We start from the raw sequence: 142401 nt of genomic DNA, 5'->3' as shown, positions 1-142401 counted from the left end.
AAGCATCAACAGACTTCAAAAAAACTGTTTTTCCCTTGGAGTATACCATGAAGTTTATGATAGACAATCTGGTCGGGCCAGTCCATCCGTCACACATGATTGTGCAACCATGAGTTTCCCACTTTGACCTCAACTTGTTAACATACTCGCCAATGTCGTTATACTCCCAATCCAAATATTTGTTTCTTATCTCATAGGGAGTGGGAGGTTGTACTCCAACACCGGCTTGTTGACATCCCACTACCATATTTTTGAAATGATGTGATGATGCCTTCGCAGGAGGGACATTTTCATAGATAAAGAACTTGCTAATTAGACGCCCCATTCCCTCCTTCACATTACCTCCCTTGAAATAACTCCAAACACTCTTTTGACGTGCGTTGGATGACTTATATAAACTTGGGGCTATTGGTGGTGTTGGTTGTGATTCTCTAAGACTGCCTCCCATCTCATTTGTGCACCACCACTTGTCCCGGAACCTTGTCCCCTATTAGGAATTTTATGAAGGTGTTCTCTTTCCCATGCTGACTGTTTGGAGGCACGTAATGCTTGTTTCAAACTGCGTCGTTCTTCAGGTCCCATGTCATCATCACATTCGTCCTCATCGTCATCATCATCACTGTCAACCGCTTGGCCAATGACTTCTCTTCGTAGCCCAGCTCGAATATTTTCCATTCCTTGTGTTATCTTTTCCTTATGCTGTTTTTTATTTTTTAATAATGTGCTGATGAATGTCTTCACTTCTGGGGAGACATTATCGCATCGTTGGACATTTTTTGCTGGATCTAATCCACTAAGATGGTACTTAAGTCGTGTCACTCCACCACTCTTCATTACCCGACCACAATATTTGCAAATTGTGCCATGTTGTTTCCGTCTATTGGGTCTCCATGTTCCCAAGCTGGATCACGTTTAGTAGCTCCACTAGACATCTTAAACGTACCTACATTTATTTTTCATGAAAATTAGACAAATATTTTTTGGCCAAAAAATATAGTAGTGATGACGATTATATAAGAGAACCTAAATAATAAAGTTATTGTACAGAAGAATTAAATAGTAAGTAAAGAAAATGATTGTAAAAATTTAAGTAATTAAAAAAATAATATGGATTAATAAAACCTAATATTAATGAATAATAATCCAATTTGATAAAAAAATAATCCTAATATAAAACATAGTGATGAATAATAATCCAATTTGATAATAATCCAATTTAATGAATAATCCAATTTGATAATAATCCAATTTAATGAATAATCCAATTTGATAATAATAAAAAACCTAATATTAATGAATAATAATCCAATTTGATAAAAAAATAATCCTAATATAAAACATAGTGATGAATAATAATCCAATTTAATGAATAATCCAATTTGATAATAATCCAATTTAATGAATAATCCAATTTGATAATAATAAAAAACCTAATATTAATGAATAATAATCCAATTTGATAAAAAAATAATCCTAATATAAAACATAGTGATGAATAATAATCCAATTTGATAATAATCCAATTTAATAATAATCCAATTTAATGAATAGTCCAATTTGATAATAAGCCAATTTAATGAATAATCCAATTTAATGAATAATAATTCAATTTAACAATAATCCAATTTAATGAATAGTCCAATTTGATAATAAGCCAATTTAATGAATAATCTAATTTAATGAATAATAATCGAATTTAACAATAATCCAATTTAATGAATAGTCCAATTTGATAATAAGCCAATTTAATGAATAATCCAATTTAATGAATAATAATCGAATTTAACAATAATCCAATTTAATGAATAGTCCAATTTGATAATAAGCCAATTTAATGAATAATCTAATTTAATGAATAATAATCGAATTTAACAATAATCCAATTTAATGAATAGTCCAATTTGATAATAAGCCAATTTAATGAATAATCCAATTTAATGAATAATAATCGAATTTAACAATAATCCAATTTAATGAATAGTCCAATTTGATAATAAGCCAATTTAATGAATAATCCAATTTAATTAATAATAATCCAATTTGATAATAATCTAATTTAATGAATAATAATCCAATTTGATAATAAAACCTAATATTAATAAAATAATAAATAACATTAAACATATTAAAATAATCCTAGGGAATAATTATACAACATTACTTAATTACTTAAAAAAATTAACATGTAATTGTTAACATTACTTAATTACTTACAAAAATTAACATGCAAGTATTAATTACTTAAAAAAATTAACATACGAGTCCATACAAATTTATTTGTTGTTGTATAAATTACAATAATATAAATATAAGTTTGTAAACTTACCTTAAATATGGAACCCTTTGTGTTCAAGCTTTGGAATAGATCTGGAATGGCTTTGAAAATGGTAAGGGAAATAAAATAATAAATAACATTAAACATATTAAAATAATCCTAGGGAATAATTATACTGTCACAGCCCGTCCCGGAATTTTAATTCCGAGGACATGAAAAGACGAAAATGCCCTTAAACGGGACTAAGGGGCGAAAATTTAACAATTTGGATTGAGTTGGACACGTGGGATCCCCACACCCCTTAATCCTCTCCTTATTTTCTGCATACTGTCTCTCTCTCTCCTCCCACACGAATCTCTCTCTCTCTGTCACTCTTCTTCTCCGTTCGAACAAACCAACCACAAAACAACCTTAAACTTCCACCAACGACGGAGTTAAGACCACCATCGAACTCCTGGAGACTCCACGATCACGTAGACACCAATTTCAGGTAAGTTTTACTTCGGAAAACCTAGATTCTAAACTCCCCGTGAAAGTGCACTGTTCATGATCTTCGAATTGACTTTGTTTTAGGACAATCCAAGCTCACAGTGAGCTTAGTGAGGTTCCAAGGAAGATCGGAGTGCTTCGTTGGAAGTTTTTGGACGTAAGAACACGGAGATCGATAAGTTCAAAGTTTGGCCGGAGCTTTCGAGGCATTTTCCGGCGAATCCCCGGCGAGTTAGGCGTCGAGGTAGGTATCAATCTCTTCGTCTCGTCAAGTACTACAACTTTCCTTTTTGTTTCACTCAATTTCGTTGAGTATTGAAGAAGTTATACTCATTTGAAAAATACCCAGTTTCCGGCGACCTCCGAGGCTTTCGAGGCAGTTTCCGGCCAAACTACGGCGAACTAGGTGTTGGGAAAGGTACCATTCTCTTTGTCTCTTCAAGGGCTACAACTTTCGTTTTTGAATCACTTGATTTCGTTGAGAAATGACAAAGTTATGGCAATTTGAAAAACTGCCCAGAAAACGGCCGCCGGAAAAACCAGTCCGGCGACCCAAGGAAGAAGAAGGTGCTACAGTAAAAATAAAAAATAAAAATAAAATTATTTTAAAAATATGTCGACGTCCGTGACGTCGAGTAGATCACCGTGGTATATTCATATACCCAAATTGAGCACCGTATGAGAAAGTTATTAAGGATTGTTGGTTAGGTGTTCAAATAACGTTTTATAGTTTTCACATTTAGGTGAAAATGTGAATTGATGATCCGACCGTTGGATGGTAATGAAATTTTAGGATGTTGTCCTAGAGGTATAATGTGGACCTCTGGAAGTTATGGATTTAAAATCTGAGGGGTGGATCTTCCGGATCAATCTACGTAGTGACGTATTTTATATAAGTTATATATTCTATCGATATGAATTCTGAGGTTGGAATTGATTATTGTTTTAGGCGCCGATCGTCATGACGCCTTGGCGTATTGTGCTAGGGAGTTGTAGGGCGAACTCCAGGTGAGTGGGCAGTTTTGTTTTCCGTATATATATATATACTTAACGTTTTCCCAGAAATTGAAAATGCATGAAATTATGTTTAAAATGAAATGCATATGAGTTATGTGGAAAAACGGGAAGTGAAATACCATGCATAGAATTGATATGAAAAGTATATAGAAATGTGAGTTGAAATGTCATGCATGAATTAATATATGATGCATATGTATGAATTGGTGCGGTGGACGCACAGGTAAGAATTGATTTATGATGCATATGTATGAAATGGTGCGGTGGACGCACAGATGAGTATTTAATTACTGTTATGATGATGATGATATATATTGAGCTCAAATCCTGCACCATGGTTTAGTGCTTATAGTATTCACCGCATCGCACGCTCGCCTTGGATCCAAGTAGATGCTAGTCGTACAGTCCACGCGGAGTGGGTACGACAGACCAGTCGCGAGAGTGTTAGTGAGATTCCGACTGGTGGGTGACCTTAGATTATGTGCACAGATGATTTATGAGAAGCACTAGAGCGTAACTTGTGTGCAGAAGGCCGGACGGGTCACAGAGGTGACTCCGGTAGAGTGATAATGATAGATTTTGAGCTCTAGGTTCAACCGTATAGGGCTATTAGAGGGCCTACGGTTGATTACTTTCTTGCACCTGATATGATTATGTTGATGCATTCATACCTTATTACTGTTGAGATGATGTGGCATGGCATAATTAATATGAGAAATGTTGAGATGACATGGCATGGCATGATTGATAAAGAGATAATGTTGAGATAGTAAAAATGAAGTTTTGAGAATATATATGTATATTTATATTTTACATTTCTGGGAAAGTATACAGGTTTTACGGAGAGGGGTTACAACGTTTTGAGAAATGTTTGGATTTGGAAAAGAATTGTTTTACTGACCCACTCAATTTTGGTTTTGCGCCCCTCCAGGTTCAGGAATCACAAAGGTGTGGTGACTACGAGGAATTCGACGGTGTTCTGACAGATTGGACAAAATTAGGACTCACCTTCGGGTGTATCAATTTAAATTGTATCTTAAAGCTTCCGTACTGTGCAAATGGTTACGTCACTCTCACGTGACGGCCAGCATGCCCTCCTTCGGGACGGGGTGTGTCAGTTGGTATCAGAGCATGGTTGCAATCTTGGACATTTTGAGAAGTTCTAGTGAATTCTGTCAGAACTACACCGCCTCGTAGCAAGCCACTTAGTTAGAGGAATTTAGTCTCCCTAATATAACGGTTTAGGGGAAACTATTATTATGGTGATTCAGTCTATTATAAAAAGGGACATTTTAAGATGGGTTATGAGTTGAATTTGAATCACTTAAGAGAAATGATGAACCTGAGGGAGCGAAGTAACGGTTTAACCATTTGGAAAAGATGTTTCGGATTATGCAAGTCAAAGGAATCTTCCTTCTGACAAGGGGTCGAGATGACTACCTGGTTTGAGTTATGAATTTGTATCCTGGTGGAAACAGGATTGTTAATTGTTGTCACCGGAGAAAACAGCTGATTGAGAATTATTTAAGGACTTGTTTAAGGAAAAGTTTATCCCTCCGGCATTTATCGATGGTAGTAAACAAGAGTTTACAAATATGAGACAAGGAAGGTGATGATCGAGGGATATTATAGAAAGTTTTCAGACTTGCCTTGTTCCATCCAGATATTGTTGTTATTGGTGGAGGTGTTATGTTGTTTTAAGCTGGGTGGCAAAAAGGGAAGTGGTATTTTGGGTGACCACTATCCATTATACTTCTTACCAGGAATATACGAGATGCTGTTGAGTCTTGAGGACTCTGAGAATATGATCAACGAGAATAAAGAAGAATAAGAAATGAATGGGAATTAAAAGAAGACGATAAAGTTAATGATTCGTCATATCAAGGAGATAGAAAGATTCAGAGCTTCGAAATAAGTGAAGCTAGAGTTAATTCTTCCAGCTGAGGTTTTAATGTCGCTGGTCAGAGTAAAAGTGATGGATATACTGGTAATCCCAGATATTTGAGACAAGGTGTCTCGAGTAAAGGAAATGTACTTTGTGCAGCAGGTACAAAATTAACACTTTGGGAAGTGTGAAATTAATGAATGTGTTTATGTGAACAGAGGGGACACAGAATTGTGAATCGTCCCTAGAATCAGTTGTACCCAACAGTTTTCTATGACATCATAGTGTTGATTCAGCAGAGTTATGGATTTAGTAGTTTGGTCGGATTGACCGTGAGTACAGAGAGATTTGATGAGTTATATGTTCAGCCGTACAGACCATGAGAAATTGGTGAGTTATAGGCTCGGCCGTACCGACCACGCGGAGTGGATCCGGCCGACGTATTATTGAGATAAGAGTTGAATCAGCCGTATTGGTCATTCTAGTTGACTTCGGCTGATATATTTCTTATTATGTATGTTATTACCTAGAGAGTAGTAAATAAATGTAGTTGAGACGAGTGTATGTATTTTGCATTGAGTAACAAAATAGTAATGTTATATTTTTGAGAGTGGTTGCCTACTTATCGAGACAACGATGATTTATCAGTATTGCGGGCTGCAGACCGTAATATTAATAACTCATTCGTGGATTCGTTAAGCAAGCAAACCGGTAGATTATTTTATGTTAGTATTGTACTTATTCAGAATGCTTAGTAGTAATAGAGTATGTATTGTGTCGGTTAAATTATTTCCATTAGATTGGTTGTTTATAGTTGTGACTAGATGGAATGTTACGGGAAACCAGTTACTTTCCATCGATCTGGATGACCAAAGATTACTTTTGTAAGTATGCAAAGTGGATTGAGTCAGGCCGTTATTTATACTGTAAGAGCAAAGAGATTGTTTTCGAAAGGCTGTCAAAAATACTTAGCTCATGTGGTGCTAAATAATGTTGTTTGGAGTAGTGTGAATAATGTCGAAAGGGTTAGACTTTTCTTGATGTCTTCCCTGAAAGTATACCTGGATTGTCTTCAGGCAGAGATATGAGGTTCACTATTGATTTGTTGCCAGGTATAAATTTATGTTAAAGATTGGTTCATGATGAGTTAAGGGAATTGGAAATTCAGTTGAAAGAATTGGTTGATAAAAGTTTTATTCAACCTAGTACAACGCTTTGGGGGAACCCCAGTTCGTTGGTGAGAAAGAAAATGGATTTTTAAGACTATCCCTTGATTATAGACAATGGAATCGGGTAACGATTGGGAACCGTTATCCATGGTGATGTACTGATGTTTATTTAACCAGCTCAGAAGTAATTGCGAAGATTCAAAGATTGAATTGAGATCTGGTTACTACCAATTGAATATTATAAGTGACGTTGATCATAAGATGGTTTTCTGGACTTGTTATGGTCCTTATGAAGTTTGGTGATGCTATGTGGATACTCATGCTGTTTTATGAGTTGATGGATGAAGTATTCCAATAATGCCTTGATAGATTGATATCATTTTTATTGAAGATATTCTGGCATATTCTGAGCCAGAGCAGAGCATGTAAACGTATTAAGTCGATGAACCAAAGATTGAGAGAACGTTGGTTGTATGCTAAGTAGCAAATGCTAAAGTTAGACGAATCAGGTGGCATTCTGAGATTTGTTATATATTCTTAAGGTATTCAAGTGAATCCTTAAAAGATAGCAGAAATTGAGAAATTGGAACAACCACGAGCTGTAATTGAGATTCAGAATTTCTTAGCTTACCAGGCTATCTTGGATGGTTGTGAAAGATTTTTCAGTCATTGCTTTGTCATTGACGAGACTGTTGAGAAAAGAGGTTATGTATGAGTGGGAAGGAAATTGTGAGCAAAGGATTCAACAACTGAAGTATTTCCTCACTCATGCACGTATTTTGGTATTCCCAGAGAATAGTGGTAATCATAAATTTTTAGTGATGTTTCTTGAATGGTATTGGATGCATGTTGATGCAAATGTTAGGGTGATTGCATACGTTTCACGATAAATGGAATCTCATAAGATGAATTACCCTACGGGTGACTTAGAAATCATGATTACCATTCTTGCTGTGAAGTTATGAAGGCATTATATTTGGTAAGAATGCAAGATTTTTACGAATCCAAAAAGTCTTCAATATCCATTACTTGGAAGGATTTTGATATGAGGCAGCGAAAGTGAATTGTATTGCTTAATGAACATGATTGTACGATCAGGGTGATCGTAAAGTTTGTTCTAACTGAAGCACTTGGTGAGAAGACTACAGTAAGATTAATGTCTGGCACGTTTGCCAAGAGTATCATCTTGTGGATTGAAAACCAACGGAAGAAAAATTAAGAATGGAAGATCGAGAAGAAGTTATACTTGTTAAATTTCAAGTTAGGCCTGTTTGGTAAGGTCGTACTTGAAACTTAAATGCTTGACGAAGAAATTTAAGAATTAACCAAGGTAGAGAAAGAAGGTAAGTTAAATCCTAAGTTAATCGGACTTAAGTGATTATCGAAAAGTTGGTGAAGTTGCTTACAAGCTTGTGATGCCCTCAGAATTGGTTAAGGTGCAAAACATATTTTATGATTCGATGCGTTGTCACTAGGTGGCAGATTCGTCACATGAGATTCTGGTGTAACTATTGAGAATTAAATTGGATTCGACTTGATAAGGAATCAAGGACGACTTTGGATTGGAAAAAGAAGGTCCTGAGAATTAAGAGAGAGTAAGTAGTAAAAGCTTTGTGAAGGAAATCATTCAGTAGAAAAGTATGTGGGAGAAAGAGAATCGGATGAGAAAGATTTACCCGAAGCTATTGTTGGAGTATGGTTGATTTAGTTGGTTGCTGGAATTTCGGGGACGAAATTCTATAAGGAGGGAAGATTGTCACAGCCCGTCCCGGAATTTTAATTCCGAGGACATGAAAAGACGAAAATGCCCTTAAACGGGACTAAGGGGCGAAAATTTAACAATTTGGATTGAGTTGGACACGTGGGATCCCCACACCCCTTAATCCTCTCCTTATTTTCTGCATACTGTCTCTCTCTCTCCTCCCACACGAATCTCTCTCTCTCTGTCACTCTTCTTCTCCGTTCGAACAAACCAACCACAAAACAACCTTAAACTTCCACCAACGACGGAGTTAAGACCACCATCGAACTCCTGGAGACTCCACGATCACGTAGACACCAATTTCAGGTAAGTTTTACTTCGGAAAACCTAGATTCTAAACTCCCCGTGAAAGTGCACTGTTCATGATCTTCGAATTGACTTTGTTTTAGGACAATCCAAGCTCACAGTGAGCTTAGTGAGGTTCCAAGGAAGATCGGAGTGCTTCGTTGGAAGTTTTTGGACGTAAGAACACGGAGATCGATAAGTTCAAAGTTTGGCCGGAGCTTTCGAGGCATTTTCCGGCGAATCCCCGGCGAGTTAGGCGTCGAGGTAGGTATCAATCTCTTCGTCTCGTCAAGTACTACAACTTTCCTTTTTGTTTCACTCAATTTCGTTGAGTATTGAAGAAGTTATACTCATTTGAAAAATACCCAGTTTCCGGCGACCTCCGAGGCTTTCGAGGCAGTTTCCGGCCAAACTACGGCGAACTAGGTGTTGGGAAAGGTACCATTCTCTTTGTCTCTTCAAGGGCTACAACTTTCGTTTTTGAATCACTTGATTTCGTTGAGAAATGACAAAGTTATGGCAATTTGAAAAACTGCCCAGAAAACGGCCGCCGGAAAAACCAGTCCGGCGACCCAAGGAAGAAGAAGGTGCTACAGTAAAAATAAAAAATAAAAATAAAATTATTTTAAAAATATGTCGACGTCCGTGACGTCGAGTAGATCACCGTGGTATATTCATATACCCAAATTGAGCACCGTATGAGAAAGTTATTAAGGATTGTTGGTTAGGTGTTCAAATAACGTTTTATAGTTTTCACATTTAGGTGAAAATGTGAATTGATGATCCGACCGTTGGATGGTAATGAAATTTTAGGATGTTGTCCTAGAGGTATAATGTGGACCTCTGGAAGTTATGGATTTAAAATCTGAGGGGTGGATCTTCCGGATCAATCTACGTAGTGACGTATTTTATATAAGTTATATATTCTATCGATATGAATTCTGAGGTTGGAATTGATTATTGTTTTAGGCGCCGATCGTCATGACGCCTTGGCGTATTGTGCTAGGGAGTTGTAGGGCGAACTCCAGGTGAGTGGGCAGTTTTGTTTTCCGTATATATATATATATATACTTAACGTTTTCCCAGAAATTGAAAATGCATGAAATTATGTTTAAAATGAAATGCATATGAGTTATGTGGAAAAACGGGAAGTGAAATACCATGCATAGAATTGATATGAAAAGTATATAGAAATGTGAGTTGAAATGTCATGCATGAATTAATATATGATGCATATGTATGAATTGGTGCGGTGGACGCACAGGTAAGAATTGATTTATGATGCATATGTATGAAATGGTGCGGTGGACGCACAGATGAGTATTTAATTACTGTTATGATGATGATGATATATATTGAGCTCAAATCCTGCACCATGGTTTAGTGCTTATAGTATTCACCGCATCGCACGCTCGCCTTGGATCCAAGTAGATGCTAGTCGTACAGTCCACGCGGAGTGGGTACGACAGACCAGTCGCGAGAGTGTTAGTGAGATTCCGACTGGTGGGTGACCTTAGATTATGTGCACAGATGATTTATGAGAAGCACTAGAGCGTAACTTGTGTGCAGAAGGCCGGACGGGTCACAGAGGTGACTCCGGTAGAGTGATAATGATAGATTTTGAGCTCTAGGTTCAACCGTATAGGGCTATTAGAGGGCCTACGGTTGATTACTTTCTTGCACCTGATATGATTATGTTGATGCATTCATACCTTATTACTGTTGAGATGATGTGGCATGGCATAATTAATATGAGAAATGTTGAGATGACATGGCATGGCATGATTGATAAAGAGATAATGTTGAGATAGTAAAAATGAAGTTTTGAGAATATATATGTATATTTATATTTTACATTTCTGGGAAAGTATACAGGTTTTACGGAGAGGGGTTACAACGTTTTGAGAAATGTTTGGATTTGGAAAAGAATTGTTTTACTGACCCACTCAATTTTGGTTTTGCGCCCCTCCAGGTTCAGGAATCACAAAGGTGTGGTGACTACGAGGAATTCGACGGTGTTCTGACAGATTGGACAAAATTAGGACTCACCTTCGGGTGTATCAATTTAAATTGTATCTTAAAGCTTCCGTACTGTGCAAATGGTTACGTCACTCTCACGTGACGGCCAGCATGCCCTCCTTCGGGACGGGGTGTGTCATATACAACATTACTTAATTACTTAAAAAAAATTAACATGTAATTGTTAACATTACTTAATTACTTACAAAAATTAACATGCAAGTATTAATTACTTAAAAAAATTAACATACAAGTCCATACAAATTTATTTGTTGTTGTATAAATTACAATAATATAAATATAAGTTTGTAAACTTACCTTAAATATAGAACCCTTTGTGTTCAAACTTTGGAATGGATCTGGAATGACTTTGAAAATGGTAAGGGAAGAAGAAGAAATGAAAATGCTCTGAGGGAATGCCTCTGATACTCCACCTCTGATAAGGTTTTGCACATGCTCTGAGGGAATATAAGTATATAACAGAGAGTGGAACATGGTTTTGCATGTGAAAGCATATCACAGACTCACAGTGACACACGGTTTCATTATTAAAGTTCTATTATTCGTTGTCCATTGTCTGCAATTGTAAAAAGTGATTGAAAAATTAGTGAGGTGAGTCAGATGGGGTCAATCAACCACAGAGGCACACACACAGACATGCTATTATTCGTTGTCCATTATCTGCAATTGTAAAAAGTGATTGAAAAATTCATGAGGTGAGTCAGATGGGGTCACTCAACCACAGAGGCACACACACACACAGACATGCCATCACACACGCACACAACACACGCACACATATCTCACACGCATACGGCTCTCTCTCTCTCTCTCTCTCTCTCTCTTTCATTCTCGATCCTTCTATCTTATTCTCTGAGTCTGAGGCGCCGGACCTCTCTTCTCCCCCTTCTCCATTCGACCCACACACACACAGATCTCCCCCTTCTCGATCCTTCTCTCTTCTTCTCTGAGGCCCTCGATCCTTCTCTCTTCTTCTCTGAGGCCTGACCTCTCTGCTCCCCCTTCTCCATTCGACCCACACACACACAGATCTCCCCCTTCTCCCACTCTCTCGATCCTTCGCCCACTCTCTTGATCCTTCGCTGCCGTTGATCGTGGCTCTGGCGAAGTCGGACTTGGCTCGGCTCAGTCGTCTCTGGTGGTGCGCTGCTGAGCAAGGAGTTGGCCCAGTCATCGATTTTTCAGGTGAGATTCCATTGAAACCCTAAGCCCTAAACCGACATCACATATGTTGAATCGTTGATGCATGCGTGAAATTTGAAGCTTATATGTGAAATTGAAGTTAAAAATCGTGTTTTTGCAAGGTTTTTGGGACGAAATCGGCTCGGGAATAGGCACACCATCTCCGGCGTTCTTCTCCGGCATTCGATATCGGAGTCCGATTGCACCGTTCAACAAAATATCTCGATATTTCCAAAATATCGCGATATTATCGATATTATCGATAATATCGCGATATTTTGACGAAAACCACACGGATACCTATTTAAATATCCATTCCCCGAAAAATCGATATTATCGGCGATATTTCGCCGATAATATCGATATTTAAATCCATGTACTTAAAAAATATATAATTATATTGTGATACATAAATTGCAATGTAAAATGACATACAAATTATAAAGTACTAGAATATATTGAAAACATAAGAATAAACATATAATAACTATTCATCCAAGTATTTAACAACCATCTTACAAGTATTGAAAAAACTAAATGCAAAATAAAAATTATCTATTTTTTTGTTCAAGTGAGAGTCACGATTTAAACCGGTGCTTAGGCGATTCTAAACTGGTCTAATTATACAGACTTAAACGGGGAACAAAATGCTCCTAATTACACATAAAAATCAACTCACTCCAACAATTCTTTCGCCAAACTATGCCTCTTCAACTTGGTCTTTGGAGGAACTTCCACTTCACTGGGTCCTGCTTCATTACTGTATTGTTCACGTGTTCGCTTAATCACGTCTCGTTGTACAGTTTTTGATTCCTCAAAATCACAATTGGTAATACCCTCACACAAAGAAATGCTTCTGTTGGAATATTTTTTCATCCTTCGGTTGAGCTCTTCTTCTCTATCTTGTTCATACAATGGACGGATTCCGCACTTCTTCACCTTCAAGCCTGTCTCGCTTCCGAAATGAATACGAATCTGATCCCAACATTTCTCCTCCCAACGATTGGTCACAGATTGCAAAAGGGCTTTCCTAGATAGAAATACCAACCAAAGGTGATCCGACGCTACCTCGTTAAGCTGAGTAGGTCCAAAGCCGCCAATGGATTGAAAGTTGTTGTTTGAACCTAAACTGTGATGACACATAATTGTATGCCCATCATGTCCTGGACATTGTAGTGCACGATTGGGAGCTGAAATATTTTGTGCAGCTACAAATAGAGCGCATGAAGCAAACCCCACCACCTTGCTATTGCATGAGTGCGAAGGTAGCTTCTCAATCACCGAATCCCCCATGCTTTGGTTATCGAACCACTCACTTCCAGGAATTACTATACTGAAACGTTTCACAAAATGAGGGAGCTCCTGCACAAAGTAACAACGCAAATAAATGTACACAACTAAGGAGACGAGGGAGTTACTATACCTGAATGAATCAGGAATTACTATACCTGAATGAATCTCTTTAGCATTGGATATATTATGGCATTGCAACCTTGATTTCCAGCCAAACTGAAGCAATTGACAGAACGCAAACAAAAATACCTTAATCTGCAAGCATGTGGTAAACATGGGAGCATTTTTAAGGAAGTACAATTCTCCGTGAATATACTTAAGACGCTGTTTAATGGAATGACTGGCAGTTGTTGAAGCCTTTTGCAATTATCCAATACAAAAGACCCCAGCTTAGAAAGCCCGCTGATGCTTGCAGGAAGGCTAACAAAATGGTTTCCGCTAAGATTTAGTGCTCGTAAAGAGGACAAGAAACCAATATCATCGGGAATTGCTCCTTCACAAAGATTGCAGTTCTTCAGATTTAATTCCTTCAGAAAGCATAAATCTTTCAACGAAGCTAAGACCACACTCGCAGGGTGAGAAATCTTTGCTGGAAATTCGCCAGAAGTGAAGAAGGAAGACCATGATCTAGCTGGTGGTGCATTACATCCAAGAAAATTTGATAGTACCAAATTTTTCACTGAAACCAGGGAGGATTCCGTCTCTCTCAAAGCAATTCCACTTAAATCAATCTCCTCCAAACTCCTACGTATAACTGAGGAAGGCATTTCCTGAACAACAGTTCGGCTTAAAGAAAGCCTCGAGAAAATTTTCATTTCTCCAACAAATTCTGGAATCTTTTTCAGTTTTGAGCAGCCAGAAATATCAAATACTTAAAGAGATTCCATTTCTACCTTGTTTGGGAGACTCTTAACACTTTTACAGTCTTTGAGATTTAGAAGTCTAAGCCTTTTGAGAAACGCAATGGATCTTAATTAAATTTGTACAACCTTCAAGAACCAGCTCCTCGAGATTTTGAATACCTGTGAAATCTGGGGTCCTTGTCAAGTTGTGGGAGTAACTAAGATCGATAGACTTCAACTTGCCCAAGCGCTGTACAAAATAGAAATGTTACAACAGTTCATGTTCAGAAACTACAATTATTGTAATTGACAGTGTAAAAATCAATTTTCCAATCATCTACCTTTATTCCATCCCAAAGGCGATCAATTTTGCTATGCTGCAGACTAAGTCTTGTAAGTTCATCCGGTTGAAAAATTGGTGGTAGACATTCGGAGGGATACCAGCTCCATTTGAGAACTCTTAATGCATTTGGAAGATACTTGGGGCCCTTAGAAAGGCTCACATTATGGATGTGGAGCAACCTCAGCTTACACATCTTAGTGAATGCTTCAGGATTCCAGTGTGCCTCTTCAAATTCACTCGAGCGTAAGACTATGCCTTCAATTGCCTCTGATCCCTGATAAATAAGATTAAAGGAATTGTTAATTTCGTAATCAAGTCTCTTATCATGTTAAATAATATTATAGTGTCCTATCCAAACTTTGGTATTTTCATTTTCACGCAACTTCTTACCGTATTCTCTACAAGCACATGCAAGATATCATTACGAAGCCACAACCGACTACGACCACCTGGCTCCTCATTCGACTCTTGTCGAACAATTTCCCATGCCATTTCTTGTATCAAATCATGCATAGAAACGTACTTGTTTGAAACACTTAAGAGAGATTTCTCAATAAGAACATCTACCATAATACGAGCACCGGCAAAGCCACAACTGTCTAGTACTTCAACTAGTTGCTTCTTTTTATACCAAGTGTAGAAACATGCATTGTCCTCATAATAATAAAACTTATGGAAACATGCAATGTCAAGGAAGATTCTCTTCTCAGACTCATCTAGTCCATCATAACTTATTTTCAATGTTTCATAAATTGTTCTATTAGGAGCTTGCTTCAGTTTATCTAGTGCACTCTTCCATTCATCTCGACCTCTTTTGTACAAAAAAGACCCTAACGTTTTAAGAGCTAATGGAAGACCACTTGCATAACTGATGAAACATTTAGACAGTTATAAAAAATCTTCTTCCAACTCATCATCTTTAAAGGCTTTCCGACTAAAGAGAAAAAGAGCTTCATCTTGGGTTAATGGCTTAACCTCATATACCATATCTATACCATATTCAACTAACAAACGTTCATCTCTAGTTGTAATGACGATTCTACTCCCGAAACCAAACCACTCTTTTTGTTTGACCAACTTTTCCAGTTGATCTGATTGATCCACATCGTCGAGTATGAGAAGAACCTTTTTATTACATAAACACCTACTTATCCTAGTGATTCCACTATAAGCATTCCAAATTTGTATGTTATTTTCCCCTAAGATTTCAGAAAGAAGCTGCTTTTGTAGATGAGCTATACCATCCTTAGAGCACACCTCTCTAACATTAGCAAGAAAGCTGCTACCTTCAAAATCATGAGAAATTCTCTCCTAAACTAATCTAGCTAGGGTTGTCTTACCCACTCCACCCATCCCCCGTATCCCTATAAAGCGAATATCATTTGCATCTGTATCTAAAAGCAAATCTATTTCCTCCAGTTTAGAATCGATTCCGACAAACCTCTCTGAGGAATCTAACATTGACAACGTAGGATGCACTTCCTCCCATAGTGTATTGACGATTCTTTGGATAAGCTCTGTATCATACCTACAAAAAGAACAAACAACGTAAATAAAAAATCATCACATCCTAAAATAAAGTGCTTGGTAACGTTGAAACTCAATAGAAAAAAATTGTTCTTCAGCTATAAACGTCAGTTGTTGCCTCATGCTTACCTACAATCCCTTGAATCCCACCCAGCGAGATCAGCCACCCTCTTTAACGACCTTCTCCACTCATTTACGTGTTCTCGATAATTTACTTCATGTTCCGCAAAGGCTTCGCCAAACCTCCCTCGTTGATGGCGTACATCAGAAGGATCCACGCCATAAAAAATGGGAAAAATTCTCTTTTTCTCTTTCATGCAACGAACAATATGAGTAAGTTCTCGCAAACACCAACTTGAAGAAGCAAAGTTTGTCGAAAGAACTATGATTGCAGACATTGATTGGTCAATTGCCCTCAGGAGCTTTGGATTGATATCTGTCCCTCTTTCAAATTCTGGTTCGTCCCTGAAAGTCTTGATTCCTCGCGCCTCCAACTGTTTGTATAAATGATCTGTAAAACCCCGGCGGGTGTCTTCACCTCTGAAACTCAGAAACACATCGTATTTCCATGGAAAAACTGTGGGAGCAGAAGCCCGGGCCATTTGGCTGCTCAACGCAGATTGGCGAGTTTTTCGCTCTGAGGCGCCCAATCGACGCCCAATCGAACTCTCTGAGGCGCACTTCGACAAAGATTGGCGAGTTTTTTGCTGACTCCCACAAAACAGAGGCGGCAAGCCACCCACCTAGCCTCTGAGGCCGCCTAGGTGTGCCTCGAGGTGAGTATTTTAAAACACAGTATATATATATACACACATACATACATATGGGTTCGGTTACAAAATTTTGTCAATTGAAAATGATACTTTTATGTTATTATTTACTTGGTACATGAATATGTTTTATTTTGAAAATGAAAGATAGACTATACTGGGAACAAAATTCTTGAGACTGTTTGGGTGTGCCTATGGATGCTAACTTGGTTCTTAGAGACTGTTTTGCATTGCTTCTTTCCTTACTACGTTATATGATATGGACATAATTTTTTTTTTTTAATCATTTTGAAGGTTTTATGGACCTTTGATTTTTTAACGTGCAAGTCATCAAGAGAAAATCAAGCATGTAAGCCATAATTACAGTAAAAAATATCCCGCCTTCTCTCTCCTCCCTTCCCTCTGCAGTTTTGATATGCTTATAACCGAGTAAAATTAGTCAAATTCACCCCTTCATTATTGTAGCTTTGAGTTGTTCTAGCGGTTGCTATTCCAGGAGACTTGCTACAAATCTTCCTATTTATGCGCTTGTTGGCACTACCGCCTTAGTATGTCTACTAACTTTCTATAGAATTTCTGGCCATTGAATAATCTATTTAGAACTAGAAAATAGAGCTATGATACGTTTATGTATACCACATGAAGGGCTGGTTTGGTATTGCTGTGTTTTGAAAAAAAAGCTGCTGTGAGAATAAGCGGTTGTGCTGTGAGAATAAGCGGCTGTGAAATAAATCAGTAGAGTGTTTGGTAAACTTTTTTGTAAAAGTTATTTTGGAAAAAAAAAAAAAAGGCAGTCTGATAGTGGGTCTTTTCATTAAAGGAGCATTGTAGCTCCGTGTGCTTTGAAAAAAATCCAGTTTTCCAAAGCTGCAAATAGTAGCTTCAGCTTTTTCCTTTGATTTCAGCTTATTCTCACAACTTCCAAAAGAAGCCATTTTTTTTCAGTTTACCAAACACCTAAAACCCTCAAAGCTTTTTTTCATGGATGCTTTTTTTTAAGCACGTCACTCCCAAACCACCCCGAAGTTGGAGTAGAATAAACTTCTTTTATCCTCCTGCATCTTGACACTCTTATTCTTTCTATGTTGAATCCTACAAGTAATTTGTAATTAGTTTACTATATATGGTATATGTAAGTCTGCACTTCCGATAAATTTTCTCGACATCAGTGTTTTAAGCTGAATGTTTTGTTAATGTAGACTGTTATAAATGTTTCCCATTCTTAATGTTGCACTAGGGGTGGGCACTGACCGGGCTTAATTTTGAAGGGACCGAACTGGATCGGAGTTCAAAGGAAACAAGCCGGGAATTACATTTTTAAAAATAAGAATCGAACCTTACCCAACCCGGTTGAAAAGGGTCGGTTCGAGTCGAGTCCTTGAGTCATTTTTTTTTGTTTGAATGAGAAAAAAAAATTAAAAAATTAAAAATTTGCACAAATTCACTACTAGTAGTAGGACAACGTCGTTGATGTCGTCTTCCTCAGCACAAAAGAAAATAAGTAGCACAGAGGCTGCACAATAAGCAACAAATCAAACCCATTTGATCATGCACACAGACAAAACCAACAAAACAATGATCAAAACATCAAAATTGAAAAGAAACAACGATCAACACATAAACAGCAACAAAAAAAAAAAAAAAAAAAAACGAACAGAACCCAGAACTCAAAAGCATGATATTGTCCTCGATGGTGGTGATGGGTGGTGGTCGCGACGGCGTTGATGGGTTTATGATAGTCTGGGAGTGGGTTCTTTGATGTTGTCAAAAACCACCGTTGATTCCTCATTCAAGTCGAGTCCACATTCCTCTTCAAGTCGGGTCCACGGGTCAAAAACCACAGATTCCTCTTTAAGTCGAGTCCACAGGTCCAAAAACCCACCTTCAACACTGAATTCTTTGAGACCGTCGCCAGAAAACTTGTCCCTCGTGCCATCTTCGTCAATCTGGAGCCCACCATCATCGACGAGCTCGCTATCGTCGTCATGCCATCATCGTTCATCTTCAATCTCTACTATCCCTCAGGTCTCTCAGAGCATCTCCAATCTGGAGCCTTATGTCATCGTTGACACCAATTTCGAGACCGGAGTCGGGAGAAGACATCGAGTTAGGCCATCTCTAACCGAGGGCTGGCCAGAGGGCTCATTTTAGCCCTCTGGCCCTCCAAGATTCTCCAAGATATTAATATTTTAATGAACAGTACAGGGCCATATTTGCCTCCATCTCCAACCGAGGGCCAGAGGGCCAGATGGCTCGTTTTAGCCCTATCACAAAAAACCGTCTCCAACCGAGGGCCAAAGGGCCATAGGGCCAAACATAATTTATTATTTAAAAACTACAACTAAAATGTTGTTTAAGTTTCATGTTGTATAATTTTTATGTTGGTTAATTTTATTTAATGTTGTTTCATATTGTTTAATGTTGTTTCATGTTACTTAATTTAATTTAATGTTGTATAATGGCTTAGGAAGTTATAGGAAAAAAATAGAATTTAAAAAAAATATGAAACAAATTTTGTGAAATAGAAGTTATAGGAAAAAAATGGAATTTAAAAAATAATATGAAGTAAATTTTGTGAAATAGAAGTTATAGGAAAAAAATGGAATTTAAAAAAAATATATGAAATAAATTTTGTGAAATAGAAGTTATAGGAAAAAAAAAAATATGAAACAAATTTTGTGAAATAGAAGTTATAGGAAAAAAATGGAATATAAAAAAAATATGAAACAAATTTTGTGAAATAGAAGTTATAGGAAAAAATAGAAGTTATATGAAAAATTTTGTAAATAAAAATAAATAATAATAATGTAAAAAAAATATTAAATCAAATGCAACGGCTAGTAGCCGTTTCATTTGAATTTTTTTTTAAAACAATCATGTCGGTTATAACCGACAGGAATACACCATTATTTAGTATATTAAATAATAGTATGTATTCCTGTCGATTATAACCGACAGGAATAACAAAACTATAAAAAAAAAAATAGCCAGCCCTCCAGCCCTCCAGCCTTCCAGCCCTCTCTGATCCCATGGGGCCCTCCCAGATTCCAAAGCCCTCTGGCCTAGCCCTCGGTTGGAGACGGTTTTAGGGCTATTTTCGGCCTTCTGGACCATTCGGTTAGAGATGGCCTTAGGATTCAGAGAGATGAGCGAGAGAGATAAGGACAAAGGAAATGCCAGATCTGAGATTGAGACTCAGTGAGAGAGTGTTGTGAATCTGTGATGGGGTTGGGAAATGGAACTCAATCTCAACGGTGTGATTTAAGTGGTATTAAATCAATGGTGGAAAACGGTCCGGGCCGGGGGTTCGTTTTCCCAAAATTTTGGATCTGCCCAACCCTGCTTATTTCATGGACCCGTCCCACTTCGTCCCGTTTTCTATTCATTGATGTAAATATTGTGCCTTATTTTGGGTATTACCGTATTAGGTGAAGATGAAGTCTATTTGGATAAGAGTAAATTCGTTGTGTTTTAAATTTTTTTTTAATTTAGATAATCATGTTCAATTTTTTGGTTTGATTTAAATGAATTTCTTAAAAAAAAAAGAGTTGGTTTTCTGGTTAGTTTTTTGGGTTGTACATCTGGGTATTTCATACACACAAAAGTTAGGCTTTTCTGGTTAATTTTTTGGGTTATATATCTGGGTGATTTTATTTTCTTCAAATTTGTGGCTTTTGTGATTTGAGATATGTACATAAGTTGAAATTTAGTTTTTCTGATTTCAGCTTTCATTCGAATCTTGACACTTCCTCATCATTAAAATCGTTTTTTTGTGTTGTTCTTTTCCAAGCTCGGTTGCAGATCCACAAAGGCATGAAGGTATGTCATTTCAGTATATATTGTACATGTGTGTACATGTGGGAGTGTGTATGTGTTTTTTTTTTTTGGGTTGATTTAGTTAATGAGGTTTGTTTTAATTTCAGATTATTTTGGTTCTGGTTAAACTAGTCGGACGTTAGAAGAGTGGATGGTGTATGAAAAGCTTTGGTTTATTAAATAGAATGTGATTTAATGCTTTGTAATCTTTATAAACATATTTATCTATACAATTTCTAATCCAGCTACAATGCGTGAGCATAATTTCTAGTTTTTTCTAAAGGGAACAAGCAAAGCAAAGCAGAACTCCTAGGATCTCTACTCTGATACCATGCTAATTTAGACTTATTTTGGGATTTTAATTGTCTAATATTATTCTTCTCATCAAGAAGGCAAATATATATATATATATATATATGTATATATGTATATATGTATATATATATATATATATATGTTACAGGCTTGATTTACAAGGTAAGAGTATGCAATAATATTTACCCTAATTATACAGACTTAAGGGGGAACAAGATCATCCTAATTACACATAAAATTCAACTCACTCCAACAATTCTTTCGCCAAACTATGCCTCTTCAACTTGGTCTTTGACTGTTTTGGAGGAACTTCCACTTTCACTGGGTCATACTTCAATACTGTATTGACTCTCTGCCTTTCCACCTCCGTCTTGCTCATAGTTGCCAGATTCGGTCATTTAGTGTCTGAACTCTGTATCGGTACGTTCGTACTGATACTTGGACGGTTTGGTTGTGAATTTGGTGTCTCTAATCAGATTAGACAACTTGAACAAAGAACTGAAAAAATGCACCTGGGTCACCGTAAAATTCGCCGATGTCGTCCTTGTAGTTGTCGGGGAGACTTTCTGAAGAACAGAGGTGATTTGCTTATCCCCCTCGAGAAGAGCATCACACTGCGCATGTTCCTATTCGTCCTTGTATTTGTCGGTGAAAGAGAAAAAGGAAAGGTCAGGGAAAGAGAAGAAATGAGAGAGGAGGAAAGGATAGAGAACTGGAATGCGACACTGAGAATTGAGAAGAAATAACAAAAGCGAAGGGAAAGGAAACGTCTACAAATACATTAATTATTTGTTTAATGAATATTTAATAAAAAAATATTAAAGAGATAAATGATGATTACGTGAAGAAATAACCAAGGGAAATGATAAGTCCTTGGTATCCGAGTCATTTTAATTTTAATTCCTATCTATTCATCTTCCAATGAAATGTTCACGTGAAGAAATAACAAGGAAAAGGAATGGTGCGGTAGTAAATTAATTATAAATGTATTATTATCAATATTTTTATATACAAACTAATTTACATTCTTTAACGAATTTAAAATGGATCGAACTAAAAACCGTATTGCTTACGTCTACTCTCCGACGAAGAATACATCATTTTCCTACCTGGCGAAGAATACATCATGTTACTACCCAATCTTGTACCTGGACCGAATCTGCTCATCAACTTGAATCCCGTATCTGAACCGAATGGCGATCTCGAAATGTACCCGTATTTGCTTTTCCACGTCAACTCGCACATGCACTTCTCTTCGAATATGCTTCCGTGTCTGTAAAGAAAGTGCAAAGTTATGCCACCGCAACCATAATTGAGGCATTTGACAAAAACCAATTTCATCGGAATTCCGCAATGATGTGGTAAACATGGGAGCACTTCTAAGGAAGTACAATTATACGTGAGTATTTGTAATTTGCCGTTTAATGGAACTCTTGGCAGTCGTTTAAGCCTTTTGCAATTTTCCAAATTAATACAGAGCAGCTCAGAAAGCCTGCTGATGCTTTCAGGAAGGCTAACAAATTGGTTGCCCCTAAGAATTAGAACTCGTAAAAAGGACAAGGAACCAATATCATCGGGAATTGCTCCTTCACAAAGATTGCAGTCCGTCAGATTTAATTCCTTCAGAAAACATAAATCTTTCAACGAAGCTAAGACCACACTCGCAGGGTGAGAAATCTTTGCTGGAAATTCGCCAAAAGTGAAGAAGGAACGCCATGATCTAGCTGGTGGTGCATTACATCCAAGAAAATTTGATAGTACCAAATTTTTCACTGAAACCAGGGAGGATTCCGTCTCTCTCAAAGCAATTCCACTTAAATCAATCCTCTCCAAACTCCAACGTATAACTGAGGAAGGTATTTCCTGAACACCAGTTTCGCTTAAAGAAAGCGTCGAGAAATTTTTCATTTCTCCAACAAATTCTGGAATCTTTTTCACTTTTGAGCAGCCAGAAATATGAAATACTTCAAGAGATTTCATTTCTACCTTGTTTGGGAGACTCTTAACACTTTTACAGTCTTTAAGATTTAGAAGTCTAAGCCTTTTGAGAACTGCAACAGATGAATGAATCTTAACTAAATTTGTACAACCTTGAAGAACCAGCTCCTCGAGATTTTGAATACCTGTGAAATCTGGGGTCCTTGTCAAGTTGTGGGAGTAACTAAGATCGATAGACTTCAACTTGCCCAAGCACTGTACAAAATAGAAATGTTACAACAGTTCATGTTCAGAAACTACAATTATTGTAATTGACAAAGTAAAAATCAATTGTCCAATCATCTACCTTGATTCCATCCCAAAGGTGATCGATTTTGCTATGCTGCAGACTAAGTATTGTAAGTTCATCCGGTTGAAAAATTGGTGGTAGACATTTGGAGGGATACCAGCTCCATTTGAGAACTCTTAAAGCATTCGGAAGATACTTGGGGCCCTTAGAAAGGCTCACATTATGAATGTCGAGCAACCTCAGCTTACACATCTTAGTGAATGCTTCAGGATTCCAGTGTGCCTCTACAAATTCACTCAAGCGTAAGACTATGCCTTCAATTGCCTCTGATCCCTGATAAATAAGATTAAAGGAATAGTTAATTTCGTAATCAAGTCTCTTGTCATGTTAAATAGTATTACAGTGTTCTATCCAAGCTTTGGTATTTTCATTTTCACGCAACTTCTTACCGTATTCTTTGTGAGCACGTGCAAGATATCATGAGGAAGCCACAACCGACTACGACCACCTGGCTCATCGTAAGACTCTTGTCGAACAATCGCCCATGCCATTTCTTGTATCAAATCATGCATAGACACATACTTGTATGATTTATACAAGAGAGATTTCTCAATAAGAACTTCGATCACAATGCGAGCGCCAACAAAGCCACAGTTTTCTAGTCTTTCAATTACTTGCTCCTTTTCACGAAAGTTATGGAAACATGCAATGTCAAGGAAGATTCTCTTATCAAACTCATCTAGTCCATCATAACTTATTTTCAATGTGTCAAAAATTTTCGTATTAGGAGCTTGCTTCAGTTTATCTAGTGCACTCTTCCATTCATCTCGACCTCTTTTGTACAAAAAAGACCCTAAAGTTTCAAGAGCTAATGGAAGACCACTTGCATAACTGATGAAACATTTGGACAGTTCTAAAAAATCTTCTTCCAACTCATCATCTTTAAAGGCATTCCGACAAAAGAGAAAAAGAGCTTCATCTTGGGTTAATGGCTTAACCTCATAGACCATCTCTATATCATGTTTAACTAACAAACGTTCATCTCTAGTTGTAATGACGATTCTACTCCCGGAACCAAACCACTCTTTTTGTTTGACCAACTTTTCCAGTTGGTCTGATTGATCCACATCGTCGAGTATGAGAAGAACCTTTTTATTACGTAAACACCTACTTATCCTAGTGATTCCACTATCAGCATTCCAAATTTGTATGTTATTTTCCCATAAGATTTCAGAAAGAAGCTGCTTTTGTAGATGAGCTATGCCATCCTTAGAGCACACCCCTCTAACATTAGCAAGAAAGCTGCTACCTTCAAAATCATGAGAAATTCTCTCGTAAACTAATCTAGCTAGGGTTGTCTTACCCACTCCACCCATCCCCCATATCCCTATAAAGCGAACATCGTTTGCATCTGTATCTAAAAGCAAATCTATTTCCTTCAATTTAGAATCGATTCCGACAAACCTCTCTGAGGAATCTAACATTGACAACGTAGGATGCACTTCCTTCCATAGTGTATCAACGATTCCTTGGATAAGCTCTGTATCATACCTACAAGAAGAACAAACAACGTAAATAAAAAATTATCATATCCTAAAATAAAGTGCATGGTAACGTTGAAACTCAGTAGTAAAAAATTGTTCTTCAGCTATAAACGTCAGTTGTTGCCTTATGCTTACCTACAATCCTTTGAATTCCACCCAGCGAGATTAGCCACCCTTTCTAACGACTTTCTCCACTCATTTACCTCCTCCATGTGTTCTCGATAATTTACTTCATGTTCCGCAAAGGCTTCGCCAAAACTCCCTCGTTGATGGCGTACATCAGAAGGTTCCACGCCATAAAAAATGGGAAAAATTCTCTTTTTCTCTTCCATGCAACGAACAATATGAGTAAGTTCTCGCAAACACCAACTTGAAGAAGCAAAGTTTGTCGAAAGAACTATGATTGCAGACCTTGATTGCTCAATTGCCTTCAGGAGCTCTGGATTGATATCTGTCCCTCGTTCAAGTTCTGGTTCGTCCCTGAAAGTCTTGATTCCTCGCGCCTCCAACTGTTTGTATAAATGATCTGTAAAACCCCGGCGGGTGTCTTCACCTCTGAAACTCAGAAACACATGGTATTTCCATGGAAAAACTGCAGGAGCAGAATCCCGGGCCATTTGGCTGCTCAACGCAAATCGGAAGTGTTCCAAGCAATCAGCTCTAAGCACATAAGTGACACTTCGACACGCCGACGATATGCCCCTGACACGGGTTGGACACGGTCAAGACACCGGTCAATGGGTTGGACACACCTCCGACACGGGTTGAATTATTTTGAGGCAGATTTTGATATCTTGAAATCTTTGGGGCAATTTGGAAATATAAAAACTGAAGCCTAAAACTTCAGTCTCTAATCTATTCTGCACCTCCCTCCTCTTCTCCCACACTTTCGAAGAGGTGGATGATCTCAAATGGTTGGCTGGCGGAGCGAGGAAGGAAAGGAAGAGAGGTCGAGGTGAGAGCAGCAGAGAGAGAAAGCAATGTGAAGGATAGAGAACAAAGAGGATCTGATGGAGACAAGGGGAAATGAGAGAGTGGTGACGGAGTTGGTGGGAAGGGTATCATATATAGTTAAAAAAAAAGTAGAAAAAGAAGACGCCGAAAGTAGTTGGAGCATCATCTTTGAAAGTGATGGAATTGGTGGGAAATGTATCATATATAGTATCCAAGAAGGATTTGAGGATGTTTCGTGCTGGCATTCTTTGCTTTGTGTAATTGAATGATTGATGACACGGTGAGTATGTTTAATTTTGTGTTAGTGTCCTTTACTATTCGACAACTTCTTTTTCGTTTTTCTTTAAACGAAGAAATATCAAACCAATCAAGGTAGAGTGAGGCTAGCCTTGTGTAAGAAGCGGCGAAATTTCAAATTGGTTTAAGGTGTGTTAGGTGAGAAACTAAAATAAGAGAGAAAGATGCTTTTGTTGACGTTTGATAGTCGATTGGGAAGATTTTTCAATGTGACCATCACACAAGGTGGTACTTCATATGTCTCTATATGAATGGTGGGATATGTGTGTTAAAAGATTAATAACTTCAAAATTAAAAAATTTCACCATTTACATAAAAACACGTAATTTACCATCCGTATTCCCGTAAAAACTAAAAATTTCTCGTCCGATTGGACTTGATTCAATGTATCAAAGCACATGCTACCAATTCTTTTTTCTTCTTTAATATATGGGCCCCACACCACTCTTTTTCTTTCTTTTCTGTCAAAGTCGTAGATCTCACTTTTTATCATCTTCGTCTAGCACACACCCATTCCTCCTTTGATCGTAGCTAAAATCTTTTCCAGCCTCTCTCTCCACCACAGATATCACACACCCCACCCACCAACATTTATTTATTATTTTAAATTATGTTTTGTTTTGTTTCAAAATTTTTGTAATTAGTTAAATAGGAGTTTAAAAATCTTCTTTTAAAAAGATAAATATATTATTAACATTTTTATTAAATGGTTGGTGGAGAAATAAGACACAATGAAAATATATTATTAGATCGAGGTATGCTGGCCGTCATGTGAGGGTGACGTAGCCATGTGCACAGTGTGAAAACAATATTAATATAAGAAATGCGAATAAATAAAACCAAACAAACTAGAGTAGTAGATAAGATAAGGTGCAAGTGCGATATTAAGTGTGATTGCACAACCAGAGCATAAGTAGCCTAAGTGCAGTCCAACAAGACGAATATTAATTATACAACACCCAAAGATGATCTTACATTGGTGATAATCTGTCAGAACCTTCGTCAAATCCTCGTAAGCCACCAACAAGCACTCATACCTAAAACCTAGAGGGGCGCAAAACAGAAAGTGTGAGTGGGCAAAAACAAAGCTTTTCAAAACCATTTCATTTATCAAAAGTTCTAACCTCTCGCTGTAAAACCTGTATAATTTCCCATAAAATAGCATATATTCATATCTATATCAAAACCATGCTTAGAATAGCGATAATCATAAGTATGCCATGCCAAATATCTCAAAATAACTGAATAAGTAACTTAGGTGAATTAACTCATGAGAAATAACATATTAGCTGGATCCACCTAAAGTGGCTTGTACGGCTGAATCTATAGCTCAATAAGTATGCCTGCACACAAGTCGGAACCACCTATAGTGGTCTGTATGACAGGACTGGGTGTAAATAAATACGCTCTAGTGCTACAATCACGTGAAGACTGTGCGAATAATCGTGGGTCACCTACGAGTCGGAACCACTTATAGTGGTCTGTACAACAGGACTGTGCACCTAACTTGGATCCAAGGTGAGCGTATGGTGCGGGAGGTGAACATCACATGAAGGACTGTGCCCTAACCACGGGCGGGAGCACTAACACCGGGGTGCAAGTTTATGAGCTCTCAACACATCTCATATAATCATCAATTCACAATAAAAATCTACAACTCACCTGGTATTTACCTGAGCATCCACCGCGTCAAATCACATATGTACATACCATACAAATTCATAGTCTAAGTATAAATCAATAGGCATGGCATTTTAAACATAATTTCATTTAAACACATTTTCTGGGAAAATACAAATTCATAGTCTAAGTATAAATCAATAGGCATGGCATTTTAAACATAATTTCATTTAAACACATTTTCTGGGAAAAATACCAAGTATATAAGTATATACTGAAAACCAAAAACCCACTCACTGATATGTGGAAGGGTCATAACCCTCGAGTCTCGCTTGACTGCGCTCTTCCTCTGGATAGGTCTCACCTATATGCGAAACAACTATATAAACGTTATTTTAAAGCACATAAACAAAACTAGGTAATAACTTCTCATACATTGCTCAATTGGAGTGTTTGAATATACCAACGTGATCTACTCAACCCCATGAACATCCCCATATTTTTAGAAAAATTTTCCGATTACCCACGTGTCGTCACGCGCCGGCCAAGGCACAACCACACGCGCGGCCACATGCAGGCACGTGCCTGGCACACCAAACGGAATAGTTAACGTTGTTAGGGAATATTCCGTTAAAATATAGAATATGCTGTTAAAGATACCTAACGCCGTTAGAATATTCTGTCAACTTTGACGGAATATTCGCCTTTTTCTTCGGCAAGTCACCAAATTCCGTCGCCATCGCCGGAAACTGGGAAAAAGTTCTAATCGTCATATCTTCTTTAATTCTTAACCAAAATTCACAAATTTTATACCAAAATGAAGCTTATGATAAGAGGAACAAAATCTTACCAGTTTTAGGTCCTAAAACTCACGGGATCTTGCCGAAAAAGTCACGATAATCCGGCCACCTCTGCAACTTGTCAAACCCGAGCTTCCAAACGTCCAAAATACTTCAAAATCCTTCCTTAAGCTTCGTCAACAAGTTCTAAGGCTCCCTAGGACCTTAAAAATCAATGAATTCTTTGTGATCATGACTGAGCTACTGTGCACCTTTTCGGGGGTTTCCTGGTTTCTCGGGTTTTTGAGGTTCTTCCTCCAAACAAATGGTATAGCTCTACTCCTGAGCTTGCAAGGAACTCAAAAATGATCTCCACGAACTTGATCTGTGAGAGATGGAGTTGGTTGGATGATGACCGTACGGGTTGTACGGAAAATGGAAGAAAATCTGAAAGAGGAGAGAGATAGTCAACGAGATTGGTATGGGTGTGTGTGTCAGGTCCAACTTGGGCTACCAACCAAAAACAAAGAAAAACTTAGTTCTAATTGGGTCCAAACAATTAGAACTTAACATATTTAGTCCACAACCAAAGTGCATGTCACACAACATCTAACGTCCAAGGGTAATAAAGTCATTTCACACCATCGATAAAATATTTCAGGACAAGGTGTCACAAAGAAAATGAGGTATAAATTAAAATAAAATTTGACATTGACAACCTCAGTTGACATTAATTTGTATATCCATTTATCTTAGATTTAGAAGTGGTACTTAAATTTTCACTCAAATTTAGATTAAGTCCCTAAACAAAAAGTTCATTAATTGAGGTCTTAGAATTTAGCAAATGTGCACTATTGGACTTTCCGTGAGATTTTCGTCAATTGTATGTAAAATAACATAGAATGCACAATTAGAATTAGTCCCTAAACTTTGACCCTAATTTAGATTTGGTCCTCAACAAACATTTAGAATTGATACGTGAGATCTACTTGTATGCCATATCATCAGCTTAACAAAAGAAATTTATAAAAATTATTGGCAGAAACCAATAGTGCACACTTTGTTAAATTTATTGAACTGACGACAGTTCCTCAAAGACCTCACAAACTAGAACCAAACCTTCTTTGTTATATTATGAATTTGCATTATTATTTTTTTATATATTTAATATTATTACATTTTAATTGCCATATCTTTTTTTTTTTAAGATTTGTTGTGTCGTTGTATTATCCGGTTGTGAAAATTCCGGAGATTCTCTAATCACATCCATTCATTATATATCGTGTGGTTAAAAATCATTATAATTTTTTTATTTAAAATTGAATATAAACAGTACTTAATAAAAAATGATCATACGATACACGATGAACGAATGTAATTGAAGGTTCTTCCTGAAATACTCACAAAGAGGATCCATCCTTTCTCGATATGTACATTGTGATTGGTTCATATAATACTGAGCTGGCAACAATTGAACAGTATGGTCGCTGTCAGTGGAGAGGTCACCTTTCGGTGGGATGCATTGAAAGATGCAGACCATATGAAGTGTTACAAAAGAAAAGCAAGAGTAGACTTGCTTTTTTGACTTTGGGAGCATTTGACTAGAGAAGCTAGTGGATGAAAGGTGATTGATGTCATTGGCGTTTTTTTTAAAGGAAAACTAATGAAAAGAGCTTGAAAACTTTGAGTTTTAACGATAAGGACAAAATAAAGGGTAAAGTGAATAGTACCAGGATTGACTTTTTAGTGTAAAAATGTGGTTTTTCGTTAAAGTAAACAGTACCGGGAGCTTCTCATTAAAGTTCTTTTTTTTTAATGCAAGGAAATGCTTGCATTGTGGTATGCTAGTCGAGGGAGAACGCAGGCATCAGGGAAGCACCCAAAAAGATGGCTAGAGCATTTGGCCTTTCCTGTGGGCACGGTTGGGAGAAATCAATAGTGAAAGGTCTCTGGTGAAATAACTTTTGGGATAGAGTAGGGTTCTTGGGAAACTTATCCAAGTGGATGTACAATATATTTGGAATTAGGTTATGTCGATTCAACTCATATGCAACTTGTGTTATTATTCTTATAATAAAGAACAATACTTGCTAAATGCTATTGCTGCTATTAATATTAAATTTTCCAGTTTCTACAACTCACTGTCGTTTACTAATATATTATGTTCAACATGTGGCAAAGAAAGTCTTCTTTTGAATCTATATTATATATGTTACATTATCCCATGCAAACTCACAAACACAAAATTGAACATTATTCTTTGCAACCAAACATCCTTTCAAAAGCCTCAGAAAAGCAAAACTAGACATTTCCCAGAATGACCAGAAAACTTGTCTAGGGATGATTTTGGGTTCCCCATGATCAAATAGCATTAGAAAAAACTCCAAGCCAATCAACATAAAAAGGGAGGTAGAGAGAGGCTAGCTTCGTGTGAGAGGAGGAAATTTCTAGTTGGTTTACGTGTATTAGGTGAAAGTGAAATGGGAGAGAAATAGGCTAATTTTTAACTTTTGTTAGTCTTGGACAAAGATTCTGTTGACTTTTGTATTTTAGGTAGGATCCCTAATTGATATGTAATCCCATGTAATCACTTGTAATTAGTTTTCTTTCCTTTTATGTTAGGGTTGTACACCTTTAAGTTCCTCTTACAGAGAAGAATATATCATCATTCAAAGCATTCTCTTCTTGGCATCAGAGCCAAGTTGAAAAAAAGAAAAAAAAAACCCTATAGTTGCGATAGCACTGTTGCCGCTCAGTCGTGTGTGGTGCGCCGACCTCGAACAGCGAGCGACGCCATCGTTGCTGACCCGAATTTATCGAATCGTTTCACTTTCTGATTTGATATGAAGTCGTGAAGGATTGCACAGATTGCAACCCAACGGACTTGTGTTGCTGCGCCGTACCCGACTCAAGGTCCGACTGACCCAGGATTGCATGCCCGCTGCTCATCACATTCTTGTTGCATTGCTGCACAGACTACCACCGCACAACCACTGTTTCTGACCCGCAAACCCGCTACACCATAAACCAGACCTCGATCGAACCCGCTTGCATCCACATCTGCACCCAGATTTGTAGCCGCTGTTGCCCTACGTTGCTGCAGTCTAACCCGTTTGCATCTGGACCTTGTTCTTGCACTCGCACAGTTGCACCTTGTTTCTGCACTCGTGTTTTGCAGGTTCTTTCTAGAGCAGACCACGTAGAAAGGAGGGAGAGAATAAAGGAAAAAAAAAAGAACAAATAGAAAAGGGAAGAAGGAAAAGGGGAATCAGAATTGGTAGTGTTGAAAAAAAAGAAAAATTGGGCTATTTGATTAAGGCCCACACGGCAAAGAAAAAATTGTGGTTTTTTTTTTAGATTATTATTATTTGTAATTGTTGTTGGGCTATCATTCTTGTTGAAAATTGGCACTTCTTGGGCTTGGTTTGCTTGGAAATTTGGGCTTTATCAATCATCGAGTGACGTATTGATTGAAGTTGCTTGGGAATGACAGTCTGGACTTGTGATTCTGCTAATACAGGTAACAATGGTAAAGTTTTAAAGGTTTCTACCTTTGTTATGAATAATACATGGATAATTGATTCTGGTGCTACTGAACATATGACTTGTGATTCTAGACAGGTAGAAACCCTAAAACCATCCACCAAAACTGTCGTCAGTGTCGCCAATGGTAATCCTGCCCCTGTTATCGGGGAAGGAACCGTCTCCCTTTCAGATACCCTTAGTCTTGATACCGTACTTGTTGTGCCTTCTCTCGACTATAATTTATTATCTGTTGCTCAAATAACTGTCGTTCTGCATTGTCTTGTGATTTTTTGGCCTTTTTTGTGTTTTTAAGGACATTCGGACTCGCAAGACGATTGGTTATGGTATTAGGAAAAGGAAGCTTTACTACTTGGAGCTGACATCAAACAGTTCTCGAATGTTGACTCAAGCTCTTGTAGTGGACGGAAATCCGGGGGATAGGAATAAAGCTTCGGAGGTTTGGTTGTGGCATCGTCGACTTGGACATGCTTCTTTCAGCTATCTACGGAGGTTGTTTCCTAGCCTATTTGTTAAGCATGATGTTTCTAGCTTTAATTGTGGTGTTTGTGATCTAGCTAAAAGTCATCGTGCTTCGTTTCCATCCAGTTTGAATAAAAGTTCTATTCCATTTATGATAATTCATTCTGATGTTTGGGGTCCATGTAAAACTATTACATTTGGTGGTGCTCATTGGTTCGTTACTTTTATTGATGACTGCACACGTATAACTTAGGTTTGTTTGATGAAATCCAAAGGTGAAGTTACTTCTTTGTTTCAACAGTTTTACAAAATGGTACAAGTACAATATAAGTCACAAATACAGGTTCTCAAGAGTGATAATGGTGGCGAATATGTTAACTCTGAACTTCGTGCCTTTCTTGATCATCATGGGATTGTTCATCAAACTACATGTCCATATACTCCACAATAAAATGGGGTTGCCGAACGCAAGAACCGTCAGCTTCTGGAGGTTGTTCGTGCCTCTTTACTCGAGGCTCGTCTCCCGTTATCCTATTGGGGAGAAACTCTCACCTCAGCTGCGTATCTCATTAATCGTGTTTCATCCCGATCGATTGATTTTCAAACACCCCTTCAGGCACTTTCTTCACATGTTGATGCTCCTGCAGTCCCTAATCTTCCACCTCATGTGTTTGGTTGTGTGGCCTTCGTTCATCTTCATAAACAACATCGAAGTAAGCTTGAACCTCGAGCCTTACGATGTGTGTTTGTGGGGTATGCATCCAGGCAGAAAGGATACCGTTGTTATCAACCACCGACGAATAAGTTGTTTGTCACTATGGATGTTGCGTTTCATGAGAATGATATGTACTTTGCCAATCCCGAGTCTTCACTTCAGGGGGAGAATCAGAAAGAAGTTCAAACTCTTGATTATACTATTCCAGATATAGATAGAGTGAATGATTTGGATTTAAGTGGTGATGTCTTGGAAATAAGTGGTGATCATTCACATGAAAATAATGATGTGAATGAATTGGAATTAAGTGGTAATGTCTTGGAGACAAGTGGTGATCATTCACATGGAAACAATGTTGAAAATCTTGAAAGGGACGAGTCAACATCGCCAGATAACTCACTGCCAGTTTCCTCACCACCGGACAGCTCCGTGTCGCCAGTTACCTCACAGTCGATCTTGAGTCCCAATAACCATAATCAATCATCTTCGATCCTGGATGCACCACCACCACGTCGTCTCCCTGATCATGTCAACCAAGGTATTCCTAAACTTACTTATGAAGCCGTCCTTAAATGTAAAACTAGGTATCCGGTGAGTAAGCCCAACCCTGAGTCTAATGTGTTATACCCGTTAAGTAATTATGTGGCTACCAGTCACCTGTCAGAATTAAATAAGTCATTTGTACATCAATTATCTACTGTATCTATTCCTAACAGTGTGCATGAGGCTTTAACTGATCCACGTTGGCAAGTAGCAATGAATGAAGAGTTGAAGTCTTTGAAGAAGAATGCTACCTGGGAGATCACAGATTTGCCAGCTGGCAAGAAACATGTGGGATGCAAATGGGTCTATGCTGTGAAATACAAAGCAGATGGGATGGTGGATCATTTCAAGGCAAGATTGGTAGCAAAAGGATACACTCAAAAATATGGAATCGATTACACAGATACATTTGCACTTGTAGCCAAGATAAACACAATTCATGTTTTGTTGTCCTTGGCTGCAAATCTTAATTGGCCCTTACAACAGTTTGATGTGAAGAACGCCTTTTTGCATGGAGACTTGACAGAAGAGATTTATATGGATCTTCCACCGGGATGTAATGCTCCAGATAAATACAAAAGCAAAGTGTGCAGGTTGAAGAAATCCTTGTATGACTTGAAGCAGTCCCCTCGAGCATGGTTCAGAAGATTCACAAAATCTATGAGAGCATTTGGTTACAGACAAAGTAACTCTGATCATACTTTGTTCCTGAAAAGACAGAATGGGAAGCTTACTGCACTTATTGTGTATGTAGACGATATGATGGTAACAGGTAATGATCCGGAAGAACGTGCGGGCTTGCAAAGATACCTGTCTACAGAATTTGAAATGAAGGACCTTGGATCCTTGAAATATTTTTTAGGGATCGAGGTGTCGAGAAGCAGTTCTGGAATTTTCTTGTCTCAGAGGAAGTATATTATTGATTTGTTGCACGAAACTGGCATGTCAGCTTGTCAGCCAGTAGCTACACCATTAAAAGAAGGATTGAAGCTTAGTGTTGATCCTAATCAAGTACCAATTGACAAAGGAAGATACCAAAGGTTAGTAGGTCGTTTGATGTATTTGGCACACACAAGACCAGACCTTGCTTATGCCTTGAGTGTAGTGAGTCAATACATGCATGATCTCTGATAACAACATATGAATGTCGTGACGAGAATACTGCGATATTTGAAGGGAAGTCCGGGCAAAGGAATTTTGTTTAAGAAGAATAATCACTTTAGTGTTGAAGGTTATACTGATGCAGACTTGGCAGGTTCCATTGATGATAGACGCTCAACATCAGGTTACTTTACGTTTGTTGGGGGTAACTTGGTTACATGGAGAAGTAAGAAACAGAATGTGGTTGCCCGTTCCAGTGCAGAAGCATAATACAGAGGTATGGCTTTGGGGATTTGTGAAATTTTGTGGCTTAAGCTTCTGTTAAGTGATTTGGGTATACAACATGATCAGTCCATGAAATTATTTTGTGATAATAAAGCTGCTCGTGACATTGCACGTAATCCGGTACAACATGATAGAACAAAGTATGTTGAAGTTGATCGGTTCTTCATCAAAGAAAAATTGGAAGGGAAAATAATTGAAGTACCGGCGATAAGAACAGAAGATCAGTTGGCAGATATCCTCACAAAAGCTGTTTCGAGTCACAAGTTTTCAAGTTTCTTACACAAGTTGGGCATGAGCGACATATATGCACCAATTTGAGGGGGAGTGTTGACTTTTGTATCTTAGGTAAGATCCCTAATTAATATGTAATCCCATGTAATCACTTGTAATTAGTTTTCTTTCCTTTTATGTTAGGGTTGTACACCTATAAGTTCCTCTTATAGAGAAGAATATATCATCATTCAAAGCATTCTCTACGTCAAAGCACAGCTGCCAATTATTTTTTTCTTCTTTAATTTATATGTGGTTTGGGCGGTTTAGGTGAAACAGAAAGGAATCGGATCCCCTCATGAGCATAAGGACTGAAGCTTGCTGAGCAGCTCATCTGGACTTTTAAAATTTGATCTAACGGTTGTAATTATTTTAACTTTTAGAAAAGCTTTCTATTTATAATTGTTGGATCAAATTTTAAGGGTCCAGATGGGCTGCTCAACTGGCTCTGGTCCCATGCTTAGGGTATCCGGTTCCAACAGAAAGAGGTGAGAAATAGGGATTTTTCAACTTTGTTAAGTCACTTTGGACAGATCAACGCATCAAAGCAAGCCAATTACTTTTTCTTCTTTAGCTTATGGGTATATTGTTTTACCCCTTAGTTTTGCTTGAAATTACAATCTCATACATCTTTTGAGACAGTGATAAAATTGTAGGAATGTGATATCAACTTTAGTCTAATTAGAGTAACGATTCATCAACTAAAAATTTATGATCATCGATCCCTTAACTCATCAAAACGTTAGTTATAATCTTTTTTATCAACTTCGTCAAAATCTCGTCAAGATGAGTCGTACTAGAAGACTATTGATATAATTGAGTAAAATTTGAGGGATTAACTTTACGGGTTTACGAATCCGAAAGATGTTTTTCTTAGAAATTACTATTTTAATTATTTTATATGATTTTATATTAGAGTAAACTGTCATTTAACCCCCTAAACTATCACGTGAGTTTCAATTTCCCCCCTGAACTATTTTTTCAGCCAATTGACCCCCTAAACTATGTTAAAGTGGCCAATTAACCCCCTACCGTTAAGTATCTTTAACTCCATCCAATTTTCTGTTAGAAAGTGTCATGTGATTGGCACATGACCACCTTTTTACATTTTATGTCTAAATCTTTACAAAGAAAACATATAAAACAAATATTAAAAAAAAAAAAACATACAAACCCTAAACTTAATCATTCAAAATAATAGAAAAGGTAAGGCTTTTTATATTAACACCCCATAAAATGTTGAATGCACCCCATATTAAAATTTAATATTAAATGACTTATTTACTCCACTATGCAATGACAATTTTGACCATATTAGGTTTTTAAAAAAAATTATAAATACACCCCAAATCACTTTTAGCGTATTCTTTATCTTCTCAACTATCAAAACCCTCTCATCCTCCATTGTTGAACAAAACTCTAATCAATGAAACTACAAACATGTTGATTGAGAAAAATTGTTTTTGACGAATGAAACACGAAATCGATGTTTTTGAAGCTTCACATAAGGTAAGACTTCACATTTTTCATTGTTGTAGTGATTTCGATGACATCGATAATTATTTAATCTTGCGTTTGCTGCATTATTTAAACTTATATATTCATATTCATCTTTTAGGGTTCATATTGAAAAATAATGCAGCAAACGCAAGATTAAATAATTATCGATGTATTCGAAATCACTTGTTTGTACCATACTTGACTAATCCCGAAACTACTGAGCACCAGTCAACGTTATACCGTCAAGGACCCAGAAGAGTTTCCCTTCAACCAGGAGGCCAATCACAATGCGACACGTGTCGACATCAGAAGCCAATCATAGCGCGACACGTGTCAACATCAGAGGCCAATCACAACACGACACGTGTCAATATTAGAACAAAACTAGAAACTCTCTTCTATAAATAGGGATCATTCTCCCACAATAATCTCTAATGTCATTTTGTACCAAACTATTCACTAGAACTCACAAAATGAGAGCTTGAACCTATGTATTTGTGTAAACCCTTCACAATTAATGAGAACTTCTCTACTCCGTGGACGTAGCCGATCTGGGTGAACCACGTACATCTTGTGTTTGCTTCCCTGTCCCTATTCATTTACGTACTTATCTTCACTAGTGATCGAAGCAACCAAGCGAAGGTCACAAACCTGACACTTTCTGTTGTACCAAAGTCCTCGCTGATTTTGTGCATCAACATTTGGCGCTGTCTGTGGGAATCGATACAAAAGTTGTGTCGGTTCTCTTTCATTTTTCACCACCACCGTGAATCTGCAAAAAAACCCAAGATCCAAAGCCAAACCCAGAACACACACACAGTCTCACGCCCGTAAAAAACCGCGTCCTCCTTTTATTCCATCAACTCTGAGTCCTACTCGGACACCTGTTTTTTGCTTTTGCTTTCAGTTTTCTTCCTTTTTCTGCAGTTTTTCTAATGTTCTTCAACTGGGTCACTATCATTTGAGTCATCAACCTTGACCCAGTATATGCAATAATGTTTCAGAGAATCAGAGTCAAAGAAAAAAATGGATGATAATTCATTTTTGGGTTTTTAGCTGGTGAGTATCAAAGAAAGCCATGAACCTTGCAATCACCGTCATAGCCCGCAAGCTCAAAAGGGTACCCAGATTTCACGCATGAAAGCGGGTTTCTCTCGGAGTTGTGGCCCGACCCAGTTGCTTTGAGCTTCGGATCTTTGCAGCAATGGTTGCAGAGTCTTAGATCTTGAAGATGGGTAGCGAGGTAAGCTTCAATCTCAAGCAAACTCTTATTCTTCATCCTTCGAAGAAATCATCAGTCCCCAAATCCCAACCCGCTGCCGCCAAAACTCAGAAACAAACCGTCAGCATTCTTTCCTTCGAGGTCGCCAATGTTATGTCTAAGACCGTTCACTTCCACAAGTCCTTCACCGACTATGAGATCTCGAAGCTAAAAAACGAGATCTTGAAGTCCGAGGGAGTGCTCAACCTGGTCTTTGCATGCGAGGCCTATCTTCTTGAGCTCGCCATGAAACCCAGAAAAAAAAAGTGCAATCAGGAGGCCTCAACGGCGGAGAAGGCGGCGGCAGCGTCCTTGATTTCTACACAAACGGACGATCCATCTCCATCTCTGCCGCCATGAAAGGTCACCGCATTCCAAATCGCTCGCCAAACACAGTTTCAACCACCGCAACCAGTCCCGGAACAATTTGAAGTTACTGACAACATTGAAAGCACTCCGGTCCGCTGTGGTTTTCAATCTCATACAGGAAACTTACATGCTGCTTCGTGGCCTCGGGATGGATGGGTGTTGCTACTGTGGCGAAAGATTTTCACCCAGACTCTCCCTCTCTGCTCACGCGGCATCTCTTCCACCATCCCAGCAGCTGCAGTCTTCAAACTCAATTTCACACCCCCATCCCGTAAAAACCCAAAAACTTGACTCACTGAGTCTCACTCCTTCCAAGGAGATAAGCAGCAGCCGCAGAAGCAGAAACTAGAGGGCTGCACCTGCAGGAATCGCACAACCAAGAGAGCGATTTGTGGCTTCCAGTTGAGCTGGACGACAACGAAGCGAGCGATTTGTGGCTTCCAGATCCATATCCATTCACCGACACACATGCAAAACGAAAAAAGATAGAGGAAAAGATGAGCTATGGCGTTTGGCGAAGGAGGCAGGTGTCCGTCGGATCAATTCTGATAGTCTGTGCGTTGTGTGCTGGAACGGGGCTGTTGATGCTCAACTTACGACAAGTCGATCCTCCGACGAGCCCCGATTTCTATATGCAGATTGGAAATTTGGATTCAAAGTCTGAAAACGGCGACGGATTTGAGCTGGAGACGGAGCCGCAGAGCAAGAGTAAGCGAAATTCGAGCTCGTGCGCGACGGTGGAGGAGATGGGAAAGAAGTTCGAAGGAGGAGGGTTTTGGGATGAGAGTCTCAGAGTCAGGAAGTTTATTCAGCATCACTTTGACTTGAATGGTGCTTCCAGGGTAAGAAATCTTCCACCGGAACAGTTTTGTCAGCACAGATTTGTAGGAAGGCAACTTCCTATTCCAATTTTTTCCTTCACCATCAGAGAAATTAAGCATCTTTGGAGACTTAATAAATGTGCAAACAAGAATGGAAGGCAACTGGTTATGAGAAGTGATGACTTTAAGAAGCCGGCACAGACCAATGTTCTTTGTAGCAACTGCATAGAATGGAAGCAACCCATTATATGGTTCCAAGGGACAAATGATGCTGTGGCAGCCTAGTTTTTCTTGAAGAACATCCACCTCTCTGCAACCCACACTTCATCTCCCTTTATCTGCTTATTCTCTTATTCTCCCCAAATCTTGCCTCCGTTAATCTCATGGCCCGTCTCCTCTGTTCGGCGCGGCCGAACGATGTCGTTTTTCTGTGAAGATCGACCCTGCCCTTCTACTTCGTCCAATCTAAGATTCCAGTGGTCTGCTGTGGTTGGAATTGAGATGGGGACAAGGTCCCAGCAGAAACCAGGCCGAAAGAGAAAGGTAGTGGCGGACAAAGCAAAAGGAAAAGAGAAAGAAAAGGGAAAGTAAAAGCAAAAGCGAGTGTGTCTGGCGGTGGAGAGATCAAAGAAAGGAACAGAAAAGGAAAAAGATCATGTCGTTGGGAGAATATTTCAGAAAACAGAAAAGAGGAAAGCAAAAGGAATGCATATGAGGACACTGCAAAAGTAAGGAATAAACACCCCAGATCACCCAAGTTCCTCGAGCGGCAAACAGTCATGCAGACGCTTTGGCTCGCCTCGCCTCGGCAGTGGAAGACAAGATTGGGAGAAAAATTCATGTCGAATTGTTGGCAGAACCAAGCACCATGGTCGCGGAGGTGTGCAATTTACAACAAGAAGATAGTTGGATCACCCCAATTTATAAATTCCTTGCTCATAGCACCCTCCCAATTGACAAAGTCCAAGCTAAGCAGATTCGATACAAGTCTGCCCGCTACCTGATCATTAATGACCAACTCTACAAGCGCGGTTTCACCCTGCCATACCTAAGATGCCTTACACCTGCGGAGGCAGAAATTGTCCTTCGGGAAATACATGAAGGAGTCTGCGGAGATCATGCTGGGTCTCGATCCCTAGCACACAAGACTTTTCGCCAAGGATACTATTGGCCAACACTCCACCAAGATGCCATCAGAATATCTCGCTCATGTGATAAGTGTCAACGCTACGCAACTATCCCTCACTCCCCTCCCGAGCTGCTCACTCCTATGATCAGCCCTTGGCCCTTCGCCCAATGGGGACTTGATTTGATCGGCCCAATGCCTGCAGGGAAAGGCAAGGTCCGCTATGCAATCGTTGCAGTTGACTACTTCACAAAGTGGGCTGAAGTAGAACCCTTGGCAACCATTACTGAGGGAAAAATAGAAGACTTCGTATGGAAGAACATCTTCTGCAGATTCGGCATTCCCAATGCGATAGGCACGGACAATGGGCGGCAGTTCGACAACAAGAAGTTGAAGATGTTCTGCTCTAAGTTCAACATCAACTTATGTTTTGCCTCTCCAGCCCATCCCCAGTCTAACAGACAAGTCGAGGCCGTTAACAAAATAATCAAGCGCACTCTGAAAACTAGCTTGGACAAAGCTAAAGGTTGTTGGCCAGAATTCGTACCCCAAGTTCTTTGGTCATACCGCACTTCATATCGGACTTCCACAGGAGAAACTCCATTCTCACTTGCTTTTGGTACAGAAGTAGTTGTTCTAGTTGAGCTTGAGCAAGCAACATACCGAATCCAGAACTACATACAGAGTGAGAACGACAAGCAACTCACCCTCAACCTGTATCTAGTCGAGGAACACAGAAATCAGGCTCACCTGAGGAATGTCGCCTACAAGCAGCGCATCTCCAACTACTACGACTCAAGGGTCAAACATCGCTCTTTCAAAGCGGGAGACTGGGTACTGAAGAAAAGATTACTCTGTGATAGAGTCCCGAGTGAAGGAACACTCAGTCCTAACTAGGACGGACCGTTCGAGGTCGTCGGCATCAGCCGCCCTGGCTCCTACAAGCTCAGAAGCTCTGACGGAAAAACCCTTGGCCATCCATGGAATGCTGACCACTTGAAGTACTATTACAAATAGACTCACATTGTACAAGTGTTAAGCTACAGTCGTTCGGCATCCTATGTAACAAAGACCATTTGGTATGAATTCAATAAAGAGGTGATTTAGCCAACTCGGCCCTAAACTCTTTTACATTCTGAGCAATGAAACACTCAAGTGTTGAAGCTTCAACGCACATGTTTCCAATACAAAATAAAATCTAAGTATATGTCAACAAGACTATATAAAGGATCTATGCAAACATAGCCAAACATTCATCAATGATAGGGCAAACACTTGAAACTTGATAATACAAACACTTGAAGCTTGATAATGCAAACACTCATAAACATACGAAACAAAAAACAAAAAACAAAAAAAAAAACCCTCAAGCTTATAACATGGCACATGCCATACAAACAACAAACTAGTGCAGGTAGAGTACATGCAGAAAGTGAAAGCACGTCTAGTCATACTCATCTGAGGTTGAACCCCTGATCATATCACTCTGAGTCCTACCGTCATTTTCTGCATCTCCAAACTCATCATCACCCTGATGACTCTGCTCATCAGCACTAGCCTCATCGCCAAACTCATCTGCACTGCTATAATAAACTGCAAGGTCGAAGGTTTCACCTTTTCGATGATGTTCATCTATTTCTTCACGGTATTTTCGAAAAACGTTTCCATCATCATAACGATCAAGGACAGCCATCCACTTTCTTTTTTCAAAATGAACTTCCCGGGTACAGCGAGGTCTAAGGACATGGAGAAAGGCCTGGGAACCCAAGAACTCCTTCACAGCAGCTTCCTTCTCAGTCGGGATCCTACTTTTCAGCTCAGAAACCTCAACCAAGGCACTATCCAACTCCCCTTTAACCTTGGAAACCTCGAGCATAGTTGTCTCCAACTGTTTCTTAGTCGCCTCCAACTGTACCTTGAGTCTCAAGTTCTCACCATTCCGCCTCTTCAAACTCTCAAAATGTTGATCCTTGACTTGGATGGCCTCAGCCAAAGCTTTACTCGTCTTCCTGGCATCATTCACGAGCTGTTTATTCTCTTTCAATTTCACCTTGCACCGTTCAGCCTCTCGCAGTTTGTCGTGATACTCAGCCATGACCTGCATGACAAGACGATCATCACTACTAAAATAATGCTAATAAAGAGAAGAAAACAAGGAAATGACAAAGTAACACTCACATATGAAGACAGCTTCAACATCCGGTCGCAATTCGATTCATCTTTAGCTAAGGGCTCTCCGAGCTCATCGAAAGTGAATCGACGCCCTGCTAGGCAATTGTTGATATACCCAAAGTCCTTTGGCCGCATGGCAACCTTCAAATCCTTCCAAGGGACACTGCCAACCTCTTCCTTATCTTTACCCTTGCTGCTAGAACTAGGATCACCTTCCTGCCCAATATGCTCCCTAACTGGAGGAAAGATGGGATTAATAGTAGGAAGAAGAGACAGCAATCGCCTATCTTCCCCGGCAACTATGGCAGCAGCACATCCAATGGCCTCAACTTCAGCTTTCTTCGAGGCAGAAACCTTGAGGACTTCTTCTCAAGACTTAGTTTTAATGATTGGTCTCAATCGATGCTTGCGAGCTTCCTTGTGAAACATGATGTCTTCTGAAGGAACTAACATGGGCACTCTCCTTTTCTTGGTGCTAGTCTCCACTTTCTTGCCCACCTTCTCCACTGAACAAGGAAAATCAAAGTAAGAAATACCACATTATATATCTATATAAAAAAAAAAAGGGAAGAACAAGGATCAAGTGAAGGATACAACTTACTCGCTCGTCTCTGGCACTCGGAAACTAAGGGCTGGAAACCGTACTTTCGAAACAAGGGTCGTAGCTTACCCAAGTGTCTATCTTCTTTGGGCACCCTCAACACTTTCTCTACATCAGCTAGCTCCTGTCCGGAGAGTTTGATGGTGCCTCGTGTCACTGCATGAAGAAAAATCTTAGAAGCAAGAGCAAATCACAACAATAGCAAATAATGAGAAAATGGATACATTATAACCTACAGTCTGGAAGTGAGTAGGAACACGTCGCTCAGGCGTGACACCCTTAGCATGCTCCCAATCATTATAAAGAAAGCACCAACGTTTCTTCCATGTGCAGTACGCCTTTCTCTTATTAAAGACAACACGCTCTCTCTCGCTCCGACATGCACATTTGGCGTAACCAGTACATGCTTTCACCGGGCGCATCTTATAACAGTAGCGCCACTGATGGAAGGAAGGCTCACCTAATCCACACTCCATCCAAATAATATAAAACCCGATCAAGGTATCCCATAAACCAGGGTTGAGTTGCCCAGATGCATAACCAATAAAAGACAGCATTCGTTGCAACCACGGATGCAAAGGTAAATTTACCCCCAAGGTCACTAATGTCTGGGTATAGAACATAACATGACCCTTGGGCGGCTCCGAAGGCAATTCTTCACAACGCACCAAACGTATTCCTACACTACGGGGGATACTACATGATTGCCTTAGGGCCTCAAGCTGCTTTTCGTTATCTAACAAGTTATTTTCTAAATGGTCCGCTGTGAACTCAGAGCGAAATATGGGTATGGCATCACAAACAACCCCCTCACCAACTCGTATGGAGGAAGAACCAATCTCGGCTAAGGTTTGACAATTGTGAGGATCAGAACGACATATGGGTATGGCGTCACAAACAACCCCCTCACCCACTAACATGGAGGAAGAACCAATATTGGCTAAGGTTTGACAATTGTGAGGATCATCTAACGTTTCTTTTGTACAAGACTCTAACAAAGGCTCAAACCTAAAGCCCGAGCTAGGGGAGCCCTCATCACTTAGACTTCCAGACTCCGACATCTACAACAAACAGAAACAAACTCTATCACTACATGAAGGATCAAAACGTAAGGAAGCTCACAGGGCATGAAGAACAGCTCAACCAGTTCATTATGTTCTTCACAAAATACATGAACATTCCAACAATTCAACAAAAAGGAAAACATCCAATGTAGTGGAGAAGACTACCAACCTGAAGATGGTGCAGCAAAGCAATGCTAGAATCCCTCTCAAGTAAAAAGCACTCTGTCTTCAAAAATCACTACAAGATGAGCAAATGAAGTTCTTGAGCAGATGAACAACTTTCACGAAGGAAATGTTTCCATTTGAGCGACGGAAGTTAGAGTGTTGAAGCTCCAACCATGACGGTCAGATTTCTGCAAGCTTCAACGCTGCTGCGGTGTTTCGAAGATCTGGAAATATCCAACCGTTAGTTTGTTCTGAATTTTTGATATGTTATGGAAGAGGTGATGCGGAACAACTTTGATGAAGAAAGTATGTTGATCTGAACAAGACAAAATGAAGTTTCGAAGCTTACAATAAGTCTGACGGGTTAACAGCAAAATGATGCACAGTTACTCATCATACCTGAATATCTGGAGTTGTACTACTCCGATGAATCTCAAATTTGGATATGTTGTTGTTCACAAGGTTAGGAACAACTTCAATGAAGAAAGTATGTTGATCTGAATAAGGGAAAATGAAGTTTCAAAGCTCACAATAAGTCTGACGGGTTAACAGAAAAATGATGAACAATTACTCACCATACCTGAATATCTGGAGTTGTACTACTCCGATGGCTCTCAAATTTGGATATGTTGTAGTTCACAAGCTAAGGAACAATTTTCATGAAGACAACCTTGCGATTTGAGCTACAGAGAATGGTGTTATCTTGCAGAGCTACCGCGCCCTCTACGTTAACTCCTTCCTTCACTTCCTTGGCTCCAACACCCACTTTCCTTCATCATGGCTTTGGAATAATTCAGATTTTTACGGGGACATGAAGACCTTTCCAGCAAAGAAAGGAAAAGGCAAAGCAAAAGAATAGCTAAAAGCCACAAAAAGTGACGGACAAAAGGAATAAATGCACAGTGCCATATTGAGCAAAGTCCAGGGAAATGGGGAAGAAGACACAGGCAAAGGGATGAGACTTTGAGTCTCATTGTTATTATTTCTCTACCTCCCAATATGAAGCAAGAAAGCATTGGGCTTCACAAAAAATAAATAAAGGGGAGTGGGCACAAACCTGTTCTCCTCTTTGGGCTTGCCACACAAATAAAAAATGAACAAAGGCACTGGATCCCTTCTTTTCGTGGGCTTGAAAACAAATGAGCAGTTTTGGGCTACACAAAAATTTTGGGCCCTCCCAAAGCTAAACCTAGCTTGAAATATTTTTGGATAAGGCATATATGAAGGTATGACATCAAAACAAGGCTTCGTTACTTTGACAAATTAGTAGCAAGCAAGACACCTCATTCGGCAACTCTCCTCGCCTGAAGACTTGGGGGACTCCCACCATATGCTACTGCACCTTGATACTCGGAAGTCTCACAACCACTCAGTGACTTGGATTTTTCAAGTCTCCAACCGAGAAGTTTTCCTCACTCAGGAAATTAAGGGAACACTACCTTAAACTACATGCTTCACTCACAAAACTTCAACAATACACAAGTTTCAACAAAAGAAAAAATTCAAAGAACTTTTTGAAGAAGGCTTTGGTGTATTTAACACAATACGTTGAAATCAAGCAAAGCTTATTTATTAATACTTCCGATAAGCTACAAATATGTACATGTACATGAGTCAAAATAAACAAACAAGAGGGAGCCTTCATAAAGATTGCTTAGGGGAAGTCTCAGCAGTCGGTAGAGCCCCAGAAAGAGAAAGCACCGGAGGGTGGTTATCCGGAGCCTCAGTACTTGACAAAACCCCAGAAGGAGGAGGCATTGGAGGTTCATCATTTGAAGCTTCATTACCAAGTACAGCCCCAGAAGACGAAGGCAATAAATGCCTTTGGAACAAACCCACAAACCGTCGATGATCAAGTAAAACCTTACCATCAGATTCCTTCATCTGGTCAAGCTTCCTCTTCATGTTTGTAGCATAGTCATGGGCGAGCCGGTGCAACTGTTTATTCTCATGCTTGAGCCCTCTAATCTCCTGTTTGAGACTCATCACTTCAGCAGCCAATGATTCAACTTGGCGGGTTCTAGCAAATAGGCGTTGGACCATATTAGACACAGAACCTGCATACTGAACACCAAGAGCCAGAAAGTCCTTAACAGCCAACTCATCAGATCGTTTGGAAAATAGTCTGTTATCTTTGGGAGTGAGAAGGTTCCTGGCCACCACCGCAGCGGTCATATCATTCTTCATCACAGAATCCCCAACAGTAAGAGGACCAGTAGGGGATATGAAAGATGGGCGCCATATGTTGTCTGGAGAAGGCGTGGCTGTCTCTTCTCCAAGGTTCAAGTCAAAACGACGGTCGGAGGGGCCAGACATTTTCAAGGGTGTTGAAGAAGGAAGATGTCAGACAAATCAAGATTTTAGAAGTGCAAGAAGGGAGCTTCTACTGGTGGAGATTCAAGTGTGCTGTGGAACTTAATGCCAGCCTCTATAAATATCTGCAATCGACGGAGCTTCAGAAATCGAAGAGGTGTTTGCTTTTTCAAAAGCTGGGCTGCTCAGAGGGCACGAGGGCCGATCTCAGAAATCGAAGAGGCGCTTGCTTTCTCAAAAGTTGGGCTGCTTAGAGACCACGAGGGCCGATATCAGAAATCGAAGAAGCACCTGCTTTTTCAGCCTCGTTAGCACCTGTCACATGCACACTCAGCTTTGCGGAAATTACGGGTAATCTGTCAAAGATTTCTGGTGAAGTAGAAAGCACGTGAATCTTACTGTTCAATCACCACTCTCCACACGCACCATCAACTCCTCGGGTACCATATATAACTTTGCCAAAGATCTCTGACAAAATTTAGGCACGAGAATTTCGAAGTTCCAGCTACCCTACTATTACCCACAAGGGTAAAGGAACAGCACCACTGCTTGACAACTGGAAAGTCCCTATGTGTGTCGACCTCCGTGTTCTGTGGCAAGACAGACTGGCAAGAACGTCCAACCTTTACTCACATTCGAGAAAAGACTCCCAACATAATTACTCTCTTAAAAGCCGAAGTGGCACCGCTTTCTGAATCTCGAGAGCCAGATCCCCGACGGGATTGCTTGTTCGAAAATCGAAGAGGCACAGCTCTCAGAACTTCGAGAGCCAGATTTCCTTAGATAAAGCTTGTCTGTAATCTTCACACGCAACATCAGCTTTCCAGATACCACGTACATCTTTTTCAAAATGCTCTGACAAAGTTAAAACACGTGAAGCTGACAGCTCCCACTACATTGCTGTGACCGAGAATGGTAAAGGAATAGCATTACCACTTGCTATTGAGAAATTCCTATATATGTCGACCTCCCTCCTCCACGGACAGACAGACCTGCAAAAATGCTCAACCATTTCTCGCATTCGAGAAGGCACCCTCAACATAACCTCTCGAAATACTCAGCTTTATTTCCCCCCGATAATACCTCAGCAAATAAGCCACACCAAGAACAAGAGTATCTCATATCATCAGGGTCGAAAGCAAGAGTATCTCATATCATGCTTTCTCCCTGTCTTTGTCTTTGTCATTGTCCACACCTGCAGGACAAGGAGAAAGAGAGCAGTCAGTCGGAACCTGAAATCAAACCTCAAATCTGGAACTGACTGCCTGGAACCTTTGTCTGGTTGCTTACTTAGCATTGCTCTCGAGTACTCATCCTCAACTGCTGTCAAGGTCACGAATTCCACCAGCAAATACCTCATGACAGTTGATCAGATATTGGCTCTTTACACTAAAGTTGCCAAGCGTGGATGAGTCACTATGAAGGAATGTTCTGAAGGACCATTTAAATGCAAAGGTTGCACACCACTTCTACCATGCAAAAGATTGAAGCAGAAGGGTCAATGATGAGCTGAAACAGATCACTACATCACGACACATTTCCATACCACATTCACTATTCCGTCAACAGCAAAAGTATCCCATATCATCAAGGTCGAACGTACTCTAGATTTGATGGACTTGTTTTGACCCTCAAATTCTTGAGTCGGCCTTATACTCTGGAGGGAACCAGAAAACCCTCCAGCACAGTTCAAGAATAAGCCTGTGGAAAGTTACTTCTTCAAAAGAAAAAGTATCTCATATCATCTCTTATCCATTTGCTTCTCCTTATCCTGGCAGTTGAATGAGAGATAAGGAGAAGGAGAACAATCAACCGGAAGCCGAAGTCAAACCTCTGATCCTGGGTTGCTTGCTTGGAAGTTTGACTGCTTACCTTGTCTGTCACCTCTTTCGGCAGATCTCCTAGCTCGGCGACTTGGGGGACTCCTACTATAGGGTTTGTATCGCACTTGACCAAGCCCGAAACTACAAGTAAGCTTCAAGTGAAATTGATACATTACCTTGTGCATCTTCATCGGTTAAAGATACCACCCCTGGATGGAGGAAGCGTACTTCCAGAGAAGATGCCACATCTACCTATGAGAAAGATAAGGCAAGTGAAGACGATACCACACCTCGGTACTTAGAAGTTTCGTGATTACTCAGCGGCTTGGATCTTGCAAGTCCCCAATCGAGGAGTTTCCCTCACTCGGGAACTTAGGGGAGCACTGTTTGTACCATACTTGACTAATCCCGAAACTACTGAGCACCAGTCAACGTTATACCGTCAAGGACCCAAAAGAGTTTCCCTTCAATCAGGAGGTCAATCACAATGCGACACGTGTCGACATCAGAAGCCAATCACAGCGCGACACGTGTCAACATCAGAGGCCAATCACAACACGACACGTGTCAATATTAGAACAAAACTAGAAACTCTCTTCTATAAATAGGGATCATTCTCCCACAATAATCTCTAATGTCATTTTGTACCAAACTATTCACTAGAACTCATAAAATGAGAGCTTGAACCTATGTATTTGTGTAAACCCTTCACAATTAATGAGAACTCCTCTACTCCGTAGACGTAGCCGATCTGGATGAACCACGTACATCTTGTGTTTGCTTCCCTGTCCCTATTCATTTACGTACTTATCTTCACTAGTGATCGAAGCAACCAAGCGAAGGTCACAAACCTGACACTTTCTGTTGTACCAAAGTCCTCGCTGATTTTGTGCATCAACATCACTAAAACAATGAAAAATGTGAAGTCTTACCTCATGTAAAGCTTCAGAAACATCGATTTCGTGTTTCATTCGTCAAAAACAATTTTTCTCAATCAACATGTTTGTAGTTTCATTGGTTAGGATTTTGTTCAACAATGGAGGATGAGAGGGTTTTGATAGTTGAGAAGATAAATAATACGCTAAAAGTGATTTGGGGTGTATTTATAAATTTTTTTTTTAAAAAACCTAATAAGGTCAAAATTGTCATTGCATAGTGGAGTACATAAGTCATTTAATATTAAATTTTAATATGGTGTACATTCAACATTTTGTGGGATGTTAATATAAAAAGCCTTACCTTTTCTATTATTTTGAATGATTAAGTTTAGGGTTTGGATGTTTTTTTAATATTGTTTTATATGTTTTCTTTGTAAAGATTTAGACATAAAATGTAAAAAGGTGGTCATGTGCCAAGCAAATGACACTTTCTAACAGAAAATTGGATGGAGTTAAAGATGCTTAACGGTAGGAGGTTAATTGGCCACTTTAACATAGTTTAGGGAGTCAATTGGCTGAAAAAATTGTTCAGGGGGGAAATTGAAATTCACATGATAGTTTAGGGGGTTAAATGACAGTTTACTCTTTATATTATTATTGTATATTATTTAAATGTTTTCTAATTAGATATTTTAAATATTTTATATTATTTTATTTTGTGGCCCGTGGGGACTTCCCTTCCTTCCCCGTGTCAATTATCTTCCTATTCTCTCGGGAACCCTCTGGAACACTCTCCCTCGTCTCTCTCCCTCATCCCCCTGCAACAACAACGACCCGAGGCACCACCTCGCCTCGCCCCTCCGGCGAGCTTCACCGCTACCAACAACCATAACTGTCTACCCTGCACCTCCCCGTTCCCCTCGTCCCGCTCTCTCTCTCTCCTCTGTGCTCGAGGCACAGCTGCAGCAATGGCAGCCACCATCGCCATACTTCCCGGTGAGATTTCATGGTGCTCCGACCTGGGTAAGCCTCGGGATGCTTAAGATTCTTTCATTTTCGTCATGGTGGTTTAATTATAACCTAGAGTTTGCGATTTAAACGTCGGATTTGCACAGGAACAGAGAAAGCAAGAAACTCAGTTTTCCGGCGAGGGCCCGACGGCTTTTGAGCCGTTTTCCGGCCACTTCAGGGCCAAATATTGGTATATTTATACTCCTCTCCTCCGTAGCTTCAATTTGGTATATAATATGTCTAGGTTTTGGGGTTGATCGGAGCTCGGGGAGCTCCGGTGTTCTTCGTGGAGTCCTTTTGACTAAATTTACAACGGACCCGTTGGTGATAGAAGGGTCACATTCACTTACCTTGCAATCCTTGACATCTACTTAACAATTTGAATGGCACACGCTCTACAAATAATAGAAAGCTTTCCAAATTGAAATTCAAGCCCCTTTCAATGAGTGCCTAGGAACTAATGGCATTGAACAAGACATGGAGATAAGCAAATTGAAATTCGAGCTGCTTCTTCAGTATCTGAATGTCAGTCTTCGCCTGTACAATCTGCCGGTTAATCTCCTCCCTCAGCTCATCGAAATTGTGCTTCTCCCGGAGATTTGCATCCACGACGGCTTTGCTCTTTAGGAGCGGAATCTCGAACGTGTTGAGCACCTGCAGGAAAGCCTTGGCGAGCCTGTCGCAGTCGGTGAAGTTGTCTTCGTTCTTGTCGAGCTCAACGAACAGGGAAGTGAATTTCTTCTGGAGCTTCTTCAACGGCGGTTCGCCTCTCGTGGTGGTGGTGGTCCGTGTGAGAAGTCTGTGTTTGATGATGACGTCATCTTCGAGCGGCCCGAACGCGTAGTTCGGCGCCACGGCCTCTCCTCGCCCTGAAGCTTTTCTTCCTTTCGCCAGCATCGAAACTGACCGTAGATTATGAGTCCGGCGGAAATTCGATTTCGAACTTGTCAAACTAAGCGCCTGCTTTGTATTTGAAAATTTTTAACATTTCACATTCTTGAAAACAATTTCTTTTAAGATTAAAAAACTTGATTGATTTGCGATTTAAAATTTTTAAATCTTATGACTTAAACTAGACAAACAGATATAAAAAGAGAGGGTCGGAGGAGAGAGGAGAGATGAGGAAAGAAAGTAAGAGATGATTGAAGGAAAGAGAAAGAAGAGAGAGGATCAGGTGAGATAGAGAGGAAGAAGAGTGAGAGAAAGAATCGAGACAATGAAAAGACCAGATTGTAGGAGAGACGAAAAACGTAAAAAAAAAAGAGGAGAGAAAAAAGAAAAGAGAGATTTGGAGTGAGAGGGGAGGAGGGAAAGAAAATAAAGGAGTGGGTTTAAGTTTAAAAATTCTAAAAACTCATTTTTTATATTTTTAAAGAATAGACTATATTTTTTAGTTAAACTTGAGTACAATTTTTTAAAATAGTCATACCAAACAAGTTTTTAAGCCTTAAAACTTGAAAATTATTTTTGAGTTTAAAAAGTTGAATTCAAGTAGAGTACCAAACGAACTCTAACTAATCTCTAGAAAGAAAAACCCCGTTCACGGCGGAGGATTCAACTTATGTTTGTGGAATCCAATGGCAAAGGAAGACGTTTGTTGTTTATACTCGATGTTAATTGGACGGTCGGATGGGCTTCATGGTTAAACACTGCTACACCGGATCCATAATGTTATTTGGTCAATAGGGCTTTTTATATATTGGGATAGAATCCACATTTATCACGAAAAAATAGGAGAAATTAGTGGTCTAACTAGCCTTTATGCATGCGCTCACGCGCGTATAGAATACATTTTTTTAATCATTGCATGTTACGCAAGATTTACACGTTATATGCGTAAATTGACAAAAGGAAAGTTAAATATTGGAAGTAAATGAATAATCTTAGATCATGCTAGAAGAAATCTCTCATAAATCAATTAAAACAGCTAAATCCACATAATGAAATTGGTCTCTATAGAATTTACATTAAGAATAGAGAAAATAATATTTAATAAACAACTGATTGAATCACATTATTGCTAACCCATTGTGAGGCTAAGCCCTCCCCCTCCCCTTTAGTGTAGGTAATCTTGTTTGTTAAAAAAAACAATCATTTGACAACTAATTCAATCACATTATTATTCGCGTGCGAAAGACCTTTTTTATAACCGGCTCTTAAAATGTTTTGAACGTGTTTAAAGATAGAGAAAATAATATTTAATGAATATCTTGAATCACATTATTGCTAGCCTATTGTGAGGTACTAATTAAAAAAATTGTACAAAAAAATTAATTATTAAAAAAACACTGTTAAAATGATGAAAATACTCATGTCTGTTGTGGTCTATTTTATCTGACAGAGGGACTAGGGCCGGCGGCAGAGGGAGAGAGGAGAGAGATGTGTGTTTGTAGAATTATAGGAGAATGTGTGTGTTGTTATCCCTCCTACATTGTGCCTTTATTTATAGTAGTAAAGGGAGAGAAGATATTTCTTCTCCTCCAAGTAATACAAGTTGTAATAGGAAAGGATAACTAGAATCAAATCTTATCTAGGATTTACACAATCATACTTAAACTAGGAATGTTTACAACACTCCCCCTTGAGTGGGTAAATACTCAAGGTAGATTCAGCATCATGCAGAAGTTGAGGAAGTCGACTCGTCGACATTGATTCCAAGGAACAACGCTTATTCTCAATAAGGTAGGAACTTGCATAAGTAGTAAGTTTCACTAAAAAACCCTAAGGCTATGGCAAAAACCCAAGTAGGGACAAAATCCATAGTCTAAGGAAAAATGCGTGAGAAATGCAAAGTCAAAAGAAACGTCTACAGGACGTCATCAGGGATATGACCAGCCCAAGGTGGGTGCCTCGTTAAAACCTAGTTAGGTAGCAAAAACCCAGTGGGAAAAATGCTCCTAATCGTAGGGAAAAAGAGTACATTAAGATCAAGCAAGTATCTAGAAGATACTCCCCCTGAGTTTGACATAATTCCACAGAGAAATAGCAAAGTTACAACTCAGAAAGTTTACGCATACCAATTCCATGAACAAGCTTCTGAAACGTCGCCTTCGGTAGTGATTTGGTGAAGAGGTCGGCCAGATTGTCTTGTGATCGGATTTGCGTGACTTCAATCTTCTGATGCTCTTGTTGTTGATGTGTAAAGAAGAACTTCGGCGCAATATGCTTGGTGTTGTCTCCTTTGATGTAACCCTTCTTGAGTTGTTCGATGCAAGCTGCGTTGTCTTCAAAAATCGTCGTCGGGGCATTAACGGCGGGATGAAGATCACAGGAGCTTCGAATATGGCCCACTACTGCTCTCAACCAAAAGCATTCCCGAGTTGCTTCATGTAAGGCGAGAATTTCAGCATGGTTAGACGAAGTGGCAACTAAGGTCTGTTTAGTTGACCTCCAAGATATTGCGGTGCCTCCAACGGTAAAGACATAACCCGTTTGAGAACGCGCCTTGTGCGGATCAGATAAGTATCCAGCGTCAGCATAACCAACAAGGCGAGAATTAACCCGATGAGCATAGGGTGCGGCATCACTCGAGGATTCGTAGGGATAGAATAAGCCCAAATCCGTAGTACCCTTAAGGTAACGGAAGATGTATTTCACGCCAGTCCAATGTCTGCGTGTTGGTGCATTGCTGTATCTTGCCAAAAGATTAACAGCGAAGGAGATGTCGGGTCTAGTGCATTGAGCTAAGTACAATAAAGCGCCTATCGCACTTAGATAAGGAACTTCAGGCTCCAAAATCTCTTCATCATCCTCCTTCGGACGGAAGGGATCTCGCTTTGCATCTAGCGTACGAACGACCATAGGAGTACTCGAAGACTTCGCTTTATCCTCATTAAAACGGCGCAACACCTTCTGGGTGTAGTTCGATTGATGTACTAGGATTCCATCCGAACAATGCTCTATCTCGAGACCGAGACAGTATCGAGTCTTACCTAGATCTTTCATCTTAAATTCCGACTTCAGGTGCGAAGCAGTTCTCGCGAGCTCTTCAGGAGTTCCGATGAGATTCATGTCATCGACATATACTGCAACAATCGCAAATCCGGAATGTGACTTCTTAATGAACACACAAGGGCATAGTTCATTATTCACATATCCCTGACTAGTCAAATACTCACTTAAACGGTTATACCACATTCTTCCGGATTGTTTCAAACCGTATAGTGAACGCCTCAGCCGAATTGAGAGCGTGTTCCGGGGTTTGGAAATATTTGAACCAGTCAATGTAAGTCATTCGGGAACTTTCATATAAATTTCCGTATCAAGATCCCCATAGAGATACGCGGTTACTACGTCCATCAGCTGCATATCCAGTTTTTCGGAAACTACCAAACTGATAAGGTATCGAAAAGTAATCACATCCATAACGGGTGAGTAAGTTTCGTCATAGTCAATCCCGGGGTGTTGTGAGAAACCTTGTGCTACAAGACGAGCTTTGTAACGCACAATTTCGTTCTTCTCATTACGCTTCCGAACGAAAACCCACTTGTAGCCAACGGGCTTCACATGTGGAGGAGTAGGAACTACAGGTCCAAACACCTTACGTTTCGCAAGTGAATCAAGTTCGACTTGGATTGCTTGTTTCCAGTTTGACCAATCAGCTCTACGTCGACATTCATCAACGGAACGCGGTTCAATGTCATCGCTCAACATGATCTCAGTAGCTACTGCAAATGCTAATGCATCGTCGACAATCATCTCATTTCTACGCCACACATCATCTAAGCTAGCATAATAGACCGAAATCTCACGATTCTCGGGAGGAGGATTCGTCTCTTCAAGGACGCTTCCATAATCTAGAATTTCCTCATGAGTTGGGTAAAATGAGTAAGCGATAGTCGGATTCACGGTAGGCTCTTCAGGACCTTGTGTCGTGGTTTTCCTCTTCCGGGGGTGTGAATCCTTTGAACCAAGGGGTCTGCCACGCTTTTGTGTAGGGGCAGATGATTGGCTAGCCGCTAATGTACGTGGATCACCAGAATTGGCATCCCGGGCTTCCAGGAGGGTAGTCCGTCGTACATTTGGTACATCCATCTTTGCAGGCGTATTCGCAGCTGGAATATGTGATCTTGTCACGCGCGCTAGATCGGTGAAAGCATCTGGCATGCTCTGAGCTATGCTCTGGAGATCTAATATGCGCTGCACTTCAGCTTCAGACTGAGCGGTGCGGGGATCTAAATGAGACAAAGTGGGAGTCGTCCACGATAATTCGCGTCGTTCATTAGGAACGTTGACGTTCTTATCTCCCCCTAACGACGGGAAGACTGTCTCATAGAAGTGACAATCCGCGAAACGAGCGGTAAACAGATCGCCTGTCAAAGGTTCTAAGTAACGAATAATCGAAGGAGAATCATATCCGACATAGATTCCCATCCTTCGCTGAGGCCCCATTTTTGTACGTAAGGGCGGCGAGATCGGCACATAGACCGCACAACCAAAAACGCGCAGATGCGATATGTCGGGTTCGCATCCGGTGACCAACTGAAGGGCACTAAATGGTTGTGTCGCAACAGGCCTCAGGCGGACCAACTTTGCTGCGTGCAATATTGCATGGCCCCAAGCAGCGATCGGGAGCTTGGTACGTATGACCAACGATCGAGCAATCATTTGTAAACGCTTAATGAAAGCCTCTACCAGGCCGTTCTGGGTGTGAACATGGGGTACAGGATGTTCAACTTCAACCCCAACCGACATGCAATAGTCATCAAAAGTTTTAGATGTGAATTCTCCAGCATTATCCAATCGAATAGATTTGATCGGATAATCAGGGTGGTGAGCCCTGAGCTTGATAACTTGAGCCAACAGTTTGGAGAATGCAGCGTTCCTTGTGGACAACAAGCACACGTGTGACCAACGTGTAGAAGCGTCAACCAAAACCATAAAATATCTAAATGGTTCGCATGGAGGTTGAATCGGTCCACAAATGTCCCCCTGAATCCGTTGTAGAAAAATGGGAGGATTCGAACGAATCTTGTCATAAGAAGGCTTAGTAATAAGCTTTCCCATAGAACATGTTTGACATGCAATTTCATGGATCGAACCTAAGCTTCGGGTTAGTGGATGCCCGTGTGAAGTTTTGAGGATACAGCGCATCGCTATTCGTCCAGGATGTCCCAAACGATCATGCCAAAGTGTAATTTCGTGCGCGGTCCCTGTGGTAGGGCCGGCCACATAGTGGCATTCTATGGGGCGTATGGTCGTAGTATACAGACCACTCGGGTTACGCTCCATCTTCTCTAGAATACGCTTCTGGCCATATTCGTAGGAAGTTACGCACAGAAATTCAACTCCGTTTTCTACGTGGGTTTCAGCGTGGTAATTGTTATCTCTAATGTCCTTGAAACTTAGTAACGTTCTTCCGGAACGTGGAGAATAGAGTGCCTCAGCAATGGTCAAGATTGTACCATTGGACAACATTATACATGCCTTATCGTATCCTTCGATCAGGTTGGATGGGCCTGAGAGGGTTGTCAGAGGTGCATTCTTAGGTACGAAGTTAGTGAAATAGATGCGTTCACGCAAAACAGTATGCGTGGTTGCACTATCTGCCAGACAACTAACTTTCCCACTAGTCATACCTAGAATGAAAAATTAATTTGAATCGGTCACATGCATAAAAGTTTATAAAAACAAGTATCAATTCAAAATAATTTCATTTATTCAAGGAAAAAACTTAATATCCAAAATAAATCGCCAACTAATAATCCAAAACATAAAGGAAAATTGTTCAAAATCAACCAAAAAACAAGGTGGGGTTCGGCCACAAGGTGGAATTCGGCCCCAATTGTCTTATTTTAACTGAAAAATAAGTCTATGTCTAAGATTCTAATCTTCCATAAGAGTAGTATCCTCCTGAAAATCAGAAACCTCCATCTTTGTAGTCTCCGGTTCGTCCACTTGCAGGAAGTTTGATTCAAACTTCGTACGACGAGAATGATATGCATCCACAACCTTCTTGGGAGCACGGCAAATACGGGACCAATGGTCATTGGAACCACAACGATAGCACATATCGTCATTCATTGTGGCAGGTGCTTTGCCCTTATTCTTGAAGTTCGGGGCCTTGGGAGCGAGGTTTGGGCGCTTCTGGGCTTTGTTTCCTCCCTTGGATGGGCCTTGGCTCTGTTGACCTTGGTGGGATGGCTTCTGGCCGCCCTTACCACGCCTCTTTTGGCGTTTTGGGTGCTGATTAGTGCTATAATGTGCTTCAGGCACAGCAGTAGCCCCAGTAGGTCGAGCTTGATGATTCTTCATCAACAGCTGGTTCTGCTTTTCAGCAAGAAGTAAAACAGAGATCAAATCCGAGAACTTAGTGAACTTCTGAGCTCTATATTATTGCTGCAGGACAATATTAGAAGCAGAGAAGGTCGAGTAGGTCTTCTCCAGGAGATCCTCTTCAGTCAAAGTTTCATTGCAAAACTTGAGAAGTGATCGGATTCGACAAACTTCAGAATTATATTCATTCACAGACTTAAAGTCTTGGAAGCGCAAGTGCTGCCAGTCGTGTCTTGCTTCAGGCAAGAATATGTCCTTTTGGTGATCGAAACGATAAGCCAAAGCGACCCATAATGCACGTGGATCCTCCTCAGCAAGGTACTCAGTTTGTAGAGCGTCATGGATATGTCTTCGGATGAAGATCATAGCAGTGGCTTTTTCAGCCTCTTCAACAGGTTTATCTGTTGCTTCTTCAATAGCAGGACGCAAGTTCTTTGCAGTGAGGTGGAGCTTCACATCTTGAACCCACTTGAGGTAGTTCCTTCCAGAAACCTCCAAAGCGGTGAAGTCGAGTTTGTTCAAGTTCGACATGTTCCTATCACAAAATAGATGGACAAGATGTGGTTAGTGTAATGGAGAAAAATCAATCCATTCACATAGGAGTAGAACATACAGGTTCTAATAGACATGTATTGGTTTAATTTTGCATGAAAAACTTCGGGTTTTCATGGGTGATATGTTTAAGTGAAAACTTCGGGTTTTCTAACAAGGCATGTGTATAAGAAACTTCGGGTTTCAAAGTAATTATGAACTTCAGGTTCATATATTCCTGCAGGCAAACACAAATATATATGCAAAGAATATATGCAGAAATATTGTATAATGATAAGTGAATTAATTTATTTTTGGTCTTCGGGGCCAAATTAAAGTGTGGGTGAAAATATAAAAACCCATATTATTTAAAAAAAATTAAATAATAAAATCTCGGGGCCTAAAAATATAGGCCGAGGACCCCCGGGTGTAGGCTGCAGGCCCACGGGGTGAGAAGGGAATGGGCTGCTGTGTGTAGCCCTAAGAAAAATTTCTCTTTTTTTTTCGGTATGGGCCGCTGCAGGCGAGCCCAGGAAAATAAAAAAACAAATTGTTTTCTTTGTGGGCTGGGCCGCTGCAAGCGAGCCCAGCAAAAAAAATTATTTTTTTTCTTTTGTTACACGGGCCGAGAGACAGAGCCCGAGTAGGGTTCGGGAAAGAGACCCAAAAGAAATCCCAGCCGGGCTGGGTGTGCGATGCCGAAGAAGAAAGCCGGAGTTCGTGGACGGCGCCATGGCAGGCGGTGTGTCCAGGGTCGAGCAAGCCATGGTTCGTCGAAGAACCAGGTGTTTGTCGACGAATAAGAGATCTCGACGTCGATGGAAGAAAAAAAACCGAATGAATTCAATTGAATTCGAGTGAAGACCCATGAAATTCTTCTGGAATTTCTAGAAATCGTTGGTGAAAACGATGGGTGGTGTCCAAGTTTGCACGACTGCAGGTCGTGTTGTGTCGGAAAATCGACGGCGAGGACCTAGGCTTCAGGCCGTAGGTCGGGACAAGGTGCTTCAAACGCACCGTTTCGGTTCAAGGCTTTCGGCCTTGGTTCTCGGTTTGGGTTGGGCCATCGCAGGCTGCGGGCCTGGTGGCTTGCGGCCTTGCATGGTGCAAAGGCACGGGTTCGACTAGAACCCTAATCCCCAAATCGCAAAAAAAAAATTTCAATTCAAATATAATTATATGCATGTGGATTTCAATGAATCACATATGTACGTTGATGCATATGCAAATAATAGTTTCAATGCATGTACATATGTAGGATTCAATTCATGACAAATATCAAATTCACATAATTGTAGCAATTTTGATGATGAAGCATACACAATTTATGTAGAATCTAAAATACGTAAAACGTAAAGTTGGGTCATGCATCATGGTGAATGTTCATGCTATCAGGGCTTGCAAAATATCGAGTTAAAAGCCGTTGTTTGGAAAGAACCTGATTGCGTGATGATATGGATGAACTGGTTTGATGCAGAAAAAATTTCCAACGTCAGATTCCTAAGCGCAGCGGTAGGAGCGTGCTGATAACGTGTTGTGGTCTATTTTATCTGACAGATTGACTAGGGCCGGCGGCAGAGAGAGAGAGGAGAGAGATGTGTGTTTGTAGAATTGTAGGGGAATGTGTGTGTTGTTATCCCTCCTACATTGTGCCTTTATTTATAGTAGTAAAGGGAGAGAAGATATTTCTTCTCCTCCAAGTAATACAAGTTGTAATAGGAAAGGATAACTAGAATCAAATCTTATCTAGGATTTACACAATCATACTTAAACTAGGAATGTTTACAACACTATCATATTTGATGCATTATTTTGGATTGCTTTTAAAGTTTTTTGTTTGAGGGGCATTTTTGTCTAATTATTTTTGGTGAAACTTGTGACACCAAAAAACACTATTCATTGGGCTTGTTGGCTTTATATATAAGATATACCCATCAATGAGAGGGAAAGAAGAAAAACGTGGCAAAGCGGAAAGGACGAGGCCTTACATTAATATGCTGGCAGGTTCCAAGTAGAAGTGTTATATAATTCACTTGTTACGTAATTTTCCTCACACTACCAATGTTTTAAAAGATGCTATGCGCTAGTTAGACGGTTTTAAAAGATGCTATGCGCTAGTTAGACGGTTGACTAGGGCCTAGCAGCCTAAGCGGAATATATAACGTATACATATAAATGTCTATTTATACTTAAAAAAATACATAATTGCATTGTGAAACATAAATTGTAAAGTAAAATGACATATATATTATAAAATATTAGAATATATTGAAAACATGGGGATCAAACATATAATAACTATTCATCCAAGTATTTAACAAGTATCTTACAAGTATTGAAAAGTAAAATGTACAATGAAAATTATCTATTTTTTGTCTAAGTGAGAGTCACGATCCAGGTGGGTGTGTCCAAATTCGCCAAAGCACCCGTCTAGATCGTGACTCTTACTTAGACATCAAGTTCATGGTCGATCGATTTATGTTACAACTTATGGTAGAGTCATCGAGTTCACGGTAAGATCGGGATTAGAAATTTTTTCTGAAGGGAACAGGTAGAGCAGAAATCCTAGAATCTCTGTTCTCATATAATGCTAATTTAGGCTTGTTTTGGGATTTCATTTGTCTAATATTATTCTCCTCACCAAAGAGGCAAATATCTATATTACAGACTTTAATTTACAAGGTAAGAATATGCAATAATATTTACCCTAATTATACAAACTTAAACGGGGAACGAGATCATCCTAATTACAATAAAAGTCAACTCACACCAACAATTCTTTCGCCATACTATGCCTCTTCAACTTGGTCTTTGGAGGAACTTCCACTTTCACTGGGTCCTGCTTCATTACTGTATTGTTCACGTGTTCGCTTAATCACGTCTCGTTGTACAGTTTTTTATTCCTCAAAATCACAATTGGTAACATCCTCACACAAAGAAATGCTTCGGTCGGAATATTGTTTAGTCGTTCGGTTCAGCTCTTCTTCTGTATCTTGTTCATACAGTGGACGGACTCCGCACTTCTTCACCTTCAAGCATGTCTTGCTTCCGACAGCACATTCTGTTTCGAAATGAAACTGAATCTGATTCCAGCAGCTCTCCCAACGATTTTTCTCAGGTTGATGATCTGATGGGAAAAGAAATTTCCAAGATAGAAAGACCAACCAGAGGTGATCTGACACTACCTTGTTAACCATAATTCCAATAGTCTGAGGCATGTCTTGAAAGGTGCTGTTTGAACCAAAACTGCAACGAAATTCAATTAAATATTCATGACGTCGTAGCCATTTTCGTCCACAAGTGGGAGCTGAAATACTTTCAGCAGCTGCAAATATAGCGCATAAAGCAAATCCCATCCCCTCCCTATTGCATGAATGCGAAGGTAGCTTCTCAATCACCGAATCCCCCATGCTTTGGTTATTGAACCACTCAGGAATTTCACTTCCAGGAATTAGTATACTGAAAAATTCCACAAAATGAGGGAGCTCCTGCAATAAGGAACAACGTAAATAAATGTACACAACTAAGGAGAGGGGGGGGGGGGATAGAAGAAAGAGAAACACCTGAATGAATCTCTTTAGCATTGAATGCATTATGGCATTGCAACCTTGATTTCCAGCCAAACTGAAGCAATTGACAGAAGTCAACCAAAACTTGCTTGATCTGCAAGCATGTGGTAAATATCGGAGCATTTTTAAGGAAGTACAATTCTCTGTGTGTATACTTAATCTGCTGTTTAAGGAAGTGGCTGGCAGTTGTTGAAGCCTTTTGCAATTTTGCAATTCAAAACACATCAGCTTAGAAAGCCCACTGATGCTTGCAGGAAGGCTAACAAAATGGTTTCCGCTAAGATTTAGTTTTTCTAAAGAAGACAAGAAACCAATATCCTCGGGAATTGCTCCTTCACAAAGATTGCAGTCCTCCAGATTTAAATTCTTCAGAAAGCATAAATCTTTCAATGAAGCTAAGACCAGACTCACAGGGTGAGAAATCTTTGTTGGAAATTCGCCAAAAATGAAGGAAAGCCATGATCTAGCTGGTGGTGCATTACATCCAAGAAAATTTGTTAGTTGAGAAATTTTCACTGAAACCAGGGAGGATTCCGTCTCTCTCAAAGTAATTCCACTTAAATCAATCCCCTCCAAACTCCAACGTATAACTGAGGAAGGTATTTCCTGAACAACGGTTCGGCTTACAGAAAGCTTAGAGAAATTTTTCATTTCTCCAACAAATTCTGGAATCTTTTTCAGTTTTGAGCAGCCAGAAATATCAAATACTTCAAGAGATTCCATTTCTACCTTGTTTGGGAGATTCTTAATACTTTTACAGTCTTTGAGATTTAAAAGTCTAAGCCTTCTGAGAAACCCAATGGATGAATGAATCTTAATTAAATTGGTACAACCTTCAAGAACCAGCTCTTTGAGATTTTTAATACCTGTGAAATCTGGGGTCCTTGTCATGTTGTGGGAGTAACTAAGATCGATAGACTTCAAATTGCCCAAGCACTGTACAAAAATGAAATGGTACAATAGTTCATGTCCAGAAATTACAATTATTGTAATTGACAAAGTAAAATTCAGTTGTCCAATCATCTACCTTTATTCCATTCCAAAGGTGATCAATTTTGCTATGCTGCAGACTAAGTACTGTAAGTTCATCCGGTTGAAAAATTGGTGGGAGACATTTGGAGGGATACCAGCTCCATTTGAGAACTCTTAAAGCATTCGGAATATACTTGGGGCCCTTAGAAAGGCTCACATTATGAATGTCGAGCAACCTCAGGTTACACATCTTAGTGAAAGCTTCAGGATTGCAGTGTGCCTCTTCAAATTCACTTAAGTGTAAAACTATGCCTTCAATTGCTTCTGATCCCTGATAAATAAGATTAAAGGAATAGTTAATTTCATAATACAGTCTTTTATCATGTTAAATATTATTATAGTGTCCTATCCAAACTTTGGTATTTTCATTTTCACGCAACTTCTTACTGTATTCTCTGCAAGCACATGCAAGATATCATTAGGAAGCCACAACTGACTACGACCACCTGCCTCCTCGTAAGACTCTCGTCGAACAATCTCCCATGCCATTTCTTGTATCAAATCATGCATAGACACAGACTTGTATGAAATATACAAGAGAGATTTCTCAAAAAGAACTTGGATCACAACGCGAGTGCCAACAAAGCCACAGTTTTCTAGTCTTTCAATTACTCGCTCCCTTTCACAAAACTTATGGAAACATGCAATGTCAAGGAAGATTCTCTTCTCAAGCTCATCTAGTCCATCATAACTTATTTTCAATGTTTCAAAAATTGTCTTATTTGGAGCTTGCTTCAGTTTATCTAGTGCACTCTTCCATTCATCTCGACCTCTTTTGTACAATAAAGACCCTAAAGTTTTAAGAGCTAATGGAAGACCTCTTGCATAACTGATGAAACATTTAGACAGTTCTAAAAAATCCTCTTCCAACTCATCATCTTTAAAGGCTTTCCAACTAAAGAGAGAAAAAGCTTCATCTTGGGTTAATGGCTTAACCTCATATACCATCTCTATACCATGTTCAACTAACAAACGTTCATCTCTAGTTGTAACGACGATTCTACTCCCGAAACCAAACCACTCTTTTTGTTTGACCAACTTTTCTAGTTGGTCTAATTGATCCACATCATCGAGTATGAGAAGAACCTTTTTACTGCATAAACACCTACTTATCCTAGTGATTCCACTATAAGCATTCCAAACTTGTATGTTATTTTCCCTTAAGATATCAGAAAGAAGCTGCTTTTGTAGATGAGCTACACCATCATGTGCTCTGCAGACCTCTCTAACATTAGCAAGAAAACTGCTACCTTCAAAATCATCAGAAATTCTCTCGTAAACTAATCTAGCTAGGGTTGTCTTACCCACTCCACCCATCCCCCGTATCCCTATAAAGCGAACATCGTTTGCATCTGTATCTAAAAGCAAATCTATTTCCTCCAGTTTAGAATCAATTCCGACAAACCTCTCTGAGGAATCTAACATTGAAAACGTAGGATGCACTTTCTCCCATAGTGTATTGACGATTCCTTGGATAAGCTCTGTATCATACCTACAAGAAGAACAAATAACGTAAATAAAAAATCATCACATCGTAAAATAAAGTGCATGGTAACGTTGAAACTCAATAGTAAAAAATTGGTCTTCTTCAGCTTAAACGTCAGTTGTTGCCTCTTGCTTACCTATAATCCTTTGAATTCCACCCAGCGAGATTAGCCACCCTTTTCAACGACTTTCTCCACTCATTTACCTCCTCCATGTGTTCTCGATAATTTACTTCATGTTCCGCAATGGCTTTCCCAAAACTCCCTCGCTGATGGCGTACATCAGAAGGATCCACGCCATAAAAAATGGGAAAAATTCTCTTTTTCTCTTTCATGCATCGAACAATATGAGTAAGTTCTCGCAAACACCAACTTGAAGAAGCAAAGTTTGTCGAAAGAACTATGATTGCAGACCTTGATTGGTCAATTGCCCTCATGAGCTCTGGATTGATTTCTGTCCCTCTTTCAAGTTCCGGTTCGTCCCTGAAAGTCTTGATTCCTCGCCCCTCCAACTGTTTGTATAAATGATCTGTAAAACCCCTACGGGTGTCTTCACCTCTGAAACTCAGAAACACATGGTATTTCCATGGAAAAACTGCAGGAGCAGAAGCTAGGGCCATTTGGCTGCTCAACGCAAATCAGAAGTGTTCCAAGAAATCAGCTCTAAGCATAGAAGCACTGAAAGTGATTTGCCAAATATTTCAAACTTCAAACTGATGGATTACTATTGAATAACTAAATTGATGAGAGGAAAAGATGCCTTCGATGTTAATTGATGAAAATAATATGATAAGTAGAAAAGAAGACTACGAAAGTAGTTGCCGCGTCACCTTTGAAAGTGATGGAGTTGGTGGGAAGGGCATCATGCATAATTTCCAGGAAAGACTAACGATGTTGCGTTCTGCCATTCTTTGCTTTGTTTAATTGAATGGCTGATGACATGGTGAGTTTGTTTAATTTTGCGTTAGTGTCCTTCAGTATTGATTTCAATACCTGCTAAATGCTAGTGCTGCTATTAATTTTAAATTTTCCAGTTTCTACAACTCACTATCCTTTCCTAATATATTATGTTTAACATGTGGCAAAGAAAGTCTTCTTTTAAATCTATATTATATGTTACATTATCCCATGCAAACTCACAAACACAAAATTGGACATTTCCCAGAATGACCAGAAAACTCACAAACACAAAATTTTCGACATTATTCCTTGCAACCAAACATCCTTTCAAAAGCCTCAGAGAAAAGCAAAACTGGACATTTCCCACTCCCGGAATGACTAGAAAACTTGTCTAGGGATGATTTCTTGTTCCACATGATCAAATAGCATCACAACGTGCCCTGAATCCACTACCTAGAAAATAGAAATGCTTGAGTTTAATTTTGAGAGACTACATGAACTAAAGCCTGCACAACAGATAATCATAGACCTCAAAGTAGCAGATCACAGCTCTAAGTTAGTTTGAGTTGCTTCAGGGAGTTTGATTACTATTAGTTGCTGTTAGTTTTGTGCAGCGAGACCCTCAGGTGGCATTGGTAGACTCAGGTCTTGACCATATAACATGTTACTTGTACATATGTATCAGTCACATTGTAATGATTTTCCAGACTGACACGCCCTGTTCCCGATGTCCGGGGGACAACGGGATGGCCACATGCTGGCCGACACCCGAGGATGATGCAAGCCATTTAATGAATGCTTATGCCAAGAACATGTGAAACATGCATATAAATTTCGCGCGTGACTACGCAAAGTAATATTCAAATACAAACCTTATAAAATAATATTCAACTGCCAACAATGAATAATGATAATGCATGACATGTTCAGAGCATACTTGTGAGAACCTGTATTTTAAAAAATAATTATATATAATTATGTGTTGTATATACTTATTAATTTCAGAAAGTTTTGTATTACTTCTTAATTAATCGTTAATTCCTTTATTTCATTTTTCTATACTCTAATTTACGATTATTTTGAACCAAATAAGTTCAGTACACCATTACGGTAGTATTTGAACTATATATTCATATTATTCATTTTCTTTTCTTTTACATTATTTTATTAAGCTGCATGTTTTGTTCTATTCTAATTGGACCAAAAACCATAGCCAATTAAAGTGCTTTTAGTTCATTCCTATCTAAGAATCTGCCGACTTTGTATGACTATAAGTAGAAACCCAGGGCTGTAGAGCGGTGTGGTCTGCGAGAGCGAGAGAGAACTGATAACTGGATAAAAGATGGAATGTTTACAGAGAAAGATGTAGGCACAGAGGGAGAGATTAATTTGCTGGAAAATACAAAGTGCTAAGTTGTTTATGAGGCTGTAGTATTGAGAAGGCAACTCTTAGGGAAATAAATGAAAATGCAAGAGAGGGAGGTGTTGTATAATCAGTAAGCCACTGCTTGTTCTCGTATGCTACTTTACCGAAGGAGTATTCAGTGTCTGAAATAGGTATGATGTTCAATTCGAATTCGATTAACTACCAATTTACCAAAGTCGTAGTTGGTCTCTTCTTATGTTGTGATTCATTGTGTGTTTTGTCCACTAGTCCTGATCATAACATGGATTTTGTATGATATGATGGATTGTTGCAGTGGAGTAAATTTATCCCTTATATATAGCCACTAATATTTAGGGCTAGTTTTATGCATATGCTTTCTTTAATCTACTATATATAAAAGTTGTTGGTTGAATGCAAAAGACTGTTATGCTTATATGGATACCATTTCTACTGCATATTTGATTAGAGGAGCTGTTGTGCAAACAGTTGTATAAATATGGCATCAGCTCATCAGTTTATGAATTGATTAATTTCAAAAGAAAGCATGTTTTGATTTTAAAGGATAATATATATGCAACTGGTTTTATATCTACACTATCTATGCATCTTTCAAGTAAAGCATCTGGTTGAAGTTGCAAATGGTAATATATACATTCCACTCTCCATGTTTTCATCACAAAGACTATATATGCATGTATGTATTGGAGTTAGAACCAAACTTATGGTTCACGTTTTCAAGCTATATGTCTACTATATTAATAAACCACCTTATGTTTAGAGTTGGAATGATTATATTAGCTACATATATCTAATTCGGATAAAGCAGTATTTTGATGTACTGATCCTTTATCAACTATACAAACACATCTTATTTATTTCTTAAAAGTATTTGAATCTATTTGTGTTGAATTAGTAGTCACAAGTAATTACTCAAATAGGATTAGAGTTGTAGTTGTGCATTTAGTGATTTGCTTATACATGTGAATAGGACTTTATCAAGGTGGTGGATTCTTGTGTTAATAATATGGAGCAATGCTTTGGAATCCAGGTAGGGGAAATACGACAGACCTTTACAGAGATTGATTTTATTAAATTTTGTGAAATATTATATTCTTCTTATTGATCTTGTTGTTGATTAATGGGATATGGTTTGCTAATTGGATAATTACTACTCTTGGGTGTTTACTTGTTATTGTTACAGAATTATTGGTGAAATGCTATTCGCTGAGAATATGTTGTGGTACATGTGAATGATGAAATGAGATTATTTGTGCATCACTCATGTGTGAGAATAGTTGGAAGTTCGGTGTTGAGGAAGGAATTCTGGAAATGAGGGTAGATGGAAATATCTTTTGTGTAGTTGAGCCAAACTCTTAGCAGGTACCAAATCTTAGGTGAGCCCACAGTGCACAGATTCTTTAAGGGTAATTCGGGACTGGCGATGAAGAGTTTAGGCAAGATGACTAACAAAAGGGGAAATCGGGATGATTGAGTTACAGGGGGTTAATTTGTATATTATAACATTCGAACCACCTCTGCAGGGGTAAAATGCATGGTATGGGACGTGCAGGTCCGCATGTTTTATTATATAAATTAACGGGGGTAGCCGAAGAGGTTCAATTGCATTCATGCATTATTATCAATAATGATTTGATATTTGGTTATATGATTTCATGACACTTAATTTAATATTGTCAATTTATTGTGATAAGATTATGTCCCTACAGAGCTGTTAAAGCTCACCCCTTTATTGTTATGCAGGTTAAGAACTAAACAGTAAAAAATGGTAGACAGGATGAGATCGGATTAAGTGTGAGGATAAAATTTTGTATTTATTTATCTTAGTCTTGTAAAAAATAATTCTGGATTTTTTTATAAGAGGAATTTTATTTTTCACTCTGTTATTTCAGTTTTATTTTATTTATTTAGTTTTTAAACTCACGTTTCGGATTCGGGTTTGAGTTTTTATTGCCGATTCCGGGTCCGGGGCATGACAATACCACTAAATCAGAATACAAGCGGAAGATATAATAGAAGTGATATTACAAGTGATGTCAAGAGCAGAGGAGATGACACCGAAATCACTGGTAGGAGAATGCCTCGTAGCTCGGACCGTAAGCCTCGTTCCTATTTCCTAAGGGGGCACAAAACAAACATGAGTGGACCAAGTTGATATAAGTAGTACAAACATAGTTATTTGATAACGTACTAACCCCCAAAGTTTTATGAAAACTAATAGCATAATATGTGATAGGTTTTCCAAAAAACCTAGCATGCCATAAAACCTTTCGTAAAACAAATATTATATAAAGTGTGCTAATAGTGTACTATATCTCCCGGCTTGAAGCCAATATAAGTATCTCTCGGCCCGCAGCCATATATAAGTGTCTCTCGGCCCGCAGCCAAATATAAGTATCTTTTGGCCCGCAACCATATATAAGTATCTCTCGGCCTGCAGCCAAATATAAGTATCTTTCGGCGTGCATCCATATAAGTATTTCTCGCCGTAGGGAGAACAATGACCACTAGCTAAGCACAAAATCATTGAACATAATATATTTCTAAAATATATATATATCTCAACGGAGCTCAGTAGCTCAAACAACATATCATAAAAACATGTTCTAAATAGTATATAGTCATCAATCATATATACTACAAAGAATGGTAAAACGATAAAGTATGGTATTCCAAATTATCTCAGTAAAGCATGATAATCATAAAATGTAAATCCAATTTACTCATAAAAACGTAACCATTAAATCATGCTTTTTATGTATGCATTTCTAGCAGTAAAATATGCATTTTAGAAGGGGTCCACTCATAGATACTTCACCGTCGAAGAGCCACACAAACTAGCGAAGACCGCCACAATAAATGCACCTAAGCACATAAAGGGTCCAATTAATAAAACTCTACTCAAACGATTGAATTTGGGAAAACGAAAGTCAAAAACGGATTCAGGATGTTGGAAAACATAAAAAGGACCTTGGGTACCCCCACGCGCCGAGATGGGTCCCTCGAAAGTTGGCCAGAAAAATCGTCGGTGCCGTCGTAGACAGTGGTTCGTGTGTTCTACGCGCCGGCCAATACCAGCTCTTGAGCACGGCCTGGCTTCTTGGATTCGACCAAGTTGGGACGGATCCGAGTTGGATCTAGGCTTGGGCTTGGTAGGGTTTGGGCTTGGGTTTGGTGGGCCTGAGCCTCACAACTGGGCCGTGTTCAATGACCTAAAAACCTGGGTTCATTTGGGCGAAGGCTCGTGTCATCTCGGCCTGTAGTCCTGGTTTTGGGTGGGTTCAAAAGGGTTTTGGGTTTGACAAATGGGCTGGTTCCACGGCCCAATAACCCGGTTGGGATTTGGGTTTTCAGATCTAGTTAAGGGTATCGGGTCTGGCCAACTCGGTTTCAGTGAGGGAGAAGACCAGAGCTTCCCAAGCTCCGATCGACTCCGTTACCCCACTAAAAACGACGATCCACCTCTAAAATTGAAGCTACAAGAGAGGGGAAAAGATTCGTACTTGAGACACGTCGTGAGGTGGCATGAGTCGGCCAGATTTTGGCTCGAAAGCCATGGGCTCGCCGGCGCACTTCGTGAGCTCTCTGTGATTCATAGAGGAGGAAGGAGAGAGATAGTCGACACCGATGGTGATGGTGGTGACGTCATTGCCATCGTTGTCAACTTGTGGTACGAGAGAGAGAGAGAGATAGAGAGTGTGAGCTAAGAGAGAGAGAGAGTGGCTCGGGGGAGAAGAGAGGAAAAAGGTGAGGGATGGGGGAGCTACCACGTGGCAGGCAAAGAGAGAGTGAGAGTTAGGAGAAAATCCAAAAGGGGATTCGGATTAGGAAGAGGATAAGAGGCATAACGGTAATTTCATAAGTTCGTTAATATGAAAATACACATAGTTTGGGACGGGGTTTCACACAGACTAATGAGAAAATCTTCATTCTTCTTCATAATAGAAGATGAGTTACACTTGTGGATAGGGGTGGGTTCAAAAAACCGAAAACCGAAAAAAACCGAAAACCAAACCGAACCGAAACTGCCAAACCGAACCGAACCGAATCTGGTTGGTTCGGTTTCGGTTTTTGAGGTCTGGAAACCGAACCGAACCGAAAAAAAAAATCATTTATAAAAAAAAAAAATATGTTGGCCGCGTCAAGGTTTGAACCCCTGACCTGCGGGTTGGGGTAAGGTGCTGCTAGCCAACTTAACTGTAGGCTTTGTGTTGTTGTAATTGTACCAGTAATATATTTATAGGTTTCTTATGTTTAATGCTTTATAAAATTTCTTAACTTTACAAACCCTAGCCGACGTCTCACTCCCATTTCATTTCAGATCTCACACTTCTTTCTTCCGTCCGCTGCTTCCTCAGTCTCTCTGTCTCCCTCTCTCTGTCTCCCTCTCCCTCTCCTTCCTCTCTTCCTCCAAATCACTTTCTCTCTAGTCTTCTCATGTCCTCTTCACGGATTCCTTCTTCCAAATCATGATTTTCACTCGCCCCTTTCGAGACCCGACGAAAAGAGGAACTGTTAGAGCTTGTGATGATCATGGCGATTTTGCTGCAGCAAAGGTTGTGGGTTTTATTTATTTGTCAGTTCATGGGTTTTTAATTTTATGATCATGGCGATTTTATGGTTACCCATTTGAAATTTATGTAATTTAAGGTGAAAAAGTTTGTATTTTTCTTTGAATATGTTTCGGAATTTTCTAGATCTATTGTGGACTTGACTATGAATTTGAATGTGGGCACTGGGCATGCGATATTGGAGTCCGATTATGACATTTAGACGAACTTATTTGCTTTTTTTTTGTGTTTCGATCTGCATCTTAATTTGTTGAATTATTTCATGATTTTGTAAATTTTAAATTTTTAGAATTTTGAATCCTGGCGATGTACTTGAAGAATATATGTTTTTGTATTTGCTTAAGTTTTGAAAATTTGAACTCGATCTGCTTGATCATAAGTAGTTGAATTACTTGAATATATTCGGGATTTTGAGGTGAGAAAATGTATATGTTTGGTTAGTGAGAAAATGCATGAAGGTAAAAGGTTAGTACCTAAAATTGCTGAGTTCAAGTTTTTCGGTTTGTTGTAAAGTTTTAGCAAAGACCCATTGGGATTTTCATATGGTTCTTCCTCTGTGTAGTCTTAAAAAGGGAATTAAATTCTTTTGCGTCTCTTATTTTGTTTATGGCTTTGTATTTGTTTTCCATAGAGGAAAGGCTACTTTGAACAATGACCCAAATACTAGGCACTCTGTGAACCAAATAAAGAAATGGATGCTTGGCATATAACTCAAGTAATGTTGTGGTTGTTTTGCATTTTTTGGATGAAAAAAAAAAAAAAAAAACCCGAAAAAAAACCGAAACTGAACCGAAAAAAAAACCAAACCGAAAAAAATTTGGGCCGAACCGAACCGAACCGAAATTTCGGTTTGGTTTTGATTTTGGTAAAAAACCGAACCGATAAGAACCGAACCCAGCCCTACCTGCGGAAGGCAAAATATTAGGTACAGAAGACAAACATAGGAGTTACACTTACACATTGGTAATTATACAAAACTAGCTTGATTACTCCACCTAAATATTATTTGGTTAGCGGTATTTTGACTAAAGTGTAAAATACATTGCTCAAACAAATATATAACATCTAACTCGGGTTGTTGATCAAGATGGCAAAGCAAACAGAAAGTGGTCAATTAGTGATCAATTCTATTGAAGATTTGATAATCTTAAACAAACTAAAATAATCGGGGAAAGAACGGCGCCGGCAGGCCCTAATGCTTGTTTAACATACCAGGGCTAATATATGTAATGTCATGCTAGATTTTTCGTTGCAATAAAAATACACTATCTTGTTTTATTGGTAAGTGAGAGGTCTTAGGTTCGGTTCTCGCCAAAGACAAATTTGAACCACAATATATTGATAGCCACCAGATCATACTAGAAGCCGTGGAACTTCAACTCCCATTTGAATTAGGATGACAAACTTGTCAAACAACGTTCCCCGAATTTTCGGTTTAGACACTTTATGTGTGATTAGTAGTGAGTTGTTGGTCCAACTCTTAAAACTAGATCGATTTTTCCTTCAATAAATTCAATGGAAAAGTTTCACGTGGACTAAGGAAATGTTCAAAGTCTAGGTTTTTTGTGTTGCCTACAATAACCTCGCCAATCAACATCCTGAATTAGAGAGTATGGTTGGAGTATAAAATTTTCAGGGAATCCTAAACTAACTTTATAGTCCTTTTAATTAATTCTCAACGGACCCATTAGTGATGGAAAAGAAAACTAATGAAATAAGCTTGAAAACTTTAAGTTTTAATGATAAGGACAAAATAAAGGGTAAAGTGAATAGTACCAGGATTGACGTTTTAGTGTAAAAATATGATTTTTCGTTAAAGTGTACAGTACCGGAAGCTTTTCGTTAAATTTCCCATTTTCAAATTCACTTACCTTGCAGTCCTTGACATCTACCTAACAATTTGAATGGCACACGCACTACAAATATTGAAAAGCTTTCCAAATTGAAATTCATGCCCCTTTCAATGAGTGCCTAGAAACTAATGGCATTGAACAAGACATGGAGATATGGATATTAATTTTCAATTCCTAGAACCAATATTGTACGACCAGGATGGATAGACAGTTTGGCATTTCGATTGTACTTATGGGCACGTTTGATACACAAGATCGATTTGCCTCGGACTAATTGTAGGGAATGGTTTGAATTGGTTTGGCTTGGACTAATTGTAGGGAATGGTTTGATACGCAAGATCGATTTATTTTGTTTTGGTGCCTACCTACAGCTAAACCTGACAATTTCTTACATGATTAGTTGACGCAACACGTAAACAACACAAAAATAACGGGTTTTCAGATCAAAATGATAACTAATCAGGATCATTATCGAGTCAAAACGATAATTAACGGGTCCTTAGCAAATTTATACGAGGGTGACACACGGGTAATCCATTTCGACACATTAAAAAAAAGTTGTTTTGATGATTTTCATTTTTTAAAGTACTGAAAAAAGGTACTATAAAATACAACAATCATAGTGCATATGTATATATTGTGTATTAAATATGTATTATTGTATTATTATTCTATATAATATATGTATTATTATATTATTATTCTATATAAATTAAAAAAAATTAAATTTTAGTTATTTATTTATTTTTATAGTATACTCTTGTTGATAATTGCAAGTGTACAATATCGTCCAAGTAATATAATGATAAGTAGAGTGTCGTTCAAACAAGGATCGGATTAACCTAAATTTACTATTGAGATTGACTTCAAACTAAACTTAAATAAAAGATGGATAACGATGACAAATTCAAATATGCAAAAACCCAAACGAAATTGAAAATATCAATTGAACAAACACGAAGTAAAAATGAATGAATTATGAAAAATTAATATATTGAAGCACTAGGACATCAGGTCCCTCATTCTCAATCCCATCTAATCCCGTTATTCATATTAAACTCAATTTATTCCCATGTTGCTAGCAATTATCCCTTGATTCATCAATATTTTCTTTCAGAATATACTAACTGTGTTTCTAACTATCTACCCATGCTATGTCTAGCCACAGAAGTAGATAATTGAATCCCTTTACGCTAAATGGATAATTTCACAATACTACACAAATCATAACCAGTATGTCTACTCAATTATGTAATTCATGGTAATCGTTATGAGAAGCAATCTACTAAACTCAACCTGTCAGTCCCAATGTAGTTCTTCACACAAATAATGACCAGTTATTTGATAACGATAAAGCACAATAACAATTACTCAACATGGAAAACAACCGAGATCAATGTGAAATAATAAGAATTAGATGTTCATGATAAGAGTACACCCTAATCCTAGCAAAAGGACTTAGTTCATGATTAAACTAATCACAAACATGGATGAATTCGATAACATAAAGAAACCCCAAACCCCAATTCTGGAATCGTATGCGATAAACCCCAAAACTGCCACCCTCTCTCCAGCGTTTCTCCCACTGGAAGGCTGGAATCTCCTTATATCCCCCCTTTGCGGTTGCTTCTCATCTACTCCCCCGCAATTGGAGAGAAGGGTCGGTTCCGTACATCCCCCGGTTGGACTTTTTTTTCTCTTTTTTTTTTCTTCTATCCCTTCCCTTTTGTTCTCTAATCCACATGCTGTTTTTATGAAGCCCAAATTGGACTTAATTTGATAAAGCCCAAATTCCAGCACCACTCTCACATAGCATCAGTCCACTTCGTTATTCTTTCGTGCTTTCCTTGTAATTCTTCTAAAAAATCCAGTTTTCTCCGAAAAAATAACTTCTATAAAATTCACACAAAATACATCAAATCCAACTGTTTTATATCAAATCATGACTAAATTAATAGGTAAAAGAGATACAAAATATACCTATTATATCAACCTAACATATACTATAGGCGACGAGTTAGATTAAAAAATTATAAAACACATTAAAAATAAAAATATCAAGTAATTTAAAAATACCAAACACATTAAAGCATGTGCAAGGTTCCTTAACCTTGAAACGTAACTCCCTTCATTTTACGCATCATTGAACATTTGGTATTTTGTAGTAATGTACTAATATTTTTTCATCAGGCTCTTATTTTGGTGTATGTAATACTTAAAAGACAAATGTTTTTTTTTTAATTTTTTAAATTTTTATGTTTTGAAGTAATATTTATGTGACAATGTAGTGTGCATATCCTAATTTAGTATTATATTTTTCATTTTTTGGGGGTCAAATTATGTTTTTCATTTTCATTATTTATAGATGTAAAATATATTTTCTTTAACAGGTAATGGACTGGGTCATATTATCTGATAATATTAACGGGTTCATTTCGACTGGGTCATATTACCCATTTACTTTAACGGATATTACACGACACGACCCGTTAAGATATTGGGTATGTCATGAAAACAACATGAACATAAGAAATACGATACGGATGCCCAGTCTACCTACCGCTACTTCAAATTTTGGGCATTTTGTTAATGGGGTTTATATTTTGGAAAAAGCCATTCCTAGTGTAGCTAGGAGGCTCTTTATTTTGGGTTAAAAACTTTTTTGGTTACTGTGTGTCTTTAAAATTTATTTTGTTCATTGTGATTTTAATTAAGCCAATTTGATTATTATGTTTTGCTAGTTTTCAATTTTAGTCACTTTTGTTAACTCTCTGTTAAAACTAGCCTCGTGCCACATTAATTAAATGATAATGTTTTGAATTTCTATTTAATGGAGGGTATTTTTTGGTATTTCAAATATTTTACTATTGTGCTCTTCTCAATTTATATGTAGAGAAGAGGGTGCGACAGTGGTGCTTGGGGTTTCCAAATTTTTATTAGTTTTTGAAGTTTCAAAATAAAATAAATTTATTTTTGTTTAGTTGATACTTAGATATTTTACAATTATTTTAACAAAAAGTTAACGGAAGTGACTAAGGAGGGTGCATCGAATTAGGAGTTTAAAGGATTTTCATATACACTATGTGAATTTTGAGTGAAATCAATAGAATCTTAGGTGAAAGACTTGATTTCCTAAAACTTAAAAAGCACTATAAAATCCCTCCAAATCCATTAAAATCCTTCGTCTTTTAAAATACTTTAAATTCAAATTTTAATTGCATACAAATGTTTTATAAACTACTTTAAAATTTGGAATAAATACACCCGAATTTCTATGAGGTAACGTGACATAACCAACATGCTTCGATCTAGGTCGGGGTGTGTCATTTTATAAACTCTTTTAAACTCTTAATTATATGCCCGTGAACTTGTATGTATTCATCTAAAATCTTGATTGAATACATATGAGTTTGTAAACTCTTTTAAAATCATTTGAACTCCTAATTGAATACACCCCTCCTACGATTGGAAACTTTGAAAACATATTGACCAAATTACTAAATTGAAAATACAGTGACAAAAATAGACGAGATTAAAAAGGTTTTTAACCCCTTTATATTTTTTGGAAGTGACTTTTTTTTCTCTCTTTTACACAATGGAACTCATGTCTAATTTTATGCGTTAATATTTAATTTTATTTAACCAAATAACAAAAAATAAACAAAGTAATGTTGGGAAGAAAATGATGTCTGGTTATCATTTTTTTTTTTGTAATACAACCATAAAATTTATACTAATGGAGTATGGGTTGAGTTGAGCCACAAAATAAGTGTGACAACCCGTTATGGAGTTTTACAAAACAAAAGGGTATTTCGGTAATTTCATGAAAAATGGGATATTTTGAAATGGTTACATTTTTGGTGTTAAATGGTGTGCCCAAGGCCCCCCTGATTTTGGTCCCCCCGACTCTCCCCTCTCATTGCCTGTCACGTGGCATCCCACTCCCCTCCCTTTCTTTCTTTCTCTTTTCCCTCCCCTCCCCGTTAACCACTCTCGGACCATTCTCTCTACTCTCCGTGCGCTTTCCTTCTCCTCTCTGAAAACAACACACACACACATACACACCCATACATACTTATATGGATGCACCAAGTCGCCATCTCAGCGAAGGAAGAAGGATCCTCAATGGATACCAACCTTCGAACCCATAACCTCGTGGAACAACGACTTCCTCCTCCGGCGAACCCTCAACCATGGTAAGCTTCTAGAACCCTATAGATCATTTTAGGAGTGAGTTTATGACGTCTATGAGTAGTTTTTGTGGTTTTTGGATAAAGAACTGTAGGGAAAGGAAAACCCAGTTCCCGGCGGGAAACCGTAGCTTTCAGGTCATTTCCCAGCCACGGCTGGCTACGGGATAGGTACAACATTCTTCCTCTCCTCCATAGCTTCATTTTGGTCTATGGTATGACGTGTAATTGTAGAGTTTGGGGTTGACCGGAGCTTGGAAGCTCCGGCGTTCTTCTTCGTGCAGACCGGGCGACCCATGGCCTGAAAACAGGTCGAGTCCGACTCATCACCTTTAGACCGGCTCAACTTGTTGGGCTATGGAACCCGGTCCTTTGGTCAGCCTAACCCCGTTTACCCCAGACCACAAACCCTCAAGCCCAAGCCTAGTCCTACGCTACCCAAACCTAATTGTACTCGGCCCAAACCCAAAGTGGAATCGGATCCAAACCTTGGGCCATGCAACTGGCCCAATGTCCAGCCCAATTCCATTTGAGAACCGATCTAGCCCATTGACCCGGCAGTTGACTTGACCCAGATGGAATATTTTGTGGAATATTCTTTGGAACATTCTTGTGTTAACTTTTTGTTGACTTTTTCAAAATTTGCCCGGGACCCCTCTTTGGGTAATTCGACGTTCTGAATCCATTTATGACGTCCGTTTCATGAAATTCAATCGCTATGGTATAGTTTTATTAATTGGACCCTTTATGTGCTTAGGTGCATTTATTGTGGCGTTTTCGTCTTCGCTAGTTTGCGTGGCTCTTCGATGATAGAGTATCGGTGAGTGGACCCCTTCTAAAATGCATATTTTACTACTAGAAATGCATACATGAAAAGCAAGATTTAATGGTTATGTTTTATGAGTAAATTGGATTTACGTTTCATGATTATCATGCTTTGCTGAGAATATTTTGGAATACCATGCTTTATCAATTTTACGTTCTTCGTAGTATATATGATTGATGACTATATACTATGAATGTGTTTTCTGATATGATGTTTGAGCTACTGAGCTCCGTTGATATATATTGGAAATTTATTATGTTCAATGACATGGTGCGTACTTTTTTTATTTTTTGAACAACCCAAGGCTAAGAAGCCTAACAGAAGCAAGAGAGCCTATGACGAGGCAAAAACAGCGAAGCTAAACACAAAGTAAAGCAGTGAGCGGGGATACAAACCACAAACACTTGCACTAAGTAAAAGTGTCACCCCAAACCCACCACAAACGGCTAATGAGGACAAGGAAGACCATCATTACATAAAACATCAACTAATGAAGATGGGGGTCTATTAACCCACACTAAATGCGTACTTAGTGGTCACTGTTCTGCCTATGGGGCGAATGATATTTCTATTGGCTTCGGGCCGGACATTTATATTAGCTTCGGGTTAGGCATTTGTATTGGCTTCGGGCTGGAAGAGATAAGTAGATGGCTTCGGGCCGGGAGATATTTGTATTGGCTTCGGCCGAGAGATATAGTGCTTCCGGCGAGTATGATACCATTATTTAGCACACTTTATATAATATATGTTTTATGAAAGGTTTTATAGCATGCTAGGGTTTTCAGAAAACCTACTACTTATTATGCTATACTAGTTTTCATAAACTTTGGGGGTTAGTATGTTATTGAATAACTATTTCAGTATTACTTATATATCAACTTGGTCCACTCATGTTTTGTTTTGCGCCCCTTCAGGACTTAGAATCGAGGTGTATAATCTCGGCGTTAAGGTGCTCCCACATCAGCATCTTCGAGTCCTCTTGGTGTAGGACCCATTCTTTTATTCTTTCAATTTCATATTATTTCTTTTTTAGTACTCTAGATTAGTGGTATGCTCTGAACACATTCCTTATTTTCATATTCATTATATTTAAATTCATAACTTTTATTTATGTTCATTACTTCTCATGCATGTTAGTATGGTTTCGTCACCTTCTGGTGTCGGCCAGCGCGTGCCTACCCTGGTGTTTGGAGGATATCAGGGTCGGGCATGTCACTAAGTTAGCCATAAGAATTTGATAGGCATTCATAATCTACGGAAGTCAAACCTATACATCTTATGTACAACTGCGAGGAATACCATTGGACTAAGTGGCACAAATCCAAAATCTTATTAGTTTAATACTTATTTTTTGCAATGCCCCTGAAACTCGATTTTGATCTTATTTTGCACCCGGAAACTCGAAAGTCGCCACTTTATACCCAGGAACTCAATATTTGCTTAACTTTGACGAGATTTCTTCTTTGACGCCAAAATGGCGTCAAATGTGCTGACATGTCAGTCATTTTGTCATATTTGGCACTGTTGGACACTAAAGTTGTGGGATCATGATTTTCTAGCAACTTAGGTGGCAAGAAGGACCGAAATGTCCATAGCCCATGAAGTTCAGACAATAAGACTAGTCAGACTTCCTAGTTAGAATCGGAGTAAGCTATTCCAATGGGCTGACTAGTCAGAGGAGTAGTCAAATAGCCATTCCGTAACATGTATTACTTGTCTTCCAAGTAAGAAAATCCTAATTCAAGTTAAATTATGATATCTTAGAGATTAGGCAACGTAATCACTATCCTATGAGGATTGGATTGGATATATTATCCTAGATTCCCTCATAGATAGTTTTTCGATTTAATTGGGATTACACTTCTTACAAGGACTTTCAAGATCTCTATAAATACCTTAACTCGAATATTTATCTCTCTAATTTGGCACTCCCCATATGGTCTGATATTCTCTACAAGACTACAATACACATATTCTCTATATGTCTGGTACAATTTCACAGATCCCATATATGCCTAACAAAGATGATGGTGAGGTTGGGCTCTACCCAAAAAAGCTTGATCCAAAACACATACATGCCAAGGAGGAATTAGATTGAATTTGGATTGATGTGATGAGGAGCAAGTCTAAGGTGAGCAAGAATTTGGTGAAGGAAGGGGAAGTCGAACTCCCGACTGAAACAACTCATTGAAAAAGGTTACCAACCTCGGGGCGACCGACTAGGTTTCTCCTCTGATGCAGGCACTCAAATTACGATGTCGGCTGGGATAAGATACTACTTATTCAGTTCCTTTAGCCACGAAGGAGATATGACGTTGGAAGTATTATCAGCAGTATAATTCGCAACATCTTAGTAATAAAGATCGATGGAGAAACCGACCTGATCTCAGAAATGAGGACGGGGTTCTCCCGCCTATCCAGGTCTAACGCATTAGCTAGGCTAGATAACACCCCCAGATAGTAAGAGGAATCCAAAATGTTATTCCTGATCGTCTCTTCCGGTGGTTCACGGTCGGAGTCATTCCCCTGGTTCTGCTCATGAGTATCTCTAGTGGGCTCCTCGAGAATGGGAAAGTTTTCTAATCCTAAGGGATGTCGTGCACTCAGCTGGTAAAAGAGGTTATTACCGAGTCCGACGGGTAAGTAGTCTTCGAGGGTGTTGGTTGCATCCATTAGGGCGTCAAGGTCGACATTGTCGATCCTAAACGAGTAGTCATAGTCTTACACCTCACGGTTGGTGTTCGCCGAATCTAGAGCGGTCGTCATCGCCTATGCTCGGTATATCTGGGAAGAGCACACCCTATCCTAATCAAGGAAAATACCAATGTGCGAAACTAATTGGAGTAATGTCAACAAAAAAGGCTGGGGATTCTTCGAAGCAAATTCTTGATCGCTGGGAGAAGCCGAGATTTGGGGGGGGGGGTGAGATTCTATAGAGTTCCATTTCTGGGAAAAAAGGAAAATGAGAGTAGATTTCCTCGGAAGTGGATTACATACCCCGATTAGCCTATCATGGTCGTAAGAAAGGAAACGCCAAGGTGCCAGGATCGTGACACATTGCTTTGCGATCATTTTGCTTCTCGAAACAGACAAGAAGTGAAGAGACGTCGCGGCGCATGAGGCCACGCCTACCTGCACCGCATTTAATGAAGGAATGCTTGGGACGAGCAATAGATAGGACAAAGTCGACCGGCCATAAGCAACTTCATGATCAAGATAAAGCCCTTGACCAAGGAGTTGAGGGGTTTGTTAACACTGGGCCCATTTAGGCCCATCCAAGGACATAAGCCCAAGAGATGGCTAGGAAGCCCAAAGACTAAGGGTTCTCAGCAGGCTCACTCAACCACTCAGGCCGACCAAGATACAACACAGACTAGTCAACCGAGGAGAACACATGGGAACATTGACAACTTTATGGTACAGGTCTCCGTGAGCAAAAGTACTTGAATGCTACTTAACAACATGCATGCCCCAACAGAGGCCTAGGTCGCGACATAAAGGTCGTTGGGGCAGTGTTGGGCAAGGTAACCATGATCCGAGTAGGTGAAAAGCTGTTAGTAGTCCGGTACAGTGGGATGGAACATTAAATGCTGGTTTGAGAGGTCCCAAAGGGGGAGAGGCTTATATAAAGGGTAGTGACCTCCATTATGGAGGATTGACAAATCAGAGAGAATATAGTGAATGTATTAGCCGAGCACAATATAGCCTTGGAATCAATAGATTGTGAAGGAACATAGTGGATGTAACCCAGATTTGAATGGTGAACTACTTACATCTTAAAGTCCAACTTCATTTAAGTTCAATTTATTAGCCCACCTAAAACTATTTATTTAAGTTTGTTAACCTTACAGTTTTGAGCGTTAACAGTTAAGAATCCGAAGCACAAAGTAAACTTAAATAAATAAAATGAATCTAAAAATTAGGTAAACAATTCTTTTTATTAGAACAAAACGAACCAGTGTGGCAAATTAAGTTCGAGTCTTCAACAACAATGAAACAAACTTTGAATACAACGTGGACAGTAAAAAACATAGTATCAGGTACAACAGAATAGTACAGAATTCGGTTGGAAAGGAAAAACACACTACAAAAAGAAAATTGCTAAACGTCGGATAACCGTGAGTAATGCAATGCTCCCGTTATTAAGCACTAATATCTTTATCCAACGAATATCAGGCGATATTTTTTTTTTTTTTTTTTTTTTTTTTAAGCTTTTCAAGTTTGTGTTTTTTTTTTTTTTTTTTGGGAACTTCTAATTAGTAAGAGAGCTGAAGAGCTTCATCTTTGCTTAATCCTTCCACCACATTCCGTATACGATTTGTGACTAGCAGTTCTGGATCCCTAGTTGTAATGATGATTCTGCTCCCCAGACCAAACCAGTCTCTCTCTCCAGCCAACAAAAATATTTGGTCTGATTGGTCCACGTCATCAAGAACGAGAAGAACCTTTTTATTAAGCACACAACTCTTGATCATATTCTTTCCTTCGTAGACGTCGTAGACGCTCGAAACTTGCATAATATTTTCCTTCAGAATGGATGACAAAAACTTCTGTTGCAGATGAAGTAAACTCTTTGTTTTGGCAACCTCTCCAACATCTTCAAGAAAGCAGCTAACTTGAAAATTAGGGGAAATTCTGTCATAAACTAGTCGAGCAAGGGTTGTATTACCTGTCTCATGAATCCCTTGTATACCTATAAAGCGAACATCTTTTGCCTCATCATTTAAACGTAAATATACTTTCTTCAGTTTATTATCAATTCCACCTGACTTGGGCGTGGAATCTCCCTGCAGTTTGAATGTGGGGTTAACTCTTTCCCACACGTACTGGACAATTTCTTTGATAAGGTCTGTTTCATATCTGTGACAAGGAAAAAATTATCAGACAGTAATAATATGAATATAAATTTTTTTAGTACATCCGATATTTTTGCACGAAGGGAGATGGGTTCGGCGAAACTATACAATAGGCAGTCTAATTTGGTATCGAATTCACCATCCACGAGATCGGAACCTAAGACCTCTCACTTTCAAGTGAAAAGGAATACCATAGTGCTGAGTGGCTGAATATAATTAAACATATCACAAGTAAATAGAGCAGAATTTAGTAAGGACTGTTTTATTGACATCCCATAATTTTGTTGAGTGCACCTCACTTACTAAAAACATCCCATAAATGATTTTTAAAGTAAAAATTAACTTAATACAACCACTTAACTTGTCCAAACTACCATTTCACCCCACAGTACCTAACAACAATATGTTCAACACCAAATAAACATCATATTCGTCGTCTTCACCAAAGTAGTCTTCAATAACTCGTCTTTATCTTTAGTACAAAAAGAAAATGTTTATTCTCTTCTGCACACCTAGGGTTTCATTTTGTCTTCAAGAACTCGTCTTTTGTTTGTTTATTCCTTTCTGCACACCTAGGGTTTTGTCGATTATAGGGGTTTCAGGTTTTTTTTGAATTTTGAAGTATTAGGTTTCCTAATGACCTTGAAAAAAATCAGGGAACTAAAGAGCAAGAGAGAGTAATTCTACAGTTCGAAAAAATAAATGTAAAATAATTTCGAAGTATATGCATGTCCTACATACAAGTTCTTCATGCTGGATCATGTATTGAATATCACAATTATTTCAACATACCAGATTCTTTTTGAATTGTGTAAACGATGGACTTGTAGTGTGTTTAGAAAATAAAATTTTATTTAGAAAATATGCAAGGTTACCTTTTTTTTTTCACCTAATTACCTGAACATTGTTTTTTGTTCGTGCCAATATACTGCTCGACTTAAATTTTGGGCTAAATTGGCTAATTGTTAAAAATAAATCAACGGGTTAATACACGATAATTAGCTAATTGGTACATGAGTACTAGGTGGATTGGTAGTTTTCACTACTTTTAGGCGAAAATGCTCTTTAAAAGGGGTCACATGACTTACAGAAAAAAATGTTGAGAGATTTGACGTTTATTTTTTAAGTTACATTTCATAGATTATTTTTTGTAAAATATTACTCAAATTGGAACTGTTTCAAGCATCTAATTGAGTTTAAAAAAATTGACGAGTATTATGTTCTAAGAAACTTTAAAATTTTATCACGACAATTAAATAGGCAAATGGTTTCCAATTGAATTAATTTTTTCCAAGGATGATCTACAAATAAAAACCTAAAAAATATACCAACTCGGATATAAAGTTCGATGTGGTATGAGTACCACAACTAATCCCCATTTTCTTTTTCAAATTTAGGAATCTCCTCCCTTAAACGCCTTGATTGTTTAAATATAGTCAATATAAAGTTTTTATTTATTTATATTAAGGGTAATGCTAGGAAGGATAACATTGTAAACTAAATTGACAAACTATGTGTTGCCAATAGGAATTAAACACGTTAATCAACACTTAAGTGATAATTCAATCATCAACAACTACATCATTTAGTTCACAAATTTTAGTTAGAAATTTAGTCACCATAGTATTATCCTTGTATTAAATTAGAGCAACAACATTAGTGGATTAAAAGTTAATTATTAGGAAATAAAGTAACCGGTGGGAGTCAAATTTGCAACAGAATGAATAGACATGAATTCTTCCGCTATTGCAATAAAATGACATATGTGCCAATATAAATTTGTGCATGGTAGAACTAAAATGCAACTTTAATTTAAATAGAATATGATTTTCCTTTGATCTATTCAAATGAATAGGGGTGAATATAAAAATAGAAAAGAGGAGCATCAAAGTCATTTTCTTTCAAGTATTTACCTGTCCTCCTTTAACGTCCACCCGGCGAGTTTACCGACTTCTCCTAAAGCATCTTTCCACAGGCGCACATTCTTGCTCTCTTTCCCGAACGTTTTTTCATGGTCGGTGAAGGCTTCAGCAAAACTCTCTCTTATATGTCGTACATCAGAGGGATTCACATGAAAAAAAATTGGCAAAATGCTTGTCCCTTTCTCTTTCTTGCATTTAACAATATGTGCAAGTTCGGACAAGCACCAGGTGGAAGTAGCATACTTTTCCGAAAGGACAACGATTGCAAACCTCGATTCTTCGATTGCCTTCATGAGTTCTGGATTAATATTTGTCCCTTTTTCAAGCTTTGGGTCGTCCCTGAAAGTTTTGACGTTTTTGTCCTGCAATTTTTCATACATATAGGCTGTAAAACTTGTGCGGGTGTCTACGCCCCTGAAACTCAAGAACACGTCGTACTTCCATTGACAAGTTGTGTTGCTGCCGGATGCCATTAGAAAGTGGTTTCAATCGAATAATCACTGCGAGAAATTTAATTTGCAAGTTAGTAATTGTATCTCCAAACTGATGAGTTATAAAGGAATACAAAACAGGAGGTATAAATATGTGCACGGCACCAAGGGAGGTGAAAGGACTGATGGAGACTAGAGTGCAGAGGGAAGAAAAACTAGGTCTATGCGCGTGTTAGGTGAAACTGAAAATACGTAGAAAGAGGGCTGATGACTTTTGGTGAAAGAGACTTCTGACTTTGGGGAAAGCGATTGAACTGGGAAACGCATAGGGGATACTAGAAATATAACCCGCGCACGTTACTGCGGAATTAGAAACCGTATGAAAAAAAATGATTCAAAGTTATAAGAGCTTGTTATAAAGCGTTAATGGTATTTAAACTGAAAGATGTTTGAACTTTTTGAAAGAATTTTTACATGAAAAACATAAATTGGATGAATAAAGCTCTTGAAATTCTTTGAATCACTCTTCGAATAACATGACCTATGAAATTGTGAATGATTGATTATTAACAAAAATTAGTAAAGGAGTGTGTAAGAGTATTATATATGAAACTATATTATTTGAAAGTGCTCAGAGTTAGTTTTAAAACCAATAAAAATGCAAGACAAAATATCTAGACAAAAAAGTAAAAAGCTTGTGTCCAAGAAGATTTACACTTTTTAGATTGAAAATGGTACGGTTCCTATACAAAAATTGATCGATACAGTTCCTACAAAAGGTGATAGATTTTCTTTTTCTATTTAAATGGAAAAAAAAATTAGAAGACATATTTAGGTAGTTTCTGTGGTTTTGTAGTGAAAGGTGTACTTATATACAAAAATGTAAAAGAGCCGAATACAAATTGAAAGAAAGATCAAATTATTAAGAAATTTAAGTGATTGTTAAAATTGACTTCCATCTGTATAATTTAAACTTCTACACATTTTATCTGTATAATATGGAACCAAGAATGTAAGCAATTCCATTACAATTTCTTAAAAAAAAGATTGAATTTTGATTTAAACAAAGCTATTCCATTTGATTACCTTTCTAAAATTTGACTGGCAGCAAGAACTCCACTGTAGATAAATTTGATCAAAGTGTAAGTGATCATTATTCATTTAATCAATTATGCATGTCAGATTTCACATTTAACTTATCAGCTTTGGAAATGAGGTCGCTTTGGCACACATTCAACTATGATCTAATTGATAGTGTTACTCAAATCAGAGCACATATATATAAGTGTGTTGGTATTTAGTAAGACGGAAGAACTCTAAGATTAATGAATTCTTGTAAGACTAATGAAAGTAGATTTAAAAGTTGAATTGTAATGGTACAAAACTCTATTCTACGGCAAAAGAAAAAATTGCAAAAACATATAAATAGAGAACTGTAAAGTAGCACATACCAGTCGTTGATATTACATTTTGAATCTCGATCTAAACTTGATGGTTAGTTGATGGTCACCAACTCTAAATAAAGAATACAATGTCAGAACCTAGAAATTTAGATGTAGAATTTTACAAAATCAATATTTACTAAAATCTAATTATTTTGTTTATTATGTATGATGACTTGCCAAAGACTAAATAAAAAATGCACGATAGAGAGTCAAAATTTAAAGTAACAAATCTATCTTCAATTCAAAATTTAAGGTAAAAAATCTATCTTCAATTTACTATCAAATACATTTACCCAATTTTAAGAAGTTGAAATGTTAAAATTTAAATCCCATCTTGCTTAATCTTTTCTGGAGAAGCAAAGAGAGCTATTTTTTGTAGTCTTGCCTAACTACTGCACACTAAAAAAAACACACATTACTGTTTAACTACTAAAACTCAAGATCTTAAATTCATGAATTATCCAAAACTTGATAAGTTTGACAATATAAGGCCATCTCCAACTGAGGGCTGGCCAGAGAGCTCATTTTAGCTCTTTGGCCCTCCAAGATATTAAAGCCATCTCCAACCGAGGGCTGGCCAGATGGCTCGTTTTAGCCCTTTGGCCCTCCAAGATATTAATATTTTAATGAACAGTACATGACCATATTTGCCTCTGTCTCCAACCGAGGGCCAAAGGGCCAGTGGCTCGTTTTAGCCCTGTCACAAAATACCGTCTCCAACCGAGGGCCAAATGGCCAAACATAATTTATTATTTAAAAACTACAACTTAAATGTTGTTTAAGTTTCATGTTGTTAAATGTTTTTTTTATGTTGTATAATTTTTATGTTGGTTAATGTTATTTAATGTTACTTAATTTAATTTAATGTTGTATAATGACTTAGGAAGTTATAGGAAAAAAATAGAATTAAAAAAAATATGAAACAAATTTTGTGAAATAAAAGTTATAGGAAAAAATAGAATTTCAAAAAATATGAAACAAATTTTGTGAAATAGAAGTTATAGGAAAAAAATAGAACTTAAAATAAAATGAAACAAATTTTGTGAAATAGAAGTTATAGGAAAAATGGAATTTAATAAAAATATGAAACAAATTTTGTAAAATAAAAGTTACCATCTCCAACCGAAGGGTTCAGAGGGCCAAAGGGTTTCTGTCAGAGAATCCCCTCCACATAAGCTCGAAGATCAATGACCCAAGGGTTTCTGAAAGACTCGGTCCCCTCCCACAACCCAGGCCAGCTGCCAATCTAGGGAAGGAACGACAGGTCCCAGAGGAACATGAAAGTACATGGGACTCGGAGGTAGACTCGCCTTAGAAGTTAGTACGGCGAGTCCAAGGAAAAACCACACACTCTTGCTCAAACTTTCCTACTTCCAAGAGGCGATGGAGACTTACGGAAGAAAGTTTCAGTGGTACATGACTCCACTCAAGACCCTCTTGTCCTACAGCTCCTTGATGAAGTAAACAAGTTAAAGGCCGAACGTCAGGCCGAGATACCTGATTGGAACCAACCCAGGCCTGGCCCTCTCATAAGGAGAATCCTCGACACCCCCCTTCAAGCGAAGACAAAACAAAAGCTTGGTTTACAACTCTATACTAGAAGGGAAGACCCAATTGAACACCTTAACCTCTTTGAGTCCACCATGGCATATCGGATGCACACCGACAAAGAGCGATGTCTTTTCTTCCCTTCCACCCTCTCTGGCGGAGCTCTAAACTGGTATTGCCGTCTTCCACCCGAGACAGTAGACTCATTTGAGGAACTAAGAAAGTTGTTTGTCTCTCAACACATCTTCCAGACCGATTGCTTACATTCTGCATATGACTTGTACACTATTCGCCAGAAGCCGGACGAATCACTACGAGAGTATACCGGTCACTTCAACCATGAGTATTCTCGCTGCGCTGAGGTAGATGACAAGACCGCTCTCAAAGCCTTCACAGCAGGCCTATGTGATTGTTTCTTCAAGTACACGATCAATGCCAACACTTGAAAGACTTACTCTAAGGTAATGGCACAGGCTTACAACCACGCCTCTGCCGAAGCAAGGACATACCAAGGGAACCCCCATATGGTTAACCCCTATCAACAAATGGGAAGTGGAAGTCAAGTTCTACTAGGTGAGGAGATCTTGGCCATTTAGACACCCATTGCATCATTTCCTGCCTCATTTAGCTACTCGCTAAATCACCAAATGTATTTGTCTCTTGGTAAGAGGAAGAATTTTTACTCTCAGCAAGCCCATTACAACAAGGGGGATAAAAGTTCGTATCAAGACACCAAGGGTGAACATACCGTCAACTATTATGACTATGGGGCCAAGCCTCACTCTTTCAAAGTAGAAGACTAGGTACTGAAGGAAATGCTATTATAAGAAGGCATACACATTACAAATTTTTTTTCCCTCAACCGCTTGAGATCTTTTGTCACACAAGCCATTCTGCAAATATTTAAAGAAGAGATAATTCAAACAACTTCTTCTGAGTCTTTTGCATTCCTAGCACTGGAACACTTGGTCTACGCTGACCTACCTCTATACTCTAACTCAGAGCTTCAACATTCATACTTTGACACAAAATATGTGATACTAAGTGTTACAACCAACATGGTTCACATATTGAAAGCATGGATCCCTTCATGCATAGCAAAACATTCATAAGCATCACTCATGTCATTCATACATAAACATCATACATTCCAACACATTCAAACATAAGCCAACTGTGATTCGAAAGGGTTCAACATACTTTGTGTCATTCGACACTTGCTACAATGTGCCTCGACACCTTGCCACTCTTATCACCAACCAGGTAAAGAAGGAACTCACCTTCATGCCAACAACTAGGTGATGAAATGTACAACCCATACTATAATATTATTTGGCAACTTGCCACTTTTATCACCAACCAGGTAAAGAAGGAACTCACCTTCGTGCCACCAACCAGGTGATGAAATGTACAACCCATACTATAATATTATTTAGCAACTTGCCACTTTTATCACCAACCAGGTGAAGAAGGAACTTACCTTCATGCCACCAACCAGGTGATGAAATGTACAACCCATACTCTAATATTATTTGGCAACTTACCACTCTTATCACCAACCAGGTGAAGAAGGAACTCACATTTGTGCCACCAACCACGTGATGAAATGTACAACCCATACTCTCCTTCATGCTACCAACCAAGTGATGAAATGTGAAGAAGGAACTCATTTTCTTGCCACCAACCAGGTGATAAAATATGATGAAAGGTGATGAAGGAACTCACATTCGTACCATCAACTAAGTGATGAAAGCAACTCACCATTCATTCCACCTACCAGAAGACGAGTGATACAACTTGTACATGTGAACTCCTAGCATTCATAAATAATCAAAAACCCTCAAGCTTTACAACTCAACTAGGGGAGCACTTATGCCTAACAAGAGTTATAGTCACCAACAAAGTCTTATTGCAAGCCAACAACGGCTTTAGTGCATGGTATACGAAGATCAAGCTCTTCAACCCTCTTGCATCTGTTTCAGACATTTCTCCTCTGTAACAATGCAAACACTACAACTCGTAGAAAGCTTCACACACTCTTGATCAAGACTGTTCGAGCAAATTCAATTCATATGCTTCAACCAAACCTTCGACTACTACAAGTTGCCGCTGCTGCTTGAAGCATGTTCCAGTGCATCACATTTACCGTGTGAGGTTGTACAAAAGACTGCAGCGAGTTTATGCTGTGTAGTGCCTTTTGGTCACAACTTTCCTTTGTAGGGACGTTGCCGTGCACATTGACCTTGCTGCTTGCCGTGGGCTTTTTGTCGCTGCTGCTTGGAGCTTGTTCCAGTGTGTCACTTTTACCGTATGGGGTTGTGCAAAAGACTGTAGTGAGTTTATGCTGTGTAGTGCCTTTTGGTCACAACTTTCCTCGGTGAGGATGTTGTCGTGCACATTGACCTTACTGCTTGCCGTGGGCTCTTTGCTGCTGCTGCTCGAAGCTTGTTCCAGTGCATCACTTTTATTGTGTGGGGTTATGCAAAAGACTGCAGCGAGTTTATGCTGGGTAGTGCCTTTTGGTCACAACTTTCCTCAGTGATGACGTTGACATAATGCCCATCTTTGTAATACGGCTTTGTAACCAAATCATTCCCTTAAAGAAATAAAGTATTCATATTTTGAATTTGCTTTTTATTCTTCAAAGAGTTTGTGTTTTTTGTTGGTGATGTGACTGTACTTGAAGTTTTGAAGTTTCAAGTTGCCTACGTACCCTCGGTTGAGGAGGGATCAAGTCATGACATGGTTCAAATGAGCGATGAATTTTTTTTTATGGTGATTTTGATGATGATTTTGTCGTACACAGTTTATGCTCTTGCAGGCCAGGAGCATTGGTTCGTGCAGTTTAGGCTCGTGCGAACAAGGAGCATTTGGTGTCGTTTTGCAGTTTCAACTCGTACAGGTAAGGAGCATTTGGTGTCGCCTTTTAGACTTGTGCGAAGGAGGAGCATTTGGTGCCGTTTTGCAGTTTCAACTCGTGCAGGCAAAGAGCATTTGGTTGTCGCATTTTAGACTCGTGCGAACAAGGAGCTTATGAATTTGTCAAACGATCTTAGAGATGCATTCCTTGCAATCTTCATAGCAAGGAGTCTTGACTGAGTAATTGAATAACTTTTTGAGGAAGAAGAGATCGTGCATGGATGATCTTTGTGTCAAAATTTCCTCATCTTCAACACTTTCACTTTGCTTTGAAGGTTGGCGAAAGTTGCTTTGCCCCCTTTCCGATTGGTGAATATGTGGATGCAACGTAGGCTTCATGTGTAATTTCTTTGGAGCAACATGAGTCCATCCTTCAACTTCGCTTGACTTGGAACATGCCCCCAGCGGTCGAGGCGACGACTTTGAGTTAAAAGAGCCAAAAATGACGTCTTCCTCAAGAAGTTCTTGCATCAATCACGTGGAATATCGTGCTTGACTTGAGTTCACCAATAGTCATCTCCACTCGGATCATGCCCATCGCTATTTGTCCTCCTTGATTAAAACTTTGGATTAGTAGATGACTTCGGGACAGTTCATCTGCCTTGATGCCGATTGCAGTCATTGTTGACTTTGGCATGATGTTTATGGCTGATCCACCATCCACAAGGTTGACTTTGTGCTCCCTTACGTACCCAAAGACGAAGAGATGATGGTTGTGAGGCTTGGATCCTAGCAGCAAGTCTTCGTCGGTGAAGTGGATTGCGTCCTCGGTGGCACAACATATGGCATATTCATGTGGCTAAAGCTTCAAGCCTTCGTTCTTGCTTTCTTGCACTTCGTGGTTGTCGGGACTTGCCAAGACCGCTTCCAGTGTTCTTCGCATCTTCTTTGGCAATCGTAGCGCTTCCTCGATGCTAAAGTGTGTTGGCAGACCTTCTTCGAGCATGAAAGTTTTTTCTCCCTTAGTAACGATAGCTTTGCCTTTTGAGGGCTCTTCCATCTCTACTTCAACCATGTGACAGGCGACGGTAGTGCACTGTTGGAAAAAGTCCTTTGGGAAGTACTCGTGCAAGGAGACAGGAATGCGTGGTTCTTGCTCTATAGGTTCCCCAGCATACGTTGGCTTAGTAGCTTTTCCGCTTCTTTTAGGCTTCCTACTGTTGCGGCGATGATGCTTTCTCCCTTGTTCCACCTTTGGCCTTGTGGCTTGTGGTTTTGGTTTCCTTGTTTTTTGTAGGTCACCAATGTTCATCCTTCTTCATCACCGGTATGTGCATCTTGGTCACTTGCCTCCGGTGATGGTTGTGCAGAAGGTGCCATGCAACTTGAGCATTGACAGAAATGGTCAGGTGTCACTTGGACAGGCACGGGATTGAAAGATCCAAATGCAATTGTAGTAGTATGTGTTACTGCCGTGTCTTCAAGGTCGGGCTCGATTTGCCCTTGTTGTGCTAGCTTCATGATGAGTTCTTTAAGGACGAAGCAATTATCGACAGGATAGCTCACGATACGATGGTACTTGCAGTACCTAGGATCGTTTACGCGATTCATCTCTTCAGGGCGCTTGCATTCCGGTAAGTCGATCACCTTTTTTTCAACAAGTCGTCTAACGTTGCATCCATGTCTGAGTCAGGAAAAGGGTACACCTTCTGGTCAAATTCCCTCAAGGTGTTTTTGTAGCTGTCTTAGGCGCGATGAAGCTCACCTCTCTTTATCTCCTTTGCTTTGGTCTTGGAGGAGATCTTGATAGGCGCGGAGAAGATCTTGATGGGCGTAGTGTTGACGATAAAAGCTTCATTGGGGGGCTTATTCCCAGTCTTGTCTACATTTTGTGAGAACACCTTATCCTTCTTGAAGTCAGTGATCGGTTCTTTCTTCCCATGGTTGGCGATACTTAGCTCCATGTCGTGGGAACGAGTTGCTAACTCCTTAAACGTTCTTGGTTTTATGCCCTGAATGATGTAACATAGCCCCCAATGCATGCCTTGAATGCACATCTTAATGGCGGAGGTTTCAGAAAGCCGATCTTTGCAATCCAGACTTAACGAACGTCATCTATTGATGTAGTCGATGACAGGTTCATCCTTCCACTATTTCGTACTGGTCAGCTCCAGCATGCTTACGGTGTGGCGTGTGTTGTAGAAGAGGTTGAGGAATTCCCTTTCTAGCTGATCCCAACTGTTGATAGACTCAGGCTCGAGGTCAGTGTACCAGTCAAATGCGTTACCTTTAAGCGAGCGCACGAACTGCTTAACGAGGTAGTCTCCCTCTGTCCCGGCATTGTTGCGGGTTTCAATGAAATGGGTGACATGTTGTTTTGGGTTTCCCTTTCCATCGAACTGCATGAATTTTGGTAGCTGATAACCCCTCGGCATCTTCAAAGTGTCAATCTTCTTAGAGTAGGGCTTTGAGTACAGCACAGAGTCATGTAAGCTTCCTTCGTACTGTGCCTTGATGGTGATGGAGATCATCTCCTGCAGCTACTGGATAGAGAAAGATCCCATGAGTGCCGATGATTGGTCTGGCTTTAGCGTATCTTCGACTTTCTCCGCATTAGGCTCCTCATCCTCGTCGTTTTCCTTATTTACTAGATTATCCCCTTGCTCGACTTTCACGTCGGGCTTCGCATCTAGTTGGTTGACGAGTGCTGCAATTTGCAGGTCTTTCTCTTCCACAGTCCGTGTGAGTTTTACGATCACTTCATTCATTTGAGCCAGCTGCTCTTCGATTGAAGTTGCTTCGATAGTCATGACTTGCATGGCTATGCTGCTGCTTGAGTCGACATCGGAAAGTAAGGGCTCCGAGTACTTCCTCGGGCTTTCCTATCTTGGCGCCCTTAGCGAGGCCAGGGTGATCACGGGTTCGTGCCTCGAGTGCTCTTGTGCCTTCAGTGGAGCTGATGCAGAGGTGGAAGAGGTGGCAGAAAAAGCCCTTGCCTTGCTTCAGGTTATGATGCCTGAAGTGACACCACTTGCGGCGATGACGCTCTTGTTTTTTGCATTGGTTGCGAGAACGGCTTGAGCCTTCCTTGATGCCATTGTTGCTTTTTACTGATTACGAAGGTAGAGATGAGAGGTAGAGATTGTCACACTGGGCGTGCCAAATTTGTAAACACTGAAATTCCTGCAATGAATGAGACAAGAACACGTGTACAAAAGAATATTTGTATTAATGATTTAAGGGTTACAATCTCTTCTACAAATTTAGCCTCTGATTCTATCTTCGTGATGTGTAAATTTGTGGATTGTGTTGTTGATCCAAGGGTCGTCGGGGCTTAATCCTGGATGAACGGTTGATGAATGATGAAGACTTTCTTCAAGGGCCGTCGGGGCTTGATCTTGAATTAGTGGAAGTTCTTCAAGGGCCGTTGGAGCTTGATCTTGAAGGAGGATCTCACGAAGAACGAAGAGGGCTTTCTTGATTCTTCGGGATTTGCTTAAGAGTAGAGAAAGTGTATGTAAATTTTCTCGCTTGATCCTTTGATAGAGAGGCCTATTTATAGGCTTTGAGAATGAATTACCACCATCCTTTTGCTTTGGTGGATATTGTAGGTGGATTGGGTGGATTGTTGTAGGTGAATTAAGTGTATGATGTAGGTGAAATGAGTGGATGTTGTAATTTTAATGCAATGGTCAACATTTATTTTACCGAAATTTCAATGTCTACAAATGTAATTTTAATGCAATGGCCAACATTTATTTCACCGAAATTTTGATATCTACAATAGAAGTTAAAAATATATATGAAACAAATTTTGTAAAATAGAAGTTATAGGAAAAAAATTTGTAAATAAAAATAAATAAATAAAAATATAAAAAAAAAATTCAAAAATAGCGGCTAGCTAACATCAACTAGCCGTTATATTAAAAAATTTTCATGCTATTTGTGTCGGTTATAACTGACACTATTTCTTTTATTTCTATCGATTATAATCGACAGCAAAACTGACAGTTTTAAAAAAGAAATTCCGGGCTAGCTGGCTGGCTGGCTACATGTGGCCAGCCCTTTGGCCCTTTTAGATTTCGTGGGGCCCACGAGCCCTCTGCCCTAACCCTCGGTTTGAGACAATTTTTGGGCTATTTTTAGCCCTCTGGACCCTTCAGTTGGAGATGACCTATGTATTCATCACAATTGTGGCAAGCCATGGGTTGTCCCCCTTTTAAAAAGAAAAAAAAAATAGAGTTCTTTTGTTTGCCAACAGTTTTCCAACAACGAACCAAATGAAACTATAGATAATGAAACAATCAATTCAATCAAAGGCATGAATTCAATCTCTACGACATCAATGAAGACAAACCATCGATGGCATTACCATTTTAAATTAAACGAAGAAGGTTGTCTTACATAGTTGGACGCATGGTAGCTGATATGAAATCTATTATCCATGTATCCTACAAAACATCACCGAAAATGATAAAAAAAACAATCCTCACAGATGATAGTAATTTATTAAGGAGATAGATTTGTACCAAACTTACAAACAGGACAAATACATATTAAGGGGAAAATAACCAAGAATAAAAAGATGAAATTTTAAAAGCCTACCAAATAGAATCACCAAGCAATTTTCCAAAGCATTAAGTGATTTTTGGCAATCCTTCTTCGTAAATCTAAAAAAACACATGAATAATTATATAAGGGTGCATTTTTGCTCACCCACACTAACTATAGGGTATGCTCACCACCTCTTTCAATACTTGCCATGTGTAATCCACACTAACTCTAGTTAAGCCTTATTTTTTTTATTTTTTTTTGCTTTAATTAATAGGTGAGAGAATCCTACTTTTACTTATTTACTTCCATATATATCCTTTCTTTTAAATATTTTATTAAAACTTTAAACTCCCATTTTTTAATACAAACAGACTCAACTAATTCCAATTTAAAAAACATAAACATAAACTTAAAACCCCAATGTCGATTACGCCTTTATAGGTTTTCTGCAAACTTCCATGACTTAGATCTTTACTATTGTATGATCATGTAAGGAGTTTTTTTTTTTTATCATAAATAGGATCTGTAACTAGTTGGAGATTATGGTAATCAAAATATGTGTAATCAAACTTTTATGGTAAATAAAATATGCAAGCTTGATCTTCCATCTGCATATGATTCTAACTTTATATGGATATACGAATCATATCAAATCATTTCGTCAATATCCAACAAAAACTACTTTCAGTGACAAAACTAATAGGACAAATGATGTCATTCAAAATACAATTGTTTTAGATGAAACTCGTCAAAATAAAATTGTACAAAAAGCTAGTCCAAAAAATACAATTGTTTGAGATGAAACTCATCAAAATAAAATTGTACAAAGCTAGTAGGATGAATATTCTCCACTTCAAAGGATGTCATTCCAAAAAAAATCTCTAAATTCTATTACAACTTGATCTAAGATGTTGATGGATTTGAAAATTTCAGTTGAGGTGTGGTTCCCAGAGGTATTGGTTGAATGTTTGATGTTGATGGATTTGAAAAATTCAGTTGAGGAACATTCAACCAATACCTCTGGGAACCACTCCTCAACTAAAATTTTCAAATCCATCAACATCAAAGGATGTCATTCCAAAAAAAATCTCTAAATTCTATTACAACTTGATCTAAGATGTTGATGGATTTGAAAATTTCAGTTCAGGAGTGGTTCCCAGATCGATTGGTTGAATGTTTGATGTTGATGGATTTGAAAATTTCAGTTGAGGAACATTCAACCAATACCTCTGGGAACCACTCATCAACTAAAATTTTCAAATCCATCAACATCTTAGATCAACTTGTAATAGAATTTAGAGAAATTTTTTTGGAACGACATCCCTTGAAGTGGAGAATATTCATCCTACTAGCTTTGTACAATTTTATTGTGATGAGTTTCATCTCAAACAATTGTACTTTGTTGGATATTGATAAGTTTCATCTCAAACAATTGTATTTTTTGGACTAGCTTTTTGTACAATTTTATTTTGACGAGTTTCGTCTAAAACAATTGTATTTTGAATGACATCATTTGTCCTATTAGTTTTGTCACTGAAAGTAGTTTTTGTTGGATATTGACGAAATGATTTGATATGATTCGTATATCCATATAAAGTTAGAATCATATGCAGATGGAAGATCAAGCTCGCATATTTTAATTACCATAAAAGTTTGATTACACATATTTTGATTACCATAATCTCCAACTAGTTACATATCCTATTTATGATAAAAAAAACTCCATTTATGATAAAAACTCCTTACATGATCATACAATAGTAAAGATCTAAGTCATGGAAGTTTACAGAAAACCTATGAAGGCGCAATCGATATTGGGGTTTTAAGTTTATGTTTATGTTTTTTAAATTGGAATTAGTTGAGTCTGTTTGTATTAAAAAAATGAGAGTTTAAAGTTTTAATAAAATATTTAAAAAAGAAATGATATATATAGAAGTAAATAAATAAAAGCAGGATTCTCTCACCTATTAATTAAAGCAAAAAAAATAAAAAATAGAAGGCTTAACTAGAGTTAGTGTGGATTACACATGGCAAGCATTGAAAAAGATGGTGAGCATACGTTATAGTTAATGTGGGTGAGCAAAAATGCACCCATTATATAAGCTCCCAATAAGCTAAAAAGCCGATATAAATTAACGAAGAAAACATTGAAATTAAAAAAATTAAATATTTTAACACAAATTGAATGATTCAAATCTCTGCTCTTTTCCTTGTTTCAAGGCTTCCTCTTTTCCATGTTTCACACCAGCTTTCTTTTTTCTTGTCGGCAACCATTTCTTTTCTCTTTCTTGATCAGTAATCATAGTAATCACGGTTAAGTTATAGTAATCACGGTTAAGTCATATTAATATTTTATATTAATTTTTTTATAAAGATAATAAGATAAAAAACAATAGTTATATAAAATGTTGATATAGCTTAACTGTCATCGTACAAATAAGAGAGGATGAAAGTATATGGGAAGTGAAAGGGCAGAAAAGCCAAGTCCATAATTCTATGGGTGAGCAAAAATGCACCCTATTTTATTACCCATCATCATACACCTTCCCTCCCCTTTCCCCATTTTCAGCCGGCTTTTCTCTTCTTTCTACAAATATCATCATAACCTTTTTATCTTTTCAACATCATTATATTAATACTTTCTTTTCTTTTCTCCCCCACTTTCTTCTCGTGTCCACTCTCATTTTTTAAAAGCCATGTGAATGCCATTTGTTTAAAACCAGAAGCAGAGCAGCCGCGAGTTTTGGGGAGAGAGCAACGCAGAGAAGCAGGGAGAGAGGCCGAGAGTATGAATGACAGCAAATGCTCTCCTTTGTTATCATGCAAAGGAGTTAGTCAGTATGCATCTAAGCTTAAGTTCTGGAGATTTTTAGATGGGTTGTCTTGTCAAAACTCGAATTATGAAGGTGAGTGATTTATGTAACGTGTTGCAAATTATACTTCGTTTCAAATATCTCTATTTCAAGTCAAGTATGTTAGATTTGTAGAAATATCTTTCGGAATTATTAATATAGTGATATGTGGATATTTGGAATTGTTCATGGAGCATCAGAACTTTAGTGTTGCATTAATCCGAGGAATAAATGTAAACTGCACACAAAGACATTAGGGCAGAATAGCCAATAGGAGTCACGTGGTGAGTTACTATTTATGAAGGATATAATGAACATATAAAGGGATGATGTGATATGGCACTACATGCATGATGATTTTGATATTATTATTGTATTTTCCATAGTAACTAAAATGGCATTACTTAATTGGCATATTACATATTCTACTCACTGAGCGATGATGGTTGTTGCTCACCCCTCACCATTTTATTTTACAGATGAGTTAGTTGACAAGACAGGTGCTAGACGAGCTGAGTTTTGCCTATTTTTGTACACTTTGTAATGATTTTGTAATATTTACTTGTATAAGAGTTCTTATTTTATGTCTTTAGTTTTACTTTTAGAGCAACTCCACCCATGGAGCCCTTCCCCCTGGTAATCCACTATTCAATCCACCCTATTGAACAGTAACTGCCTTAAATAAACAGTAACTGCCTTAAATAAACAGTAACTGCCTTAAATGAACAGTAACTGCCTTAAATGAACAGTAACTGCCATTTGCATCTCCACCCTTTAAGCCCTTCCCCCTAGCAATAGACAATTAAAATAATAGTTTTTTTTGTTTGTTTAAATAATACAAAATAAAATTATTTGTAATTTCGGATAAGAATTCTTAAATCGTTCTCGTTGCGCTATGTGTCTTTTTATCCAAAAAAACAATTATTTAGCGAAGGATTTCGATAAGATTTTTATCCAATGTTATCGTGTCATGTGTCGTTATCTTTTTAGAATCCTTAGTAAAAATAAATAATTTTTATACATTAAAAATATTATAATATTAATCCAATTAAAAAAAACAAAAAAAAACAAAAAAAAAAACAAAAACCCGAACCCAGTTCCATTTCTTCCACCTCTCATCCCACCCCCGAGAACCCCCTGCAAAAACCAGAACCCAGCCCCCTGCAAAAACCAGAACCCAGCTACCTCCCCCCCCGCCCCCCGCCCCCGCGACGACCCACCCTCCCCCCCCGCGACGACCCACTTCCCTTCCGCACCCATGGAAGCCCAGCTCCGGTCCCCCCCCTCTCTCTCTCTCTGACACAAAAAAAATCTCCGGTCCCCCTCTCTCTCTCTCTCTCTGACACAAACAAAATAAAAAATTGCAAAGCCCTCGGGCCACAGGCCCGTCGACTCCCCACCCCCCCTTCGCTCGGGCTCCCACCGTCGCTCGGGCTCCACACGGCTGGAGCTCAGTCCACAGGGCCTCGGGCCCTTTCCTCTCCACTGTCCCCCGAGCAACCAGCAAGGCTGGAGTTGCTCTTACATTACCCACACACCGGGCTTGGGGTCCCATTGACTCCGGGTCGGGGGCATGACATTCACAATATTAAAAAAATAAAATTTGTGGTAGAAAAAGCTCTAAGGAAAAAACCAAAATTATTTACTTTGAGCATATACCGGCTTCTAAGCTTGTACACAGATTTCCCAAAAAACGAAGAGCAAAGTGACCTGAAACAAAACACTGAAGCAAATCATACAACCAAACAACATATCTAAGGATATAAACAAAATACCCAAAATTACAAAAACTAAATTCCAAAAAACGTAGAGCAACGCGTTCTGAAACGAAAAACATAAACAAATCATCGACCCAGGCAATGGATCTAATGATATACAAAATACCCAGAATAAGAAAAAAAATATCATCCACAAATCCCACCTCAACATGGAAAACTACCAAAAAAAAAAATTTAAAACTAAAATAAAAAAAACAAAAAAAAAAAACTCACCAATAAACGGTTGTGGACCTTGGAGGTGACAAATCCACCCTGATAAAATGGAAAAACCAACCAAGACCAAAATTAATAGAAATAAATTACAAAAATTAACACCAAATTCCAGAAATGAAGAAAAATAGAACCTTAATATGGAAATTGAAGCTTTACTTGCAGATCGGCAACGGCAAATGAAATCCAGTGGCAGGGTACCTCTAGAGTGAGAGAGACTTACAGGGATCATAGATGAAAATAGAGAATAACACCAAAAAAATGGGTACTGACCTAGGGGTTTTAAATGCAAGATGCAGCAACTATTTATTTTTCCAAGGGCTTTAAACGCAAGAAATTTGCATAGATGATTTGGCTGAGAAAAATGAGAAAGATGAGAAAATCGGAAACAGAGAAAAAGAAAGCTTGAGAGAGAAAGAAAGGCAGGCGGAAAAACAATGAAAATAAGAGCAGTTCCACTGTGGGCTATTGCCTGATGGACTGGCTCTCAAACAAGGGCAAAGAGCCCGAGTGGGGAGGTCCAGTGTGTGCTGGCGATGGAGCCCGAGCCGGCCCGAAGGAAAGGCCCGGCAGGAGTTTCCGGCTCGAGAGCCTGAAGGCCATATGACGCAAGGCTGACATTTGGGCGACATCAGCCATGATCTCCTTTGCATTTCTGGGCCTCAACCTTACAGCTACTCAAACTCTTCCAGGTACTATTTGATTCGAAAAAAGTTAAGCAATAGGCATACAAGCAACATTTCATTTACTCATTTGAATTTGCCATGCTTATTCTATTACCCCAAATTTTCCAAATTCTAAACATTTATTAAATGATTAATTGAAATAATGCTTCCATTTTTCTCCAAAATTCAATTGAATCCTATTTGGGGAAACAAAAACTAACCTCCGTCGTCCTTTGAAGCTCGGGAGCCAAATAGCACGGGGCTACTCCGGCGCAAGGCGAATCTGGGAGATTGAGAAGGAGGGAGTCGGGACTTGAACGATGACGTTATGAAATTAATCGGGTGATCCAGCTTCACGGCACCCCTCTGCACCACACCGTTTCGTAAAGCCATGGACTACAGAAGTGCAGCAAAAATTAAGAAAGGCATTCAAGTGTGTTGCTCTGCTGTGTGTCAGAAGTTCGTGCTGATGTGTTGATGGTGGTTTGATGGTTTCAAAATCTTATCGAAATCCATCACCAATAATTGTCTTTTCGGATAATGACACATGACGCGAAAACGATTAAAAATCTTATCCGAAATTACAAATTAAATTATTTTGTATTATTTTATAAATTAAAAAATACTAATATTTTATTGTCTATTGTCAGGGCTACTGATATTTTATTGCCTATTATCAGGGCTATTCAGTGTAGGGATGGAGATGCAAAAGATAATTACTATTCATTAAGGGTAGTTACTATTTACTGGGTGGATTAAATAGTGAATAGCTTGGGGAAGCCTTTGCAAAGGTGGAGTCTCTCTAAGGAGAGAGAGAGAGAGAGAGAGATAGAGAGAGAGGTGAGGGTCAGGGATGAGGGGGGGACAGATGGGAGAGGCAGAGAGTAGTGAGGGATGAGAGAGAGTGACAGTGTCGGGAGATGGGGAGTCTGAGTGGGTAGAGAAAATATTAGAAAATAAAAACTAAACACAGTTTTCACATTTTTTAATCATTTTTTTCTCTCTAACAATTTCTTTATTATTTTTTATCCTTTTTGGCGTTAGAAATCATGTGCTTATGTTTAACTCCTAACATTTTTTTAATCTTATTTTTTTTGTCCAATACAAACCGAATCCAAAGCTGATGAGAGACGCGAGGCCGGGAAGGACAAAAAAAACTTTTCCTGTAACAAATCATGAGCAATAAGGGAACCAAAGTAGAAACCAAGGGTATTGAATAAATTATGAACGTTTAAAGTTTATCTAGTTTCCGGCGAGTTTTCCAGTTTTCCCGCGGACTAGTCACCTTTCAAGCTATTTTCCAGCCATCTCCGACAACCATTGGGCTTCCAAATAGGTACAATCTTGTTCTACACTTTCCTATCTTCATTTTGATATATTATGGGCAGAATTTGGTTAAGAAACAATTGAGTTACAAAGTTTTGAAAATTGCCCAAAGAGTTTTTAAAGGAATGACCAAAATCATGGATGGTGGACAATCTCAGGGACTATTTCTATTGATTTTCAATCTCAAGGACTATTTCTATTGATTATGCAAATCTCATGGACCATTTTGGGTATTTAGCCCCTAAGCATTATCACCATAAAAAAAAAAAAAAAAAAAAAAACAGCTGAAAAACCATAACCAAAGGCACTTAACAGAGCCCTTCACCGGGTCAGAACCCACCATTCCAAGCAATATCCAGTAAGGTTTCACCTAAAGGCATATGACTTTTTTTTTTATGTTTTACTCTTATTATACATTTAAAATGTCTTCCACTATTTAACAATTGTATCCTTCTAAATTACCTATGAATTGTCAACTTGAAAGGAAATTATAGGACATAAGAACATAGTTTGAACTGTGCTTAGTATTGTTCTGTTATACATATTCGTACAGCCAAAGGACTCTGTTAAATAATTTATATCTGCATTATGTCCTTCACTATGAGTCTATGATTGCAATATTACTACTGCTCTTTACCTAAACAATCTTTTAAAAATTAGGTTTCTCAGTTAGGTTAGTGTATGTTAGTATATGTTTAAAAATTACAAAAACAATTCATAATCCACGAACGCTCCTGGCCGGAAGGTAGGTTAGTGTATGTTTAATTTAGCTCTCCTGATTTTTTTTTTTTTTTTTTCCGTTTGTTTTGTTGGGTGATGCAGTTTGATCGGATCCAGTTGTTGGATAAACCCTGAAGTAACAAGAAGGAATTGACTACTGGGATTTTTTTAGCAAGTAATAATTCTTAATTACTTGCACAGTTTAATTTTAATTTATGATTTGATCTTATATAAATTTCGAGCCCCACAATTGTTGGACCATTGATATGTTATGAGTGTAAATAGTAAACCCGTTTTGAGTATGTTAACTAATGGGTTATGTGTTAGGAGACTCACTTTGCATAAACAACTTGCAGTAGCTCATACACGTGACATAACACTCATTTTATTACGAATGGTTGATATTTCAAATGCTAGGAATGCAGTCCATAATACAATCAGAACGAGAAGAATACAATTAACACATTTAAAGCATTCTCTTCTCTAAACACCCAAGATTTTAGTGTTGAAGAACAAATCAATTAGATTAAGATAGATACATTCAGCATCCAATAAAAATTAAATTTTTGCATGCAAAAATGATGATTGTGAAAGCATGTTGTTGGAGTAAATATTTTTTTATTTAAATATTTTAATTGCTATGTTTTTGTCCGTTGTGGTATTTATATTTGGGTTTATTACAATCATTAAATATATATATATATATATATATGGTGGGATTCCTTCTCTGAATAGAGAAGAAGATTAGGTCCTTTACATTCTTTTGTTCGGTTTAAATATGTACGTTTTTATTTGAATACGTACGTTTTTTATTTGACCTTTGAATATGTACGTTTTTATTTGATAGTTTTGGTTTCTTTAGTTTTGATTATCTAAGATTTTCATGCCCTTGAATATCAAAAATTTGCAACGTATATTTTATTGTCTTGCATATATATATGTTCCCTATTTCGAAGAAAAGGGTTAGGAGAAAAGGAAACAACAGCTTATTATTTTTAAAATTAAGTTCTGAAAGCAACATATAGAAAATGTGTGAGTTCGAAGGTTCTTTCATTGTGCAAGGAAGAACCTATCAAAAGAAGAAGGTTATGGGCTGTTTTATTCTGGGGACGACGTGGTGTTTGAAAACTGCTTGCACACTTTGGGCAGAGCCGCGAAACGTCTTAAAGAGAGCGATTTAGTTCGTGACTCATCCCAAGAATCACTCACCACTCAAGGCTTCTACATTTTTTGGGTAACTTCATTCCTTTCTATTTCAATTTACAACAATTTTAAGACATATTCAATCTGCCATGCATTATAAGGCAAACTTTGCTTCTCAGGCAAATCTTGTTGAAGAGTAACTGATTGCAATGATATCAGAAATCAACGTAGTTGATGGATTCGAGGGATGGTGGGTGGACACTGGCACTTCTCGCCATGTTTGCTGTGATCGTTCCTTTTTCAAGACCTATTATGTGGCCGAGGGAAGGAAGGTGTTGTTGGGTGATTCGCATTCAACTGATGTTACTGGTACTGGATAGGTGGAGTTGAAGTTCACATCTGGAAAAACCATGATACTAAAAGATGTGATGCACGCTCCAGCGATAAGGAAGAATCTGGTCTCAGGCTTTCTTTTTAACAAGGCTGGATTCACTCAAACCATTGGAGCAGATACGTATACTCTCACTAAAAATGGGGTTTTTGTGGGAAGGGGATATGCTATTGATGGGATGTTTAAATTAAATGTTGATGAAATGTCTACTTCTACTTACATGTTGTCTTCTTTTAATACTTGGCATGCTAGACTGTGTCATGTTAACAAACGCTTGGTTAAGAACATGAGTAACTTAGGTTTTTTACCTAACTTATCATTGAATGATTTTGAAAAATGTGAATATTGTAGTCAAGCTAAAATCACTAGAACTTCACATAAATCTATCAATAGAGAATCTGAACCACTTGATTTAATTCATTCTGATATATGCGAATTTGATAGAGTGCTAACTAGTAATGGAAAACGTTATTTTATTACCTTTATTGATGATTGTTTGAATTATTGTTTTGTCTATCTTATAAAAAAATAAAAGTGAAGCTATTAACATGTTCAAAACTTTCTTGACTGAAGTTGAAAATCAATTTAATCGTAAGATTAAAAGATTTCGTAGTGATAGAGGACAAGAATATGAATTTACTGAATTTGTTAATTTGTTTGAGTCTCATGGAATTATTCATGAAACTACTGCTCCTTATTCTCTTGAAATGAATGGTAAAACGGAAAGAAAAAATCGAACTCTTTGTGAATTGATTGTTGCTACTTTGCTTAGTTCTGGAGCTGCTTCTTATTGGTGGGGTGAAATTGTGTTGACTATATGTTATGTGTTAAATAGAATCCCTAACTCAAAAACAAATATTTCTCCTTACGAAATTTGGAAAAATAAGAAACCAAATGTGTTGTATTTCAGAACTTGGGGTTGTTTAGCTTATGTTCGTAAACATGATCCAAAAAGATCGAAATTGGCTAGTAGAGCATATGAATGTGTCTTTATTGGTTATGCATGTAACAACAAAGCATATAGGTTTTATGATTTGGAAAACCATGTCATAATTGAGTCACTTGATGCTAATTTTTATGAGAATAAATTTCCTTTTAATCTTCGAAATAGTGGGGGTTTTAATTCTTCTAAAAGTTATGAACCTACTATTGTAGAACATAGTCAATCTGCATTAGAACCTAGGAAAAGTAAAAGAGCTCGAATTGCTAAAGATTTTGGGCTTGATTTTCATGTATATAACTTACAAGAATATCCTAATACAATTCAAGAAGCTTTAACTTCTTTAGATGCAAATTTATGGCAAGAAGCTATAAATGATGAAATGGACTCCTTGGAGTCAAATCAAACTTGGCATTTGGTGGATCTTCCACCTGGTTGCAAAACAATAGGTTGCAAATGGATTCTTAAAAGAAAATTAAAACCTGATGGTTCAGTTGAAAAATTTAAAGCCCGACTTGTTGCCAAAGGCTATAGACAAAGAGAAAATATTGATTTCTTTGATACTTATTCACATGTGACTAGAAAAACTTCTATTTGTGTATTGTTTGCTTTAGCTTCTATTCATGATCTTGTTGTGCACCAAATGGATGTTAAAACAACTTTCTTAAATTGTGAATTAGAGGAAGAAATATATATGGATCAACCAGAGGGTTTTATTATTCCAGGACAAGAAAATAAAGTTTGCAAGTTAGATAAGTCACTTTATCGATTGAAACAGGCTCCTAAACAATGGCATGCGAAATTTGATAGTTTGGTTATTTCAAATGGTTTTAAAATAAATGAAAGTGACAAATGCATCTATTATAAGTATGAAAATAATATATGCATTATAATATGCCTATATGTGGATGATTTGCTCATTTTTGGTTCAAATATTCATATTGTGAATAATGTCAAATCTTTGTTATGTGCTAATTTTGGTATGAAAGACTTGGGTGAAGCTAGTGTAATACTTGGTTTGAAAATAACTAGGTCTGAACATAGGTTTTCTTTAGATCAATCTCACTACATAGAAAAAAATTTAAGAAAGTATAATTATTTTGATTGTAAACCAGCTTGTACTCCTCATGATCCTAGTGTAAAATTGTTCAAGAACACTGGTGACAGTGTTAAACAATCTGAGTATGTGAGCATTATTGGTAGTCTTCATTATGCTACTGATTGCACTAGGCCTGATATATCTTATGTCGTAGGAGTTTTATGTAGGTTTACTAGCAAACCCTATTTGGAGTGGCTTATGAGATACCTTAAAAGGACGATGAATTTCATATTAAACTATGAGATGTTTCCCGCTGTCCTAGAAGGTTACAACGATGCTGATTGGAATACCCTTTCAGATGACTCTAAAGCCACTAGTGGATATATTTTTAGTATTGGTGGCGGGGCTGTGTCATGGAAGTCGAAGAAACAGACTATCTTGGCTCATTCTACTATGGAATCAGAATTAATAGCGCTAGCTACGGCAAGCGAAAAAGCAGGATGGTTGAGAAACCTACTGTCAGATACCTCTTTATGGGAGAAACCGATTCTAGCAGTTTTGATCCATTGTGATAGCACAGCGGCATAGCTAAAGTGAAAAACCGTTATTATAACGGGAAAAGGCGACAAATACGTTGTAAGCACAGCACTGTAAGCGATTACCTCTCTAAATGAGCTGTAAGAGTGGATCATATACGGTCTGATGAAAACTTAGCTGATCCTTTAACGAAAGGACTAGCACGAGAAAAGGTTTGGAAAACCTCGAAAGGGATGGGACTAAAGCCCTTAGAAAATTGAGTCATTTGTGATAGCAACCTAACATATAGACTAGAGATCCCAAGAAATAGGTTCAAAAGGTAATAACAAGTCACAAGTGATATGAGTGAAGTCTTGCTAATTTTAATTTGAAATATTATTCCATGTCCATCCCTAAGAAGCATGACATCCTGAAGCGTTTTTAGGTTGAGATTTTTTTTCTCTTAGTAAGGTCTATACTCTATGTTGAGTGGGATATCTAGCTACAGGAATATCCTTGACAGTCTTACCTATGTGAATGTGGAAGTGAGGCCGTTTTCTATGAAATCTTGGGCAAGTTTCTAAAGCGTTCACTATACTGGAATACAAGTACATAACCGTAATGTGCTGGCTTTTTGAACTTCACCTTAATAAAGTTGTGTGTGTAGTGTTGTCAGAAATAGAGTTCAAAACTATAAGTTACTCTGGTATAATCTGAATCACTAACACTATGTACATGTTCAAGTTGAGAAACACCTTTACTTAAGCATAGCTTTATAATATGTTGCTTGATTTACGATTTTTAAACAAAAACAAGTGGGGGATTGTTGGAGTAAATATGTTTTTATTTAAATATTTTAATTGCTATGTTTTTATCCATTGTGGTATTTATATTTGGGTTTATTACAATCATTAAATAAATAAATATATATATATATATATATATATATATATATATATGGTGGGATTCCTTCTCTGAATAGATAAGAAGATTAGGTCCTTTACATTCTTTTGTTCGGTTTAAATATGTACGTTTTTATTTGAATATGTACGTTTTTTATTTGACCTTTGAATATGTACATTTTTATTTGACAGTTTTGGTTTCTTTAGTTTTGATTATCTAAGATTTTCATGCCCTTGAATATCAAAAATTTGCAACGTATATTTTATTGTCTTGCATATATATATGTTCTCTGTTTCGAAGAAAAGGGTCAGGAGAAAAAGAAACAACAGCTTATTATTTTTAAAATTAAGTTCTGAAAGAAACATATAGAAAATGTGTGAGTTCGAAGGTTCTTTCATTGTGCAAGGAAGAACCTATCAGAAGAAGAAGGTTTTGGGCTGTTTTATCCTGGGGACGACGTGGTGTTTGAAAACTGCTTGCACACTTTAGGCAGAGCCGCGAAATGTCTTAAAGAGAGCGACTTAGTCCGCGACTCATCCCAAGAATCACTCACCACTCAAGGCTTCTACATTTTTCGGGTAACTTCGTTCCTTTCTATTTCAATTTACAACACATGCTTACCAGTTGTTCGAGCAGGAATGTCGCCAGTAGGTGTTCCTGGCTCGAGCACACAGTTGCTCGCGGAGTTGACACTTTGGTTGACTGTCGTGTTCTCGCTTTGTTCGTCGGACTGCAAGAAGAGGACAAAGTTAATTCTAAAAGGTGCCTTTATCGGGCCTTAAGTATAGGTCGTGAGGTTCGCAATCAAAACTAACTTAAATGCTGAGGCGTGCCACTGCCATCTCAGTATGGCAGATGTAAAATGAGTAGATTTAAGTCGATTACTTGCGCCTCAAGTTACTCTGACTTCTCATTATCAAAGGATTGTCGTGGATGGGTTAAGTCCACATTAGATTCTTTTCTATGCCTTGAGATCAAGGACTTTTGTTTATCTTGTATGGTAAAAGGGCAGAGGTCCAGATCTAATCAAGGCATTAAGTGGATTCACTCTTAAGATAGTAAAACCATTTAACTAAAACCAGATCTGAGAGTAAGCTGAACTTCGGATCATTAAAAGACCTAAAATGATTTGAATACATACTAGGGAATTCATTACAACACCAGATCTATTAACTAAAAGACAGAACAAATGGAATCGGGTAAGATTGAACCTTGTCGGGCAAGGCTAGACCTTTCGCCATTTCTTTTCTTTGCAATTATAAGGATCTGATGGTTTTAAAAGAGGATGGATGACAAATAAATTTACACAAGAGAATCGATACTACTGGTGAGCAACAGAGTTATTAAACTAGACAAAAGATGGCTTTTGTGAGGGCTGATCCTGAAAATGAATGAGGTTGGGGGCTGGCTACAGCTTCGTATGCAAATCTGGCTTGAGCAGAGTTTGTGTATTGTTTGATTGGTTGAGTGTGCTTGTCTTTGGGCTCTCTTCCTCATTTTATAGGCGAATTAGCCTAACTGCTTGCAGCTTGGTTCCTGCTCGAAAGCAATATGAGGGGTAGTGACTCATCAACAATTTACGTACTCTGCCATTCAGAAAGTGCTTTTGGGCTGAGAGCAGGCTAATTTCCATCAAGTGTCACTTCTTTCAAGCTCCTAGCCTTTTCATTTAATGGGTGAGAGCCTCATAAATCTTGAAATGAATATTCGGGCTTAGGTGATAGGCCTCAGGTAAAACCTCCTCCTTGGTTCTTTTTGGGCTTCTTTTCCTGACAGTCCAAAGTTCAAATATTAACCCAAACACCAGTAGGGCAAACAAATGTGAAATCCAGTGAGTAAAAAAGGGAATCACATAAATTTTTGTAATAATGCTTTTACATGTTTTTAACTGCACTTTTTTAAGCAGTACGAGAAACGTGGGAACAATTGAAGAGAACAAGTTAGTGATCCTCAATTATACCAAGCTAAAGACAATTAGGATGCCTACAAGAATAGCAAGTCTTAATTATGTTGTTCCCTTTTTATTGATAATTTTAGACATTTGTAGTTTTGTCTCGAGTGCCCAGTTTGCTTGTCTGCATGTTGAAGAGGCTACGAGGAAAGGATGATGGTATGGGAACTTGAATGCAGAAATAGTACTTTTACGTTATTCATTCATTATATCGTGTTCACTCTTTCTTCCTCTGCAGTCATTAATGCTGGAGTAGTTGGATGTTGTACTCGTCTTGCTCTTAGTTTTCCAGGTATCCATCGTATTACAGAGTTTGATAATTTATAAATTAGCAATAAACTCATTAACTGTGCTATTAAAATTTAAATTCTTAATATCTATAGAACTCCCGATTTTTGTTTTCTCTTATTTTTGAATTGTTAAAACAAGCAAGTCTTTTCCTCGCTATTCAATAAAGCAGTTTCTGTACAGTCTATTATATCTTTAATTTAGAATACCTTATTTAATTTGCAGGTGCAACCCAAGCTCTTCTACAAGGCTGTCTCACTTTTGGGGCATTCTCATTTGTTATTAAAGGCCTAAACAAGCAGCAGTCGGCTTTAGCTCAACCATTTTCTGTGAGGAAGAAAAGTGAGCAAGTTCGAAGTTCGTACCTTGGTGCTCACCCTTCAACTTTCACTCTTAGGAGAACTAAAAGCGGGTTTCACCTTCTTTTGCAATTCCTTGAAGAATCGCAAGAAGGGCACTTCTCACCCAGCCTAAAAAAGGTTGTTCCAGAAAGGTGGCACAGCTTGGACCTCTTTATGAGAATTTAGGGTTTTTGCTTGCTAGACAATGATAGGCGAATCATTGCAAGTAGCAGTAATTATGCTGCAAACTGAATCCAGGATGACTAACCTGGAGTCTTCATGGTGGTCGCACTTCTCCTCCTCTCTGTTCCTTCTCCAAAACCCCTCTGTAAGTTTCCGAACTTAAATTATATTTTCTCTCTCTTTCTGCCCTTTAGAAGGGTTTCGGAAAAATAATAATTTCTTTACTATAATTTTGGTTTTGATGATAAAATTTGGATTTGCCCATTTGGGGATTTTCCGGTTCAAGACCTAGGAAACAAGTAGCAATGCAGAGGCACTGTTGGAGAGATTGTGAACCTCTATTAAATCACAGTCCAGTGAAGGGATTAGCCCATCCGACTTTGTGTTTTAAATGAATCCGTTTCGGATTGGGAGAAAATTTAAACCCAGAAAAAGTTGTGTTTCCTAGTGAGTTGTCTGGCAGATTTCAAGTGGCTAATTTTGTGATTACATTTAATTTTGCGTCATGACATTGTGGTATGCTATCAAAATCTATTTGGCAATTTTTTTGTATGGTTTTTGTGTGGATGCAGGTCGGCAGCGAACAGGTTGATCACATCTTGAGTTTTCCAACTGATTTATTCAATCCTATTGGTTCTGATTATGTCCCTCCATAACATTTGCAGCACCATCTGCCTTGCTCTCATCATAGCTAGGCTTTCAATTCCTCAGGTAAAGTTTCCACTTTTTTTTCTTCAGGAAGATAACAAAGATTCCAAATTTATTGAACTATTTAGTGATTTTCTGTTGAGTTTCTTCTTAAAATTTTTAATTTAATTTTTTTCAATTGGAATAGGGGGAATGGTGGATGTGAGAGTTTCTTTTACAGCAATTCAAAGGGAAGAGCTTGAGAGACAATGGACTCTTCCCCTATTCCTCCACATTCACTTTTACCAATTTCCAAGAACACATTAAATCCCTCAAAATATAAGCCGAGGTATGGAAAAGCTTCGAATTCCTTGGTTTCCTCCAATTAGTATGCATAGCTCTCAAAAAAGAAAGAAGTGAGGGTTGAATGTCTACCCTCGAATATACATAGACAGATATGGAAAAAAAATTAGAATGGTGAAGTGAGGGTTCAATGACTTATTACTCATTTGGTTCTATTTAAATAAAGTTCGCTGATTGGGTTGATTTGTGTTGTGTACATATACTTCTTGAGTTTATTTATGTTTTATGGACTTATTTGTTTCTGTATCGGTTGCTGATAGAATGGATAGGGTGCCAAAAAGAAAGGTGGCATTAGGAATAATGGCTTTTTGATAGAATTAGAGTTTGATCTCTTCATTTGGGTTGTGCATATTTTGTTTGATCTCTTACTTTGGGTTGTGTAGATTTCATTTGAATTAATTTGGGTTGCCATTCGAGTTCAAACATTGTTTATGAAAATTGAAGCTATAAAATATTTCATATGATTTTCAATCCCACAACATCGCGCGGGTACAAATATCTAATAATCAACTAATTGTCCTGCTAGAAGGCACTATGCACAAGTTAATAATCACAAACAAATTCATCCAAAGAAATCGACCCTTGGTCACTTAGTACTATGGTCTAATGGTATTATTCAATATATATAAGTGAAAAGCTTTAGATTTGAATATCGGAAATAACTGAGTTCTGCACAAGCCAGTACCAAAGGCTTCTTTTTTGTTTTTATATAAATTTTTTATTAAGAAGATAGAATTACGAGGTTTCTCAATATACCATATTGTCAACTTAACAAAAGATATTTACGATAGTTAACGGGCAGAAACTAATAGTGCACACTTTGTTAAATTTATTGAATGATCTCTAAAATATTGACATGGAAACAGCGCAAAGATCCTGAGGGAAACTGCTATGGTTAGAAAGAGATCTTCCAATCTTTTGGAGAAACCGACGACAGTTCCTCCAAGACCTCAAACCAGAACCAAACCTTGACCCTGATGACAACATTGATATCCTCGACGACAACCCTGAAGACTCTGGCGAAGACCTTGATGACCTTAACGACTTTGACGACCAAGAAAATTTCAACGACAACCCTTACTAACCCAATGACGAGTAACTGTGGATATGTTTTAAATACTTGAGCCATGATTCGTGATCAGAGATGGATAAATATCTCTGGCGCGACAAATTATATGATGTTTAACCTGAATTCCCAATATAATGCTGAACTTCACATGACAACTATAGCGAATAACAACGTTGTATAGTGACTAGACTCTAGACTATGAACAATGTCCCCAACTCGAACTCTATCCTTGACAATACTTTCCTTGTCCCGTCTCTTTCAAATTATTTGATGGCTGGAGCAGTAATACAGTTCCCAAGCTGAGAAATTTCCTGATTTGTTGTGTGTTTCCTAGTGGATACTAGTTTCAAGCATTGTGTTCCATATAGTCAATTGATGCGAGATATTTGTCACACCTATGAAACAGTAGAACTCCAAAGCAAGAAAAGGAGAACACTGATTACAATTTTCTGCTACATTTATACTGTTTACTAGCAACCTTCATCTGCATTTGGCATTCCAGATTTACATACCTCAAAGCGTTACTACGTTCTCTATCCATTTGAATCACTTCATTTATGATTGACATATGTTGGAGTACTGAGATCTGAGATGGTCACTTCCATGAGGAAATCATTGGACCGTGATTCCTTATCAGAACACCGGTCCGCTTAGTCTTGCCTCGTCTGAGTTCTTACATTGCTTAACGGATGTACATAATTGTACATTTTCTTATCTGCCAAATTGCCGCATTGGGAAGCAAGAGGGAAACTAATGTAAACCATCGTAGAACAGTTTTCTGGTGTCCACCAGAGGTTGAGAGAAAACCTAAAGGTTACTTTGATTAATTGACGGTTGAACGATTACACTGAAACAGCCAGAGGCTTTAAATAAACTGATTACAACTCCAGAAACAGCCAAAGGCCTTAAATAAATTGATTACAATTCCTAAAACAACTCAAAGGACTCAAGTAATTAAAACGACATAATCGGAAGGCAACTCAAAGTTCTGATTTTTGTTACGGAAATTGAAATGCTGTTTTGGAGGCTGAAACAATTTCGGATGGCTAAAATTCTTCGTATCTGTAAGTTCGAATAGTGGCTTCATTCCCTTTCCGAAAAGGTATCACGGGCCCGAATTGAAGCTTGGACGCCGAATTTGCAAATTCCCACCACATCTTTTTGACTTCTCACGGTCCATTTCCTTTTCAATCCATTCGGCCGTTTATTTTACATCAGTCCCCCCCCCCCTTTCAGAAGAACTCGACTCCGAGTTATGGTCAGGATAGTCATTGAACTCACATATATGAGCAACATTGAAAGTGTTGGAAATCCCCATAGAATCCGGCAAATTAATAACATAAGCATTGTCATTAACTCGTTTATGAACTTTAAATGACCATACTATCGTGGCTTGAGCTTTTTGTAAGTTACAGTAGGAAACGGTCTCTTCTCAAGAACAATATGACAAAATCTCTTTCATGAAACACTTTAACTCGCCTTTGTTTATCGGTTGCAACTTTATACTTAGCATTAGTTTGCTCCAGTCGTTGTTTGACATTATCACAAACTGCAACCACATCTTGAGCCATATTTTCTGCAGCAATACTAATTCCAAGACCTCTAGGCAGTTTCTCCAAATCCAACAGTGGAAACAATTAATGAAAATAGTAATTTCCCATTGTTTTGGTTTTTCACTACAAAAAATATGGGCATTGTGCACAAAAAGTTATTTGTGCCCTTTGAGGCCTAAAGTCACCAACATATGTGCTCATAGATCAATAACAACAGTGCAGCTACCAAAATTGTATATGTGCCCTCTTTGGGCGTGCCCTTTGCTGAAAGAGCATAGGGTGTTTGTGCCAGAGACGCAAGCACAAATAGCAATCCATTTGTGCCCTGTTCTGACAACTTTGTCAGATAAGCTTTTCCAACCTGGCACTTATATTGTAATTGTGCCAACATGAATTAATTAATTAAAAAAAAGCAAAATTTGAAAAATTGAAACTAAATTGAGGAAATGAAAAAATTTAAATTCTCATGAAATGAAGAAAGCCTACAACCATGAAACCAACTTTCCCTTTCTGTATCTCACAAGCCCAACGTGAAAATCGAGCAAGGGGATGGTTCAGTAAAGAAGGAAAACGACGAGGATGAAGAGCCTCCGGTGGAGAAAATCGATGTGAAGCCGGAGCCAGGCCAAGCAGAGGCACTCATGGGATCTCTTTCTATCCAACAACTGCAAGAGATGATAACCAGCACCATCAAGGCGCAGTACAATGGGAGCTCACATACCTCATCATTCTACTCAAAGCCCTACTCCAAGAAGATTGATGCCCTAAAGATGCTAAAGGGTTATCAACCACCAAAGTTCATGCAGTTTGATGGAAAAGGAAACCCGAAGCAACATGTCGCACATTTCGTCGAAACCTGCAACAATGCAGGGACGGAAGGAGATTACCTCGCTAAGCAGTTTGTACGCTCGCTGAAAGGAAATGCCTTTGAGTGGTACACAGACCTGGAGCCCAAATCCATCAACAGCTGGGAACAGTTGGAAAGGGAATTCCTCAACCGCTTCTACAGCACCCGTCGCACCGTGAGCATGCTAGAGCTGACAAGCACGAAGCAATGGAGGGATGAGCCAGTTGTGGACTACATCAACCGATGGCGTAATCTGAGCCTCGATTGCAAGGACAGGCTCTCGGAGATCTCTTCGATTGAGATGTGCGTCCAAGGCATGCAATGGGGGTTACACTATATCCTTCAAGGCATCAAACCACGGACATTTGAAGAGTTAGCCACCCGTGCCCACGACATGGAGCTAAGTATTGCCCATCACGGGAAGAAAGAGCCGATCACCGACTTCAAGAAGGATAAGGTGTTCTCCCCAAATGTAGACAAGACAGGGAAGAAACCCCCCAAGGAAGCGTTCACCGTCAGCACTGCGCCCGTCAAGACCGCATCCGCGCCTATCAAGATCTCCTCTAAAACCAAAGCAAATGAGATAAAGAAAAGTGAGCCTCCTCGCACCCAAGAAAGGTACAAAAGCACCTTGAGGGAATTGGAGCAGAAGGTATACCCTTTTCCTGACTCAGACATGGATGCAATGTTAGACGACTTGCTAGAAAAGAAGGTAATTGAGCTACCCGAATGCAAGCGGCCTGAAGAAATGAATCGCATAAACGATCCTAAATACTGCAAGCACCATCGAATCGTGAGCCATCCTGTAGGTAAATGCTTCGTCCTCAAAGAGCTCATCATGAAACTAGCACAACAAGGGCAAATCGAGCTCGACCTCGAAGACACGGCCGCGACACATACTACTACAATTGCATTTGGAACTTTCGATCCTGTGCCTCTCCGAGTAGCACTTGACCATTCCTATCAATGCTCAAGTTACACGATACCTTCTGCGCAACCATCACCGGGGGCAAACGAACAAGATGCACATGCCGATAATGAAGAAGGATGGACATTGGTGACCTACAAAAAAACAAGGAAACCAAAACCACAAGCAATAAGACAAAAGGTGGAACAAGTGAGAAATCACCGTCGCCGCAACAGTAGGAAGCCCAAAAGCAACGTAGAAGTTGATAAGCCAATGTATGCTGGGGAACCTACGGAGCAAAAGCCACGCATTCCTATCTTATTGCACGAGTACTTCCTGAACGACTTCTTCCAACAGGGCATTATCGCTGCATGCCACATGGTCGAAGTAGAAATAGAAGAACCTTCAAAAGGCAAAGATATCACCACTGAGGGAGAAAAAGTTCTCACGCTCGAAGAAGGTCTGCCAACACACTTTAGCATTGAGGAAACGCTGCGATTACCAAAGAAGATGCGAATAGCATTAGCAGCGATCTTGGAAAGTCCCAATGACCACGAAGTGCAAGAAAGCAAGAACGAAGGCTTCAAACTTCGGTCACATGAATATGACACATGCTGTGCCATCGAAGACACAATCCATTTCACCGACGAAGACTTGCTGCTAGGATCCAAGCCTCACAACCGTCCTCTCTTCGTCTCTGGGTACGTAAGGGAGCACAAAGTCAACCGCATGCTTGTGGATGGTGGATCAGCCATAAACATCATGCCAAAGTCAACAATGACTACAATCGGCATCAAGGCAGATGAACTGTCCTTAAGTCGTCTATTAATTCAAGGTTTTAATCAAGGAGGACAAAAAGCAATGGGCATGATCCGAGTAGAGATGACTATTGGTGAACTCAAGTCAAGCACGATATTCCACGTGATTGATGCAAGAACTTCCTACGACTTGCTCTTAGGAAGGCCTTGGATCCATGCAAATGGAGTAGTACCGTCCACTCTTCACCAATGCTTGAAATTCTACTGAGAAGGAGTGAAGGTGATCTATGGCGACACCAAACCATTCACCGAAGCCGAATCACATTTCGCAGACGCCAAGTTCTACATGGATGAAGACATGGTGCTCGAAGCTCTTCCAAAAGAGATCAAATCCACGGGTAAAGCAACACCTAAAAAGCAGGAGTGGAAAGCCATGCCCAAAAAGCAAGAAGAAGAAGCCATGTCATCTTCAAGCAAGAACGATGATGAGCTTGCTAAACCTGCAATAACCAAAGGGAGTAGGACGCCCTCAAATGTACTAAACACACCCGTTTTCCGATACATCCCGATGTCAAGAAGAAAGAATGGTCAATCCCCATTCGAAACCGAAGCAAGCAAAGCTGATGCACAACAGTACATGGATAATGTAAAGTTGCTCAAGACGAATGCAGTTCTACCTCTGACACAACTAAGCAACGCTAAGGTTGCAAGATTACCACAAGGCTTCGTAAAAGCTCTACCAAAGAGAGCGGAACCAAGTTTTCTCCCAACCAAGAGGACTGAAGAAGGTTTTGATCCGAACGCCTACAAACTCATGTCAAAAGCTGGGTACGACTTCACTTCTTCTTCGAATCCTGGAAAAAAGGTTTCAAACACCGTCAACAATAAAGAACGTGACCTCACCGAGACTCAAAAGAAGTTGAAGAAGCATGGTTACGGAGTTAACAACAACAAAGCTGGACTTGGCTTCACACCAAATGCACCCGTGAAGATTTCAAGACAAGCGAAAAATGCTAGCACTCAACATATCAGTGTGAGCATTGAACAAGATCAAGAGGAGCCTAAATCCACCCCTCGAACGCCAGTCTTCGATAGGATGAATCGTTCAAGACCCAGAACGTCAGCCCTTGATCACATTGGTGGTCAAAACCGAACCTCCGTCTTCAAGAGGCTTAACAGGCCAACCTCCCGAAGCTCTATTTTTGAAAGGTTGTCAAAACCTAATAAGCAAAGCAACATAGCTAGCTCTCCTCCTTGTCAGTCAGCTTTGGAAAGACTTGAAGACAACATGAAGTTTTCTGGAAATAGGGAAACAAGGTCAAAGGAAGAAAAGCTCGACAGGCTAGCAGGAAAAGGTGATATTCGAGGCTCGATTCCTTCAAGGATGAAGCGTCAAGCAATCTTGGAGGTTGACGCAAATGGACCACTGATAGTAAGAAGGCGCACCATCATCCATACTGGACAATCTACATACCAACAAACCCAAGAGGACGACATTAAAGAGGAAGTCCAAGATGTCTTCCACATCACGATCCAAAAAGGCAAAGAAGACGAGACCCTTGAAGAAGATGTCACTGCTGCACCACCATAACTTGAGGATGGGGGGCAAGCCACGGTTGACGATCTCAAGGAGCTCAACTTGGGCACAGAAGAGGAGCAAAAACCTATCTTTGTAAGTGCACTGCTAAGAGCAGATGAGATAGAGGAGTACTACCAACTGCTATCAGAGTACAAAGACGTCTTCGCCTGGACTTACAAAGAAATGCCCGGCCTTGACCCTGTCATCGCTGTGCATCATCTTGCAGTCAAGCCTGGAACACGACCAATAAAGCAAACTCAAAGGCGATATCGATCCGAGCTCATTCCACAAATCGAGGCAGAGATTGACAAGCTAATTGAAGCAGGATTCATTCGAGATGTGCAATACCCCAAGTGGATCTCCAACATCGTCATCGTCCTTAAGAAATCTGGACAAATACGTGTTTGCGTAGACTTTCGGGACCTCAACGACGCTTTTCCGAATGACGACTTCCCCTTACCAATCATTGAAATCATGGTGGACGCAACCACTGGCCACGAGGCACTGTCATTCATGGACGGCTCTTCTGGATACAATCAAATTCGTATGGTTCTCGAAGACGAGGAACTAACGGCATTCCGCACTCCAAAAGGTATCTACTGTTACAAGGTGATGCCCTTTGGTCTAAAGAACGCTGAAGCTACATATCAACGAGCAATGCAGAAAATTTTCAATGACATGCTACACAAGAACGTAGAATGTTATGTGGACGATGTGGTGGTCAAAACAAAGAAAAGATCAGATCACTTGAAGGATTTGCGAGTAGTGTTCGAAAGGCTGCGAAAATACAACCTCAAGATGAACCCATTAAAATGTGCGTTTGGCGTCACCTCCGGAAAGTTCCTTGGCTTCATTGTCAAGCACCGTGGTATTGAAGTGGACCAATCAAAAATCAAGGCCATTCAAAGCATGCCTGAGCCAAGAAACCTGCACGAGTTGAAAAGTCTACAAGGACGGCTAGCCTTCATCATACGCTTCATCTCTAACCTTGCAGGGCGTTGTCAACCGTTCAGCCGACTCATGAAGAAGGATGTTCCGTTTGTATGGGACGAAGCATGCCACAATGCTTTTGAAAGCATAAAAAAGTATTTGTCAAGTCCGCCTGTCTTGGGGGCGCCTGTACCCGGGAAACCACTCATATTGTACATCGCCGCTCAAGAAAGTTCAGTTAGAGCACTCTTGGCGCAAGAGAATGAATCCCAGAAAGAAAGAGCGCTTTACTACCTCAGCCGAACCCTCACCGGCGCCGAGTTAAACTACTCCCCAATAGAAAAGATGTGCCTTGCTTTGGTGTTCGCCATCCAGAAACTCAGGCATTACATGCATGCGTACACCATCCACTTGGTTGCAAAAGCTGACCTGGTCAAATACGTCATGTCCAAACCCGTCTTGACAGGGCGACTCGCTAAATGGGCGCTACTTCTTAACCAATATGAGATCATCTACGTCCCAGCTAAAACCGTAAAGGGACAAGCGCTGGCAGACTTTCTTGCCGATCACCCAATCCCAGCTGATTGGAAAATCTCAGACGACTTGCCTGACGAGAAAGTGTTCTACATCGACATCTTCCCGACATGGACGATGTTCTTCGACGGATCTGCACGAGCAGACGGAGCGGGGGCAGGAGTAGTATTCATGTCGCCACAAAGGCATATATTACCTTACTCCTTTCAACTAAGCGAATTATGCTCCAACAATGTCGCTGAGTACCAAGCACTGATCATCGGACTCCAAATGGCGATCAATATGGGAATCACAGCCCTTGAGATATTTGGCGACTCCAAGCTCATAATCAATCAACTCTTAACTGAATATGAGGTGAAGAAAGATGATCTCATCCCATACTTTCGGCTGGCAACTCAACTGCTACAAGAGTTTGAGACTGTGACACTAGAGCATGTGCCAAGAAAAGAAAATCAAATGGCAGACGCTCTTGCCAACCTAGCCTCAAGCATGACATTAGGAGAAGATGAAGCTGCAGATGTGCCAGTCTGCCAAAGATGGGTGATCCCCCTCGTCACTGAAATACTACTAGATGATACAAATGTCATCTCAGTACTTCCAGTCGATGTTGAAGAGTGGAGACAACCGCTGATCGATTACTTAGAACATGGAAAACTTCCAGATGATCCTAGACACCGCTCCGAAATACGTCGACGAGCACCTCGCTTCCTCTATTACAAAGAAACACTCTACCGACGCTCTTTCGAAGGAGTACTTCTGAGATGCCTAGGTGAGGAAGAAGTTAATCAAGCCATGGAAGAAGCACACTCAGGTGTATGCGGGGCGCATCAATCTGGACCAAAGTTACATTTCCAGCTCAAAAGAATGGGCTACTACTGGCCAAGCATGGTGAAAGACTGCCTGGAATATGCCAAAAGGTGCCAAGCCTGCCAATTCCATGCAAACTTCATACACCAACCACCTGAGCCATTACACCCTACAGTTGCTTCATGGCCATTCGATGCATGGGGATTGGACGTCGTAGGACCGATTACTCCGAAATCATCTATAGGAGAAGCTTACATCCTAGCTGCAACAGATTACTTCTCCAAGTGGGCTGAAGCCATACCCCTAAGGGAAGTAAAGAAGGAAACTGTCGTCCGTTTCATCAAGGAGCACATCATCCACCGATATGGAGTGCCTCGCTACATCATCACTGACAACGGAAAGCAATTCTCCAACCGACTCGTGGATGAGCTATGTGAGAAATACAAGTTCAAGCAGCATAAGTCTTCCATGTATCATGCCCCGGCCAACGGTCTTGCAGAAGCATTCAACAAAACATTGTGCAATCTCTTAAAGAAAGTGATCGGCCGAACAAAGAGAGACTGGCACGAAAGAATAAGCGAAGCACTTTGGGCATATCGGACAACACATAGGACTCCTACCCAAGCTACGCCTTATTCTCTTGTATATGGCGTGGAAGCTGTTCTACCGCTCGAAAGTCAAATCCCCTCACTGAGAATGGCTATACAAGAAGGCTTGACTGAGAAGGAGAATGCAAAGTTGCGCCTTCAAGAGTTGGAAGCACTCGACGAAAGAAGGCTCGAAGCTCAACAACACTTGGAATGCTACCAAGCACGGCTATCCAAGGCATTCAACAAGAAGGTCCGCCCAAGGTCTTTCCAAACTGGAGATCTCGTCCTCGCATTGCGTAGGCCTATCATCACAACTCACAAAACAAAAAGCAAGTTCACATCAAAGTGGGACGGACCATACGTAATACAAGAGGTTTACACCAACGGCGCCTACTTAATCATGGCAGAAGACGGCTTGAAGATTGGCCCTATCAATGGAAAATTCTTGAAGCGCTACTACCCCTAAAAGGCGACAACCCAAGGCTCCTCGCCTGCACGAGCCTAAACTGCATGGCACAACGCTCCTGGTCTGCACGAGCATAAAAGGCAACACCAACCGCTCCTGGTCTGCACGAGCCTAAAAGGCAACACCAAAGCTCCTGGCCCGCAAGAGCATAAACTGTGTACGGCAAAATCATCATCAAAATCATCAAAAAAAAAAATGCATTTGAACTACGTTATGACTTGATCTCTCCTCAACAGAGGGTACGTAGGCAACTTGGAACGTCAAAACTTCAAGTACAGTCACACCATCTAAAAAAAAAAAACACACTTTAAAGAATGAAGAGCAAATTCAAGAATGTAAATACTTTATTTCTTTGAAAGAAGAAGTCGGCTTCGAAAGCCATATTACAAAAAAAAAAAAAAAAAAAGATACTACTTGAAAACTATATCCCCAAAACTACGAAGACGATCTTCAAGCAAGCTTTCCAAAGTCTTCAAAGTCTATGCCTCGGTAGGAGACAAGATGGGCAACTCCATAGTCATGCATTTCTCTCGTTCTAGGCGTGAAACCTCCTCTTGGTACTGAGAAAGTGTAGTTCCTTGCTCTGCGAGAACACTTTCAAGTTGCGATGCTTCGATTGCCAACTGCTCTCTCTCTCTCGCCAACGTATCTAAACGCGCCTGGACATGAGATAAAGAAGTCTCTGTAACTTGATAATCCCCCGAAGCAGCTTGCTGAGAAGACTGAACTTGAGCTAGTGATGAGTTTATTATTGCTAGCTGATGATCTCTAACATCTGGATTCAACTTCTCCAAGGAAATGGCACGCAAGGAAGAATACTCAGTCAAGGCGGCCATAAGCTCGGCAATCTTGATCTTCAAGGATGAAGAGTCAATGTTAAGGTTGTCAATAACAGAAACAAGCTTCGACAAATCCTCATTAAGCAACATAAGGTCTTCCAACGGGCACTTAGAAATCCTCTCCTCTATATGGCTCTTGACATCCATTGCCGCACTAAGACTGATGCGATGGATGACTTGCTCAGTACCGCTAAGGTTCGGCCCTCTCAAAGAGACCTCAGAGCTAGCTGGCAAAGGTATTGGACACATGACGGGTTCTTGCATACCTTCACCTACACATGGCAAACTTGGGAAGTTCGGCGGATTTGGAACAAGCTCTGCACCAGGCGGATCCCCGATGTCCCTGTCTGTAGGTAGTTTGCCCGCAAATAGCATCTCCGTATAGGATTAAGCATCTGCAGTTGCCAAATCAAAAGAACAAGAAGGCCCAACCTAAAGAAGACAAAGAAAGATGTTAGAAACGAAAGCAAAATAATGAAAGCATAAGAAATCACGAGAGGGAATGAAGTACATACATCTCTCTCAAATGGCACACAATCATCGAGTAGAGGAGGTCTAAACACTTCTTTCTTCTTATGACGAAAATTGACATCGCTGTCAACCTGAGCATCCTCAAGTGGTCGCTTGTTTGAAACTTGTTGACATTGTTGCAAAATAAATCCATCTTCGTGTGAGTCAACTTCATCTCCCGCCTCTTCAGAAGCATTCGGATGTCGAGGAGACAAGCATGGGCGTTGGGGAGCTAAAGTTACAGGTCTATCTTGTAAGGGAGCCGCACTGGTGCAATCAAGAGCTACCGCTTGCATAGGAAGCACATGATAGCCCTCTCTCGGCATATCATTGCCCGAGTAAGAAGACTTGGTACCACTTGCCATCCCCAAGTTCTTATAATATACCTTTGACCACCAACGAGCATAAACACGGGTCACTGGATTACTCTTGAACTCGTCCTTGGCTGGCAGCGTGATAACAGCATTTGTACGTGCACGGGTACAAGACTCCCAATGCATATACACGGCTTGCAAAGATGTTGATTGGTTATTTTCCTTCAGCTTGCCTGGCAAGTTTTGGACAAAACCAAACTGCCTGCCGAAACGGTGAGGACTATATGGATGAACAATGCACCGGTTTTCTTGCCGCAAAGAAACAAACCCTGAACGAAGACTTATAAGATAAGACAAGTCTGACGAGCGAAGATACGAATTATTTACGATGCCTCGCCGCGCCGAGCCAACTCTCGCTAAGGGGTCCATCCTCAAACCTTCACAACTTTCAAATAGCGCTCGTGCCTGCAAATCTTCAAGGCTTTTCGTAGAGAGCACACCAGAATACTTCGTCATCAAAGGCCCCATCTTGGCTGCAGTCGATGAAGAAGGCCTTGACTTGTCTAGAGTCGTCAAAGAAAAATGAGTGCCAAAATATTCACCCAACCAACCATACACATAGTGGTAAGGAAACACCGCAGCACGATCTTCAGTGTTTGCCGAGTTCGAAACAATGCTCAGGCCATTGTAAATGTTGGCTAAAATCGGAATAGCAAGGCTAAAAGACTCACCTGCAGCCATCTTACTAGCAATTTTGAAAACTCCAGGACGAACTAAGTTAACGTCGCCTGTCGGGAAAACAAACTTACAAAGCCAACAAGTTAAAAAAGCAGCTAGGTAAGACTCATCCACATGCTCTGATACTATGCCAAGATCCTCAAACGCTCTCAACTCATCAGAAGAGCGACATCTATTTGAGCCAATAACACCGAACGGGTCTGAGTCTCCATTTGGCCTAGTGGTCTTGTTACGACAACTTTTCTTTGAAGACCTCTTATACCTCATGGCCTCCCAGTACCAAAATTGGATCCATGAGGAAATCTTCACGCCTGATTTACCTTGAGCATCTTGGAAAAGCTTGTGATACGCCCAAAACAAATAGCGGCAACTCACAGGTAATCCTCGGCTATTGCAAAGAGAGAGTTCCTCCGCGCTGGGAACGACCTCGTCATAAAACTTACCATGGATCGGCAAGCCTCCTATCCTGTGAAGATCCCACAGTGAAATTGACATCTCCCCCTGTGCCGTGTGAAGTGTATTGGTCCCTGAACACCAATGCTCAAAGAACGCTCGAAGGACGGAAGGATGACAATCATAACTAAACAAAGATGCGTACACAGCATGGTAAAGGCCCACTTTAGTAAGCACATCTTTAGACCGGCTTAAGACATCTTCAAGCCACTTCCAATAAAGCTCATCAAAGACGGCTTCTCCAGTAGTCGACAAGGTACCATTCCAAGCCATAGCCCCGCTGCGAATGTGATCACCAAGAAGCTTAAACGAGGCCGGGTGATGGTCACGAGCATGGTGTGAATGATTCAAAATAAGAACCTTCAATGTGCACGCTTTTTTCTTCATAATTGGTTGAACAGTGTCTACCACCTCCCAAGATACTTCAGAAGACCATGACTTAATATGCATGGAATTGTCTTTCACGGGAAGAGCAAGCGCCCTAGGACCAGTTAGAGGCGGGTAAAGCTTCAGCGTTGTTCCCTCATCTTGTGAATCGCCTTCCTTTGCAAGAATGGTGATGGTGTTGTTCCTAAAACATTTAAAAAATACCATGACCACAAATCAACCACAAAACTTGAGCAGCACGACAAAGATGGCAGCTACAGGATGGTCCTTTAAGGCACGTTACAGTGGCAAAAGAAACCAAAATGCTACGCAATCGCACTACGCGAACCCGCAGCGATTACGCAAGCAGTTTCTAGCACCACACGACAGCGCGCCACCAAGGGAAAACTGTGGTCCAAAGGCACTACACAGTGAAACTTCGTTGCAGTCTTTTACACAAGCACACCCACGGCTTGTTACCACGGCTCTAAAAGCTTTGCTAAGATCCTGGCGTCAAGCTCTGTCTTCTCAAGATTAAAAAAAATAAATAAATAAAAAATAAAATTCCTGACATTACAAACAAAGAAATCCATCAATGGGGACACACACATTGTGCGTTATATATATATATAAACATATGGGTGCATGGTTTGGTGATGGGATAAGTGCACAAAATGGAGATGGTGACAAGACGATCAACCTCCACATATATAAGGACGCAAATGGTGATGGTGATGGGACAAATATATATATATATATATATATATATATATACACACACACATATATGCATGGCTCAAAAGATGGAAATGGTATGCACGGTGATAAAGCAAACTGCAACGGTGATAAAGCAAACTGCAACAGCGATAAGGCAAACTACAACAGCAGTCTTCCGTATATATATGTGTATATATATATATATACACATATACATACTCAAGTGACTCACCAAGTAAAAGCAGCAGCGCAGGATTGCTGGACAATGGTGCAGTGGTGATGCAAGACAACAAGCAATGCAGTGGCTGAAACTGTGTTATGAGTGTGCAAGCAAATGAGCAATCCCATATATATATATATAAAGGTCCCAGGAGAAGCAAACGAAATGCGGTGGCTATTCAAAACACAGGTCCGTGACTATGCAAATTGTGCAAATGACCACCCATGCCTGGAAAAGAAAAACCAAAATGAGAGGTGATATGAAATGCATTGAAAATATGGTTGTGTACAAAAAAAAGAAAGTGCCAAATGCATTGAAAATATGGTTGTGTAACAAAAAAAAAAAAAAAAAAAAAAAAAAAAAAAAAAAAAAGTGGCCAGTGCATTGGGAATATGATTGTGTACAAGAAAGAAAATGCCAAGTGTATTGGGAAAATATGACCGTATGTGTAAAAAAAAAAAAAAAAAAGGGTTTGCAAATGGTGACCAGCCACCGAAAGCAAAGAAAGAAAGTGATTGACAGGCACCATCCAAAGGAAATGATAAAAAGCAAGAAAAGACAGGTCATGGTGTATGCTACTATTAGCAATTATGAAAAAAGGAAATAGGTGATGGAGACGGAATAATTGAAAGGAAGAAAGCATGGGGAAGACGACGAATTTCCGTCTAAAAATAGGGAGTAAAAGAATAGTGCGCATCAAGTACCATCTAAATAAAATTAAAAAAAAAAAAAAAAAAAAAACCTTACACGAATGTCACTCATGAGAAGCCTCAATACTTGAAGCCTTAGTACTCGGCGACTTATGTGAAGCCTCAGTACTTGAAACCTTGGTACTCGGCGACTTATGTGAAGCCTCGGTACTTGAAGCCTTAATACTCGGCGGAACCCTAGAAGAGGGAGGCGTTGGGGATGGATTATTCGGAACCTCAATACTTGGTCGAACTTCAGATGACGAAGGCAAAAGGTCCCTCTGGAATACATCCACAAATCTCCGATTGTCACTTTGAATCCGACCTCCGGAGTCTAGCAACTGATCAAACTTCCTCTTCATGCTCGTCGAATAATTATTTGCAAGCACCTGCAATTCTCTATTCTCATACTTCAGCTGTCTGATCACTTGATTAAGGACTACCGCCTCGGCTGTCAATGATTCAACCTGGCGAGTTCGAACAAGTAAGAGTTGGCCCAGGTTGGAAACAGAGTTCGCACACTGAACACTGAGAGCATGGGACTCTCGAACAGCTAATTCATCGGACCGTCGTGAAAGCATCCTATTATCTTCAGGAGTGATAAGGTTTCTAGCTACAACCGTAGCTGTTGCTGCATCCCTCATTATAGAGTCGTCAACTGTAAGGGGGTCATTAAAAGATGAGAAGGACGGGCGCCATATATTACCCTGACTCGGTGCACCTGCGCCACTGCTAAGACTCAAATCTAAACAAATGTTAGATGAGTTAGCCATTTCCAAAAAGATGTTAAAAGAAAAGGGTTGGAGTGAAAAAAAAAAAAAATCTCAGAAATACAGCAAGAACGATTTTCAGAGGCGAGCAATCTTCAAAACGTGCAGGTTGAAAATGATTGACACCTCTTTAAAAAAGAAGAGGCAACACAACTACTTGTTCAAAAAAAAAAAATTAAAGAAACGCCACTCTTCGAATTTCAAAACCCGGATTTTCCTGCGTAAAATCCATCAACACTTTTCAGACGCAGTTTCAGCTTTCGGCTATCACGTGCAACTTTGCCAGAGATCACTGACAAGGTTGAAAACGTGTGGAGTCCATCATACTCATCTACCCGACTGTTGGCCGACAAAGCATGGGAGACAAGGCACATCCACCCTGCCACTTGCTGTTGGGAGCTCACCATATAATTCGAGTTTCATCCTCTAGCAAGACACACATCCACCCTGACTCTTCTTCCTTGCCGAAGGCATCTGCAACCAAAACTCAATTTTTCTGCCTCCCTGGAAACGCTTCCTCAGCCAAATCACATCAAAGCAAAGGTATCTCATATCACTGGGGTTGAAAGCAAGAGTATCTCATAGCATGCTTTCACCCTATCCTTTTCTTTGTCCTCCCTCTTCACTACTATGACAAGGATAAAGAAAGCAATATGTCGGAACCTCCACTCAAGCTCCTGGTAAGGAACCGACTGCTTGGAATCTTTCCTGATTGCTCACCTAGCACTGCTCTCGAAGTACCCATTATCTCAACATCTTATACTTCTAGAGAAGATACCACATCGGCCAGGAGAACAGAAGAGGCGAATGAAAATGATGCATCGAAGCATGTGGAGACAAGCTCAACAAACACATATGTTGATCATCCGCTACTTCTTCAAAAGCAAAAGTATCTCATATCATCGGGGTTGAAAGCAAAGGTATCTCATATCATGCTTTTTCCCTATCATTTCCTTTGCCCTTGTTCTTGCTTGCAGAACAAGGAGAAAGGAAGCAATCAGTCGGAACCTGAAATTAAACGTCCGATCAGGAACTGATTGCCAGGAACCTTTGCCTGGTTGCTCACCTAGCGTTGCTCTCGGGTACTCATCTTCAACTGTTGACGGATCTCGAGTTTCCTCAGCAAATATTTCAAAACAGTTGATATGGTGATGGCTCTTTACACTGAAGCTGCCAACCACGGATGAGTGGCTGAAAAGTGATGCTTTGAAGGACCATTTAAAGGCAAAAGGTTGCTGCCACTGCTGCCAGGTATTAAAGAACTTCCTACGGGTAATTTAAGAACTAATGGCCTGTGGAAAGTCAATAAGCGCAATTGTCTTGTGGAAAGTCAACAATTGGAGGAAACCAAAAAAAAAAAAAAAAAAAAAGTCCTCCGAACCAGTTCAAGATTAAAGCTGTGGAAAGTCAACAATTGGAAGAAACCAAAAAAATCCTCCGAACCAGTTCAAGATCAAAGCTGTGGAAAGTCAATAAGCGCAACAAAATACGTGCCGATTCACCCACTACCAAAGAAAAATATCATCTACCACATGAAGCTCCTTGTGGTCCAATTTCAACCTTCAAGATCAAGCCTCGACGGCCCTTGAAGAAATTTCAAACAAAAGTTCAAGAACAAGCCTCAACGGCCCTTGAAGAAATCTCCAGCCCAATTCAAGATCAAGCCTCGAATGGCCCTTGGATCAACATCTACAATAAGGGACTTCAAAACGCATCTTCTACACGTGACAAGCACATGTATACGACGCGCCTTGAAGTGGGGGCATTTGTAGACATCGAAATTTCGGTAAAATAAATGTTGATCAAAAATTAAAATTTCAATGTTTATGTGTCACATAAATTTTACACATAGCATGTGACTAAACGAAAAATCAAAATAAATCGGAAAAGTCATCAAACAGGACACGTGTCAACACCTGGCAGAGATGATTTATTCCATCTAATTATTTAAATCCAAAAAATCAAGTTTTGGAATTCTATAAATAGAAGGCCAAAGAATTCATTTGGGGGACACCAGTTCATAACCAATTCACTTCATATCAAAACCTTGAAGCTTTGAAACTCAAAAGCTCCCAAGCAAATCCCGAAGGATCAAGAGAGCTCTCTTCGTTCTTCGTCAAATCCTCATTCAAGATCAAGCCCCAACGGCCCTTGAAGAACTTCCACTGATTCAAGATCAAGCCCCGACGGCCCTTGAAGAAAGTGTTCATCGTTCATCATTCGTTCATCCCTAGATCAAGCCCCGACGGCTCTTTGGATCCACGACGTCAACAAATCTGCACAACTGTTTATCCCAAGATCAAGCCCCGACGGCCCTTTGGATCAACAACATCAAATCTACCCATTGCAAAGATAGAATCAGAGGCTAAATTTGTAGAAGAGATTGTAACCCCTAAATCATCAATACAAATATTATTTTGTACACGTGTTTCTTGTCTCGTTCATCGCAGGAAAATCCCGTGTTCACAATGTCATCTATTCTCCTTTTCTTCTCTTTATCCTTCATGCTGCCTACAAGATAAGGAGAATGAGAACAATCAGCTAGAACTCGAAATCAAACTTTTGATCTTGGACTGATTGCTTGGAGCTCTGATTGCTTACCTTGTCTGTCACCTATTTCAGCAGATCCCCTAGCTCGACAACTTGGGGGACTCCTACTACATGGTTTGTATTGCGCTTGACCAAGCCTGAAACTACAAGTAAGTTTCAAGTGAAATTGATACATTACCTTGTGCATCTCCACCAGTTAAAGATACCACCCCTGGACGGAGGAAGAGTACATCCAGAGAAGATGCCACATCTACCTATAAGACAGATAAGGCAAGTGAAGACGATACCACACTTCGGTACTTAGAAGTTTCATGATTACTCATCGGCTTGGATCTTGCAAGTCCCCAACCGAGGAGCTTCCCCTCCAACCAGGAGGCCAATCACAGAGCGACACGTGTCGACATCAGAAGCCAATCATAGCGCGACACGTGTCAATATCGGAAGCCAATCACAACACGATACGTGTCAATGTCAGAACAAGGCTAGAAACTCTCTTCTATAAAAAGAGATCATTCTCCCAAAATATTTCCTAATGTCATTTGTACTAAATCATTCACTTGTACCCACTAAAGGAGAGCTTGAACCTATGTACTTATGTAAACCTTTCACAATTAATGAGAACTCCTCTACTTCGTGGACGTAGCCAATCTGGGTGAACAACGTACATCTTGTGTTTGCTCTCTTGTCTCTATCCTTTTACATACTTATCCACACTAATGACCGGAGCAATCTAGCGAAGGTCACAAACTTAATACTTTTTGTTGTACCAAAGTCCTCACTGATTTTGTGCATCAACAATCCTTAAGTCCTTACCTTTTTGCATTGGTAATAGATGAGTTAACAGGACATATTCAAGATGTTATTCCTTGGTGTATGCTTTACGCAAACAATATAGGGTTGATAGATGAAACTCAGGAAGGGGTAAATGCGAAACTTAACCTTTGGAGAGAAGTGTTGGAATCTAAAGGTCTTCGCCTAAGCCGATCAAAGACAGAATATATGGAATACAAGCGGGATGGATGAAGTGGAAGAGTGCATCCAGCGTGTTATGTGACCGTCGTATGCCACTGAAGCTCAAGGGAAATTTTTATAGGACGGCAATAAGGTCGGCGATGCTGTATGGCACAGAATGTTGGGCAGTGAAGCATCAACATGTACACAAAATGGGTGTAGCGGAGATGAGGATGATTCGTTGGAGGTGTGGGCTCACGAGAAAGGATAAGATTAGGAATGAGTGGGTTGGACATGTCCAAAGAAGGCCTACTGACGCTCCAGTTCGAAGATGTGACTACGGGACAGAGGTTCAGGGCCGAAGGGGTAGAGGAAGACCTAAGAAAACTTTGGAAGAAACCTTAAGAAAAGACTTAGAGTACTTGAATCTAACGGAGGACATGACACAAAACCGAGCGCAATGACGTTCTAAGATTCACATAGCCGACCCCACTTAGTGAGAAAAGGCTTTGTTGTTGTTGTTGTTGTTGGAATGCTTAACAAGAAGGAACAATAAGACGACGACAGGGACTGAGAATGTGTAACGAATAACAGCTCTACAAATTCAACCGAACAGCAAGCAAGATCTTCCTCCAAACCCTAATCTAAATTCCTACTCACATTTCACAAAAAAAAAAAAAAAAAAAAAAAAAAAAAAAAAAGAAGAAATTAGGGTCCAATATATCCATCCATGAGATGAGAATTCTAGAGGGAAAGAAGAAAAATGTGGCAAAATTGAAAGGACTAGGCCATACATTAATATGTTGCAGGTTCCAAGTAGAACTGTTCTATAATGCACTTAGTTACTTCATTTCCGCGAACTGCAACATCGAAAATGGTTGAACTTGAGCATTGACAGAAAAAGTTGTGACCAAACATAAACATTTACAGTCTCCACCGAGAAATATGCTAAGGCTCGAAAACACCATGAACCCATCATATTTCCAAGAGCTCAAGGAGAAGATACGGATGATCTTTGATTTCTTCCCCAAGACTTGAGCAAATTGTTTTGAAGTCATTCAAAGTTACGACACAGGTTTTGTACAACGCCACACACATATTTTAGTTTTATCTAATTCCGAAACTCTAGAAGTCATATTTTCTACATTGTTTCGCATACATTAACAACATAGATGATTTTCTCTACCAGTGGTTTTAGTTTCATGATCCAATGGTACTGCTTAGGGATTCTTTCAATGAAATTATGTTTGTTAAAGGAAGCTGCTTTATTTTGGGCACCAGAGCAAGTCAACAAGCAATTAGGTAGAGGGAGAAAAGGTGTGGTTGTGCATTTGAATTACATGAAGATATGGCTACTAAATACTACTTAGGTTACAATGAAATTATATATTGCCTAGCCCCCAATGGGCGAGTAACAAATCACCTTGTGAAATCAGAAAATGAATTTTGAAATTTAAAAATCAGGAAATTCAGTACAGTACTAATTATCTGCAACGAGGAGTGAGATAATGGTTTACTGAAATGAATTCCGAGAAAAGCATTTTACCCTTCCAAGCACTGTTTGAAGAAACCAGATGATTTAATAGGCACAAGACGATCAGTCATATTTCAATCTTTTGTAAACCGATTCCTTAGTAGAGATTGATGAGCTTCCACTTGATCCCGCACCATCAAAATGTTCGGTTGTTTGCTTCATATGGATGGCACTCTCTGCATTTGCTGATTCGGGGAGAGCACAATGAGGGTCTTCCATAGGCTCATAAAGAGAAATGCTATTGTTGGAGTTGTTGTGGTCTTCTGCTTTCACCAAGCGCACCCCACACTTCTTCAGCTTCAAGCATTTGTTGGTTTCTGGCCCCGAACAAAAGGTCTTGAATGAAAACTCAATTTGATGGAAACCTCCCTTCCAATAATTCCTAGGATCGTAGCCTTTAAAAGAAAGATAGAGTAACCAAAGGTGATCTGACTGAATTTGGCCGGCTTTATGATAATAAACCCCTTTCACAAGCAAAGACGTTTTGCCACTCATCGATCCAGTTACTGTCGAAAGACATTTAATTCCACATGCATGACATTCTAAAGAATCAATTTCAAGGGCAGCTGGGCTTTCTTGTGGTGCAAAAACAGCACATAAAGCAAATCCCTTCAACTTGCTTCTAGTTGGATGTACATCATCAGGCAGCGTCACAACTATTGAATCTCCCGCTCTTTGAATATTGAACCACTCTGGCATTTCACTTCCAGGAGTCACAATATTGAAACTGTGAATGACCAAAGGAGGGGTTCCCTGTAGCATATATAGGAACAATTATATCAGGAAAAACAACTTTTAGAAAGATAAATGGAGAGCGAGCGAGCGAGACAGTACCTGAAGGAATTGCTGTAACATCTAAAATATCATGTTATTCCTCGCTTCATTGCCAACCAATCTGTAGCAATTAACTGCTCTGAAAAAAAACCACCTTAATCTACTTATATTTGGTGGATGCGGCAGCACTTTTAAGCAAGTACAATCTTCAGTTGTTACAGTTAATTCTTCATTTGATGGGAGGTCTGGTAATTCTTGAAGACTTTTGCAACTGCCTAAGTTCAAAAACTTGAGACTATCAAGCCACCTAATGCTTGCAGGAAGGCTAACGAAGTCATTACCCCGAAGAACCAAGTCCTCTAAAGAGGGCAAACAACCGATGTCATCTGGGATTGCTCCTTCACAAAGATTGCAGTCACTTAGATCTAATTTACTCAAAGAATACAAATAATCTAAAGAAGTCAAAACGAAGCCCATGGGGTCAGGGTTTTTTGTTGGAAATAAGCCAAAATGGAGGAACGAATGCCATGATTTAAGCGGTGGACCTTTACATCCACGTAGAGATAGTACTTTGAGACTCTTCATAAGAAAGAGAGATGACGGTGAATCTCTTATTGCAGTTCCACTCAAATCAAGCTCCTCCAAACACTCAATTTTCTCCCAGTTTTCCGGAATTGTCTCAAGTTTTGAGCATCCGGACAAGTTGAGAATTTTAAGAGACTTCAGACTACAAATGACAGTAGGAAGACATAACAGACTTTTACAATCTTTGAGATCCAACGAAATCAGCCCAATTAGATGATCAATCGAAGAAGGTACATCCTGAATAGCAGTCCCATCTAAAGAAAGAGTTGATAACTTTTTCATGTTTCCCACAAATTCAGGAACCCTTTTCAGTTTTGAGCAGCCAGAAAGAACAAGAACTTCAAGAGATTCCATTTCTAGAGCACTTGGAAGACTCTTAATACCATTACAGTTTCTAAAATTCAAAATTTTAAGCCTTTTAAGAACTGCAATGGATGGGTGAATCTCAACTAAATTCGTACAAGATTCAAGCACCAGCCTCTCAAGATTCTGAATACCTGTAAAATCTGGGGTCGCGGTCAAGTTTTGAGAGTGACTAAGATCGATATTTTTCAAGCAGGACATGTTCTGTAGAAAATATAAAAAATGACACAATCATTAGCCGGCAAGATGTATATAAATAAACAAAAAACATAAAATGTATAACGTCTTTTATTCAATTCTCTAACCTTCATTCCACTCCAAAGCCGATCAATTTTGCTATGATGCAAACTAAGTTCAGAAAGTTCGTCCGGTTGAAAATTTTGAGGGAGAGATTCTGAAGGATACCAACTCCAGTCGATAAATCTCAAGGCGTTGGAAAGATATTTGGGGCCGACAGAAAGGCTCAAATTATGAAGTTGGAGAAACTTTAGATTACATATCTTAGAAAAGCTTTCAGGATTCCACTGAGCCTGTTCTAATTCAGGCAAGCGTAAGGCAATGCCTTCGATTGCTTCTGTTCCCTAATAAACAAGAAGAAATGTTAATTTCATAAGCAAGTTTTATACATATTCAAATTAATTTGGCTGCTATACAGAACGCATATTTCTCTTACTTACCGTATCCTTCATGAATATGTGAAAGATTTCATTATGAAGCCACAACCTACTACGTCGACCAGGCTCTTGATACGATTCTTGTCGAACAATTTCCCATCCCATTTCTTGTGTCAAATCATGCATCATCACATACCCGTCCAAAATACTTAAAAGAGATTTCTCAATGAGAACATCTATCACAATACGAGCACAAAAGCCACAATTTTCCAGTATTTCAATTACTCGCTCCTTGTCATTCCCAGTATCAAAACATGCAACATCAAGAAAAACTTTCTTCTCCATCTCATCAAGGCCATCATAGCTTATTTTCAGAGTCTCAAAAATTACTGCGTTAGGAGCTTTCTTTACTTTATCCAACGCACTATTCCAAGCATCTTGGCCTCTTTTATACAAAGAAGATCCCAAAATCTTAAGTGCTAATGGATGGCCTCCAGCATAATCTACAAAACACTTCGATAGTTCCACATAATCATCATCTGGCTGATCTGTTTTGAAGGCTTTCAAACTAAAGAGATGAAGAGATTGATCATCATTTAGTCCCAAAACCTCATATCTTTTATCTATACCATGCTCGATTAACAAACGCTCATTTCTTGTTGTAACAATGATTCTGCTTCCTGGACCAAACCAATCCGTCTTTCCCGCCAATATTTCTAGTTGGTTTAGTTCATCAACATCATCAAGAATGAGAAGAACCTTTTTGTTAGATAAAAGGTTCTTTGTCATAGCACTTCCACTATAAACATCCCAAACTTGTGTAGTTTTTTCCTTCAAAATCAGGGAAAGAAGTTGATCTTGTAGATGAGCTAAACCAGATTTCGAAGAACGCTCTCTGATATTAGCAAGAAAGCTAATAACTTGAAACTTGTTGATGCACAAAATCAGCGAAGACTTTGGTACAACAGAAAGTGTCAGGTTTTGTGACCTTCGCTTGGTTGCTTCGGTCACTAGTGAGGATAAGTACGTAAATGAATAGAGACAGAGAAGCAAACACAGGATGTACGTGGTTCACCCAGATTGGCTACGTCCACGGAGTAGAGGAGTTCTTATTAGTAGTGAAGGGCTTACACAAGTACAAAGGATCAAGCTCTCAATTTAGTGAGTTCTTGTGAATGATTTAACACAAATGGCATTAGGCAATATTGTGGGGGAATGACCCCTATTTATAGAAAAACTTGTAGCTTTGTCACATTGACATGTGTCATGTTATGATTGGTTCTTGATGTCGACACGTGCTGCGCTCTGATTGGCTTCTAATCTTGACACATGTCGAGTAGTGATTGGCCTCCTGGTCGGAGGGGAACTCTTCTGGGTCCTTGACAGTATAGCGTTGGCCGGTGCTCGGTAGTTTCGGGATTGGTCAAGTATGGTACAAACAGTGCTCCCCTAAGTTCCCGAGTGAGGGAAACTCCTCGGTTGGGGACTTGCAAGATCCAATCCCTTGAGTAATCACGAAACTTCTAAGTACCGAAGTGTGGTATGATCTTCATCTGCCCTTCTCTGGAAGTACCTTTCCTCCATCCGGGAATGGTGTATTTAGCTGATGTTGACGCACAAGGTAATGTATCAATTTCACTTGAAGCTTAGTTGTAGTTTCGGGCTTAGTCAAGTGTGATACAAACCCTATAGTAGGAGTCCCCCAAGTCGCCGAGCTAGGAGATCTGCCGAAAGAGGTGACAGACAAGGTAAGTAGTCAAACTTCCAAGTAAGCAACCCAGGATCAGAGGTTTGACTTCGGCTTCCGGTTGATTGTTCTCCTTCTCCTTGTCTCTCATTCAACTGCCAGGATAAGGAAAAGCAAATGGATAAGAGATGATATGAGATACTTTTGCTTTTGAAGAAGTAACTTTCCACAGGCTTATTCTTGAACTGTGCTGGAGGGTTTTCTGGTGCCCTTCAGAGTATAAGGCCGACTCAAAAATTTGAGGGTCAAAACAAGTCCATCAAATCTAGAGTACGTTCGACCTTGATGATATGGGATACTTTTGCTGTTGACGGAATAATGAATGTGGTATGGAAAGGTGTCGTGCTGTAGTGATCTGTTTCAGCTCACCGTTGAACCTTCTGCTTCAATCTTTTGCATGGCAGAAGTGGTGTGCAACCTTTGCATTTAAATGGTCCTTCAGAACATTCCTTCATAGTGACTCATCCACGCTTGGCAGCTTCAGTGTAAAGAGCCAATATCTGATCAACTGTCATGAGGTATTTGCCGGTGGAATTCGTGACCTTGACAGCAGTTGAGGATGAGTACTCGAGAGCAATGCTAAGTAAGCAACCAGGCAAAGGCTCCAGGCAGTCAGTTCCAAATTGGAGGTTTGATTTCAGGTTCCGACTGACTGCTCTCTTTCTCCTTGTCCTGCAGGTGTGGACAAGGACAAAGACAAAGATAGGGAGAAAGCATGATATGGGATACTCTTGCTTTCGACCCTGATGATATGAGATACTCTTGTTCTTGGTGTGGCTTATTTGCTGAGGTATTATCGGGGGGAAATAAAGCTGAGTATTTCGAGAGTTTATGTTGAGGGTGCCTTTTCGAATGCGAGAAAGGGTTGAGCATTTTTGCAGGTTTGCCTGTCCGTTGAGGAGGGAGGTCAATGTATATAGGGATTTCCCAATAACAAGTAGTAATGCTATTCCTTTACCCTTCTTGGTCACAGCAATGTAGTGGTAGTTGCCAGCTTCACGTGTTTTAATTTTGTCAGAGCACTTTGAAAAAGTGGTATGTGGTATCTGGAAAGCTGATATTACGTGTGAAGATTACAGACAAGCTTTATCTAAGGAAATCTGGCTCTCGAAGTTCTGAGAGTTGTGCCTCTTCGGTTTTCGAACAAGCAATCCCGTCGAGGATCTGACTCTCGAGATTCGGAAAGCGGTGCTACTTCGGTTTTTGAGAAAGTAATTATGTTGGGAGTCTTTTCTCGAATGTGAGTAAAGGTTGGACGTTCTTGCCAACCTGTCTTGCCGTAAAACACGGAGGTCGACACACATAGGGACTTTCCAGTTGTCAAGCAGTGGTGCTGTTCCTTTACCCTTATGGGTAATAGTAGGGTAGCTGGAACTTCGAAATTCTCGTGCCTAAACTTTGTCAGAGATCTTTGACAAAGTTATATGTGGTACCCGAGGAGTTGATGGTGCATATGGAGAGCGGTGATTGAACAGTAAGATTCACGTGCTTTTTACTTCACCAGAAATCTTCGACAGATTGCCCGTAATTTTCGCAAAGCTGATTGTGCATGTGACAGGTGCTGACGAGGCTGAAAAAGCAGGTGCTTCTTCGATTTCTGAGATCGGCCCTCGTGGTCTCTGAGCAGCCCAGCTTTTGAGAAAGCAAACGCCTCTTCGATTTCTGAGATCGGCCCTCGTGGTCTCTGAGCAGCCCAGCTTTTGAGAAAGCAAACGCCTCTTCGATTTCTGAGATCGGCCCTCGTGGTCTCTGAGCAGCCCAACTTTTGAGAAAGCAAACGCCTCTTTGATTTCTGAAGCTCCGTCGAGTGCAGATTTTTATAGAGGCTGGCATTAAGTTCCACAGCACACCTGAATCTCTACCAGTAGAAGCTCATTTCTTGCACTTCTAAGATCTTGATTTGTCTAACCTCTTCCTTCTTCAACACATTTGAAAATGTCTGGACCCTCCGACCGTCGTTTTGACCTGAACCTTGGAGAAGAGACAGCCACGCCTTCTCCAGACAACATATGGCGCCCATCCTTCATATCCCCTACTGGTCCTCTTACCGTTGGGGATTCTGTGATGAAGAATGATATGACCGCTGCAGTGGTGGCCAGGAACCTTCTCACTCCCAAAGATAACAGACTACTTTCCAAACGGTCTGATGAGTTGGCTGTTAAGGACTCTCTGGCTCTTAGTGTTCAGTGTGCAGGTTCTGTGTCTAATATGGCCCAACGCCTATTTGCTAGAACCCGCCAAGTTGAATCATTGGCTGCTGAAGTGATGAGTCTCAAATAGGAGATTAGAGGGCTCAAGCATGAGAATAAGCAGTTGCACCGGCTCGCCCATGACTATGCTACAAACATGAAGAGGAAGCTTGACCAGATGAAGGAATCTGATGGTAAGGTTTTACTTGATCATCAGCGGTTTGTGGGTTTGTTCCAAAGGCATTTATTGCCTTCGTCCTCTGGGGCTGTACCTGGTAATGAAGCTTCAAATGATGAACCTCCAATGCCTCCTCCTTCTGGGGTTTTGTCAAGTACTGAGGCTCCGGATAACCACCCTCCGGTGCTTTCTCTTTCTGGGGCTCTACCGACTGCTGAGACTTCCCCTAAGCAACCTTTGTGAAGGCTCCCTTTTGTTTGTTTATTTTGACTCATGTATATGTACATATTTGTGGCTTATCGAAAATATTAATAAATAAGCTTTGCTTCATTTCAATATATTGTGTTAAATACACCAAAGCCTTCTTCATAAAGTTCTTTGAATTTTTGCTTTTGTTGAAACCTGTATTGTTGAAGCTTTGTGAGTGAAGCATGTAGTTTGAGGTAGTGTTCCCTTAATTTCCCGAGTGAGGAAAACTTCTCGGTTGGAGACTTGAAAAATCCAAGTCACTGAGTGGTTGTGAGACTGCCGAGTATTAAGGTGCAGTAGCATATGGTGGGAGTCCCCCAAGTCTTCAGGCGAAGAGAGTTGCCGAATGAGGTGTCTCGCTTGTTACTAATTTGTCAAAGTAACGAATCCTTGTTTCGATGTCACACATTCGCATATGCCTTGTCTAAAAATATTTCCAACTTTTGTGTGTTTGATGCTGCATGCTATTGACTAGACAAGATCAAGTGCAATTAGTAGCTTTTCTCTCTTTTTCATCTTTTCTTTGGTGGAATTGCTTTTCGTTTCCACTAATCAGCCTGAGTGGATGCAAGATAACACCATTCTCTATAGCTCAGATCGCAAAGTTGTCTTCATGAAAGTTGTTCCTTATCTTGTGAACTACAACATCTCCAAATTTGAGATCCATCGGAGTAGTACAACTCCAGAAATTCAGGTATGATGAGTAACTGTTCATCAATTTTTTGTTAACCCGTCAGACTTGTTGTGAGCTTCTAAACTCCATTTTTTCTTGTTCATCTCAACATACTTTCTTCATCGAAGTTGTTCCTTAACTTGTGAACTACAACATATCCAAATTTGAGGTCCCTCGGAGCAGTATAACTCCAGAAATCCAGGTATGATGAGTGACTGTTTATCATTTGTCTGTCAACCCGTCAGATTTGTTGTGAGCTTTGAAACTCTATTTTCTCTTGCTCAGATCAGCATGCTTTCTTCATTGAAGTTGTTCCTCAGCTTGTGAACTACAACATATCCAAATTTGAGATCCCTCGGAGCAGTACAAATCCAGAAATTCAGGTATGATGAGTGACTGTTCATCATTTTTCTGTCAACCTGTCAGACTTGTGGTGAGCTTCGAAACTCCATTTTCTCTTGTTCAGATCAAAATACTTTCTTCATCGAAGTTGTTCCTTATCATCTCTTTCATGACATATCAAAAATTCAGAATGAACTAACGGTTAAATATTTCCAGATCTTCGAAACATCACAGCAGTCTTTAAATTTGCGGGAATCCGACTGTTGTGTTTGGAGCCTCAACACTTTAATTTCCGTCGCTCAAACAGAAACGATTCCTTCTTGAAAGTTGTTCATCTGTTCAATAACTATAGGGTGTCCAAAATTCAGCTCCACTGGAGAAGAGCAAAGGTTGCAGAAATTTGATAGATGAAAGGAGGCGGAAGAGGAAGAGAGGGAAAGAGGTTGCTTGGGTTGGATTTCTAGTTAAACTTGGGATTTTGGCTTGTTGTTTGATTTATTATAATGTGTTTGGAAACATATACATAATTGCTTGTTTGGTTATGACAGGGATGTTGTGGGTGTAGAACAAAACAAATGTTTGTGTTGACCTGTGTTTTTGTACAAGTTCAAGGGCATCTTGGGTTTTGTGAACAAAATTTGTTTATTTGGAGCAAGGTTTTGTGTTGAAGCTTTGTAGGTGAAGCTTTGGTGTTGAAGCTTTCTAGGTGAAGCTTTGATGGTGAAGCTTTGTAGATGAAGCTTTGTAGATGAAGCTTTCTAGGTGAAGCTTTGATGGTGAAAGTATGTAGAGGGAGCTTTCTAGGTGAAGCTTTTTTAGGTGAAGCTGTGTAGGTGAAGCTTTTTTAAGTGAAGCTTTTCGGGTGAAGTTTTTTGGATGAAGCTTTGTGGGTGAAGCTTTTTAGGTGAAGCTTTGTGGGTGAAGCTTTTTTAGGTGAAGCTGTTTGGGTGAAGTTTTTTTAAGTGAAGCTTTTCGGGTGAAGTTTTTTGGGTGAAGCTTTGTGGGTGAAGCTTTTTAGGTGAAGCTTTGTGGGTGAAGCTGTTTGGGTGAAGCTTTTTGGAGGTGAAGTTTTTTTTTTTTTTTTTTTTTTTTGGGTGAAGCTTTTTTAGGTGAAGCTTTTTGGGTGAAACTTTTTGGATGAAGCTTTTTGGGTGAAGTTTTGGAGGTGAAGCTTTTCGGGTGAAGCTTTTTGGATGAAGCTGTTTTTTTTTTTTTTTTTTTTTTTTTTTTTTTGGCGCTTGACACGGTCTTCATTTGCTTGTTTTGTAGTGACTGTGGAAGACGGATTGCTTTCTGATTGAGAAGGGTTCCGGCATCGCTTTGCACCATCTTCATGTGGGTAATATAGGAACTTCCTTATGTTTTGATCATGCATGTAGTGATAGAATTTGTTTCTTCTTATTGTAGATGTCAGAGCCTGGAAGTTCTAGTGATGAGGGCTTTTCTAGCTTTAGCTCTAAGTCTGAGTCTGCAATGTCGGAGTCTTCAGGGTCTTTGTTAGAGTCCTGTACTAGAGAAACATTGGATGATCTTCCCAACCGTCAAACTTTAGCTATTGCTAGTTCTTCCTCCATGGCGTTGGGTGAGGGGGTTGTTTTTTATGCCATACCCATAGTTCGCTCTGAGTTCACAGCAGACCATCTAAAGAATAACTTGTTAAATAATGAGAAGCAGGTTGAGGCGCTAAGGCAGTCATGTAATATCCCTCGTAGTGTAGGGATACGTTTGGTACATGATGAAGAATGGCCTTCTGAGCCTCCCCAGGGTCATGTTATGTTCTACACCCAGATATTACTGACTTTAGGGGTGAGACTACCTTTACATCCGTGGTTGCAAAAGATGTTATCTTTGATCGGATATGCACCTGGGCAACTCAATCCTGGTTTCTGGGATACTTTGATTGGATTTTATATCATTTGGATGGAGTGTGGGTTGTGTGAGCCTTCCTTCCATCAGTGGCCTTACTGTTACAAGATGCGCCCAGCAAAATCATGCACTGGTTATGCCGAGTGTGCATGTCGGAGTGAGAGAGAGCGTATTGTGTATGGTAAGAAA

General features: G+C 39.3%; 5 protein-coding genes, 8 long non-coding RNA genes and 1 pseudogene across 14 annotated transcripts; 8 read left to right on the top strand and 6 right to left on the bottom strand.

Annotated features, from left to right (window-relative positions):
- Positions 1 to 2608: 2608 nt before the first annotated feature.
- On the top strand, positions 2609 to 4931 carry LOC139196624 (uncharacterized). The gene is made up of 5 exons (XR_011581716.1): positions 2609 to 2765; positions 2849 to 3008; positions 3114 to 3182; positions 3714 to 3772; positions 4713 to 4931. It is a non-coding gene; the product is annotated as an uncharacterized lncRNA (long non-coding RNA).
- A 3135-nt stretch (positions 4932 to 8066) lies between these two features.
- Positions 8067 to 11250, top strand: LOC139196623 (uncharacterized). Its single transcript, XR_011581715.1, has 5 exons — positions 8067 to 8903; positions 8987 to 9146; positions 9252 to 9320; positions 9852 to 9910; positions 10855 to 11250. It is a non-coding gene; the product is annotated as an uncharacterized lncRNA (long non-coding RNA).
- Positions 11251 to 12562: 1312 nt separating this feature from the next.
- LOC103402154 (disease resistance protein RUN1-like) lies at positions 12563 to 16862 on the bottom strand (annotated as a pseudogene).
- Positions 16863 to 21164: 4302 nt separating this feature from the next.
- LOC103420905 (TMV resistance protein N-like) lies at positions 21165 to 25823 on the bottom strand. Its single transcript, XM_029098386.2, has 4 exons — positions 24917 to 25823; positions 23687 to 24788; positions 23295 to 23570; positions 21165 to 23203 (listed from the first exon to the last, which is right to left on the bottom strand). The coding sequence occupies exons 1-4, from the start codon at positions 25396 to 25398 to the stop codon at positions 22064 to 22066; spliced, it is 3000 nt and encodes a 999-aa protein (XP_028954219.1). The 5' UTR covers positions 25399 to 25823; the 3' UTR covers positions 21165 to 22063.
- A 13154-nt stretch (positions 25824 to 38977) lies between these two features.
- LOC103402224 (uncharacterized) lies at positions 38978 to 39586 on the top strand. Its single transcript, XM_008340969.1, has one exon. It carries the CDS (start codon positions 38978 to 38980, stop codon positions 39584 to 39586), a length of 609 nt encoding a protein of 202 aa, XP_008339191.1.
- Positions 39587 to 50179: 10593 nt separating this feature from the next.
- Positions 50180 to 51504, top strand: LOC139196341 (uncharacterized). The gene is made up of 2 exons (XR_011581163.1): positions 50180 to 50466; positions 50559 to 51504. It is a non-coding gene; the product is annotated as an uncharacterized lncRNA (long non-coding RNA).
- A 9564-nt stretch (positions 51505 to 61068) lies between these two features.
- Positions 61069 to 64983, bottom strand: LOC114823074 (TMV resistance protein N-like; the record flags this gene model as incomplete). The annotated part of the gene is made up of 5 exons (XM_029098385.2): positions 61069 to 61748; positions 61824 to 62765; positions 62857 to 63132; positions 63249 to 64353; positions 64484 to 64983. Coding segments are annotated over 5 exons (3414 nt in total), but the record flags the coding sequence as incomplete, so codon positions are not given.
- An 11998-nt stretch (positions 64984 to 76981) lies between these two features.
- On the top strand, positions 76982 to 78957 carry LOC108169537 (uncharacterized). The gene is made up of 3 exons (XR_001785794.3): positions 76982 to 77270; positions 78022 to 78084; positions 78395 to 78957. It is a non-coding gene; the product is annotated as an uncharacterized lncRNA (long non-coding RNA).
- Positions 78958 to 82009: 3052 nt separating this feature from the next.
- Positions 82010 to 85484, bottom strand: LOC103402158 (TMV resistance protein N-like). Its single transcript, XM_008340894.4, has 2 exons — positions 84860 to 85484; positions 82010 to 82950 (listed from the first exon to the last, which is right to left on the bottom strand). Exons 1-2 carry the CDS (start codon positions 85339 to 85341, stop codon positions 82347 to 82349), a joined length of 1086 nt encoding a protein of 361 aa, XP_008339116.1. The 5' UTR covers positions 85342 to 85484; the 3' UTR covers positions 82010 to 82346.
- Positions 85485 to 98375: 12891 nt separating this feature from the next.
- On the top strand, positions 98376 to 99141 carry LOC103416297 (uncharacterized). Its single transcript, XR_526366.4, has 2 exons — positions 98376 to 98611; positions 99037 to 99141. It is a non-coding gene; the product is annotated as an uncharacterized lncRNA (long non-coding RNA).
- A 995-nt stretch (positions 99142 to 100136) lies between these two features.
- Positions 100137 to 100986, bottom strand: LOC139196621 (uncharacterized). Its single transcript, XR_011581713.1, has 3 exons — positions 100705 to 100986; positions 100549 to 100587; positions 100137 to 100267 (listed from the first exon to the last, which is right to left on the bottom strand). It is a non-coding gene; the product is annotated as an uncharacterized lncRNA (long non-coding RNA).
- A 9687-nt stretch (positions 100987 to 110673) lies between these two features.
- Positions 110674 to 112124, top strand: LOC108169509 (uncharacterized). 2 transcript variants are annotated; one of them, XR_003773017.2, is made up of 3 exons: positions 110674 to 111096; positions 111524 to 111662; positions 111787 to 112124. It is a non-coding gene; the product is annotated as an uncharacterized lncRNA (long non-coding RNA). The 2 variants fall into 2 exon arrangements; XR_011581712.1 differs by lacking the exon at positions 110674 to 111096 and adding an exon at positions 111237 to 111421.
- A 20277-nt stretch (positions 112125 to 132401) lies between these two features.
- On the bottom strand, positions 132402 to 135985 carry LOC114824785 (disease resistance protein RPV1-like). Its single transcript, XM_029102029.2, has 4 exons — positions 135032 to 135985; positions 134660 to 134935; positions 133467 to 134558; positions 132402 to 133385 (listed from the first exon to the last, which is right to left on the bottom strand). The coding sequence occupies exons 1-3, from the start codon at positions 135755 to 135757 to the stop codon at positions 133488 to 133490; spliced, it is 2073 nt and encodes a 690-aa protein (XP_028957862.2). The 5' UTR covers positions 135758 to 135985; the 3' UTR covers positions 132402 to 133385; positions 133467 to 133487.
- Positions 135986 to 140083: 4098 nt separating this feature from the next.
- LOC139196622 (uncharacterized) lies at positions 140084 to 140348 on the top strand. The gene is made up of 2 exons (XR_011581714.1): positions 140084 to 140206; positions 140290 to 140348. It is a non-coding gene; the product is annotated as an uncharacterized lncRNA (long non-coding RNA).
- The last annotated feature ends 2053 nt before the right edge of the window (positions 140349 to 142401 follow it).

The sequence above is a fragment of the Malus domestica genome, chromosome 05 (assembly GCF_042453785.1).
Source record: "Malus domestica chromosome 05, GDT2T_hap1".
NCBI lineage: Eukaryota > Viridiplantae > Streptophyta > Magnoliopsida > Rosales > Rosaceae > Malus > Malus domestica.
The sequence above is the reverse complement of the archived record's forward strand: the minus strand, read 5'-3'. Positions and strand labels throughout refer to the sequence as shown.

Excerpts from the sequence above, each read along its gene's own strand:
- LOC103402224 (XM_008340969.1), top strand. The coding sequence starts at position 38,978 with ATGAGCTATGGCGTTTGGCGAAGGAGGCAGGTGTCCGTCGGATCAATT.
- LOC103402158 (XM_008340894.4), bottom strand. The coding sequence starts at position 85,341 with ATGGCATCCGGCAGCAACACAACTTGTCAATGGAAGTACGACGTGTTC. Across the intron at positions 82,951-84,859 it reads TGGACGTTAAAGGAGGACAG|ATATGAAACAGACCTTATCA; the intron begins GTAAATACTTGA and ends TCCTTGTCACAG.
- LOC114824785 (XM_029102029.2), bottom strand. The coding sequence starts at position 135,757 with ATGACAAAGAACCTTTTATCTAACAAAAAGGTTCTTCTCATTCTTGAT. Across the intron at positions 134,936-135,031 it reads ACATATTCATGAAGGATACG|GGAACAGAAGCAATCGAAGG; the intron begins GTAAGTAAGAGA and ends CTTGTTTATTAG. Across the intron at positions 134,559-134,659 it reads GGCTTTGGAGTGGAATGAAG|AACATGTCCTGCTTGAAAAA; the intron begins GTTAGAGAATTG and ends TATTTTCTACAG.
- LOC103420905 (XM_029098386.2), bottom strand. The coding sequence starts at position 25,398 with ATGGCCCGGGATTCTGCTCCTGCAGTTTTTCCATGGAAATACCATGTG. Across the intron at positions 24,789-24,916 it reads TGGAATTCAAAGGATTGTAG|GTATGATACAGAGCTTATCC; the intron begins GTAAGCATAAGG and ends TTCTTCTTGTAG. Across the intron at positions 23,571-23,686 it reads ACGTGCTCACAAAGAATACG|GGATCAGAGGCAATTGAAGG; the intron begins GTAAGAAGTTGC and ends CTTATTTATCAG.